The following is a 114,726-nucleotide window of genomic DNA, read 5'->3' as shown; positions in this document are numbered from 1 at the left end:
AGACTGAATTGTGAACTTCGCAAATCAAATAGATTCGCAGATTTTTGATATTCAGTATATAAAATCAATTATTATAAAGTAAAAGTTCTTTCTCGAGTGTAAAATACTTATACAATTTGATAGTTTAAATACACAGAGCTTCTAAATTTGGATGGAATCTATTTGCTTTAATAATGTGATTTATAATATTGAAAAGCGGTATGATTATATGTATGTTGATGTTTGTGACTATATTTAGATCTTGTTATAAAGATTTGCATATGATCTTTGTGTTCATCTAATTATTTTTTATAAGCTATTAAAGACAATTCTTTTTCTTAGTACTATTTTATTAATCTAATTCATTAGTGTGATATATAAATGTATTTACAAGTGGATTGTTCTTTTTAGTACAATATATAATAATGAAGTTATAATCAATGAATAGTTCTGTTTAGTATGTTTATCAAGCGTTTAGCTATTTAATTGATATAAAGTACTTAAGCGTTTTATAATTGATATATATTTTAATTTGGTATAAGGATTTGGCAAGTTTGGCTTTTCAATAGCCTAGGGATTTGATGATTACAAGCATTTCTTTATTATGAACTTTGTAGTTTAGCTTAGCGATAATTATCATTTTCGAAAAGTAGGCAACTGATAACTATTTGTTGCTATACTTCTGAGATAGTATATTAGTGATTATATTATCGGATATATTGGTTTCCAATATATAAAATAATATATAATCATAATGCTATAGAAGAAGAGTAGAGATAAATCTATCTTTGAGTATATCAAATACAATTTGATAGATTTTATCAAAATGGAATTTGATATTTGCTTTTGTAAGTTTATAAAGAGGTTTTACTATTATACTATAATCCTTAATGAATTGATAATAAAAATTATAAAAATCTAAGAATAATTGGATATTCTTTACAGTAGTGGGGTAAGTTCAAGTAGCAATTATTTCAATCTTTTCTAAATCGACTTATACACTATTTATAAAAATAATAAAACCTAAATACTTTATACATTTGATATTGAATTTGTATTTCTTGAAATCTGTTTGGAGGTTAGCGGACTTAAGTTGTTTGAGGATATGCTTAATGTATTCCTCGTGTTTATTTTTATTTTCAGAATATATAAAAATATTATTGAGGTAAGCAATACAGAAATTATTTAAATAATCAAATAGGATATTATTTATATATTGTTAATAAGTCATAGAACCGTTTATTAATCCAAAAAATAAAACTTTACATTTATAAAAACTATATCGAATACAGAAGATAGTATATTTTTCGGAAACTGAATCCATGCAAATACAATAAAATACTTATCGAATATCTAATTTGATATACATCTTTGCATTAGTGAATCATACAAGTATCTCGTTAATAAAAGGTAAAGAGTATTTGTCTTTGTGTATTAAAGAATTAAATAGTCAAAAGTCTATACAAAATCTTAAACTTCCATTTGGCTTTTTCACAAAGAGAATCAGCATTGCGAACAATGCTTGACTAGATTTTATAAATCCTTTAGCAAGGTTTTTTGTAATATATTCTTTAACAACCTCAAGCTATTCGAGCGATATTTTATATAGGGGATTGTATTTGAAAGCTTTTTTATTTTTTTTTTTAAATATAATCTTGTAATTATACAACCAGGAAAGAAATAGGATATTGGATTTATGCTTAAAGAATACTCGATGATATTGCTGATAAGCTTTAGGGATTGGAGGCTTTGTCTCGATGTCTGCAATGATATGATTGAGAATAGCGATAATTTCTGGTTTAGAATTGTTTAAAGCAGCAATTGCAATTGAGATTCAATGATTATTATTTTAACTAGATTTGTAAATCAAAATGATATCATTAATCTCTATATATATAACTATAAAGATCTCATAATCCTTATTTCTCTTATAGATAAATTGAAATTGAATCGGCTTGAGTATATAGATATCGAACGTGTTGGAGATACGAAGCAGGAGGGATTTGTAAATAGACTAAATAGAGATTTAACCGAAAATAGATTTCTTCTTCAGATTAACTAAAACCTAAACTTCGATTGTATTTAGGATTATTATATTAGTCTTTTGGGGAGGGATAATAAGTATTTCAAATATGATTGGTGCTATGGTCGGTTATTTATTGTCAAGTCGATGATACATCTCTTCCAATCAAATGTTCCGATTGTTAGTATTTTTCTGTCTTAAGTAATTGATTCTGGATTGTTGAAGACTGTTTTTGATTAAAAGTATATTTTTTGATAAGGAAATAATAGGAGGATGTTTAAAAGACTATTCGAGGTGTTGGTTAAAATAATCGATTTTAACTCAAATCTTTACCAACCATTTGTGACCTAGAATTATACTATGTAAATCCAAATTGGTAATAAGAAATGGCAAATAAAACTATTATCAAGCATCAATTGTGAAATTAAGAAATATGAAATGAGTGATAGCTTCATTTTGTATATTATTATAGCTTTTGATTTTAATTGGTAGTTCAAATAGTATGAAGCGAGATTTGAATATAAAGAATAATAATAAAAGGAGTGTCTTATTGATAAAAGCGAAGCTATTCGCTTTGGAATCTATAAGAGATTGAGTATTATATGAATATCCGTTTTTCGAAAGTGTATATGGTAGGTTTATAGAATCATCTCCCATTAGTTTTGTCAAATCGAGGAATCTTATATTCTGGATTGCGCTTAGGAGGGAACTTCTATTTAAACGTATTGATTTAAATATTGGTCTTCGGCAGTGCAAGCGGATTTAACAGCTTTTGCTTACACTTCTTGGTTTATATCCTCCTCAGTATTCTTTTCTATATCATAAAACTCTTTGTCTTCTTTAATCTCTTGGATTTCGGTTATAGTGTTTACATTACCTGTGTATAGTGTGAAACTGCGATTCACTCCCGATGCAGAGGCGATAGTATTACGATTGAAATTGTTTCCTGAAGATAGAATATTATTTGACTTAAAGGTTTTTATATAGTTAATAAAAGTATAAGAAGGATATTGAGTGTGAAACTAAGTAGATGGATTCGAATTACTTAATGAACAAAGAGTGTTTTTAGGGGTAGTCGATGAATTAGTATTACTAAATGGCTTTCTAAGAGGTATCTTTTTAGTCGTTTTGTAACGATTGTATTCTCAAAGTGTAACTTCGAGTTTGTTGATCTCAGTAAGCTTGGTAGTTAGGTTCTTAATAGTGTAACATTCGTTGATGTGGAGGCTAATAGCTTATCGGAGGAAATCGGATATTTTTCTTTCCAGATTGTGGAGGAGAGTTGTTGGATTGGTGATTTCCGTTTATGTAGTTAATAATCTAAATCTGTAATACTATACTAGGAAGTTTTCTTATTGAGTGTTATTAGGCATAATCCAGTATTCGTATTTAGTTCGTGTATGATTGGCTTCGGCTGGGTTCTTGTAAATAGCTGCAAGCTGATTGATTAATTGCTATTCTGTTAAACGGAGTATTTGAATATACAGTAAGAATATATATTCTTATGCCTTTCCTTCTGTTTGATCTATTATATAAAATCACTATTGCGCTTCTGAGATAAGCGAATTTTCGTAAAGTTCGAGTCGCTTGGTGACCAATAGTTGCTAGAGGCTTGCTTTCGGCTCTATATTATCTTTGAGTTTGAATGAAAGATTGATGAGCTTTGGAATGTACAGATGTTTTATTATAATGATAAATAAACGAAAATAGGGTATTCAATAAATTTGTAGATCATTTAGCAAAACGATTGGGTTTGAAAAGGATCTGTTATTGATATTTGGAAGGGATTATTGTGAAGATTGATTTTGCAAGTAGAAGTTTTTCTTATTCTTCTTTTTCCTAATAATAGGAGATGCTCTTTTAATAAAATCAACTAGAATATTAGGAGTCCGGACTTTGCGATTTGTAAAGGAATCTATATAATGTTATTATTAGTATCTTGAAGATTGAAATAAATAAGCAATACTAAGACTACACTATAGCAATTTGTCTTTGAATCTTACAATTTCATTCTACAAATCCTTAAAGTCTTTAAGGGTCAATACTTATTCTTTTTATAATAAAAGAATATACATCAACATACTACCCTCAAAAGTTAATACCTCAATCAAGAAATCGTTTCCAGACTATTTACCCTTTTTATATTTATCAGTATTTACATTAGAACCGTAAGGATTATAACCATCGCTTCGTTAAGATTGATTATTATCAGCTGAAAGCATTCAATCAATGAAAGGAGAAAAGTAATGGAATCTTTTGAAGTAAATGAGTTGGATATAATAATAGTACTTATAATTTTGTATGTTGGGGATTTATTGTTTTCCATTGAGTAGATTTACTTGGAATCAGCCCTTTTTCTATAAATAATATCGAACATCCTTGATATACCCAAGAAAGTATTATAATTATAAGATATTATTTGATCGGTTATCAGATGACCATGTAATTATATAATAAATTATAGATAATATAATATTTTATCTTAAAAGAACTGTAAGAATAGAATACAATTTATTCTTAGAATCTACAATTACAGAATTGGAAGCAAAGTGTTTGTAAAGCACTCCTATATACTAGCTATGTACACATAATCGTACATATACGCAAGCACACACGTAAGCGATCGCAGCTGCGATTGGGTGCGATCCGTGACATTTATTACAAGTAATGAGCGATATGGTATTAATATATTCTTTGGTATTATAATCAATACAAATATAGTTAAGAGATTATCTGTCAAATATAATTAGTATTTGGTATAAAAGAAAATTGAGGATGTTGAGTATAATAAAGCTATTGCTGGATAAATAATAGTTTAATATAATATTGGAGTAACGATTTTTATTAGTTTGTTTTATATTAAGCTTCTATTTGAAGAAGTAAAATGGAATGTGATGGAAGCTAATTTTCTATTCTTGCTTTCTTTAGTTGATATAGATAGACTTAGATTTAAATATAATAATCTTAATGATATTGCTATTATATCTAAAGGTGTCTATTCTGTGTATTGATAATTCGGTTATATATTTTTGCTATAGAATATCAATATTAAGGGACTAATTAATTATTCTATTGATAGTAATGATTACTATCTTATCGAAATCGAGTTATAATAAATTTACTGTTGGTTTAATTATTTATCTACATACAAGTTTTATAAAGTACTTAAACACTTTGGGTATGATGAAGACTTTGAAGTGATCAAATAGCTTATTAAGTTTTATTATTATTATTAAGTTTATAGCAAATCGCCTGGTAGATTCAAATTCTCTTTGCTTGATAAGGATTTTGAGTTTAATTATATTATACTTATTGATATGCTTTATATTAATAATAATCCAATTCTGTATATTATCGATAAAGCTATATATTTTCAAACCGCTCGATAACTAAACAATATATTTGCAAAGCATATATAGAATAAACTCTGTGAGTACTGGATCGATATATATATTAGTCCATTGGAGTATATCACTTATAATACTAGTATCAACTTTGTTAAAAAAGAGTTTTAACAATATGCTATATCAATGTCCATTTAGACAAAGACAGTCCCTATGGAAACACATCATTCAATCGATATTATTGAGAGATTTCATACACCATTATAAAGATCTTACAAGATTATTTACAAAGAAATTCATAAACTCAATATTTGCAAAACAGCTATACTCCAAATAGCTATAAAGGCAATCAATGATATTACCGAACCTAATGGTTTAATATCTACTTTACTCGTTTTTGGTACTTTTCCCTATATAATCAATACCAACTCTCTAATACCTACTATTCAATAATATACTATCACAATCTCTAAAGCTATAATAGAGGTTCGCAGATTATATAGTTTTATATAAATACAAGAAGTCTTAAATATATGCAACGGATCCTTTATGACTATACTTCATGACTTACTATCAAACAGTAAGGTTTTGGTTTGGAAAAAGAACAATGGAACAGTTACCAGTAAATGAAAAGGATCTTTTTTATTTATTAGCATGGAAGAGGAGATATATACTCTTGATCTACCTTATAGACCTATAAGATTTAGATCTACATCGGTAAAGTTGTATTATAAACATTTAGAAGCTGGATATATTGAGGAGATTAAAGAAATTGATTATAATATTGATCCTGAGGTAACTTTATCAAATTCTGGCAAAATTATATCGCCTCCTTCAGAAACAACAATCACGTGTGCAACAAATCCAGAGGAACCTTTTTTGGATTTATCTAAGAACAACCAGATACCTATACCAACATCTTTTCTACAAATAGTTATATCTCAGATTCGAGCTTATATACAAAATTACTACCCCGAATGTTTTACTGCTGATCCTAAGAATCCTATTATATATAAGGAATTCAGAAAGAAAGAAATTGATGAATTAACAACTAAGGATATATTCAAGATTATATCACTTTCGGATATTCCTTTTAGTATATATATTTTTAAGTTGTGATTTGTTGATAAAATTAAGAATAAAGAAACAAATACTGAATTCCATAAGTCGAAGCTAGTTATTCAAGTATATAATGATATTGATAAGATATCTGTATTGATATAATCCCTGATAATTTAATGATTGTGTTAATGTATTTTAGTCTCACTAGTTACGAATATTCGAAAAACAGGTATAGGAGTATATATTCGAGATATTACTTAGGTATATACTCAATCTACTTTGAACTTGCATTACACTTTTTATACCCATACTCTAAAAGAAATGAATCTATTAATCGATATGATTTTACTTGTTGTTAAGCCATTATATAATATTCCTGAGGCAGGAAACTATTGGTTCCGGATATATTATACTTATTATTGTAAGAAGTTTAAGATATAGTAATCTATATATGACCTTTATCTTTTGTATACTAATGATAAGGAGACTGGATTCGGTATTGTAGGGTTTCAGATAGATGATATACTTATTATTAGGGATAATGTGTTTATACAAGCTGAGGATGAGTAATTTAAGTAAATTGGCTTTATGGCTAAGGATTGCGAGGAATTCATTTATAATTATTTATTAAAGTTTAATGGTATTATTTTTATATTCAAAAATAATGATATTCATTTTGATCAGGAGAGGCAATACGGCAATCTATAGTTTATATCTATAAGATTTATAGATATGTATGGTATATATAGTAAGATTCGGAAGTATGCTTTTATATGTGAACAGTATATTGTACAACAAGCTTGTAGAATATATATTGTAATTATATATCAATTCGAGGCATTTTTCGATTTATTTATGATAATACAAACGACCCAATCTGACAAGGATAATATTGTGGTGTTAAACAAGTGTATCAAGTGGTAAAAAGAAAACTTTGCTAGAGAACTCAAATACATATCATTTAACTTAGATTCACTTAAGATTGTTGTTTTTACTGATATCTCTTTTGCAAACAATAAGGACTATTCATTCCAAATAAACTATGTGATTGTTATGATGAATAAATACAATAATACTAATATCATTCATTGATTATCCATTAAATGCAAGAGAGTTATATGTAGTGTTTTGGTATTCGAGTTATATGGATTAGTTTAAGGATTCGATATTGATGCAGTAATTACTTTTACAGTTAGTGTTATTCTCGGCAAGGAGATTCTATTAGTTTTGTGTATTGATTTCAAGTTATTATACAATCTACTTACGAAACTGGGAACGATTAGTGAAAAGAGATTAATGATCGATATTATGATATTATGTTAATCCTATGAGCGGAAGGAGATTGTTGAAGTGATCTGGATTGATGGTTTGACTATTCAGTCGATGTAATAACGAAAGGAAAGCTATGTCAAGCTCTTGCTGATCTGATTAATATGAATAAGATCGATATCAAGATAATGAAGTGGGTGGAATGGGATTAAAGGAAGGGATTGGTTCTGCTGGTAAGAGGTTAGGGATTTTAGTTAGCAGATGGAGGATTTTATGATTTTATGAATTTCTTTTTAGCTATTGTATTTAAAGCTATAAAAGAGAGTTTTCGAATATATGAATAAGGGAATTTACTTTAAAAGAATAACTTCAATATAATGGCTATTGTATTAAAGGTATTTAGACGAATGCAAAGGAGACTAGCTCTTTCAGTAATGCCTATATAAGGCCTACTACTTCCCCTTATTAGCTAGCTCTTTAAACAGAATACAATACAGACATTTAGGGGCCTACTAATGAATAGTGGGAACCACGTCCTCCCGTATTCCTGATCTCATTATTGAACCAACAATTATTATTATTATTATTTCTAAAGTGTGTTGTTTATACTATTTATAATATTTTTATATTCGGAATAATTATATTCTATAAGAAATAAATAGTATAATTAGTTAAATTATGTGATATGTGATATATTAATTTATAAATATACATTTCTAAATATTTAATTTTTCAACACTTATTCCTTTTGCTCCTATTCTTAAAGCTTTTTAGGTATGCATTTCTTAAATATTTGAAATCTTTTTTACAATAAATTGAATAATTCAAATCTAGGTCTTGAAAACGCTATATTCCAGAAAATCCTGTAGCTGTAATATAAACTATAAATGTACTACATAGAGAAGCTATATTATGTATTAATATCAAAAAGAGATTAACAAATAAATAAAAACTAGGTGTAGGTGGAAGATCACCTTTTTTTAAAAATAAAAGTGTAAAGAAAGTTTCAAAAACAAAGATTCAAAATACAAGAAAGCAGCCTAAAAAAGGAAAAGTAGAAGTTGCTAAAAGAGCTTACCGATGGAAAACAGGGAATAAGTAAACTTTTTCTTGATTTCTAAGCTTCTTTCTTATTAATTGAGTATAGTGGTTATATTACAAAAATTAAAAAATATTAAAAATCAACCGAATTGCTCTTAAAAAAAAGCCTCTTTTCAATATTTAATTAAAAAGATTTCAAATCAATTTATATTTAATGAAGAGTATTAGAAATAGAATACTACTATTCTTGTAACAATTCAAAAGACAGCTGAATCCTTTATAATTATTTATTTTGAAATATATTTTCTATCCTTTCTATTTATTAATTGAGTAGATTATTGATTTAATTTATAATACTACAATATTATATATTTTATACAAAAAGGCAAATTATTAAAAATATAGATAGCATTTTTCTTTAAAGAATGATAAAGCTGGCAATCCTTATTATTAATGAATATTACATCTTGAAAGGACTAAACTTTATAATTTTCTTATTAACTGTTTTTCATTAGTTATTTCTTATTAGTCATTTCTTATTAACTATTTCTCACTAGCTATTTCTCACTTGCTATTTCTTATTAGCCAATTATTACATATTTATATTCTTTATTTCATATATCTAGGGCTGGTGAATAGGTATTATTTGTATTCATATATTATTAATATCAAATAAAACAAAGGTATTAAAAAATATAATATTAATATCTAATTGAATAAATATAAAGATTACATTAATAAAAACATATAATAAAAAGAACAGAATAAATAGAATTGCCAAATCAAAAACTATTAGAACTTAGAAGCCATTTTTTATTTAAAGCTTGTTATAAAGAAACAGATAATAAAAACATTTCATTATTTTTTCTTTTCATACTGCTCTTTAAGTTCTTTATAGATCTTATTCATAAACTCTACTTGAAATAGGCCTATATATATAAATATCAGTAGTTCATCATAAGATTGGCGAACATTAGGCATTGGATATTGTAAGAAATCAACAAGCTTGAAAGCAATATCAGCCTTTAAAGACTTATATTTGCTAGGGTAGTTTTGTACAATCATATAATATACTTGATGCCAAGGGGCAGTAAGTTGTCGACTTGAATATATAAGGCGTTAAAATAATTTCTTGATTTATTAAAATCTCTTAAAAATTTATTAATATAAAATAAACTATCTGTAACTTCAGAAAAAAACAGTTTTTCAAGGTTTTTTCGATAGTGTATAGCTCGCAATAGATTGTTTATATCATTTTGTTTCTAACTATAAATCAATTAATAATAAAATACATTCAAAAATATAAATTCCTTATCTTATATATCCCAAAGCTATATTTATTTTATCTTTTAGTATTCTTATCTAAGAAAGATATAGAATGTATTGAATCAGCAAGATTATCCTCTTTATCCAAAGAAACGATTATTTGTTGTATTAAAGCTATAGGGTAATATACAAATTTACCACTAACTATACAAATTTCAAATAGAAATTGAAAAATCGACCAGCTCTCTATATAATGATTTTGATGCCAACAATATTTTCGATTATTAGCTTCGCTTATTTATAAAAACGTTTTTTATAGATGATTAGATGCATAAGACTACATAATATCGTTTTTTTTATTGAATCTAGTGTTCCAACCAGATAGATTAAGAAAATACCGATATTCTACATAATATCCCTTAATCTAAATCAAATTAATTAGATTAAATAAATAATAAAAAAAAAGAATATTTATATCGAATTGATTTTCTTTTTAATTTGATTATTAATTAGATTCTTATTATTATTAATATGTATCTTGTGCTCTAAAGTAATAGCTTATGCAAATTGATTATAATAAAATATTCTTTATCTAGTAAATTGATCTGATTATTGATTAGTCTTCTATAAATAACTTTGTATTAAATTTAAAAAAGCTTTTCATAAAGTTTCTATTTAAATTGATTTGTAGATTTCTTCGAAATATTTTCAATCTCAGTTTCCGGATTCACTGATTTATTCTTTTTTTTAATAATATCAGTAAAAAGATTCTTTTTACTTTCTGAACTACTATAGGTATTATATTTTGGGTCTTGATTAATGTTATAGCTATTATCGACATCCCTCTCATCGTTATTATTCTCATTACTATCTGTATCGATGTTTGTTGAGAGCCTCTCATCGGTTTCGGAATTCTGCTATATATTATAAATTAATATAATTAAAATAAACTTTATTTGAATCAAATATCTGTATATAGCTTTTCTTTTTTATAAAGAGTATTTTCTTTTAATTAAAAATAATATCGTCATTGTAGAAGGAGTTGGATAGTGAATCTCTAATAGAAGAAAAGGAGAAGATATCATAATCTCGAAGTTGGCTTTGAGATTCGATTGTTTTTGCTGTAGGTTTGGGCTTTTGTTTAGAATAACGAATTGAAAAAAAAGGACTTCGAATTCGAGATTTTCTACCTTTTTTTTATACAGATATAAACCTTCGATTACTATTGTTATCAATAATTTTCGATTTCCTAAATGCTTTCGAGATGTTTTGGATAATAATTGTATTATTAGCTATTGAAATAATTTTATATATAGAAAATAGCTTCAAAAATACTTCAAAAAAAGGTTTTTTTCTTTGAAAAAAAAAGAAAGAAAAAAGATAAAATCAAAATATATTTCTTTTTCAATTCTAAATACTTTTTCAAGATTATTATTCTATTAAAGCTTTTTATATGGTTTTCAATTTTAAATATAAGGTTTTAATATCGAATTGAAGTTTAAATTGAATATTCTAGAAAAACCACGGATTATTTAGCGGATTTGACATCCAAACTATAAAACCATAGATTAATAATCTACTCTTTTTGAAGCGAATTGATACCACCACGGAATTCGTGATAGCATAAAGTGTAGATTATTTCAGCGGATTCAGCACGGATTTTATATCCAAACTAGCCCTAAGCCCCTACAAAACCACAAAACCTATTTCAATCAATTTATAGTATATCTTCATATTTGGTGACAACAATGATATTTATCGAGCTCTTCCTGTTCCGGAAGAACTACTAATAAATAAAACTACAAAATATATAGAAGATTCAGTTGAAGGGTATTGTACTTGATCGTTCATATTCTATAACACTAAGATCTTAGTGTATTATATACAAAGCCTTAATACTACCAAAAAGGAACATTTTTTTAACAAGTATAGATCTTATCGTAGATCTGTTGATAAATCTAAATCCTGTATTCAAGAACTACATTTTACAGGTTTTATGGTTTTGTAGGGAAGCTTGCCCACATTTCCCCATCTTCGTCCAACATTCCCCCGCTATATGCGGGCAAGCGGCCTATCGAGTTCAGAACAACATCTCCAAATAATAAATAAAGCTCCAAGCAATCAAGCTCCCTTCTTAAATTGCAGACATTCACAACACAAAATGGCCGATAATAACTTGGTCGATCGACTGGCCCTTATCACGGGTGCATCTGGAGGGTAAGAAGCACCACTCTTTGTCACCGAAAAACTATGAATAACAAGAGGATAGAATAGGATCAGCTTGTGCTCGTGCATTTGCAGCTGAAGGTGTTCATCTCGCACTCACATATTCTACTTCCAAAGATGCGATTGATAGACTCCTGGATGAATTACGTCAAACATCATCGGGGAAAGATCTTCGAATCTCTATTCATCAAGTGGACATGGGTTCACCAGAACAAATCTCGGGCCTCTTTGATGAGATCAAACGTGATCATGGGAGTCGCACGGTAGATATATTAATATCAAATGCCGGGCATGGAAAGAGAATTGTAGATATATCAGATATTCCATTAGAGGAATTCGACTACACTCTTAACATCAATTTGAGAGCATCGTTCTTATTAGTCAAAGGTGTGGTTGAGGGAATGAAGGCACAAAAGTGGGGGAGAATTATCTTTATATCGAGTATAGCTGCTTATGGAGCTGGGCTCAATGGTTGCCGTATGATATATACTCTCCATCTCTTTTCTTGAGTTCTTGACTGATGTGCACTTAGATTACGCTGCATCGAAAGGTGGTCTCACGTCTATGATGAAGAACCTATCACTTCACCTTGCCGAGTACAAAATTACAGTCAATGATGTGGCACCGGCAATGATTGGCAACACAGGTATGATTCCAAATGCCGATGTTGCTCCTGGTTTACTTGATGCAATTCCACTACATCGATTGGGCACTCCAGAAGAATGCTCGAATGCAGTTATGATGTTTGCAAAGACTGGTTACGCTACTGGTCAGAGCTTGTTGCTTGCAGGGGGGTTAAATCACAAGTAAATGGCCTTTGGCATTATGTTTAAAAGCTCGTTGCAATCTTATCATAAGATGGTACATATATGGATAGGGTCCCGTAGCAATGGTACTGTCAGATACCTGGATTGAGCTCGCTGGGCCCATCACAGAATAATAGCGAGGAAAATTGATCTCCTTACAATGTCGAAGCGACCATTGGACATTCACGATTCAGTACGTGTAAAATCTTTGTGCAAATTTGAATCACTTGAGTCTTGAGCCTTCAAAGACATTCTTGTATCCGATTATCCACTTTCAGTCTAGAATTTGGGAAGTATCATGAAGCATTCACGTTCATGAGAATTTGAACTCGTTACATTCTTAAATATTTGAAAAGCAAGGCAAAAGGCAGGACGAAAAGAGGGTATCATCTCACATCCCACATCCCACAACGAAAAAGGCCATCAAAAGTACCACTTCAATATCCCATCCCCTATTATTGAAAAAAAATCCCATCCTCATCGACTTCCTGGACGTATTTTCCCCCATGTATAATTATACAATACAAGCGATACTCCATTCCAAAAACAAAGACAGATGGGGAATATAAATTCAAAGGTGCTTAGACACCAGGGACTTTGACATCCGTTCTACCACTTCTGTGCCAAACCGCCAATAATGCACCACAATGCCCGCATTTATGTTCAACATCCTTGAGGCCAGAGATAAGGTAAGGTATACATCCTAGACAGGTGACTGCGCAGCAAAGAAGCGCGATGAGACTAATAGAGGGTTAGTATATATTATATTGCCTCCGAAGAGGCGAAAGAGATAAACTTACTGTGTAGTCATTCCACTATGGCTTTCAACAGCTGTTACCTCTCTTACACCGCAAACAGGACAGTCTACAGGAGTAGGGCCGGTTTGGAGTGCACGGATAGGCATAGCGGTGGCATAGTTATTCTTTCCTTGATTGATATTTGCTTGAGGTGGAGGTTGCGCTGGATAATGATCTTGGGGAGGGTATTGACCTTGAGGAGGTGGAGCTTGATATTGACTCTTCTCATTTGTGAAACCCTCTTGCTGAGGTGGGATTTGTTGTGATGCCATTGTATTTTGATTAGGGCCGACGACTTCAATACCTTGATAAGCGTCTGGTTGGATGTGTTGTTGAGTTTGATGTGATTGTGGAGGTAAATCAGGATGTGGCTGTTGTTGAATATTTGAAGTAGATGTGTTGGTGATACCAGTTAATTGTGGAGAAACGGAGGTGAGGTTATGACTGGTTGAACCTGTGATTTGAGGAGATGTAAGGGGAGAAACTCCTTCTTGATAGGTAGGTGGAGGTGGATTATTATATTCGACCATTGTCAGACGTTGTTTAGTGAATTGATTTGACAACTTGAAAGGGGCTTGACAAAGGGCTGTGGAGGCGCGTGGAGGCGTGGAATGTATGATGTATGATGTATGATGTCGTTTCTTTTGAGCTAATTAAGGCTCATCGAATAACTTAGCAAAGACCAAAAAGGATATCAAATTTTCGCCGAGATTTCTGAATCTTGTTTAATAATGACTGTGGTTTGAAAATTGAAGCTTCGTGAAGTTTGATTGCACGTAGATGAAATGTTTAATGAAATTTCCGGGCGTGGTTCCGACGGTATTGCTGGATGCTACTAGATATTCACATCAATGGGATCTCAAAGCAAAGATGGTTTGTATTGTAGAGGGAGTGAAGGATGGAAGGAAAGAATGAAAAGACGTTGGCATTATCTCCCAGCTCCTCCCCAGCTCCCGAGCTCTCCCAGCTACCCACGCGTGCTGTGGTAAGTTGTTACCTAGACCTTAGCACGTGCTTAGATCAACAGAAGGAGTTAAATGTTGCCGCAGCTGAACGGTTGAAGTGGCACAGGCCTGGATAAAGCTCACGCTAATGCAATGAATTATGTCAAATATGGATATATACCTAGGATGGTGCAGGATTATGAGGATATTAGCATCATATTACCTCGAGATTACATGGAGATTGTAAAATGTCTCCACTATTTTAAGTTGAGCTAATCAAATCACTCTATTGGAAATTAAAAGGGAGGATGGAGATGAAAATGGATCAGCCCTGGATCAGCCCTGGATCAACCTTGGCTCAACAACTGAAACTGGAGAATCGAGAAACCCCCTTCAAATTTGACCCAGGTGGCCGGGGGTACCTACGGGGCGAACCTTGGAAGGCTCGTGTGGCTCGTGTAGCTCATGTGGCTCATGTGGCTCGTGTGGTTCATTTTGGCACGTGTTGGGGCTGAGTCCAGGTTCATGATCCTGAAAGTCTACTCTGTCCAACAACAGGGAGAACCTTGAAGGGCCAACTCTCCAAAATGATCCCTTCTGCAGTCTTCAATGAAATCTTCCCACAGTTCCCGAGCTCGCCACCACGAGTTATCTCCTTCATCCAACTCTCTTCAAAACTCTGGTATTCCAACTCTCTTGTGATAGCGATCCATGAAGATGGTTCTCGCAAATTCACCCTCTAATCATACACACCATGAAGGATAGTGTGGGCATGGCATTGCATAAGCCGGATATGTTTGAATTGGACTCGGACATTGTGAAGCGTAATCATACATGAACGCTTCGCTATGTCCATACTCGATTTGTTCTTGTTCTTGTTCGGATTGCTGGCAGGTTTCAAAGTAAGCATTTTGTCAAACTTGATGATTGGAAGCAACAGTATTGCTACTGTCACCCAATCGCATGTCATTAGACAGCTTATGTGCAACTTACAATGGGACAATCCACGTGAGCCAAACTTGTTTGTTTTCTTGGTCGAGATATACTGAATTCTCCACATCGTCTATGACTGACAATCTTCTTGTGGTTTCTTTGCCATCTCTTGAACCTCGAACAGATGTAAACGCTGGTACTCGATTCATTGCATCCTGTGCAACGAACTTCTTGCTCTACGCACATCTTATTATAGTGAGTGATCTCAAAAAGGCTTCAGTTATATTGGGAATTTGATTGAATGACTTCGTTGAATTGTTCGGGAGCAATTGTTACATTTGCGGAGTGCCCGTCAGGAGTTCATGATCCGCATAGTAGGAATTGTCCAGATTTCAAAAGTTTGAAATCGGAGAGACAATCCACTTATATTTAACTCCAAAGCTACCTGACAAACGTCCCATTTTATCGGGTAAAAACACACAAAATTTATACACGTATCGCTCATGAACCAAGTGGTCCATTTCTACTCGAGCGCAACAACGCACAAAAGAAAACAAGACATCTTAATGGCGGTTCGCACCCCACCCTTAATTTTATCGGCTAAATCATCATTCAAATTATTCAACACATGTTTGATCACTACTTACTACTCATGTAACCACAATAAATGATATCGAATAGGCTTCATCATTCCCTCACCTCTTCACTAACATCTATACAATGCACTGGTCCACGAGAAAGACGAGGCAGATAATTGCTTCTTCCCAGTGGTGGGCGAATCCATGCAGTGAGAACACTATATATTTAGAATAGTTTAACCGGACCGGATTATTCAAAAGTTCGGGGCGGTTGACAGATTTGATGCAAGCTGTCAATGGTGGTTGATGCATATTTCACAAGGATATTTCTTGCTCGGATGATGGTTCTGCATTGGGTATGAGTGAGTGCCCCGGCAATTGGAATTTTCCTCGCATTGGTATCTTTCGCAGATGCATACGTTCGTGATTCTACTCTTGTTTAACAAAGTAGAATCCGCGAACTTATCTGTGGTTCGTGTGCTCTCACAGAATACTCCGTCGATTGCAACTTGTGGTACCGGATGATCGCACACTTTCATTATTGCCAGTACTGCAGTGCGTCTGAAAGACCCGGTGCAAGTGTTTCCCATAGTTCAGATTGCAGTTCACACGAGATTCTACTTTCAAAGTTTTCGATTGTTTGATCTGGACGATTGAACACCCTGCAAGGGTATTCATTGAACACTTTTTGCCAGTGCGACCATTTCATCAACTATCGATTAGTACCAGAGCAACCCGTACAATACTTGAATCGATTTACTTGAGCACCATTGTGACAGGCGCTCGTGTATTTACGCCCTTCTTCTCTCTTCTGCTCCACCCTTTCTGATGGAAGCGAGTGAAGTACATATGTGAATGGAACAAAGCACAGGACAGATATATACGCGAGGAGGCACGTAAGAACTGGGAGCTGTATAGCCGAATATAAAAACGATTCTCGAATTTGTGAATGGCCGTATCAGGAGGGCGAGCCAGGTAGCGGCGTAGGCGGAAGTTTATGCATTGGGGAAGATTGAATCCTGAAGCTTGGTCGCGGGGGGAATGTATAGATTTTGAAGAGTAAGAGTAGTTGGTCTTAATGAATTAACGTTACAGGATAATGCGCGACTTTTTATAATGGAGTTCTCTATGACTCTCACTCTTCTTCATTCCCTTCCGCGACTAAGTTCATTCACGAATACTTGAAGTGATTGTGGTATGTCTCTACAGTGATTCGACACTTTTTTCTTTTGCCATAGAGAATGGGATGGCTATTTGAAGGCAGCCTTCCAGCCCACTGCTCGAATCCTCTGCAACTATCTGGAAGTCTGACATCTATCTATCCCTGCATAAAATTCGACACACAATACATCATTCATTCATACGCATCACGAACTAGCACCACCCTCGAAATGTGCAAAGAACCCGAAATTATCTGTCTCTCTTGCTCTTCAACCATTACGGTAATCGATACCTGTTCTCTTTACAACGTGAAATCAGCAGCTGAGCACGGCATCTCACATCGAACTTGCCAACAGTTCAAGCCCAATGTTGAGAATGCAGAATATGTGCAGAAGACGGATAAAGAGTTTCACATGTGCTAAGATCGACGAGCGGGATCTGCATTTCCCTTTTCCTTCTTAGGAATGAGATCAGAAGACAAGTAGAAATCGGATTGGGAGGGGTGGTCCGGATGGGGAAGGGGTTCAGATGGGTGGAAAAGGGGAGAAATGATGGAAAAGGCCAAGACGCTAGAAGCTAAATGTTTCTGAGGATGGAAAGGTAGAATGAAGTGGAACAGGGATGTATTAGAAACGGGCAGATCTTAGGATGGCGAAGTAGACTAGACATATAGGGAAGAGGGGGAAGAGCTCAAAGCTCTAGAGAGACTGGCTTGGTCAGATTATCTTTGTTTGTATTCTTAGACCATAGACCTTTGAGGAATGCACATACACTATGCTTTTACGTAACATTATGGATGTAAAATCTATAGCGATGAGTGCGCGTTGTAACATTGTTTTAGAGCCCTTATGCCGCGGAGTGGGAGCGGAGTGGGAGCGCAGGCACAAAGAGGAAATCTCTTTTGTTCCCACTCCCCCCCCCCCCCCCCCCCGTTTCGAAAAGACTCATTGTCTAATCCTCTACCTACAAAGACGTAAAACGCGATACTTTCGATCACCCAATTAGAATCAGACATTGAAAACACCTGAGAGTGTTATTCACCTTGGGATCCGATCTCTCGACGAAAATAAAGTACCCGGGTGTACAGGCGCAGTTGGAGGTGCAGTCGGTATCTGTCAGTATTCCACGGGGTATGAGGGAACACTGAACCTTTGAAAATCAATTTAATAACAATTGTAAGAAAAACTCAAGATATATTCATGATAAAGATATCCGCAACTTGGTTGAGTTGAAAAGGTGGAGAACTGATGAGATCAAGTCTCATCTATCAATTGATTAGAAATACAATTAAATATATGGTTAAACTTTCAAATTGAATCACTGCTGACATGCCCCGTACAAAAATGTTTTGACCACATTGACCTAGAGCCGCAAACTGGGGCCTGGTTCGTTCGTTCTTGAGCCTGGGATTTTGGTTTTAGCCAGATCATATACTCGTATTATCTTATCATATCGTATCATATCATTCTATCATCCTGTGATCCTTTGATTCTTTGATTCTTTGACCCTTCTTCCTCTTCTTCTGCTTCTCTTTCTCTTCCTCCAAGACAAAACTCAATTGCCTTTGTTTCCGTTATTCGCATTGTCTCACCTCATTGTGATTTTGATATTCCTGTCGAGCTCACATGCCTTCTTCCATAACTAAGCATCGGTGATGCCACTGCGATGGCTACGAGGTTGGCTGGGCTTCCCTCCCAGTAATCAGTCAACATTTATCTTCAGATCAAGATGGTTCCTACTACTTCTTCTGGCAATATGGCTTCCTCTAAGCAATGCAATGACACCTGCGCGCATTGCAGAGTTGCGAAAAGAGACGGTCGAAATGTTTTATCATGGATTTGGCAATTACATGGAACTCGCATTCCCGGAAGATGAGGTTCGATCACTGTTAAAGGCTCAAAGTATCTATAGCTAATTTTTCCTTTAGCTAAGACCAGTATCCTGTACACCACTCACACGAGACGCTCAAAACCCTCGACATCTCGAATTAAACGATGTACTCGGAAATTATTCTCTTACTTTGATTGACAGTCTGTCGACTCTTGCAATTTTGGCATCTGCCCCTCCAGATGAAGAAGAAACCGGCGCAACAGCACTTCAAGAATTCCAAAATGGTGTCGCTTCTCTAGTATTACAATATGGTGATGGCACAAGCGGAGCGTCCGGAAAGGGCCTACGTGCTCGAGGTTTTGACTTGGACAGTAAAGTCCAAATATTTGAGACAGTAATCAGAGGTGTGGGCGGGCTCCTCAGCGCCCATGAATTTGCCGCTGGAATTCTACCAATCAATGGATACAAACCACAATCTAGCAAGACCTCGGGAAAGACTTTGAAAACACATCAACCTGCGATTTTGTGGTCGAATGGGTTTAGATATGACGGACAACTTCTGCGCCTAGCTCTAGATTTGGCGGAACGTCTACTACCCGCTTTCTATACCGCGACCGGTATGCCATATCCAAGGGTGAATTTACGACACGGTATACCATTTTATGTGAATTCCCCTCTTCATGAGGGATCTGGGCTTGGCGACTATGTGCAAGAGGACACTCCTGAAATTACCGAAACATGTAGCGCAGGAGCGGGTAGCTTGGTTTTGGAGTTTACTACTTTGAGTCGTCTTACCGGAGATCCAAGATTTGAGCAATTGGCGAAGCGAGCCTTCTGGGCGGTTTGGAATAGGCGGAGTAATATTGGACTCATTGGAGCAGGAATCGATGCAGAGAATGGCCAGTGGATTGGCTCATACGCCGGCATAGGTGCGGGTACAGACAGCTTTTTCGAATACGCATTCAAAACCCACATTCTGCTCTCCGGACAGAGCACTCCCAATATAACGACGCATAGACAACAACAGCATGATTCGTGGTTGGATCCAAATACAATATACAATGAATTGAGTGCCGAGGAGAATTCTCCAGAAGCGTTTCTTGCAGTATGGCACGAAGCTCATGCTGCAATCAGGAGGCATCTGTATAGTCCTACACACCATCCGCATTACGTCAATGTTCATCTTGTCACTGGTTCTCCGCAGGCCTTCTGGATCGATAGTCTTGGAGCTTATTATCCCGGTTTATTGACTCTGGCTGGAGAGGTTGAGGAAGCCATTGAAACTAGTCTATTGTACACCGCTTTATGGACGAGGTATGCAGCCCTTCCTGAAAGATGGTCAGTACGCGATGGGCATGTGGAAGGAGGACTTGGTTGGTGGCCTGGCCGCCCTGAGTTCATTGAATCGAATTACCATCTTTACAGAGCGACAAAAGATCCTTGGTATCTTCATGTCGGAGAAATGGTTCTGGAAGATATTAAACGCAGATGTTGGGCAACATGTGGTTGGTCAGGTCTACAAGATGTGCGCACTGGAGAAAAGAGCGATCGTATGGAAAGCTTCTTCCTTGGAGAAACAGCCAAATATCTCTACCTACTTTTTGATCCAGATCATCCAATGAATGATCTCGATGCCGCTTATGTCTTTACGACCGAGGGACACCCTCTCGTGCTTCCTCGAGAAAAGTCGAAGCCTCCCGTTACACCTCGTACACCGGTAACAACTAAAGCAGTTCAGCCAACGTATAGGGCATCTCTTCGGGATACCTGCCCTGTACCCCCTCCACCAGTACCTTTTACTGTCTCCAATACAGCTGCCAGAACGGACGTATTTCATGCTTCTAGTTTAATAGGTTTGCACATGATACCAAATCATCGTGCTACGATGGATGGTGAAAATATCAAGGTCAACAATCATACATACTTCCCATGGACTTTACCAATCTCAATGATTCCAAGTAATGGCACTTGCGATCGTCTTCCGATAACCACAACTTTCACAATTGAGTTTCCTAACAATAATCCTTTGAGCACTCAAAACGCCAAAAACGGTTTCAATATTATCTTTAATATCCCAACAAGTCTTGACCGTACAAGTGATGGTAGTATATTGGTCAAGAGTTTGTCTGGTTTGAAGATGGGCATGATACATGAAAGTCAATCACATTCTTCTGGAATCAATCAACAACTCTCCGGATCTTGGAGAGTGGGTAGTATTGCCAACATACCGTTAGGACGAGATGAGCAGATATTGATACCACGAGATGTGATTGGAGATCTCACAGATCCTTCATTCTCACGTATAAAAAATCCAGTTATGCTTGACATAGTCATACAACTTGAACACGTTCATGATCACAATCAAAATATGTCGGAAAGTGTCGAGGAATTGTTCGAAGAGGAACCAATTTACGAAGATACCCCGGCTTTAGCATTGGAAGAATCGATTAGTAATGCAGGATTAGCAGAATATAGAACTTTGCTAAGTTCTCTCCTTCAGCAAGTGACATCTGCCCTTCGCGATCCGGCTGCTACTCTACTTCCACAACCCCAGATTGCTCCGACGTATACCTACGCAACTCTCCCGGCTGTTTTACCAACTGGTAAAGGTGCACATCTCTTGATTAATGTACCGGAGGCTCCCGATCCTATGACCGCCAAGACTTCATCTGCCACTCTTTCCTTCGGAAGTATTTTCTTCGCAGGTGAAGCTTGTAATGGAAAACTCCCCGATGAAGCAGTGAAACAGCATCATGTTATAGTCATGAAACGTGGCGGCTGTAATTTCTCCGAGAAGCTGGCCAACATTCCCAGCTATACGCCCACATCTAAAGGTCTTAAATTGGTCATTATGGTTTCAGACGACAAGGACGATGTAGAATCAGGCGAGGAAGATATGGAGGATGAAGGAGCCTCGCGGAGAGGAGAGCAAAATCTCATCAGACCACTGTTAGACAAACCACAACTAACCCCAAGCGGCCTTTTGAGACATCATCAAATTAGTATGGTAATGATCGGAGGAGGCGATGAAGCCATGCAAGCTTTAAAACGTGCTAAAAGTGTCGGCATCCGTCGAAGATACCATGTGGAAAGTCAGGGACTAATGGTTAGCAACATTTTTGTGGTTTGATTTCACAAATGAATAACAGTAAATATATGAAGTACATGATCAAGAGCATTGTGGAAATCTGGCGTTAGGATATCTCATTGGGTTGGGTTGGTGCGCTGAAAAATCAAAAAGAATACCATTTCTTGGAACGATTGGGGTACCATTGTTTCATGCCTTGGTATGTTGTAGATATCGTCGATGCTTGATTTTGCATATAAACGCAATTAAATACACATTTCGTGCTTTTGCACCAGTATCAGACTTTCCAATAGTTCAGATTGCAGTCCGACAATCAAAAGCTTCGAAACTTGCAGAGACACATAGTACCCATTTTAGATCACATGATATATGAATTACTTATGATCTCTCCCCCTTTGAAGAAACTCCCATGAATTCGGGGGCATACTTCCATTCTACATGCCCATCTAATAAGCAGTCATACTGTTGTTTAAATAGACTACACCCGAACGAGAAACAAGTCATAGCCTCGCGTGTCTGTGTTTGTGCGCGTGTATTTGCGTTGCAGCAGTCGAAATCCAAATTTATCAGTGTAACTCATCAGATACCCAGTATGCCAAACGCCGAGTGGGCATAACTCCAAGAATCGCGAAATCGATAGGAATGGAATGGGTTAGGAGCAAACCACGAGGATTGTGTCAATGATTATGAGGTTACTCGTCAGCAAAGTGCTTTATCTACCCGCGCCGTTGTCAATGTAGTGCTAGATTCATATCATGATTTCTGAGGAGCGGAGAATAATTTTTCGATCAAACAAGTACCAGTGTACCATTTAGGTGAAAGAAAAACGGCTATAGATAACCTCAAGATGCATTGCCAACAATACTACTCTTTTTTGGAGGCTCAAGCATCGATACACTACCTAGTGAGTACGCCCTATAGTATAGAATTAAAACTCCCTCTGTCCCTCACTCCCATATTCAAGAATCCCAATCCTAATCCCAACGCTACTTTAATCTCCCATCAAACTCAAACTCGATCAACACCAGCCCATCTCCTCAGCAGGACTAATCTCCATCCCTCATCACGAGAAGATCGTTTACTTTTTCTCTCCATCTCCGTCTTATCCTCTCGCTGAGAATGACTATGTGCTAGGGGTCCTTCAAAATCTTGGAACGTCATCGAGGACGATATGTACTGAACATACCTATAAATCACCATTTTCGTTTTCCGCATAAGCTCCGACTTGGAAGTTGGAAACGTGCAGGTATGGTCTAGAAGAAGGCTAGTCATCAGTCTGGTGATCCACATGGATTTGGATCTTGATCTAGGGAACGGACTTCAACCATGTCCTTCGACAAGGAATTGTATTCGGTGTGCTTTTAATCTACTCCTAATCTCCTACTTCTCAACCCTCCCTGTGAATTTGCCAACTACTTACTCGGATTGCATGTATTCTGTCCCATCGGAAGACTCGCGGATATTTCAAATTTAAGTCTCAAGGTAAAAGAAATTCGTACAACAAAAGCATCATCCAATTTCGAAATTCGTCTATTTGAACATTTCCGCTACGCTATCAAAATAAGCCTTCTTTTGAAGCCGAAACCCATCTATGCAAAGGTCACTCCCAAGAGGAAATATGAGAGATCCCCAAAGTAAAAACTCCGTACGCTATGCTATTTCTCCCAACCCTTAAACTCCATACATTTTAGTCGTCTCCCAACGCTTTAAAGTTCATCGAAATTTGGTCTCACAATCGTCCATTTTCTAGGACTGACTGGAAGTCCAATATAATATTCCCAAAATCTTGAGATCTCGAGGACGAAAATCTCCCATCTATAAGTATATGTAAGCATTTGCATTGAAGAGTGTAAGGAAAAATAGCGAGAAACATACAAAGTGACAGGAGATCTAAACCATCCCCAAAGAACATATTTTGGTGATGTTCCACGTCAATCTTAATTCTTTCCGGAACAGTTCCGAGACGGTAGGCTCCTTTTCCTGCAACTTCACCTCCTCATCATATTCCGCAAAATCTTTTGCTATTGGATCTTCATGGACTTCGTCAGGAATAACATGATGTGGTTTCGTCACACGATCTGTTAGCTTAACGGCCTCTTCAGACTCATTCTCCTCTGCTTCCACCAGAGTTCTGAACTCATTGATAGCGCGGAGAGAATGGGAAATACGACCCAAAGTATTGAACAGAGCGACAAGTTCAGTTCGTTTCAATATCGGGACGTCCAAAGAATTATTATCGGTTTCAAACAAAACTTTTAGCGCTGCTCCGTAACCTGCGGTTTGGACTTTACCCCAGAGTCGACATTTATCACAACCTACACAATCCATGATTCGACTGATATTTCTGAATCGATTGCGGAAATCCTCTTTCAAACTTGGACCTTCTCCATTAACAAACATCAAACTTTCGTCGAAAATTCGAGTCTCCTTGGATGCTTTTGACATTAGAGTTTGCACCTTGGATTGGGTAAGTTGATCTTGAGCTGGATCTCCAGAACAGAAAGTGTAGTCCTGAAGCGAAGGGCCAAGTTTTGTGACTGCTCGTAGAACAAGAGCGTAATTGAAGTAAAGATTCGATACACGTTCTGGAAAGCCATGTAGGCGGTCTTTGTAACACTCAACATTCATGCCCCATTCACCTGTAGTTTGATTCAAATACTCGTAGCAGAGATGCGTGCTAATGGAGGTGTGCATGCCAGAAATGACTCTATAGAAGACACGTTTCTCCAAACACTCATCCTCCAATTCAAGACCAGTCTCTGCTACGAATGGGAGATTTGGGGAATGCTCTCGTTGTTCTTCCAGGATGTGTTGACGACCATGTTGTTTGAGAACAGACTTGAGTTCATTTGCCGCGGGCTCTTTCAGAGATAATGGAGAGTGACCAAGGGATTCCGAATGTGGGAAGGATGCTTTTGAAAAGCAATTCTCTCGATAAATGGCATCCCAGACTTGTTTTGTACCCTCACCAGCATATCCGGTGAATCTCTCCGGGTTATCTACCAAACTCACATAATCTCCCTTTGATCCTGCGCCTTCATCGTCCGGTACACAGTAATCTCTCTCGTCACATTCATCATCGTATTCTACCACACAACTCTCTCCCACATCCTCGCCGAGCTTTCCTTGTAGTGGTTTCTTTGGACGCTCTTGTTGTAATTTCTTGCCCGGATGACCGGCTTTTGGTCCTTCTAGTTTCCCCAATTCCTCTGCCCTCCATACCAGGGGTATATCTTCTTCATTGTCCAATGTATTCACGGCGCAGGCAATGTTGCCACACATGCCATTCTCGTCGTTCCAAAATGGACATTCCTTACCGAATAAGTTCAGACGGTAATAGGCAAAGAAATCGGTGGTTCGTGTGAGGTCGTCTAAGGAAGGTAATATTTCTCGGTTCAGGTCATCGAGGGAGGCATATGTCGTACATGCATCCGAAACGATAGCTTTTGGGGAGATCTGAGTGATGGCATTAGACACATATGCCTGGTAAAAGAAAAGTAAAGCATACCGCGCAACATCTGGACTTTGAATAGTCTTTGATTTGGATGAAGAATCAGAAGCTTCTACATGAGGAGTACAAGTACTCAAGAGAGTAAATAAACCCAGGTAGAATGCTCGAGCGGCGGTCTTCATGATGAGACTGACACTTGGCCTTTTGTTTGATATATTAGATGAATTTCATTCAGGCACAAGTAAAAAGCTTCGGAGTTTCCGAAGTAGGACGTTGAATTATCCAGAGATATGATAGGGTGGGAATATGAGGAGGTTGATGTATTGAGAACCTATTTTGTCGATTTCTTGTAACTCTGAAAGGAAGGTCAAGATAAGAATAGTTTCTATGAGATGGAAGAACAATGACAACCTTTCCGAGTAGATTCTTCTAGATGGTAGATTGTGAATTAAAGACACCTTTCAATAAAGAAATGTAATGTAAAAGCATGAAACTTTTGTTCATTTTGTTTTTGTTTTTAATTTTTCATATTCAATTAAATATACATAATCCCTCACTAGTTATATAAACATATATGTTGATTTGAAAGCATATGATGATGCAGGTGTTTTGAGTGTTTTTACAATCTGTCCATTTTAAAGGAGCCGGAGTGGCTCGAGAGTGGTTCGAGAGTGGTTCGTTATCATTCATTCATCCATCCATCCATCCATCCATCCATCATCTATCGGATCTTCAGCCCGGAGATCAAACAGTGCCACTTAAAAAAAGCCATGGAATCCATATGTAAGGTTAATGGAACATCAACGGAATATCCAACCGAAGATTCAACGGGCCGGATCATGGTGTTGATGGCATAAATACCAAGTAGACTCCTCCAGCTACCTCGGGTTCCAAGGTTACCATTAATAGAATTGGCTTCTACAATGTCTTGTACTAGATTAGATCTACAGTCGAAAGGTGTCGCCATGCATCCTCCCGTTTCTTCTTCGATCCCTTCCATTTTAGACATTCACGTTCAAAGGTTACTAAGTACCTACCTCGTATTTACCAAGCACCACATCAAAGGACATGCGCGAGAATCAAATGTTATCAAACATCATTATTACCTTATATCCATAACATACGAAGTTCAACGAGCGTGATGACCTACTTATAGTCCTTCGCATCATACGACTATTTCCTCATATCATCTCACCAAGCACGGAACAACTGTCACACAATCACACTATATCAAAAACATACATGTAGATATGATTTATTGTTTTTTTGGTAAACTCTTGCCTTCGAATGAGAGTGCAATAACCTGAGAACCGTCGCCCCCCCTTGCAACCCCTTCGTCGTCCTCCCGTTTTGCATGTACTTATGCTGAACCTGCCACCATACATCATCCGATCCTCAGTGTTGGTTTCTTTTCTGCTTTTCTACACTCCCTAAATCCATTGCAACCAGCCCTAAAAGGCCTTGCTATCATTAACTTCCCAAGATGAACTAGGACCAGTATATAGCAGTGGAGATGATGTTAATTAATCCTGATCTAATACATCAAACGAATAATTGAGAACCATAAAGTATAAGTCGTGTAAGTTAGGAGAGACATCAGACGTAACATCGTCAAAGCATATGTCCTCCTGTATAAGGTGTTATGCTGAATCAAAAGACTCGTTGAGATCGAGTTTGATTCAAAGCAGCATATTTACTGTTGTTGAGTTGGTGGTTGATAATTAATAGATCTCCTAAATAAATTCATTAGCGTTTGATGAAGGTTTAGGGGAATGTCCTAGTAACGTACTTGAAGAGTAGAATATGTGGTTCTGGTTCATGTACCTCATAATGTTCCCAACCAAGACTCTATTTTCACCTGATCAGTTCCATTTCTTTTGGAGTTCAACTTTTCTCTCTGCATACCTGTGTAATTCCCAATGCTCTCCATTCTTCCTCCCACAACAGCTTCAAGGTACCAGTTTGGGGGTCATGGTATTCCTTTGGGATAACTTTCAGCATAGCTTTTGGTAGTTGAACATGTCGGTACTCGTATTGGTCGTCGGAGTATCTATCAGAAAGGATAAGTGTTTGCGCGACGGAAGGAATTAGACCCAAGGTTTGCGCCATAGCTTGTACTGACCTTGCGGAATAATGAATTGCATCAATAAATTCATCCAAACGCTCCTTCTCGGCCTCGGAAAGTGGTCTCGCGTACTTGTTTCTTCTGGTATAGTCTATTTCGGCCATTGTGCTCTGAGTTCTATTCTATTCTTGTAGTCGCGATTGATGAATATTGTCAAACGTATAGGTGGGGCAACAACGCGACAGAGAGTATTTTGAAGGTTGAATCGACGGACTCGAAGGTTGGACGAATGTTCTGTGGTGTATGAGGTCTTGTCCTATCGAGACCGATGACGATTATATGATTGGCGCCGGCGCAAATGTATATGGTATTCGATGTAGGAAGGCGTCGAGGGGTTGATTGGCTTGAGATTGCGCTTCTTTTGCGGTGAAGAAAAGTATATGCGAAAGGCAAAGGGACGTAAGTATTGGAAAAAGTGATTGTAATATTGCAATTGATTGAAGACAAAAGAATTCCTCAAGCAAATTGTAGTGACTGCAAATAACTTGTTGTATTTGTTTGTGTATTGTATGTGACGTTGTTGTGAAAATTGAGTTGATTGATTTAATGAGTTGCGAAAGTGTTTATTTTGTTATTGGGATATCAGAAGTGGACTCGGGAGGGGGGTGGTGGTGTAAACAAATAGAAAAGGTCTTGGGTAAAAAGCTCAGTGACCTTTTACTTGTTTGTGTCGGGAGGTAAAGTGGAGTCCAGCCTTGTTGAAAGGGTGAAGCACAGCCTTGTTGAAAAGTTTGATGTGCAGCCTTGTTCCTTTCATTACGTGTGTCCAATCAAACCACCACTGCAGGTAGCATGGCATGGCATGACCAAGACTTTTTATAACAGCCTGAGGCATCATCACCTTCTCTCGAACCGTCATGTGATACAACCCTCCAATTCCAATTCATTGCCAGGACTGACTCTGAATGTTTTATCGCTTCAGTGGATGTTGGAAACTGTTGATTGATTGAGTTGAGTTGAGAATACAAATTGCAACTTTCCTTGAAACAAATCTCGCCAACATTGAATTCCCAAGAAATTCTTTGAAATTCCAGTTTTACATGATACTCATCCAATACTCCAATCCGAGAAATTTCATTCATCATTATCGTATCTTCATCCTTGTTGCGTGGTAAATCGGAGCAACCAAATCAAAAGATCATTACCCCTGCATATCTCCCCATCAGTACTTCGAAGTTTGTAAAGCTTCAGAACGCGCATATTCGGCTTTGACGCGTCCGCATTCTTCATTGGAATTTCGCATCAATTCGCAGATTCGATTCAAGTACATCTGCGAAAAAGTACACGAGGAGTCATCATCCGAAACCGTACCGTACGATACAATACAACACGACACGGCACAATACGATAGATAACAAGATGGATCCAAAGAGAAAGGTTAATGGTGATAGCGCTGCGGATCAAGATGATGCGGATCGCGCTGCGAAGAGAAGAAAGCTTCCCATTGTAAGTTTGCGCCTATTTCGTGGTTGATATTGTTGCGAATCGATGTAAGACAGAAGATTCAAAAGTTTGGGTGCATTGCTCGTGGGGTTTAAATAACTACCAGCTCTTTCTCCATTGGCGGCCAGGGAAGTGAGCCGGCGCACAACCACTTCTTCTTATACTTTCTGTCAATCATCCTTCATAAATACTATGAATGCGAAAATGACAAGAGAACGAGACTAACAATGAATAGAATGGTGATCTGAGCCAAGGTCAGACACCAGAAACAACAACGTATTATGGATTGATACTTTTGAATCAACTGAGGACGGGTCTGGATAAACAGTAGGTTAACCTCTCTCTAAATGATTTCTTTTCGCGATAGATCTGCTATCTCACCAATCTTGGGTATGCGATGGAGGGGTCGTCGTGTACGCGCATTTGGCTACCACCACGATTATCACCTCCATTGCTCTAAATTTACAATTAATATAACTCCTTCAATTCTCAGTACAACCCACTAATGGCTTTATCTTTTATAGGGGGCGACCTTTCGCGACCAATTTCCTCACCCTCCCCGATAGAAAAGAATTCGCCGCCTATTATGCCGTTACGAAGATGCCAATCGCCTTTGACACCATTCAAGAGAAGTTGGACAATTTTGCCTTTGCTACTTTATCTGAACTTGAGAGTTTCTTCAAGCGGTTGGTAAAAAACGCAAAGGATTACAATGAACGAGAATCTATAATCCATCGCGATGCTGAACGGATAAGAAAGGCAGTAGTCAAATTTATGACGGACAATAATCCAGAATATAAGACAAATCCAGGAATGAAGTTAGAGCCTACGCCTATTGAAGTTCTCGAACCGATCGAATATAATCCGGGTTCTAAACCTGCTGGGTCTATACCAGCACATCCTAAGCATGTTGAGCCCACGCCTGTACCGATTGTGCAAGATGATAGTGATATAGATGCGGAAGGAGAGCCAGAAGATTTTGAGGCGGAAGAAATAAAGATTGAGCCACAACCGGTCGTAAAACGAAGAGGTCGACCCCCAAAGAATCCCTTGGCACCACGTAAGAGCACTACTCCCGCAGTGTCCGACTCACAATATGCTGGTATCAGCTTTGCGGGACTTAGTTTCCAACAAGCGCAAGAGAAGATTTTAGCAGATGTTCTCTCACATAAAGAAGACCCATCGTAAGTACAATGAATTGCATTGTTGACCTACGCTAATTATCAATTTAGTGATGATTTCTTTGAGTTTGAACCGTTTGTTTCACTACCTCCACGTAGTCTAAAGGACTATTATCAAGTGATCCCAAACCCACACTGCTTGAAGGATTTGCAAAAGCGTGTTAAAGGAACTTTTGGGGGAAAGCATGCCACGGGTGTCAGCGATTTTAAGTCATGGGCTGCTCTTGAAGAAGATGCAAGTTTGATATGGAAGAATGCGTATCACTACAATGAAGACGGAAGTGAAATCTTCAACCTAGCAAGAGATCTTGAGGTACGTGACCGCCCTCTCATTTGCCACTTCTTTATTAACATCTTTGTCAGGTCTTTTTCAAGAAAACTTTGGAAGAAGCTAAGAAAGTTGTGCCCGAGCCCGTGATTCCAAAGATAAAAATCAATGTTAAGGCACCTGAACCTACTCCGAAGATCACTTTGAGAGTCGGAGTAGCTAGAGCAGCGGACTCACCGGCTCCATTGACTAGTGGTTCCAACGGAACTGTAGCTTCTACAGCCTCTTCCAACAGCGAGACCCGTAGAAACCCATTTGGTGGTTCCCACTCAGTTGCGACGCCTGCTCCAAGACTAGACCAATTAGAAAGAGCTAGGAGTATGTCAAATTCTGCAGCATCTCCAACCCTTTCTAAAAGTGTACTTGTAAAAGGCGAGGAAGCTTTGCGCAATTCGCCTGCCCCAATGCAATCCACTCCAAGGCTCGTCAATCAAACCGGCTCGACGCCAACACTGGCTCCAAGTAATATGCTTCCACCAAATACACCCAATGCATCTAATCAAAACTCATATAATCAAGGTGGCTATGCACAATCATTTAATCACCAACCCGCAAATCTTGGTTTTGATTCCAAATTCAGGGCACCAGGGAAAAGTTAGTATAATTTTCTTGTACTCAGCTACAGTGCTAACAAAATTTAGATGCTTCTCATGCTATGATCACAAATCTGAGTATCGCAACTCATCCACGTCTTAATGTTTCTCGTCATTTCCATATGGATCTACCCCCATCCGCAACATTAGCGCAACAATCTATCACGATCAACCTCCCTTCGACGCATTATTATCTTCAAATCAAACCAACAATCGCTCAAGCTTTACTCGAGCGTCAATATAAGATCTTTGTTACGTCTGGAGTAACTAGATTGCATGCTATACCACTCATACCAAATCATGGAGTCGACCCCCGACAACCTCTTTTTGAAGCTCGGCTTGTTCCTGGTGTTAACAAGATTGAAGTTGAATTAATTGCAGCCCTTCCTAAGGGTACAGTAAAGCCTGCTGGTGGGCCTGAAGTTGAGATAGAAAAGGTCACAGTGTTTGCTAATTTGATGAGAAACTGACAAGAGTATTGTTTTGTAATCCAAGGCTATGAGACTAACCTACGGTAGCAATGGTAGGCGTTATTTTGGCATTCTGATTTTCTGAGTCTAAGATTAAATATTAGGGGGCGTCTCAGAGGCCTATCGCAATTTTGTGGTTTGGCAAATGGTGAGGTTCGGCATTGTACAAGTAATTTATGTATCATAAGGAAATGGGGATGGCCATGATATGATAATAGAGCTGTGTTAGATATCCAGTTCTGGAGTTTGAGAGGGGAGAAGAGGCACGTGTCCTTGGCGCGCGCCATATAAGTACTTTTAACATTCAGTAGAAATATGAACAGCGAAGAAGCCCAGTTTCCTGATAATTAAGCCTGAGTTTCCAATACTTCACGTGAATCTATCCAAGCTATCAGATATGTGTTGGTCGGCCTTCGATGACTCGGTCAAGTGGCTCCAGTTTGTTCGCTGGATGACCGACCATGAATTTGGTTACCTAAATATTGCACATGAACTTGGTTATTATCCTATCATTCAACTGGCCTTATGCAACTTTCGCCAAAATTCAAGCCCGTTGACACTTCTATCCCATACTAATTCTTGGAGCTTTCTTTCCATCGATCGTGTTTAGTGTGCCTGATATTCGGACCGCAATCGAATTTCATTCTCCAACGTTTAAAAGGATCAGAATTTTTCAAAGTTTGGTATTGTCAAAATACAAGCCGGATAATTGGATATTCTGGCCATACGTCTACAAGCAACATTTCTGCTTTAATCCGCACGGAGGTAAACACATCATGAATTTCTCTTTCTTCTCGAATGCATGTAGTGATTGAGACTATGCACTTCGACGCTTGAGTGTGAGTTCAGGAGTCGATTTGATTTGGAAATTTATGGAGCAGAGATTGGGGAGCGAGGGAACGGTGGATTGCTTTGTATAGATGTAATGTCTGAGGTTAACTAAAATATTGGGGATACCCGGGTGGGATTCAACGTTGTTTTTGCTGCTAGACATAAACATTTATTTTACGTGAGTAACTTTTGATGAGAATGGATATGCGACAGCAAGGAGAGCTCGGCTCAGAGAAGAGGGTCTGTTGCAACAGTATTTTACCGCTCATATACTAATATCAAGAACGCTGGAATTCTATGCACCGATGAGTCTTTGCTGTATCGCCATTCAAGCTGGTCAATACGATTTCCGTTCACGTAAATGGTCAAACCCGAGGACCAACGTAAATGACAAATCGCACAGTGCAATTTGGGAGGAAGTTGAGAACTTGGTGTGGCCTTTATGGCCGGGGATCCAATTATGAAAAATGGTATCTCGAAGAAGAACATCTTGCATATCACCCTCCATGAGAAGCATTTGAAGAAATCGAGACACCCCTATCGCGCTCGCTAAAACATGAATACTTTGAGTTAATTGCCAAGAATCGCGATTTACATATGATCCAGAAATCCAAGTCCAAGTTCGCCGGGTAAGGTGAAAGCAGCAGGAAGTTTACCTGTGGTCTTTTCCTGCACTACACCATTGCAACAGAAGGATCAGGATATCAAGATCTAGCTTAATGAAGTGGCTTTCTTAGGCACGAAGGGGTCCCCTCCTAATTCGATTCAAATGGTGTGATTGCATGATGATCTGCATAGGGCAATGAAATCATGTTGTATTTCAGCAAACAACCTCCCAGGAGCTACCTTTGCACAATGGTTGTCTCCGAGTACTGTCAAAGGCTTAATTTGTATGAAGAGGAAAAAACTTGATTTTCTGAAATGGTATATTCACAGAAGATTCAGAAGATAATTTTCTCGCTAGTTATGAAGTCCACCTCTTCAATCGCTAATAGTGTATCTTAGGCATCTCTCCCACCCCTGACTATTCTTCTCCTGGACATGTACTGTTTCTAGCCTATGTCTACTTCTTTCTCTCATCCTAATTACCATCCTCTCATCGCTGACCGTTTCTTGCCCGGCATTGGCCATTCTTCCTTACCTCCCGTGCATAAAACACCCATCTGTCATTCTTGACTATCCCCCCTCAACTTCGACCATTCATCTCAAGCCCTAATTATTTAACATTACTCGAAGTGTTACTACGGCAGTGTACATAGCAGGGCCCCTAATTGGCGAAGCGATTTTGAAGCGAGAGGGGAGTGAAGACCAGGAAATATGTACCAGATTGTAGACCCATTTGCAGTTGCTATAGTGATCGACCGTTTGAACATTAGCACCCTTTCAACTTCAGAAACTTTCCGTATTTGGTTATTAAATCTTGTTTGTACGTTTTTAGATCTCATGGTTCCGTTGAAGGATTGAGGAAGCGAGGTGGACACACGGTTTGCTTCGGTCGATCGAAATATTATGCTACCCTGATGAATTGTGCAGTCGATACTCACTGGATATGCCTGTCACTAATAAGTAGAAGTCTTCTTTATCGTATTTCCACAGATTCGTAATATCAAGGTCTTATAAAGTTTGAACAATTGAACACTATTTAAAAGTCTAAATATAGTTACAAATCCAAATGAACTTATACACGCAGATTGCTCTCTTCTCGGTCTGCAGGATCATATACATGGTTCCAAAACCCTAGCCCTAAAGTATTACTAGGGGGGGTGATTATGCAGATCATCCAAGGAGATGTTTATCGATTGAATGCGAAAGAAAAGCAACTCAAATTCGAGAATGGTATGTAAAATGTTCAAGCAATCAGATGTATATACTACTTAGTATCTACCTGCGATTCTTTGCAAGATTCTTCTCCTTGCTCCTCCGTTATCACCCCGCTATCGCTATCGGCAAAGAGTGAATTTTTATAGGCAGGTCAACCATGGGATTTCAACCATTCAGAAATTCTGAAGTTGATTGATGGTTCCACATTGTACAATTGAACATCAAGCATTGGGCACGGTAAATATGAGAATGGAGTCAAGGGACCTGAGTGATTCCTTTAATAGCTTAGTAAAATGTAAATGCCTAGGTAATAAGAAGAGCTAGCAATTTTTTGCTTGTCGTGAAAATTTCTATTGCGAAAATCACGTGTAGAGCGGGAGCGAGGCGAAAGGGCACGGACGAAGAAATTAGCTCAATGAAAAATCCCACTGGATTTTGGTAAATTTATCTTCTCTCTCCCCGCGATCAAATTTTAAATTTCTTCTTTTTTTCCCTCCTTCCATACCGTCTTCTTTGAAGTTTTTTATTACCATAAATTCTTCTTCTACCCCAATACATTCTTCAAGATGGCCGACGAAGTTTACGAGGGTGCCATTGGTATCGATCTTGGTAAGATAAGATTTTCCTCCGAATTTTGAAGATTGTGGATGAGGGGCATGATTCTCTCTTTGTCAAAATCTTCAAAAATCTCGCAATACTTCTTCAATATCAAGAACGAACGCTAATCATCTACGACGCGCAGGAACCACATACTCTTGTGTTGCTGTTTACGAGGGTACCAATGTTGAGATCAGTACGTATTCCTCTTCTCCCGGAAAATCGATTTCGCAAATCGGGCTTCGACAACCAAGACTTAATACTGATCGATATCACCAGTTGCCAACGAGCAAGGTAGCTTCACCACCCCATCTTTCGTTTCCTTCACCGACAAGGAGCGTTTGATCGGTGAGTCTGCTAAGAACAATGCCGCCATGAACCCAAAGAACACCATCTTTGATATCAAGTCAGTATCTCGACTTTCGCGACTACAACAAGATGTTAATGGATATACAGGCGTTTGATCGGAAGAAGATTCGATGACCCCCACACCACAAAGGTATTTACTCAAATTTACTTCATCAAGATTCTCAGAAATCGAAATATGTCGGATTTTGCGACGAAAATTCTTCATTTTTCTCCCGAATGTCTTGGTATCAATAAGCAGTCACTAACACATCTTCTAGGATATTCAATCATGGCCTTTCACCGTTGTTGACAAGGATGGATCCCCATTCGTTCAAGTTGAGTATCTCGGAGAGGAGAAGACCTTCTCCCCACAAGAGATCTCATCTATGGTTTTGACCAAGGCAAGTTTTTCACACCCCACTCCTCGGTAGCGAGTTTGCTAACAATACTTGAATTGCAGATGAAGGAAATCGCCGAAGTTAAGTTGGGCAAGAAGGTTGAGAAGGCCGTCATCACTGTTCCAGCTTACTTCAACGACAACCAACGTCAAGCTACCAAGGATGCTGGTGCCATCGCTGGTCTTAACGTTCTCCGTATCATCAACGAGCCTACTGCTGCTGCCATCGCTTACGGTCTCGGTGCTGGAAAGTCCAACAAGGAACGTAACGTTCTCATCTATGATCTCGGTGGTGGAACTTTCGATGTTTCCCTCCTTAACATCCAAGGTGGTGTCTTCACTGTCAAGGCTACTGCCGGTGACACCCATTTGGGAGGTCAAGATTTCGATACCAACCTCCTTGACCACTTCAAGAAGGAGTTCACCAGAAAGACCAAGAAGGACTTGTCCAACGACCCCCGTGCTCTCCGTCGTCTCAGAACTGCTTGCGAACGTGCTAAGAGAACCCTCTCCAACGGTGCCTCCACCAACGTTGAGATCGACTCTTTGTTCGACGGTGAGGACTTCAATGCTCAAATCACCCGTGCTAGATTCGAGGACCTTAACGCCAAGGCTTTCTCCGGTACTTTGGACCCTGTTGCACAAGTTCTCAAGGATGCCAGCATTGATAAGAGCAAGGTTGACGAAATCGTTCTTGTCGGTGGTTCTACCCGTATCCCAAAGATCCAAAAGCTCTTGAGTGAGTTCTTTGACAACAAGAAGTTGGAGAAGAGCATCAACCCTGATGAGGCTGTTGCCTACGGTGCTGCTGTTCAAGCTGGTATCCTTTCCGGAAAGGCTACCTCTGCTGAGACTGCTGACCTCCTCCTTTTGGATGTCGTCCCACTTTCCCTCGGTGTTGCCATGGAGGGTAACATTTTCGCCCCTGTCGTTACCAGAGGTCAAACTGTCCCAGTATGTAAAATCTTCACAAAAGTTTTTAGCGGCAATACTGACTCATTTAATCTAGACTATCAAGAAGAGAACCTTCACCACTGTAAGCTTATTCCCTCTACACATGCTTCTGATTCTTCAGTTTCGGCTCATCATTTGGCCCCGTTTCATTCTTCAACCTTGTCTGTTTATTTGAGCGCCTTTGATTTTTTAACCCTGTCTGAATATCCGAACCTGTTTGGATATCTAACTTGGATTGAATATTCGAATTTGTTCGAATTCCTGACTTGGGCTGATTGTCTGACTCGGTCTGAATGTCTGGTCTGGTTTGAGTATCCCACGTGATTTGAAAATTTCACGCGTCCTCAACATCTGACTTCAAACATCAACCCCCTTTGTACTTCTTGTATGTTTAAGATTTGTTAGACAATTTACTAATGCCCTCAAAGGTTAGTGACAACCAACAGACCGTTCAATTCCCTGTTTTCCAAGGAGAGCGTGTTAACTGCGAAGACAACACTTCCCTCGGAGAGTTCACCCTTGCTCCTATCCCACCAATGAAGGCAGGTGATGCAGTTCTCGAGGTCGTCTTCGAGGTCGATGTCAACGGTATCTTGAAGGTCACCGCTACCGAGAAGACCTCTGGACGTAGTGCCAACATCACAATTGCCAACTCCGTTGGTAAGCTCTCATCTTCCGAGATCGAGAAGATGGTTGCAGATGCTGCTGAGTTCAAGAGCAGTGATGATGCTTTCAGCAAGAGATTCGAGTCCAAGCAACAACTCGAGTCATACATTTCAAGAGTTGAGGAGATCATCTCCGACCCAACTATGTCCATCAAGTTCAAGCGTGGTAACAAGGAGAAGATTGAGTCTGCTTTGAGTGATGCTATGGCTCAACTCGAGATTGAGGATTCCACTTCTGATGACTTGAAGAAGAAGGAGCTCGCTTTGAAGAGAGCTGTCACCAAGGCCATGTCCACTCGTTAAAGTGTGATTTGAGTCATTGGGTGGTGGAGAGGAATGTGGAAGAAGTTATTGATGCATATGAGTTCATGACACGGATGAAATGGACTGGACCCTCTGGTCACAGGCTCATATTGGGTTTATAAAAAGTCACTTATCCGTTATTTGCATGGTCGTCTGGCTATTTTACGGTTCCGATATTTCTTTGATGTTTGTCTACAGGCATAAAAAGATTGCCCGTAGACCAAGGGGTGTTAATAAGCAAAAAAATATCAAATTGATCACGTTAAAAACTTTATATATGTTCCAACTATATGCTATGTTGTGTTGATGTTGTAAAAGCAAACCTGGAAAAGGTGATGATGACATGGAAAGTTTTCCAATTCAATTTTCGAACGTCTGTCTTAGACTGAGACAATGCAAGCGCTTCGAACATGCGGTCTACATTACGAGAAGGTAAAGAGATAAGTTCAAATTCCCGATGATGGCGTAACACCGCTTCCTATTCGAAGATGCTAGAATGTCTCTATTACATTAATACTATGAGAATTATCAAGGTATAATCTAGAGTACACCAAATACGAAGCATGAGACTACACGGCTCCAAACAAACGAGACTGTTCATACATTCCAAAACCCAAATTCAAGAATGAAAAACGTGGCATCAACGACCCATCAATACGCCTCTTCAAGTATTTAACAATATGATTATCATATGTCTCAATAAACCAAGTATCCTCTGACCCTTTTGATTTCCGTTTAAGCAACCAGCTCACATACGACGCTTGTTCTCTTCTCTAAACTCCTTCTGTTGCCCCGACTACCAAGCTTCTTTAACTCCATAATCTCGCCTATTCTAAAGTAGCATCCTCAAGAAGGTCTTACAAAGCAGGCCATGCTTCTAAGCATAGAGCTTCAGGGGAATGATGACTGACTGGGTGATGGTAACGAAAATATTCAATCCAACAATTGGAGGCACCTTCTGTTACTACCTCGAGAATGCGGAGGTATCCTTTGTGGATAAAGTCGGATAGTGTTTGGAATAGGATATGAAGTTTAAATCATTACAATATGGTGATTTCTAATGAGCGAATCGAATTCAGAACATGTGATAAAGATGGAGAGAAGATTCGCAAATGAAGAGGTCGAGATCGAGATCGAGAGTTTATTTTGAGGTATGCGGGGTGCATGACGAAGGAGAAGGAATGCAAGGCATAGTACAGGCCATTATCTTCGAAGGGATTATATCGATTAGCTAAGAGGAGAGAAGATGGAGGCGGCTGGTAATTGCCTCCTGCGTGGTTAAGGTAGTGTGGAGAGAGATGGTAGGTTTGAGAATGTGGTCTTCGAGGAGGGGGAAGGAGGCCCTGGTGGTTGGAGGGTGAACATGCTCATAATCTTTGTACCAAGACTGTTCATGAAAGGGCGGAAGTTCAAGAAGAGCGAGAAAGATTCGGGTGAGGATATCAATTGAGATTTCATAAGGGAGGCCGTCGAGGCTGTGGGTTCACGGTGGGTTGGATGTCGTAAAAATGCTGCCAATCACTTTTGCAGATTGGAGATGGGGATTATTGGAAAAGTTGAAATAGATGCATTTGCCTTAGATATAAGAAAAGACATGTACATGTGTTCTCACTTGCTAATTTATAAAAGAATATGATGTTTGGGATGATAGTACACCTTGCTGTCGGCTAAACTAATCGAAACCCCTCACTCTGCATGAAAGTAGACGAATGTAGCTGCACAACTTTATAGAGTTTTACCATCTTAACAAAAATGCATATATTCAACATGCATGCAAGTGTTTAGAAATCATACAATGAGCTCCTCCCCTGCTAGATATTTAGGAGTAGCATTCTATTCATTAGCCTATGTATGGACAAACAGAACAATAATACCAAAACAGCACTGTCCTACATTTAATATGTAGGAACGTATCATATCAGACAATCAATACTTCAAAATTGAGAATAAAATAAATGTGTTCAAAGAATTTGATTTTGTGACCATCTGACGATCATGTGTGATCGACTACAAATTGATATTATCATAAATGTCAATATATACTCAGATGTTCTCAAGATGTACACCATTCGAGGCCGTCTCGCGGTCAAGTGAAGCTCGCCTCGAGCTCAAACGCACGTACCAATCCCCGCAATATGCAGATCCATTAAGGCTGAAATATTATTTTCAAGACAGACGAGGCCTCAATCCCGCCTTGTCTAAAATTCTCACAATCACAATTCAATTCTCGATTGTTCCGCACATTCCTCACAAAATGCCACCTCGTATATCTCTGCGTTCTGCTCAGGCATTGAGACGTAATCTTCTAAGTTCCAATTCACAAAATGCATCAATTTTAGAGATACGACCCCTCCAATTGAGCCTACCCACCCGATATCAAAACACCCCTCACTGCCGTTCCCTGAGCAGCAGCTCTTCTCTCCAATTCCAGTCGACCCCAACATTTCTCAAGAAGAAAGATAAGGGCAATAAAAATTCTTCATCCGAATCAGATAATTCCTCCTCCACCTCTTCCTCCGCCGCAGCAGAAGACAATGATCCTTTTGATTTTTCCACACTACAAGCTGGAATTGACAAATCTCTCGAGAAACTCAAGAATGATTTAGGGAAATTACGAACTGGAGGAAGGTTCAATCCAGAGGTATTAGAAGGACTGCGAGTGAAGTTAGGGAAAGATGCGAAAGAAAGTTTTCGGTTAGGCGATTTGGCGCAGGTGTTGCCGAAAGGGGGACGAAGCGTCGTTGTGCTTGTTGGGGAGAAGGATGTATGTTGATTATTTCTTCTTTTTGTGTCCTACATACTTTCATTTCTAGACTCTCCATCCACGTCTCATATTTTAAACAGCAAATACAAATTAACCCTCAAACCAGCACATCAAACCTATCCTCTCCACCATCCAATCCTCCACCCTTTCCCTCCAACCTACACCCGATCCACACAACCCTCTCGCGTTAAACATCCCCATACCACCACCTACCAAAGAATCCCGCGATGCAGCACTGCAAGCAGCTTCAAAAGCAGGAGAAATGGCTAGTAATGGAGTTCGTAATGCAAGAGGAGCAATGCAGAAAAAGTTAAGAGCAATGGAAGTAAAGAAAACGGTTAGACCTGACGATTCAAAGAAGGCGCATAAGGAGATGGAGAAGGTTGTTGAGAAAGGGAATGGGGAAGTGAAGCAGATCGTTGATGCGGCAAGGAAGGGTATGGAGCAGGCTTAGAGTTAGGGGGGTGGGGTTGTTAGACGAGGGGAGGGGAATGGAGTTGTTAGAAGAGGCAAAATAGTCCCGGAGGAGAGAGACGCATGGTCTAAAAGATCTTACAAGCTAGGACTGTGATGATATGGAGATTTAAAAGTTGAATTTTTGACGGTGTATGATCTTTTGTACAATACCATTTTTATATTTTTATGAGTACACTGTATAGGACATAGAATTAACCTATATCGTAGGTCCCTTCGCCTTTTTTATATTGGCTACCTCATCAGCTGGTAACATGCTTTGTAGCTTTTCCGCAAATGACCTCGAGTCATCTTGCAAGAAAGTCTCGTTCTTCCTCGAGAGCCTTTCAATTTCACCAAAAATGTTTTTCTCAACATCTCCTGGTTTTGGGTACACACCTGCAACCATTTCCTTCAAAATTGCCTCTTTCTCTTCCTCCTTCAATCCCTCGACCTTAAAATCTTTATGGACCTTCCACCTAACCTCATTTCTCCATGCCTCCTCCCCATCCCTCCATTTCTCTAATGTCTCCTTCTCCTCTTTGCTCTCAAATACCGTACCCATACCCCTTTCCAAATTCGCCAAATGTCTTTCCAGCGGGGTCGGTACATCTTTTTGTGCCAATGTTCCGCTCACAACTTGCATCTTATAGATTATCGATTCCTTCAATCCGTTTGTACTCGAACTTGTCGCAATTGCCGGGCCCCAACTCTCCAAATCAGACATTGAGGTGACTGGATTATAAAAGACGAACTCTCCTCCCTCTTGACTATCCAGGTATTGTTGTTCTTCAACTGTATATGGAGGATCATATTCATCTAATTCCACATCTGCGGGTTTAGGTCCTGCACGGAGACGAGATTTTCCTCCGCGTCCTCCACGCCCCCCTCGTCCTCCTCGTGCAGAAGCTCCTCCTGCACCACCGGGTCCACTTCTCATACCTCCTTTTCCAGCTCCGGCACCAAGTCTTCCAGTACCAGCTCCTCCAGAAAGCGCACCCCCTCGTCCGCGATAATTGGGACTATGACGGGCACCAGGTGCTCGAACTCGTGGGCCACTATCATCGATACGGCGGGAAATAGTAAAGGTTTGACCAGGAGGAGGACGTGCTGCTAGTGAGCGAGCGTCGATTCCGCGGGAGGGTTGTGATGCGAGTGAGGAAATGTCGGCTGTGGCAATGGAGCTGCGTTCTGCGCGAGTGGAACGTGGTTGACCTGGCTATTGTTAATTTATTATGGTTCTATCCATAAGCTGGGGTTCCAAGTTCACTGCTTCCTGATCATGCTGAACACTGGGTGAAGCTTCGAACCCTCCGAAGAAAGATAAAAACTTACTATCATCATTACCCTTCCCCTCCTCACTCCTCCTAACAGAACTACTAAAAGCCCTCAAACTCGCCTTAATACCCTCCGAAACCCTCGTCAAATCATGTCCCAAAGGTCTGACACCTCCAATCGCTGATTGCACATGCCGTGTAAACATGATGTGTAGCGCTTCTTGTCACTTATCAAATCGTCCTCTCTCTCCCCTCTATCAATCTGGAGATTCTAAGAAAATATTATGTTTGCCTTAGGTATCAATGCATATCGATCAGTGAATTTGGACACTAAAAGCATGAGGCTATCTGCACGGTTGTTCAGTGTAAACAAGGCAAAATAGTAGCCTCTCACAAATCCTTTGATACGCCCCGATCGATTGTTCAACGAAATTCCTATCAAAATCCCCGAGATAGTTTTTTTCGAATTCATGAAGGTCTGAAGTTTTTGGAATTGCGAAGAAAATTATACTTTCTGCAAAAGCCCCATATTTGTTAGCGCGAACAGAAGTGCAACAAAACTTTTGGAGAGACAGAGGAACCCCCACGTTTTCTCAGCCTTGGATTGTTAAGGATATCAACAACACACTATCACATTGGTATCCATTTTGAGAATATTGTTTTCGCATACGGCCCGCGACTTGCTACGAGTATAACGGAACTAGAAAGTTCTTCTCTCGCAAAGAAGTAGACGAGGAACTATATATTTGCTATCGAACCCCCATCAAACTCAACATCAAATCAACACCACAAAGCACGAGTTCATTTTATAACCGTTCTCCAACCATATCACGCTCACAATGCTCCGCCGCGCCCCAACAACCATTACTCTTACCACGGAAGATATAGCTATTTATGAAGACTCTCGGCAAGCCGAGCGTGATGAAGAAGCAGAGAGAGAAGCCATGGCAGCAGCAGCACGCCACAGAAAAGCGAGACAAAGACAAGATTTTGGAGCTGTCAAAGGGGATAAATACAGGGAGTTGCAGGCGATAGCTGCGCAGAGGAGAGTTGATGCTGCGAGGGAAAGAGCTGCTGGGAGGGGACTGGATCTGGAAGGGGATGGGAATGCGGAAAATGAGAACGAAATAAGTGAGGATGAGGATAGACAGATATTGAGGGAGAGGGAGGAGAGGGCAATGAGGGAGAGACTTAGGGAGAGAGAAGGACAGAGACCCACTAGGGTGTTACAGAGAGCAAGGGAGGAGAGGGAGCAGAGGAGTAGAGAGGAGAGGCTGGGATTAGGCGGTGGGAACAGCAGTGCGTCGGGGAGATGATCTGTGGTGATCGAATGTGGTGGTTTTCTGTTCAATGATTTCATGGATACATTTGGGGAAAAGTATAGGTTGTGAATATATTTGAGTATATGGATACTGGAGTATATTTGGATTATATGGTTGGATGCAAAGGCGCAATGGAGTCACACATTCGATGAACAAAATAAATAATGCTCCCAAAAAGTATGCAATTGGAAATATGAACAAGGCGGCTTGCTCATCGAAATTTAATTGAAACATTAAGCTATCTTACGTTGGCTCAAGAAACCACCTGGTTGTTAAAAATCAACATGAGCACTGAAAAGTGCGACGTCCATTGTGTAATATCCTACCCGTCTGAAGTTTTTCCATTGCCCAGCTATTCGCAATCTCCATCATCTCAACTCTCCCAAATCCCTCCCCATATGTGCATCACCAATCCTCCATCCTCATCTTAAACGGACCTTCACTCCTGCACCCTCATCAGCCCTTCTAATCATATATAGCTAATACCCCCGTTCATCCCAACCGGGCTTTGATATCTAAAAGCCCAAGACTACCTGCATCTTCAACTTGAAACTTGAAGCGAAAATACACCTTTAGGATATGACATGTTTTTACATTGAAAGGGCGCATGATACAGATCGAGACTAGAATGTCAGACCATGGAAAGGAGGGTAGAAAGGTGATGGCGAGGTTTTATTAGATATGAAGAGCAAATTATGCGATCAGGTCTGTCAATCTGAAGAATGGCTGGGAAAGGCGTTGTTATACTGTACACCCTGCAAACCTTCGCCCCGTTGAAATTTCGAGGGAACCCGAGAAATCAAGCCGCGGAAGCACTCAACAAATATCTAAGCACATCATATACAGTTCACAAAACCAAAATGAAGATACCGATTCATCTGCATTTATTAACTAAGTAATATGGAGTATACGTTTACTCAGTCAGCATCTTATAATCCTCCCATCCTCCCTTTTAGAGAATCATTCAAAGGACAAAGGAAGCCCAAAATTCCTCCGTTCTCGTCATGATCGATTGCAATCATGTGGCAAAAACGTGCTCTCACAAAAACGCCTCCATTTTCTCCTTCCTTCCGGGTGTATACCTCTTGAGAAGAAGCCGGCCAATCCAGCCCCCCCTTATGTACAAATTTGCGAAATCATCCATAACCGAGACGCCTTTTCGCTAAATGCAGATCAATTAATGCCATAGAAAAAAATTGAAGTAAAAAATATAAAGAGAGAAGAAAGAAATTTGATCTTCAATTCTATCAAGAGAATGAAGGTTTGGGTTTGGGTTTGAAGTTGAGCTTAATGGTTGTCTTCTTGGGTACTACCGGCGCATCAGCAGAAGTGGGAGGTGCCTGCGAAAGACCTTGTGCCGAATCTGGTAAAGGTTTTCTGCCTTCGGGGAGAGGTTTTCGAATAGTTGCTGCGCCCGGAATTGAACTTGTTGACTTTTTGAAGTTGGAAGATGTGTGGGTTGACGAACTAGATGAAGTAGAAAGGGCAGGACTAGCCCTAACCGGTTGTGCGGATGAAGGTCTCGGGGAAGGTCTCGGAGATGGCCGTTTTGGGTTCGAAGTGGATTGGGATGAAGATTGAGATTGAGACGATAATGAAGCTTTTGCTGTAGGGTTGGGGGTGGACGCAAGAATTTCTTTCAACCTGGATGGAGGAATCTTGAGTTTAACCATCTTTCTCTGTTTCTTCTCCTTGTGTAGCGAGTTTGAAATCTCATAATGTTTTCTATCTTTATGTAACGAGCTAGAACCCTCATATTGTTTCTTGTCCCTATGTAGAGAATTAGAACTCTCTGCAATATCAGCCGGAAGAGGTCGCTTAGGTGGTTTCATATCACCGGATGAACTAGAAAATTTGAGTGAACCAGAAGGTTTCGATGCTACTGAGGGAGGGTGTGTAGAGGTAGAATATTTCGATCCACTTGAAGAGCTTGAAGAAGGCTTAGAAAGTCCAGATGACGATGTTGAGAAGCCTGAAAACTTAGAAGTTGCGGATGATGATCCTGAAGAGGTTGAAGACTTGGGGATTCCGGATGATGATGACGATGATGCTACTGCTGAGCTGGAATGCTTAGGGACCCCAGAAGATGATGTGCCTATCTTGAGCCCACCGGATGAGCTGCCAAACTTAAGAGCAGGTGAGTTGTTAAGCTTGATAGCAGATGGTGACCCAAGCTTAATGGCAGATGATGGGGTGCCAAGTTTAATAGCAGATGGATTGTTGAGCTTGTGAGCAGATGAACTGCCAATTTTCAACTTGAGTGGCAGTGATGGTCTTTCTAGCGGTGGTGCTTGAACGGGTTGAGCGACGGTGGAGGTTTCTACTGGTGGATGAGGTGTAGGAACAGCGGCGGGTTTGATCTTGCGAACTTTGGTCCGAACTTTATCGGTGTGTTTGAAGACCAATCGACCCTATGTATGATTAGTATAAAGAACGCTACCAGTAATAGTATCATATAACATACCTTGCCACGATGCTCGACCTTCCAATAACGAGGTAACTTTAGCTTCAAGGTCAAAGACTCCTTGGGATAGCAGAACATTGTGCAGAGTTGAAGGAAATCCATTTGTTCTGCCACTGTGATCACAGGAGAGAGAACAGCTTTCCACAAGGCATTCTTCAAATCAGTATTTCCTCCGACTTCCAACTTGAGTGAAGCCAGTGCGCCAATTACGTTACTGCGCTCGGCTTGTTCCTGACGTGCAGTCGTGGAAGCTTCTTCGATAATCAAGCCATCCTTCGCTACAGGAGCGGCAACTCGTTTGTTTTTGTATTCGCCAAGTCCAAGGACTCCCAGTCCATAATAGAACACCTTTGTCAGTTCACTTCGGACCCAGGGTGATGGATCTGTGCTCGCAGCAGTCACAAGTAGACACGCTACAGCAGTGCTCTTCAAAAACCCAAGGTCGGCAAGTGCCCAAGCAGCCTTAATTCGCACACGTTGAGCACTGCCATCGTGAAAGTACTGAGCAAAGTCAAGTGCATCCACTGGTATCACACCAGCGTTCATCAACTTCAGCTTACACTCTATGACTGTGACTGTGTAAATATTCTGGTAAGAATCTAGCCACTCATCCATCCTACTATATCTGTCCAGCTCTTCCAAAATTATCGTTCGATAATCTATAATTCCTGCCTTTCCTTCAGTTTCTTCAGCGTCGTCGAGTTGAAGCACGTCATTATTGACGCCCTTTGCACCAGGAATCAAAGAGTTTGCCAATGACTTTAAAATGTTCGCAATCTTGAAACAGTCTGAGTAGGGGTTGTTTCCGTTGTCGTTGAAGCGAAGAGCTTCAATTATGAACTTTTGCGCTGATGAGGGGCAAGTAGAATCGTACATGCTTCTGATCCTTGACACTGCCTCAATAATAGCGCATTCAATCCAGTAAGCTTGCTTGTCAGAAAAATCGTTTGCCTTGGGTGTTTTTGCACCCGGAAAATAAAAGAATTCATGGTAAGCTTTTTCGAGATGCTTAAGACCTATCCATTTTACATCTTTCTCTACTGCGTGCTTGGCAAGAGATTTTGCAGCCATTGCTCGAATGCCATAGAAATAACGCCTGTCCATTAATGTTCTAATCAGGAACGTAGCAACGAGTGGATGAGGAGGAGCATTGTCAAGGTATGCCATGGATTCATATTGAGCCGAGATATCGCGATCTTGTTGAAGCTGGGAAACATACATGTATGCTTCCATGCCAGTGAACTTCTTGTCGCAAATCCATTCAAAGTCGGCGTCAACACGAATCCACTCATATGATTCAGCTTCCATCTTCGCTTCTGTGATCGGATCCCAATCTCGTAAACCCCACTCTTGCATATCTTGCGGTGATTGCAGTACATCCCCTAAACAGTAAATGAGAGCGTCGTCATGATTTTCGAGGCCATCCATAGCGGTTCCTGCATTTGCGCGTTCCTTCATACGCCGATTGCGCTTGAGACGTTTGTACTTTGTATTATACGGAATTTCAATTCTTGATGTCTTCTCTCTGATCATAACGATATGTTCATAGGGTGTACCATCAGCCTCATGAATTCGAATTGTCAACGGTCCAGTGAATGTACTTTGTGCTTTTGGTTGATTTACTCCACTATCCGACTCCTTAAAAGCCCTGTAGAAGCCATCCTTGTGCAATTTAGGTTCTGTCTCCAGGTGTGCCTGAGTCTGTGTAATTGTCATTTCCACACACAATCTCTTCTTGTTGAACTTTTGGGTGATAGTAAAGTGTGGACATCCTGAGCTATGAACCCATTGAGTGAAGAAGGAATCAGTATCTCTGTACTTGGTGATTTTCTCACAACTTTTGCGGAATCCTTCTGTCGATATTGTAGAATCGGTGCCCCCATTAGCATTTGCGTTAACAATCATCTTAGAAATGACTCTCGATATACCAGTGCCTCCTTGAGCTTTCGCGATACGCTTGTCCAGGATAAAAAGAACGAGAGGAGCTTTTAACTCCATAAATTCTCGGAAATCATCACATACATCCACAATCTCACCAAGGGCGTGCAGGGACGGTCGGTCTATATCCAACTTGACAAGTCGCTCTGTATTCAGTTTTTGACGAAACATGAATTCGTTGTTTCCACAAAGATTTTTCATAAAAGTGTTTGTCATGAAATGAGAAATCCCGGCGATGAGCCATCTATCAGCACGACCGTCTGACACAATGCCAACGCCAACGTATTGGCTAGCAATGGCGTGAACCAGTTTTCTGACAATGTCCATCTCTGGATCGATAATATCTTCCGGGAATAGAAGTCGATTACTGCAAATGGATAGAGATGCGGTGTGTTCCGTGTCATTTACCTGGTCATCAACAAAGACAAATTTTGACTCTGAAAATGGGAAACTGCCCAAACTAAGTACAAAGTGATCAATGGCATGAGCCAATGGTGCACAAGTATTCCTCAATTCTTCTGATCTTCTGGGTAGGCAGTAGCCATATATTGCAGTTGACTGACCTTGCCCAAGTCGTTCTTCATCTTCGCCCTCTCTATATTCTGACAAATCGACTTGTTCAAACGGACCAATGGAGAAACCTACATGTGTTGCAGCTATATCAGAAGTGCATTGAAACGACACAATCTTTTTGGAACTATCATCCAAATCAATCACTTCATCGACTTGTTCACCAGAACAGATCACTGCCATCTCAAGAAGCTTCTCTTCGTCGTTGAGGAAGACTTCATCAATATCTGTCTTCTGAGAAGCTGCATTTGTGTGTCCTGATTTGTGGTTGTGGATGTTGGGTCGTCGCTTGAGTGCATCTCCAAGTGTTCTTGAACACTTGATGGAAATATCCCACGAACATCTCATCGCTGAATCATCAACACAGGGGAAAATACTGCATGCCACGCCTCGCTCTATGGAATGTTTGGTATAAACATGAGGGAATCTCACATCCCCCTCCTCAACTCCTACGAACTGTAGGCCATCTCGAATTTGTGTAGTAACGAAAGGAATAGTGACAGTCAAAGGCTTGAATCTAGATGCCTGTTCTGCAGCCGTCTTCGCGGCAAAAACAGGAAGTGGAGCTGAACCTCCTTCAAGAGCAACTGACGAGTTGCGGGCTGCAGCGATACCACCAGCACGTTGAGTGACCGGGGTTGCTGCCTTTTCCGAGAATGAATCAATTTCTTCAATTTTCACACTATCCGGTAGCTCGATCTCTATCGTACCTTCTAGCTTGTTGTCCGAAGTCATGAACTTCACTCTTTCGCTTTGCATCTTATGCGATTCTGCATCCCATGAAAAATACTCGGGGACTTCCAATTTTTTGTGAGGATCTTCGTACGAGAAAGACGCAACCCGGCCATTCACCAAAACCTCTCTTTGTGGTATAGAGCATTGTCGTGCATGTATGTGTATAGTCTGAAGTTCTTTTGTCTGTGGAAGAATTTCAATGTGAGTTTTGCCCCGCAGACTCTTCGTCGAAAAATCAATTTCGAGCTCGACCTTTTGATGTACTACTATGAAGCCATAATCCGCAGGATCTTCCTTCGCGGTTGGCGCACCTTCACGGCCGTCGTGATTCAGTAATAAAGCAGGCATTTTCGAAATGATCCTATCCTGTCGCCACGTATCTTATGGCGAGTTCGATTGTTCTGATTTGATTTGAACGAAGCACACCACTAATATGTGATTTATGCGACTAAGATCTTGCGCTGGCTGGTCTCCCGAAGGCGAGAGCCAGCAAGACTTGAAACCGTGCCGTGACAAACTACCTCCCGCGTATTTTATCCTCGCTATGCCTTATTGCTAATACCCTCGTTGTATTGTGGACAAGTCACGATAATGCGACGTAGAAACAAAGGGCGTCGTCGTTCGTGGGTTCGAGAGAATCGCAAATCGTGGCTTATGAGATTGTCGATTAGGTAGTTGGACTTGGACTTCTTAAAGAGGAAAAATTGGTCTGCCAAGATCGTGGCCGCAAGAAAATTGGCAGAAAATTACAAGCCGCAAGAGGGGTGTTGGAAAGAAAGTGATCGTTATGACAATTATTTAACTCTAGGTAGTATGTAGCTATCGTGTCCCACCAATGACGAAGGTATCAACCTCTAGCTTGTGCGCGCATAAGAAATTTTGACGAAGAAAAGTTGCGACTACGTGCGCAAACAATTCTCAGAGGTAAAATACAGTGATATCGAAATCGTACGGACGTGAAAACGGCTGTCGCAGTTGTTGCGCATCGCCTTGATATTATTTATAAAGGTGTCGAGGAACGCGAGGCTGAGGGTGCTGTAGCTTTAACGCGCTAAGCGATATGCATCTGTAGAAGCGCCGCGGCTCCGCCTATTCATTGAACATCACAGGTGATTCATCTCTTTAGTTTTGAATAGTATTTTTATATTGAGTATATATGTAGTCATCTGCCTACTTTTTTTTCATTTCGTTACAAGTTGCCTTGTTCACCTCGCATAGTAATCTTGACGCCAGATTATGTCGATTTTATATTGGTAGATCAACAATGATCCGATGATCCCACGATCATGATGTTCACTTCAAGTCAAAGGCTAGGTAATGCATCTTGATTCTGCTCATTTTGTTCTCAAGACCAAACTACGTTCCTCAAATGTTTCCTTCAAAGCTTCCTTCTCACACTCAACAAAATATTCCGTTGAATTCAAAACCCCATTTCAGTACCTGATTTCTTCCTTCTTATCAAGGTCCATAGGTAAATCAATCCCCAAATGCTTTCCCTTAGCAGCTAGGATCCATAAACCAAGTCCCCGCCACTGTCGCTCTTCAGAAAGTCCTCCTAGCTCTTTGATGTGTGACTTTTCGGCGACGAATCTGCAGTTCTGCAAAAATCCAGGGATATAGGCAATGTTGTCCCGAATAAAAGTCCTCCGCCCCGCCGTCGCCCGATGGTGATATGTAATTTCGTCTTTAATGTCACCTTTATGTAATAAGTATATTAAGACTACTTATCGTTGCAAATTGTGATATCTTAGCACTTCGGCAAATAACGAAAGACTTACTTGTGAATGAGGGAGATACTTTTCCAGGCAAACAATTCAAGCATAGTTCCAGAACATTTTTCCAACTACTTGTGTGATATATTGTGATACTGCGGCTGCCCAATTTTTTTCAACGATTTGTCTTCCATTTCTCTATGGCGCATCAGAAGAGTGCATGGAGCTCTTGGTCTTCAAGAATATATTCACATGTTAGTAGTCCATCATTCAAGTTTTATTCAATTGTGAGTGGTTGAGTAAAGAGGGAAGGTCATACTTCTTGTGCTACAGCTCACCTCCAAATCCACGTCCAGTCTTCGCAATCTCTTCTTTCTCATGTTCCGCCTTCGTAAGTCCAAGAGAAGCGCCAAAACTGTTTTCGTGTGGCCATGGATCATTAAGCACAACTGTGCGTGACCAGTTATCGAGTAAATCATTGTCATTTTCTATATCACTAATCATATTGAACGTGTTCGAGGGTTTTCAAATTATGGGCTGTAATTAGAAGAATTCGAATCGAGGTTTAATTTGAAAGTGATGCTAAACACCTGCTAGGTAGCAATTGCTGCTTTGCTTCACATCTGACATGGTGGATATCAATGTCTTGAGGCCACTGGGTCTCATTATTCGCGCATATATCACCACTGCCAGATGACCCCTTCAAAAAGTAATCATGCAATATAGACCAAAATAAATTCACTGTCAAACTACTTATTGGACATTAGGAAACTATCTCAGTTGGAACCTCCTGTTCCAAGTATAAATTTAGTTGACATGTAAAATGATTTTAGATGATAGGGTGAGGAAAAGAGAGGTGGAAAAGCGAGGTAAGAAACGATGATAGATGCAGATCATACTCGAGAAGCCGGAGAGTCAATGGCGACAGAATATTATACACAGCCGGGCATCAATCACTCACACAGACACCACTTTCATGGTTTGATAATGATCAGACATCTCGAAGACAGTAACGTAGTATTCATCTAACATAACTTTGTCTTTCATTAGTTCGATAGTATTGTACACATTATACAAGTAATGTTAGCAAAGGTCAACAAATATAACTCCTCAGGACCAATTTCCCCTGGTCATGCATACCCAAGCCACCCAAACCACCATATTGTACATCCCAAGTCAACTGAAGCACTTTCAAATTGACATTTCTCCTATACTCCCAAGCCCTAAAATTGCCCAGAACTGCATATTCAATCTTTTGCAATTCTCCTATCTCTTCTCTTCTTTCTCGCATGAGTTTTCAATGTTTCCTCATCAAGAAATTCCTCCGGCAAGTCAAATTCAGCTACTTCTGGAAGTTCAGGGACGGGATGTCCCCAGGCGGCAACGGTTCTACCACTACGCCTGTGCTTTCCAAGTGCTGCCTCCCGCAAATATGGTTTTGCGAAGAATGATTTGAATTCTCTCTCAACAGCAGGTGCACCAACAAGCACAGGGTTTGTTCTAGCCTTTGGTCGAGGAGTAGAACTAGCGATTGCCTCATCGTGCAGTTGTCTTGCTGCAGAAGCATCGATGTCACTAAGGTCAGGAGGATCACCGTTGCTTTCGAGATCATCCTCCGAGTCCTCACCTTCTTCTGATTCTGCCTCAGCTCTTGCTTGTGCTTCAGCTATGGCGCGTTCTTTCTTCAACTTTCTTTGCTTCTCGTCATCCTTCCAGATCCGGAATTTCTCAAGGATCGACTCGCACCCTTTAACGAAGTATTGTCGTGCCGATTCGAACTCCTTCTTCCTACCCTCAGTAATGCCACTAACTCCGAGGGTCTTCAGCCAGTCCGGCCCTTGTAGGCCTTCCATCAGTCGAATGACCGAATCTCTCTCATGTTGAGCTCGGCTCTTGTCTGCGTTCCGCACAGCCTTCTCTTGGCGTTCTGGTCGTTTGTGAAGTGTCTTGAAGTGCTCCTCCGACAGAGGGTCCCCATCGCAGTCCATAGGAGTAAATTCGGAAAAGTCCACCTTGTGTGTACCATGGAGGTTGGTGAAGAGAGAGGATGGGTATTCTTTGACCGCATATTCGGTGTTGGATTCCTTCTTCTTGGAGGTACGCAGAGGTTTGGAAGAAGGTTTGGAGCTATCGATGATTATGATGGGCGTATCGACATCTAGGAAATCTGGAAAGGGGAGTCAGCTACAATTTGAAGCACCAATTTTCACAATAATAATAAAAACTCACGTTCTTCCTTGGGAACATTTCCAATAACTTCATCGTACTCTGGGAAATATGCAGACAATTCACTCTTGAATTTTGTCCCTTCTTGCGATCGAAGCTTCCGCCTTTCATCCTTCAAATCGGCCTTGTCCGCCTGTAGAAGCTTGTCCTGTAATCTATCCAGCTCGTGTTTGATGCCATTGGCAACTTTATTCTGGTGTTTTGTAGGAGGAGGAGGTTGTTGTTCTTGTTGTTGTTGTGAATTCTGGGATGGCGGATGTGCTGTTCGTACATCTGCTGTTGTTGCTATTTGTGGATGTTGCACGGAGTTCGCAGAGTCGGGGTTCGCGTTCGATTTGATGACGCCTGATCGTTTTCTTGGTGGAAGCGATTTTAATTTTGGAGCTGGTATCTCGATGGCGAGCTTTGATAACTTCGCTTTGGATAATAGATGATCGTCGCTATCAGCAGATTCTCGTGCCCGTTTCCTGCCATTGATATTGGACTGGGAGTATGTGTGTGTATACGATCCAAGGTTGTGGTTGACGCCTGGAGCCATCGCGATTGTGTTTCCAGATGAACTTGTGAGAGCTTCAGATTTCCTTGTAGTTCTTCTGCTTAAAGACATTGAAGAATATGATGGTCGCAGATCATATTATGTGATTGAAAATAAAATTCAATGTGACTTCAACTAAATATTAGGGTCGGGAGATGTGATGTCTGGTACGGTATGGGCAATAGCAAGCGACCATGTCAACTTTGGGGACTTCTTCACACGCGCAGGGAAGGTACAATGTTATTGTACGGCAGAAAATAAATTTTCTATTGATCGCGAAAATATTATTTTTCTATTGTCTGGTATCTGGACCCAAAGATTAAGGAAAGGAGTATTTGAAGATTTGGACTTGATAAGATTCAATTGTTTTGTTCAATTCAATTCCATTCAATGCAATTTTTGAAGATTAATTATTATATTATTGATCGTCATTTCATCATTATGGGTAACACAGATTTATTTATAATCCGTACAGTACAGTACGTATAACGTAGTACACACCACTAGCATTTACACACGCTAAAATTGAACCACCGTACATACTTATTAGGTATTATATATGTAGGTAGGAGGCTGTTTTACATATTCATCGATATCTTTTAAAATCCGTTCTAGACAAAACAAGCAGAACAATTAACAAGCGGATTGTGCGATTGTGCTATATCGTGATGGCGCTTGTCATTACAAACTAAAAAGGGGGAAGGGGGCTAATAATACTTCTGTCAAACATATTTTGTACTCGTGAGAAAAATACATATTCTTGGAAGAGGACAGTTGAGATAGAAGACTTCACAGAATGGTACTTGAATTGGGGTCTAGTATTTATGACTTCTTCTATACATACATGAGGGTTTCAAAGAACTCGATATGGGAAATCTCAGAGACAAAGAGTCATGCTTGGACAATGCTATTGTTCTTGTCCAGATAAGTTCAAGAATCTATAGTAGCAGTCGCGGTTATAACTCAGAGTGAGAACAGGTTCAGATCTCTGAGCTCTGTAGCAAGTCTTTGCTTGTACGGTCTGAACTTACTTCCTCGTCGTTATATAATAAGTTGGTAGCTACAGCTCAATGCTGTGAGTTTCTCCCACTCTTAAATGTAGTGTGATGGCGAGAAGAGCTTTCGAATAATCTGCAATCTTCCTCCTCGGGAACGTTGCTGCGGTTTCTACACATATCAACAATGGAACATCACACCGTCGAAAGCCGTAGCGGTCACCATTATGTGCAACGCGCATCCAGAGCAGTTGAGAAGTGTCGTTCATTTCACAATTGCAAGAATGTTAGCGCCTGACTGCTTAAGCTAGATACTTATATACGGTTATCTGGGTATATGACCTTTCCATTGTGAACTGGTCAAGACGAAAAGGGTGCGCTCACAGTTATTTATACGGACTTGATGTCCACAGCATTTCCAGCCATCCTCACATACACTACCATCATTATTATGAAAACAATATTCTATTCTCTTCTATACTCAGCTCCGTGCATTCATACTTCAACCCAGGTATCCGCAATATCCCATCCACATATTTTCTTCTACATTTATCAACCTCTATTTCAGGGTGAATCGTTGTGTACAATTGATGAACCCAAGTGCATCTTTCCAGCTACTAGACCTCTCCTATTCTCCCATTGAACAAAATAAAAGGTTATTTGAAGTTCGTGCTAATGTTCTGTAATCGTGTCAGTCATGTTGAGTCTTTGGTCAAATTCAAGAATCTAAAATCAGACGAGACCAACATATTTAAAAAGAATGATCTTCCAAAGAAGTACATAGCCCACCAGACTTCCCGAAAGCGTAGTCTACATATCAAAAAATAGAGGATGTCAAACAATCTGATCTGACTTTATGGAGGAACGAATCGAAACCCAAGGCTCCATTTAGAACTTGAAGTGCAGAATGCGCGAACGAAAGAAGGCCAACACAGCCAAGAGCTCCAGATCAGTTTGCACTGTTTGATGGGAAGAACGGCAGGTTCGCTAAAATACATATGACATTAATTCAGCTGAGTGAATATGAATGATCATACATTTGAGTGCTTGGAGGAGAACAATTGAGAAATTTCAAATCTTGCTTTGATCGTCAGAAGCTAGCAACACAATTTTGTTATTCATCTCATATGCACGGGTATCACATTAAACTGCCCATGATAGTGTGCTTGGGAAATAACGTGTTCAGATCCTCGGGGACGGTTTTGCTCGCAGCGGGTTGAGAAGAGGGATTTTAGAGAAATGATTGATTGACCCAAGATGTGCAATGAAAAGTCTTCAGAGGAGCTACTTCCCTTCGCCATGGAGGTAGGATTATGTACAGAAACTATGTATAGAAATTGACATGTGGTCACTTCACTGAGGGTTATTTATGATGCTGACGAGCAAGGCAAGATTGTACATGTTCCTGTACGCCAACGTATATCACCAACGCCATGATCTCACTTGCACACTATTGCAGAATAAATCATTAAAACGAATGGACTTTCACTTTCCACCGCCCCTTTCCACATACCGAAGTCACAGCTAGGTGTCCTTAATTTTACTCGTCTTTCAACCTTACTGGTCGTCAAGTCAGACTAAACGTATGGATCATCCTACAATCATAGAGTCTCAATCATAGATTCTCAATCATAGATTCCTCAAGCATTGAGAACTTTCATGTCTAACCGGCTTAAAAGCCGACGTGAAAGCAGTAACTCAGCCCGCGGGCCTGACAGTGACAAATGATGATGCAAATCCAATAAATATTTGGCTAAAGTTATTAGGCCAACTATAGCCTCAAAAGAGAAAAGACTGTGAAGCGAAATATAGGAGTAAATAAAAGAATCCTAGACTTGCGTGGACAATAGCTGGGTCTTGGAGAGTTGTCATTGAGCCTCAAAAGACCATATGAAGCAAGCTACAAAGTGCAATCGAAATATCGGATGATTGGCTCTCCCCTTTCAGTTCTAGGATAGTAGGATGAGCATTAAAAACTTGTTATTTCTCGACCAACGAATATGGAAGGCCAAGCACTCAAAGACTTGATATCAATTGATGAAACCTCGACGTTTTCCGTTTTCCGTTGTGGCGTTGGTAAGATTAATTGTTGTATACTCAACTGCTGCGCAGATACTCCCTACCTGCTTTGTATTGTCTTGTTTGATCCAATGGAGGGGTAGGTGATCAAACAGACGCATTGTTCCAGATTATGTAGGAAAGAATGTTATGAACTTATAAGACATACATTAGTGTTTAGCGCCATTCATTTCCGTGGCAAGCGGGAAGACAAAACCAATTGCTGAGGATTTGAAACGATACGGAAAAAGGCCCTGGTGATCAATCGATAGTGTACAGAGTCTAATCAACACTTTCTTTTGGATGATAAGAGTGTGGACTCGGATTTTGAGAGAATTACTTTTCTTCACGGACGGGAAAACATCAATGGAGTTGTCAATGTAACCTTGAGTATGGATGGATTATGTGCCCGAGACGATATCACAATTGGACGGCCAATTTTTTATTGATTCGTAAGCCTTTTGATATCTAGGATGTCAATGCAGATACAGCACACACACAACGACACCATGTACGTGGATGCCGGCAAGGATTACCGGGACCGAACCTATTTAAGATGTAGAAATCTTAATTCATATACAAACTCGAGACAGAGTGGCTTCCAGAGGGAGTAGATAACCTTATCTACCTAGGTAGTTATATAGGAAATTTCATGAATTTGGCGAACTATTCGAATATCTCCCAAGTACGTACACCACCAGCTACCTAGGAAGTAGTAGGACAGGGAAACAAGCAAGCACGATCTATCAAACCATAACTAGAAACATTTGAATGCATTGACTTTGGAACATGGAGAAAGTTATAGACTTGAGCACACCAGGCATTGTGAGACGAGACGAGGTCCCTGTCCTTTGTAGAAAGAGTCCGATAGACTAGACTAGCAGATTAGCAGACCCGAGAGACAACAGGACTTTCTGTAACTTGAACATTCAAATAATTAATCAAATCATGACTAAGAATTACTACTCGCAGTTGAAAAAGAGAAAAGAGAGAGAGGGTCACACAAGCCGGGACCTTTGTAACATCTTCGCTCCAAAAGTCCCTCGGTCCTACAAACACTTTGTCTTCTTCTTTTTTCCTTTGTAGCTCTTCCACTTTACATTTATTTCCTTCTCACATCTTGTCTTGATCCATTCATTCGTTTGTGAATATTGACTTCGAAGATATACTACCACAAATCCCTTCTTTTCCTGGGCATCAGCACCCCGAGGTCCTTCCACAAATCGAATATCAGCCGCTTTCGGGCGTCACCAAAGTCAACACGTCCCGCACATTTCTAAGCAAACATTCGGCATTCTGACATGACGAAACCCACTCCAGACTGAACAAATAATCCATAACGAATTATCCCCGGCGGAAGCAGGCCTTCTGTTATTAACCTTCCTTCTTCAAATACTTGTTGATTTTTAAGTTTGTTCCCCATTAATCAACTTGCTCATTCGATAAAGACCCTTGTCCGATGCGACCACCCACGGTTGATACATGCAGCTGACGGAACGCATAGTAATACGGAGTGCACCGATTATTCCGATACGATATTGATACATAAGTCTACCTACCCTCCCAGCTGCTCCCAGCTTGTACAGCTGTAAACTGTAGGAATGGCTCCAAAATATTTGAAGGTTTCTACGGGAAGCACAGGCTCGAAGAGTCTTACGACACCAACCGCGCACATGGCAACAACAACTGTGAAGGTTGGTGGCATGACATGCGGGGCGTGCACATCTGCGGTAGAATCAGGATTCAATGGTGTGGATGGCATTGGAAATGTATCAGTGAGCTTGGTAATGGAGAGAGCTGTAATTATTCACGACCCAGAAAGAATACCAGCCGAGAAAATACAAGAAATTATTGAGGATCGCGGTTTCGATGCAGAAGTCCTGGCTACGGATTTACCATCTCCCATGTTCGATAGAGATGAACACGACGACGATACCAACGACAATTCTGACGATGACGAGTCAAATGGTGCGCCCATAACTACAACAACGTTGGCCGTAGAGGGAATGACATGTGGGGCTTGCACTTCAGCAGTGGAGGGGGGATTTACGGCTGTTCCGGGAGTGAAAACTTTCAGTATATCGTTACTTTCAGAAAGGGCAGTGGTCGAGCACGACACTACGATATTGACTGCGGAACAAATTGCAGAAATCATTGAGGATAGAGGGTTCGGAGCAACCATTGTCGAATCAAATACAGCTACCCCTCCTTCACGAACACGTAAGTCGCGCCGCGACAGTACTTCGAAGAGAGAAAAGGTCGCCACTACTACTATTGCTATTGAGGGAATGACTTGCGGTGCTTGCACATCCGCGATTGAAGGTGGATTTCAGGATCTCGAGGGTCTTGTGCAGTTCAATGTCAGTTTACTTGCAGAGCGGGCCGTAGTTATTCATGACCCCTCCAAACTATCTGCTGAGAAGATTGCCGAGATTATCGAAGATAGAGGGTTCGATGCCAAGATTATATCCACACAATTGGGTTCCAGTCAACAGTCGGCAGCTACCACATCACAGTTCAAGTTATTTGGAGTAGCATCGGCTGCTGATGCGACCGCTTTGGAAACCAAACTTTTATCACTACCCGGTGTTAATTCTGTAACAATAAGTCTCGCCAAGAATCGGCTAACTATTTCTCATCAACCAAATCTCGCTGGGCTGCGAGCTCTCGTCGACCTCATCGAGTCTCAAGGTTACAATGCTTTGGTCGCTGATAATGACGACAATAACGCCCAACTTGAATCTCTTGCGAAGACTAGAGAGATAACTGAATGGCGTACCGCCTTCAGGACTTCTCTGAGCTTTGCTATTCCAGTCTTTTTAATCAGCATGGTATTTCCTATGCTAATCCCTTTTTTGGATTTTGGTAGTTATGTTGCCTTCTTCCCTGGATTGTATCTCGGTGATATCGTTTGTTTAATTCTCACGATACCCGTTCAATTCGGCATTGGAAAGCGTTTTTATGTTTCTGCATATAAATCTATGAAGCATGGTTCACCTACGATGGACGTATTGGTTGTTCTTGGAACATCTGCTGCTTTCTTTTTCAGTGTTGCAGCTATGATAGTTTCTGTTCTTCTTCCCCCTCACACTCGGCCAAGCACTATTTTTGACACAAGCAGTATGCTTATTACTTTTATCACTCTGGGACGATTTCTTGAAAACCGAGCAAAGGGCCAGACCTCGAAAGCACTTTCTCGCCTTATGTCTCTGGCTCCGTCTATGGCAACCATTTATGCCGATCCAATCGCTGCAGAGAAAGCAGCTGAGGATTGGGATACCAAAGAATCAAAAGCCGATCACGCTCAGGAAGGAAATGCTACAGAGGAAAAGGTCATCCCCACTGAACTTATACAAGTTGGCGATATTGTAATTTTACGACCCGGTGATAAGATTCCTGCTGATGGTACTGTCACCCGAGGTGAGACTTACGTTGATGAAAGTATGATTACCGGCGAGGCGATGCCAGTATTGAAAAAGAAGGGAAGTCTACTCATTGGTGGTACAGTCAATGGTGCTGGTAGAGTCGACTTCCGTGTTACACGTGCTGGTCGAGACACTCAATTGAGTCAGATTGTGAAGTTGGTTCAGGACGCACAAACTACTCGGGCCCCAATTCAACGACTGGCTGATACCATTGCTGGCTACTTTGTTCCATTCATCCTTTGTCTCGGATTTCTTACATTCTCAATTTGGATGATCCTTAGCCATGTCCTGTCGCATCCACCAAAGATTTTCGTGGATGAAAAAAGTGGTGGAAAATTCATGGTTTGTGTTAAACTTTGTATCTCGGTCATCGTTTTTGCCTGTCCATGCGCTTTAGGTCTTGCAACTCCCACTGCTGTGATGGTAGGGACCGGTGTGGGTGCAGAAAATGGAATTTTGGTCAAAGGTGGTGCTGCTCTCGAGACGGCTACTAAGATAACACAAGTTGTCCTTGACAAAACTGGCACAATTACAGAGGGTAAAATGAGCGTTGCAAAGATCAACTTGGTTTCCGCCTGGAAGAACAATGAATCACGTAAGAGACTATGGTGGACAATCGTTGGCCTTTCCGAAATGGGCAGTGAACATCCTATCGGTAAAGCTATTCTCGCTGCTGCCAAGGAAGAACTTCGAGTCGGCCCCGAAGGCACTATTGATGGGAGCATTGGCGATTTCGAAGCTGCCGTTGGTAATGGAATCAGCGCTTTAGTCGAGCCTGCTGTTAGCAATGAACGTACTCGTCACAGAATCTTAGTCGGCAATGTTCGCTACCTAACAAACAATAATGTATCTGTACCCCAAGATGCCATTGAGTCTTCTGAGGAAGCAAATGTCAAAGCTGCTGGATCATCTAAAACTTCATCAGCAGGTACAACCAATATCTTCATCGCTATTGACGGATCTTATTCTGGCCACTTGTGTCTTGCGGACACCGTGAAAGATAGCGCCGTCGCAGCTATTGCCGCACTTCATCGTATGGGTATCAAAACTGCAATTGTCACAGGTGATCAACGTCCAACCGCTCTTGCAGTTGCACGTATCGTCGGAATACCACCAAAAAATGTTCACGCTGGAGTTACCCCTGATCAAAAGCAGGATATCATTCGCAAGCTCCAATCTCGTGGAGAATGTGTTGCAATGGTAGGAGATGGAATCAACGATTCTCCTGCTCTTGCCACAGCAGATGTTGGCATTGCTATGGCAGGAGGTACTGATGTCGCTATGGAAGCAGCAGACGTTGTTCTCATGAGACCAAATGATCTTATGGATATTCCTGCGTCTATTCAACTTGCCAGATCGATTTTCAATCGTATCAAGCTTAATTTAGCTTGGGCATGCGGTTATAACATCGTTGGTCTTCCGTTTGCCATGGGCATCTTCCTTCCTTTCGGACTACATCTACACCCAATGGCAGCAGGTGCAGCAATGGCTTTCAGTAGTGTGAGTGTAGTATGCAGTAGTTTGCTATTGAAGACATGGAAAAGACCTAGGTGGATGGAAGATGCTTTGTTGGAAGAAAAGGGACAACTGAGAAAGAGAGGTCAAGGTTGGGGTTTCGGAGGCTGGAGTGGAAAGGTTACGGATGCTTATAGAGCTGTTGTTGGAAGGGGCAGAGGTGATGAAGGGGGTTATGTTCCTTTAAACACTCTGGAACCTGTATAGGTTAGAGTTGGATATTGAATTGAATGGAAGAGTATTGGATTTAATTTGTTATTGCGAGATATCCTCTTTTGGTGTTGAGGCGTTATTACGAGTTTACCAGCGAAACGTATTCGTTATGAGTTATGGGATGGTTAAAGCTTTTCACTATTCTGTGTATTGTACAATTCTAGTTTCTTTCTTGGTCTAGACCTAGACGTGTAAAGAATATAAGAGAAACCCAATCAGCACAAGATAAGATCCGAAGTACTATGATGATAAAGACTGATTCCTCATTCTCTCACACACTTGCATGCTTCATCTAGCATTGATGAATATCGCAATGTGACCGTAGTTCCAAACGAAGAAGCAAAATTTTCCCAATCAAGATGTATTGCAATCTTGACCTCCATTCCACCATCTAAAAACAGGCAATAGAATCCAAGTTTTCATCCCGAATAGAGTATCATCGTGCTATGTATCACCCAGCAACTAGCAACTACGGACATCTGGATTCTCTCAATTTGATTACCTTGATGGATTATCAATCCTCTCTATTGTAAATTTGTACTTCTTTTCAAAAGCGAGATACGTAGTGTTAGGATATTAGTCTTATGCGTGTAAATATGGTACCCCATACAATGTGTATTTAGCTAGTTAGATTCGGGAGGTTTGGTAGTGAGAAAATTGTAGTTTGGAGGTAGAGGAGGTATGGAGCTCATAGTGGCTTCACCTATTTGTCATTGGTGAGTTGATACCTAGGTACTCACTTCTTATGTGTGTGTATTGGTGATGAGATGTACGCACGAGAAGATTTTAGCGAGTCTCTCTGGAAGTTTGACGGTGCTCGATTGCATTTCCTCGATTTTATCTATGAGAAGCTTTGTTGTTATGGTAATTAGATGATTTATTTGACATTTCATAATACATATTTGCCAATTCGAAAGTTTGTAATTGGAGTTGAATTGGAAAGATTGAGTTACGGAATTTGCTAGCTATGCTATATAAATCTTTCGAGTTGCACCCTAGTATTTCCTCCCCTGATATATACCTCTTGTCCCTAGCTGCCTTATATACTACCAATACACAATCTTGGGATTCTCATCTAGAAATGCCTGATTCTGCGTCACCGGTTTCATTTATTTACTACCTTTCTCGACATCGATATCAACATTCTCTCGACTCCCCACTGCTTCAGGTGTAACCCCTCCACTAGCATTACTACCTACTGCTGTCTCTGCGTCAGCCTCCCCATCCTCAACTTTGATATTCCTCTCCGGAAATAACTCATCATCCCCTTCAACACTCCACTCTCTCCATTCCCCCTTGAAGCCCCTCATCCACTCCCACCTAACTTCTCCCGCACCTTCTTTACCTTTCAACGGCATCCCTCCCAATCCCCCTTTCCTGAAATCTCCCTGCACCTTTGTTCGGTTCGGAACGATAAACCTCCTATCCACCCTCATGACCGCAAATAAGAAAAGCACCACAATCTCAATCCCAAAATCAAAGATATAAAAACATGCTTTACCATGATACCACGCGGGATCATCGATGGCTCTCGGTACATATGCCGTCCCTGCTCTGAAAGCCGCTCCGAGAGTAAGCAGTACCGATGTTCCCAGTACCAATCGAATTTTCGTTCTCAATTTCCCGGTCCCAAATTTTTCTACCTGGTTCCGAGGGAGAAGCAGCCGTAAGGCCAGGAGTGGAATTGGAGCGAATGCGAAGATGGCAAAATACGTATTAACAACCAATACTATAACCCGATCGGTCCACAAAATATGTGGATCTAGTGTAAAGAAATTCTCGACAAGAACCGATATATTTATGATCAATCCTGCAAACAGACTCACATACCCTACGCGAAAACAAGTCCGGACCGATTGTTTCCATGCCCACGGATGATATGCCCTCAATAATCGACTTGTGAAAATGATATTGATGAGGTATAACAATATTGTGCCTGCAGCGACGAAAACTTGAGCCGCGAGCGCGAGACGGATGTTGGAGGGGTAGGATGCCCAGATGATACGAAGAGCGCAGGTTATGACGCGGGAAAAGGAAAAGCCGAATGCCATGCCAGACATGAGGAATTTTTGGCCGCGGCGGAAGTTTATCTGGAGGAGGGACATGTGGATGATGGAGGAGAGGAGGAAGAGGAGCATAAATATTGTGGTGAGGGGTGTATCGATTAGGTGGGTGGGTGTGAGGCCTATGACGGCGGATTTTGGGGGGTAAGGTGGTGACATCTTGATGGTGTGTTAGTTTTGTATTTGGTGGTCAGAAGGGAGATTGTGTAGAAGTGGCAGGAGGTGGAGAGAAGGAGGATAACGTTGGGGGAAATGATTGATGAGAGGGACATATAAGGGTATGAAGGGGAGTGAACTTACATTCATAGTATTTGAGGCAATTTGGCTTCTCAATTGAAGAGGAAAGAAATCTCCACGTGGTTTACACAACGAGTCGATACTTTCAGACCTCTTTCCTCAGAAACGTTCTGTCGGATCCTATCGTTCCGTCGACACGACAATCACATACGCTCTTACAGCAATGGAAGTGAAATACGTTTTATGAGTCCAAGCTCTTATTTCAAACTTCACCTTAACTTTACCGACAGACAAGATGATAAAAAAGCAGAGATGAAAGAAAACTTGCAGACTCTTTAATCTAAAGTAGCACAAGGTAGAAAGAATGTCATGAAGCGGAACTACCACATCTTATAAGATACACCAGCTCCTTGATAAGATATTGAATCTGTCTAGTAGTAATCTCTGGTTGCCTTGCACCTCGATACACAACATTCGATATTTTTGTAGCCATCTTTCGTACCGTGTCAATCCTCCAACCAGGAAACGGAATTCAAGACTAAAGATACATCAGTCCGCAATTATAAATCTAATTGCCATTTCCATATTCACCTCCGCTCGAGTTCCCCTACCTAGATGCCGTCTGCAACTCGAGCTCAGCCTCGATCCTCACCATATAGCTGTTGGTCATATTATCATTCCCAACCAACAGTGAATACAACAAAGAAATCGGAATTTCGCTCTTACCGATGACCGATTTTCATATATATTTTTATACTTCACCACAGGACTGTTAGTTCTTGATTGGTTTGTCCCGTTTTCTCCACGAGAGGATTTCATGTTGTCCATTTTCATCCTATTTCTTACAGCTAGAACCAGGGGTCAGGCGAAAAATAGATCCCGAGTACCGACACCTACTTCATACACTCTTCCCGATACCCCCGCTCACGCCGCTGAATATTAAGCATCGGGGCGTTCAGATTAAGCCATCATCTGAAAAATCAAAGATCTACGTAAAAAGCCCTGGCTGAATGGGCAAAAGCTTTAATTACTAGGTATGCAGATTGATTTTCGTGAGGAGGCGTTCTTGTGCGAGGGTTGAAGCATTTGCCAGCTATCTTGTATCGTTTTGCATCTGCTGTGCTAAGGTTACATCGCTAATGTTGGGCTCCACTGATACGAATACCGAAATATCTTGGAAGTGGTAAGGTTAGGATTTGATGAAGTACAAAAGGGGGAATTTGGAGGTATCGGACACGGCTGTGACTGTATGTGGCATACTTAGCCCCAGGACCCAGAGGCCACCGAGTCGAGTTGGTGAGTATATAAGCCAACTAAGACTACAAACTAGAGAGGTATCCTTTACGATTTGGCCTATGTCAGTAGATGAGGGTTGGAGATTTGGTCCTGAAATTCTTGAGCATTGAATCGGGAATAGAGAGACAATTTGCCAGAGATACTTGTTACTTGCTCAATCTCGCCGGTGATAAGTAGATATACGTTTAATGCTGACTCCCAAACAATTGCGATATACCTCTGAATACCTGTGACTATGTGTATTCAGACCCCGAGGCTAAACGTACTCACCTCCATGTGACTAAGGTTGGGTTTCATACCCAAAGGCCTACTAGACTGTGGTAGCTGTTGCAGAGAGTCAAATCCGCAGGCATACTTAGGTTTCTCGGGTAGAAATTGGTGTGATATTTGTAAATTGGCTATTCGACGAACTAGCAGGCGACTAGCAGTCAAGGTTCGAGCTGGCTACCGGTTGAACCAATTCTGTTAGGTACATTTGCGATGAAGAACATAACAAGCATGTGGAAGCTGATTCTTTGAAGGGATAGTTGTTCTAAGTCCAAATGCTTCAAAGACTATTGATACCTATCGAGAGAGATATATGCTATATTGAGGCTGTTTGAAAAAGACAATGCTTTTGAGAAGGAAGCATATGCTTAGCGATATCTCCCCCTTAATCGATGATTTATGTTTGCCGATAAGATATCTCGGGACTAGATTGCTGTTTGGCTTGGACGTCGAGATTAGAAATCCAATCCGCGATTCAAGGGAAGTGAGGTATATTGAGGACGCAGCGAAATGATAGTCTGGTAACTATGGTTACATTTTTGTTTGCCTACTGATAATCTCTAGATGAGGGAGTACACACCGGTATAATAATCAGGATCATTCCATGACTGAGAGGCACTCTTCTATTGATATAGAACATCCAATTTGGACCCAGAGACGATTTGGTTGAATGTCAAGAGTTCGATAGCCATGATAGAGAAGAAATATGAAACTATAGAAGCTGAAATATGCTGTACGACTTTGGGTTGGTCGGCATCCCTTACTTCTTGAGCTTGGAGGGAATCTCGTGGGAGTTTGGCTGATGGCAGAATAAAGGCGGTGTACGTCGCCGTTGTGACTTATGACGTTTTTAGCCTGTATCCTTGCACTATTTTATGCACCCAGGCGCTCCAAGCACAAACCAAAATGCGACAAGCTCCATCTACTACAGGACATGACTTCTAAACATCCGTACATGCGAATTTTATTGATATGATTATAAGTTTGAATATAACTTCACTCCTGTCGAAACCTCAATCGATCTACAATTCCGAGCAAAATGACAAGTCCGGCTGGGAAACGCGGACCATCAGTCTTGGTATGAGCCAAACCAACACTAAATTCCAGTTGATAGTTGATGATTGCATTTTTGCTAATTTTGTCTCAGGTTACTGATTCTCGGGAACGACAACGCCCTTCCACAGCACGAAATAATCCTCAACGACCAAATGCCAATGGCTCGAATGCGCCTAGACCAACAAGATTCATATCAGTAGATAATGTTTTACAATACGCTTCTCAAATCCCATCAGGTCAAGCTCGAGGGCCACCGGCCGGACGAAGACCTCAGGCTCTAGATCAACGTCGCGCAAATGGTCCCATATCTGCTCGCATTGCACAGCAGAATGTTCCAGGTCGGAGTACAAAAATTAGCGAGAAATTGGTATTGATTCCAGATACGGTGGATGAAAAGGATGATTCAGAAACGGAAGAGATTATTGGGGCCGGAAACCAACAGCGACTTGATGGTGGTGGGGGACCTCCCACAGATGCTGAAAGGGACATTTTAAAGAAAAGAGGTGGTATCAGAGGAAAGAGTTACGCGGAACGTTTACCCAAAGCGAGGAGAGCAAACGAATTGGCTAGAGTTACTGCGTATTGCACGGCACAAGCATATAAAACAAAGGCCACGGCAGCTTTCGTCAAGGAGCGACACGGAGCCAAGACAAAGTTATACGATGATTGTCTCTATACAGTTTACCATTTACCTTTATTACCAGGTACCGAAGGATTCAGAGTACGAAGTAGTCCGGTTTTGAAAAGTCCAGGTGGAAAAGCAGTACTAGATGAAGAGATAGAAAGGAGTGAGAATCGAGATTATCATGAAGGGTATTTCGAGGATACGGATACATACGGTGTAAGGGGAGGAGAAGATAGTCCACGAAATGAAACCGACGAAGAAAGAATCACAAGGGAAGAAGGAGCCCGAAGAGGTAGAGAGGAAACCCATGTCTTTGAACAAGGCAAAAGAGCCGACAGTCCAAATCGAGTCGCGCCGGATGCGAAAACCTTTGCAGAAATGTTTGTCTTCTCATATGGAGTGGTGGTATTTTGGAATTTCACCGAGCATCAGGAAAAGGATATCCTTGCAGACTTGACGTTTGCTGCACACAACACAGATGTATCACTTGTTGTCCGACCTCAAGAGGAAGAAGATCTCGAAACAGAGGAGCTTCATTTTGAGTACAATTCCTTCGTTGATAGACCACGAATCTTTAATGATATGATAACCTTAAGGAGTGGTGATCATATGATTAAGCTAGCAATGAGTCATGCTATTGCTCAAAGTACGAAATTGAGTTTCTTTGAGGAGCGAATGTCGCAGACTATGCTAAGCGCAGAACATATTCCTAAGCACTTGGCCTTAACGGGCCAACTTGGTATGTCTCGTACGGAGATTCTCAAGATTCTTGGACGTCTCTTCAAAAGTAGGGTAGATGTCAATCTTTGTAAGTTATTACATCTGCTTTTCGCTTAGGTTCTTGCTAACATTCTCAAGCATCAAATATCCTCGACGTACCCAGTTTCTTTTGGGATTCCGAACCCACTTTACATCCACTTTACGAAGCCATTCGAGAGTATCTTGAAATCGGTCCCCGTATCACGACACTCAATGAGCGCTGTCGCGTTTTCTTGGACTTGGCAGAAGTTTTAAGTGACAGTATCGCAGATACAAAAATGAGCACAATCACATGGATTGTCATCATCCTAATCATCATTAGTATAGCAGTGACAGTCACAGAAGTAGGGTTAAGATTCATTATATTGGAAAAAGCGGGCGCAAGTGGTGGAAATTCTGTAGCGGGAATGGCTCTTATGGATAGAAATTGGTCGAGATTTGATTTTAGTAAGCCTCAGCTGGAAGCCATTTGTGGAGTGGGACACACGATTACGGAGCTTTGAACTGAGGACTCGGGAGATGTTAATATTGGATGTGGGGTAGATACTTTGTTCTTTTTGTATACTGGAAGGCTTGGCGCGGGTATTGGGAAGGGTGTCAAGTGTGTATAGAGTAGCTGTATATAATGTGCTTGTAAATATTGCTTAATGACAACCAGCGTTCATATTAATTATAATCGAGAAGACAAGAAGGAATTTTGCTAAAAACTTTGCTGTGAACTCTCGTAATGAGCATTCATTGCGTAATGTTTTGGAAGCTCAAGTCTCGCTTATAAGTTGATTGTTTGCAAGTAGACAAGGTCGTTCTTGTTTGGTTAACTTATGATTTGAATGGACTCCTATCTTTGATGGTTAGATTTAATTGGATGCATGTTTTGATCGATTAGTTCCCAAGCGGCGTTCCCAGAGACACTAGTCGTGAGTTTGTAGAAATTTTGGTCTCCACAAGGATCTCGATGGTATCCCGTCGTCGTTTTGTCGGTAATTAGTTTCTCTCGCTGATTGTTGTTTTGTTCTATGGTAAATTACTCTCGCGGCACTAAAAGTCCAAAATATCACTCTCATACCACTAAGATTAATATATTTTTACTCTCATATCACTTAGATTCTAGCATGTCAAACCTGATTCTATATAGATTCTATGCTTTCAATTCTAGCTTTCAACTATATATTCTAGCCCTCTTTTATGACTGCTAGCCTTTGATTGTAAATTACAATTTAAACTATAGATTCTAACTTTTAGATCGCATATTCTAGTCTAAAAACTACAGAACCCAGCTACTATAGAATCTTACTGGCGTGAGAGTAGATAAATTCACTTTTAGTGGCATGAGAGTAATTCGCCGTTTATTCTATTATTGTATTTCTTTTCAAGAATACCATGTATTTGTAGGTCATATCGTCTAATAAGATAATGGGTGCTCTCTTGCTAGATCGTTCATCAATGATTGTGGTTCCCGTGAATTTTCAAAAGATTCAGTCCTTGTATGAACAAGGGTTGAATGAATGGGCTTAAGTCATTCATAGCCTACAACAAAGGAGCTAGTCTTATAGCAAGGCCTATTTAAGGATTGCATCTTCCTGTAATTAGAATACACATTGAAAACCAGAGTCTACATCTTAGGTTCCACGCCATTCGTGTCCTTCTCAAACCAACAGTCCTCCATATCATTTAAGTGTCGAGGGGCCTTTGAAAAAATTAGTGATAGGGCTCTCATTCGTCGGTCAGTTGCTGGATTGTGTGTAGCAGACATCCTTCCAAACATCCACAGTCATATCATTTTCCGGAAACACGTGGAGCTACTGGAGGATCTAAAAAGCTTACCTTTGGATTCTATCCATTTAGGACCTACAAAAATCACTTAAGATCTCAAATCACATCATATCACAATCAAATAGAGCTTCAGCAATAAGATGTAAGAGCAGCAGATCAATTAGCTGAACCGACTTTCCGATATTCCCTACTCAAACCCATAATCCTATAACGAAAAGACTCCATCATGTCCAATAAATGCTCATACCCAGAAATCCGTTCATAAACCATAATCTCGTAAGTCATGAGTTTATAATACATGGGCTGACATATCCATATCCAAACCCAGCAACGAAAAAAGACGAAATCGATAAAGTATTAGCGGCCGATCTGAGTGGGTCGCCACAAAAAAACATTGTCCTGAATTTAGTTGAATGGTAGGTATCCTTTGACTGTTTGTCTAGATTGAGAAATACAGATTTGCAGAGTCGTTTATATCGAATATGAATCAACGATAAATGCTCAGATTTTCAACTATGATGGTCTTCCCAAAGAGGCCAATGTGATCGCCTCCACTCTACCAGACTATGTCCCCTATCTGCCAGGTCTTCGGGCAGCGGCAGTTGCCTTCTGAGCAGTAACCTTGGCCTTCCCATCCTCAGCCTTTGCCTTTGCGGCAGCTTCCTTTGCCTTCTTCTCCGCAACCTGACGAGCTTTCACATTATCCTTGTGATCTGGGTGTTTGTATCCACATCCGTTAGGACAGGTGTCGGAAGTGCGAAGAAATGTATAGTCCTTCTTGTCTGGACCAACAGCGCAAGTGGGGCAATAGCATTGGTGAGTGAGGCAGTATTTGAGCTGTTTGTTTGGTCCATATCCTTCCATGTGACAATTACCCGTCATTTTCTTCATACCGGGGCAGTGGTGAGTCTTGGCGGAATGTCCGGCAGGCATGATTAATTTTTAGTGATGTTGGAAAGTGGGCGATTTGGTGTATGATTCTGTGTTAATCGTGTGTTTGTAAATGACGTCTTGAGGATGGATGCTAAGTTGATAGAAGAAGTTGAGTTTCGTTAATGAAGAATTCTGATATGCGGTTGATGACTTCAAGTTTATGATGGAGGAAAGAAGGAGAGGCAGCCTCTGGGACAAGATATAGCCATCTTGATTGAATTACTGTACAGCTGATAAGAATCACAATCACATGTGGCAGTAACGGTAGTATAGCAATCTTAAATCGTTGTATTAAGATTACGGTGATGATGTGATTGATTAAGCGAGAATTGAATTAGGGGAGAGTTGAGACGATATAAACGGCTCATGCCGTATATGGAAGAAACAAGCACAAAAAGTAAGCTACGATAGATCATAATACAGGTATGATAATCGAGGGGAAATTGAACAATCCCAAAAGTAGCAACCATGCGGTATTCCCTCTACCGTACAAAATCATGAACAAGAATGATGCTTTTGAGAAATGTATGCTTTTATGAACACCAATGACTAGATCTTTGAGAAGCCAAGTTGAGGACTCACAATTTCGTATTGAAGAATGAGATCCGTCATTTATACTTAGCAATGATAGTGCGCTAAACAGTGCTACTCAAATTCTGTCACCAAGTCAACATTCACACATACGGCAAGGCAATTCACTTGATCATAGCAATTTTAATACGGTTTGTACGGTTCTATTCACAGGAGAATCAACCGTAACGACGTAGCCAAAGGGGTAAATGGGAACGTTCACGCAACTTATAAGCTTCAGCTAGGCCTTCCTGAATTCTTCTAAATCTTTTAATTCTAAGATTGATAAATTCATCTACTTTCACAACTTACCTTGTCAATAGTTCTCCAGGAATTCTCTACAGAACCCAAGATATTTCCCCAGTTCTCTAAAAAAAATCAAGAAAATAGACCTACTTCTATTCATAGAGCCACTCTACTTCCTGTTCCTCGCTAGATTTTCTAGGTCATTTACAAAACAACACACACACTCCCGAGACTATAACCTACGTTCATCATGGTTACCAAAGATTCCACAATCCATCATTGCCCCAAGAAGTCAAAAGGTAACTGTCGCCGAGCCTATACCCCTGGCCCAAACTCAAGACCTTATTGCTCGGCTCACATGACCTACTGTAAGGAAGGGGGCTGTAGATTGCTATATCTTCTAGACAAACAGCGCTGTGAGCGTTGTACTGCCACCACCCAACAAGAGGAGTTGCTAGCGAAGGAAACCGCTAAAAGGGAAGCAAAAGATAAAGAGAACGCTGGAAGTAATAAGAACGGCAAAGAAAAGGACAAGAAACTTCAGTCACAGAGCGTCAATAAGAAACTCAAGGTATGTCAATTAGTTCTCTAATCCTATGCTCTCGAGATCTCCCGAAATATATACGAGTATTCCTTTCTTTCCAGTGTCATCTAGTCACTGCGCAATGTAAGCTTTTGGTTCCATCTTAAATTTCCTGTTTGATAGACAATTACTAACTTGTGACGTTGTAGAGATAGAATGTTGTATTAGATTAGTAAGCTTTCAATATCACAAGCCGCTGATATATATTGATCTGATACTAATAATCTTCTGGGAATCAATATGGACGAGGAAAAGGTCTGGGTTTACTGCCAAGTATCAATATCAGGATGTTCATTAGTCTGGATATTCAGAACCTTTCAAACATTGAAAGAACTTCAGTTATCAATTCTATCTATTAAGATATATGGTTCTTATGGTGCTAGAGGATGGAGGGGATGTGGGATGGCTAGCGGCAGTTAGTATTAGCAAGAACTCTTAACCTCATAGCTAGCTATTACAACTTAATTCATAACTCATTCAATCTCTGAACGCCCCCATACTCTAGCCTTTGCTTTCCACTGACAATTCTCATAATAAGAGATAAAAAATCAATAAAGACATTCTCAGAATCTCAAGAACGGAATCTAGAGCGGAACTATTATCTGAATCATTGCAAATACTGTGAAATAATCATTAAAACAATTTAGGGAAATTATTTAGATGAACCTCAATTAATAAACAAGACTTATACACTTTATCCTACTTTATCCTGATATAATAATAGTAGTAGCAGTAATATTTATTTTCATTTGAGGAGATCTCTCGAGAGATATTTAGATATATTGAGCTAAGAATTTAAAATAATATATTACTTGTCAGGGGACTAAAAAACTATAAAGGGAGAGAGGGATTCTTTAATAAACAGTTCTAGATCCCTAGTTCTGTCACGGTGTGGATACACGTGACCGATAAGCGATAAGCTAGGCCCTGTTAGGCTAGCTTATAAGTGAAAATTCTGTATATCTTCATGTTGGAAGATCCTGTATCGTAGTTTTTCGAGCTATATCTTAATCTACACTCTGTATCTACTGTTCTTAGTACTGTCGAATATAGATTCCTAATTCCGTTTGCCTACCCTGTGATATTATATAGCTTCTATCAATATTATTGTAATAGCAATATCAGCTCTGTATCCACTTAATTATTTGAAGAATATCTCTAAATTCAGTATAGTTGTAATAGAGGATTCTTAAACTTAATATCAATATCTTCAGTTGGCAGCCGTATATACTGTCGGATTGGAAAAAGCCAATCTGTTCCTTGAATATAAGGTTTGGAAAATATCTATTAAAAAGATATATTGAAACCTCTCTGTATAAACAAATCACCGCATAAAATATCTGTTTACTCAATTGCTTTGCCAAATCTGTATCTATTTCTGTTATACTCTCTGAAACAATATCTGCTGAATTTATTCTTGAATTGTCTGATATTACTATATTCGTCCTATTCGCTATTGTCTATTTGAGTAAACACATTTCTGATCCCAAAGAATTTGATAATTCCCAATTCGATTTGCAAAGATTTGTTTAATAGATATATACAAAGATAAGCTCGAACTCTAATTATTTCCCTATTACCTCCACTCGCCTAATTTATATTATTAGAAAACTTATTAGAAAAGCTTATAAAACTGATTCTCCCTAAGATTATTTACAATATTCTACAATTCACCAACTATAGCCTACTTTTGAAATATTTAAAAACACTTTTAGGGATTCCGATCGCAAATAGAATGCTCAGAACTAATTATACCTATTCAAACAAAAATATCTCGATTTCAATATCTACTTCGCCAAATTCCAGAGACTAGCTCTGAAAGGCAAAATGCTTAATGATACCCTGACCCTATTATTATTCCAAGGAATCTCCCGAGAACTACAAGATATACTATTTCACAATCTATTCCTATTCTATAATTTCCAGAAATATTCTGTTTATCTGTAATAACTCGATAATCGATTCTATTAACACTAACAACAAATCTCTCAGAATTGTTCTATTGCTTTTGTTTCCGCTGAGAGAAAGACTTTTGTTCTATTATTCAAATCTATCCGTAACCCTGTAATCCAACCTTTCTATATAAATAAGACTACTCTTCTACTTGCTCAGGGAGGAGATTCTATGGATCTCAGCTTTCAATATTGTATTACTAATAATAGTTTGTTTTAAAAGGAATGAGGAGAATATTATTACTATAGTTCTATTAATTATTTGATTCGAGATTGCTTATATCCTGATACCTATTCTATCTAGTTCAGAATTGGGACTTCCAGTTTACTCAGATACAATCTCGTTTCGAGAAGTCTATTAATAGGCAGAATATCTATCCGATCCTTGCCTTGCTCTTTGCTACAATTATTGCCCCACTCTCCGATTAGCTTATTCAAATCGGGAAATGGGACTGCCTGATTTAAATCGCTATCAGGATAATCCTCTGTATAAACTCCATTGTCTATTGTTATCACCCAAGGATTATTCTTGGAAAATGAATTGAATAATTGTGCGGATCTAATAATCCTATTTATTATCTTACTTTTGGGGAGAGAAACTCTTTCGATTTATATTATAATAAATAATGGTTGTAAAAGGACTGCCTTTGCTAATCGAAGTTGGATACTGTTCTAGAAGATTTCTAAACACAAACTATCTACTGCCTTCGAAGTTATTAGATTCGATAGCAAAAATTCTATTTGAAAACCGGATTATATTTTATATCCATATTAAATTTAGAATTAATAACCATACCGAGAAAAGAATCACCTTATATATGACTAAACTAGTCTATTACTCTATGATATTGGGTATAGTCTGGCTTAAGAAGTATAACTCTCGTATTGACTTTGCAATAAACTCCTTCCAATTCGATAGTCTGTATTGCTATAAATTTTATAATACTTTATTTTACCCATTTTGAATAAAAGTTCTTCCCGATATTTCTCTGAAAACCCGATTTATATATCTATCCGATTGCTCTGAAGACTTTAAGGATCGAGATATAGCTGTGATCTCCCTAAAGGTCTATTCTGTATACACCTGCCGGAAGTATGAAATGTTTCAGATCTTTATTGAATAGATTGATGATATCTGAAAAGAAAAAAGAGTTTGATTCAAATAATTTCTTATCTGAGTTTCGAAATTGGAAAAATGTATTTTTTTTATAGAATGCTAACAAACTGTTACCATACTGATTATATAATCATGAAATCCGATTCCAAAAGGGATCTGTATTATCTTTTGGAGCTCTATATACTATGTCTCAAATTGAATTCAAAGTTCTAAAAGAATGGCTAAAGGAAAACCTAAAGAAAAGGTTTATTTATTCTAGCTTTTCCTTTATTGTATCCCCTATATTATTTATCAAGAAAGCTAATGGAAATCTTTGTTTCTATATTAATTATAGAGCTCTGAATAATCTATCCATAAAGAATCGATACCTATTATCACTGATTAAAGAATCCTGAATAACTTGAAAGAGATAAAGTATTTTAGTAAGATTGATATTATCTCTATTTTCAACAATATCAGAATCAAGGAAGGATAAGAGTATCTGACTGTATTCTATATCCGATTTGATCTATTCGAATCCCTGGTTATACTATTTGGGCTGATAGAAGCATTTGCCATATTCCAGAGGTTTATCAACAACTTTCTATATGGATACCTGAATATATTCTATACTGCATATCTGGATGATATATTAATATATAATTGTATTCGAGAGGAATATATTCGTTATATTCAAAAAGTCCTATAAGTATTGAGAGAAGCTAGTCTATTTGTAAAATTCGAAAAATGCGAATTCCTGAAATCTGAAATTACTTTTCTTAGTCTAATTATAAGAAGAATAGTATTCGAATGGATCCAGAAAAGATATAGATTATTGTGAACTGGAAATCGCCCGAAATTGTAATCGATATATAAGTATTCATCAGGTTTGCGAACTTTTATTATCGATTTATTAAGGACTTTTCGAAGATAATTAGCCTAATAATGAAATTGATCAAAAGAATATCTTGTTTCTGTAGAATAATACTTGTTAAAATACTTTTGATTAATTAAAGAAAGCATTTATCAAAACCCTTGTTCTAACTTTTTTTGATTAAAAAAAGAAGATAATCCTGGAAATCAATATATCGGATTATATTTCTATAGAAGTCCTTTTTCAATATGATAAGAAGGGAATTCTGAAATTTATTATATCTTTTCAAAAAAGCATTTCGTTACTGAATATAACTACAAGATTTATAATAAAGAACTTTTGATTATTATTCGCTATTTCAAAGAATAATATTCCGAATTTAAAAGTATATTATTTCTAATTTAAATAATTATAAATCACAAGAATCTGGAATATTTTATAATAACGAAATTGCTAAACCATTATTAAGTCTATTAATTTGAATTCCTATTCTGATTTAATTTCCAAATTATTTATTATTTTGGAAAGTTAAATATCAAGTCTAATACTTTAATTAGAAGATTAAAGGATTTCCTTAAAAAAAGGAATAAATATTTCTATATCAAAACCAAGTTATTTTAAAAAAAGAAAACTTAAACCCTGATTTGTTTTTTAATATTGATATATTAAAAAAAGCTAAGATTACTAAAAAAATACAATTCACTATTACTATATAAAACTAGAGAAACTTTAATATTATTAATTCTTTTAATTCTATTATATTCAAATCTGAATTTCTATTTATTATACCAGAATCCGATTTTGTAATACTTTTAAAAAACTAAAAAACATTTCTAAATCTATCTGTCGATTTATTATTCTTATTTCAAAAAAACTACCAAACCAATTTTGTTTCCAAATCCATCTGAAATTCCTACAAAAAAGATTCCGAAATACTTAAGAATTATTCTTATCAAATACTTTGAAAATAATAGCTTACTATATTATTGAGAAAAGCTATATGTTTCTGATTATAATTTCCTGAAATCTTATTTGTTTTATTTGTATTATGAGTCCCCTATTATTGATTATTTGTATTATACTTAAACTTTTAAATTATTATTCCAAAATTATTATTAGTCTGGCTATTACAATTATATTATGTAGTAGGTTTGTAATTATCATAATTGTTATTACACTACCCCCAATCATAAAGGCTAGAAAAGAGTTTTCTGCCTGCTTTTGATTTTGTAAAGAGCTTAGCAAAATATTTTTATAGATTTCATTATATATCTATTTGAAAATATTAATTTCGATATTATTATAATAATAATTAATTATTTGATTAAAATAAGTATTTCCTATTCTGTTATAATACTTATAACTTTAAAGAAATCGCCTACCTATTTTGAAAGAATATCTAAAAGCTTATAGCTTATCTCTAATAATCATTTCTGATTGTGAAGCTTAATTTATATCCGAATTCTGGAAATATATCTATAAACATTTAGGAATATCCATTAGATTCTTCACTGCTTATTATTTTGAAACTAATAAACAAATTGAAAGAGCTAATATAATGCTAAAGCAATATTTCAGATTATATATAGCTTATCTACAAAACAACTAAGCAGAATAGTTTCTATTTATCGAGTTTTCTATTAACAATACCTGATTCGAAAATACCCAAATAATCTTATTCTTTTTTAATTACAGTTTTCATCCCTATTTGAGCTTTAAGCCTGCCCTGTTCAAAAGCAATCGTTTTATTATAAGAGATGCTGAGGAATTTGTCTTCAAGATAAAGGTAATCTCTTTGCACCTGAAAACAGAATTGATCGCCAGCCAAGCCCAATACTCGAAGAATACTGACTCCCGTTATTCCTCTATTCGCCGATATACCCCTAATGATCTGATCTAATTAAATACTAGAAACATCAAAACCCTATGTCTACAGAAAAAGCTTAATTGAAAGAACCTTGGTCTATTCAAAATCCTAAGTCTAATAGATTTCTATACCTATAAATTGAAACTTCCTACCTCTATAAGGATTTATCCTGTTTTTCATATCAACCTATTATACCCCATATATGATGATTCTATCTTTAGGCAGTGTAATCTGTTGTCACTGTTTATAGAAATCAATGGCTTGGAGTATTTCGAAGCTGCCAAGATTCTGAATTCTTATTAGAAAAGAAGAGATTGTGGAGGATCTTGCTTGAAGTATATTGTTTATTAGATTGATTATAATAAGCTAATCGAAAAACCTGCCAGTTATTTAAAAGGTGTATAGGAATTGATTTGCAACTTTTATTGTAAATATTCTGATAAGCTTGGACCTGTTTGATCTGAATTGTTTGTTTGTGAGATTGTGAATTGTGATATGCCGCCTTGTCGGAGCTTGGCCTGAAGGAGGGGGGTAATATTACGGTATGGATATATATAATCGATAAGCGATAAGCTAGGTCCTATTAAGCTAGTTTATAAATAAAAATTCTGTATATCTTTATATTGGAAGATCCTGTATCGTAGCTCTTCAAGCTATGTCTTAGTCTACATCCTGTACTTATTATTCTTAACACCGTCGAATATAGATTCCTGATCCTGTCTGTCTGCCCCATGACAAGTTTCATAATATTATAATTCTATTATATGTTCTAAAAAGTATCTCGAGTTTTGCTGCATATAGCTTTATAGTTATTCTCTATATCCCTATGATAGTAGAATTCGTAATTAACGAAGTAAATGCTTTATTAAGTACAACAAAATCTTTAATATTTAATTCTGTATTGAAAAAAGTATTTTTAAGATATTAAATAGATTAATCTTATTTTTAAATTTGATGAAGTTAATTCTAATTAATAGAATTTTAATGAATTTCATGAATTTTAAATTTGAAAAGCTATTTCTAAGTTTTAGTCTAAGGTAATCATTTATATATAAACAGTCTATTTGTTTTGAATTCAATTAATAACTAATTGAATATGAATATATATATATACATCGTCTTCGAAAGTACAGGTATCACGGGCTATAAGTGTTGGACAGGACGGGTACACAACACAGGCGACTCGGTGGGACACTGGGGGGGGGTAGGTTTTTATATCTTTTTCCTATCTACTTTATTCAATTAGAATCTTTTCAACAAAGCTTGCTGCCCATCCCTTATAAACTCATCACTCAACTGATCACTCGAATACATTACACCTTTAAAAACCGCAAACCTAATATATAACACAAGAGCCCTGCTGCTCGACTAAACAATAGCAACCCACTCTCGCTTCTTCTCCTCTACCATAGGAATCGAAGCCCACAATGAGCCTATCCATCCAGAAACCAAGCTTTGCCTCAACAACAACCCGGATCAGATGTTCCCTTCTGGAAACAGAAGCGGATCGCATCTGCAGAGGAGCGAATAGCCCCTGGCATTGAAGTTAAATTGCTAAATTCGGTCGCGACAATCACGCTGCTCAAATAGTTCCTTATCTTAGCATATCTAAATACCCTTAGGGAGGTTCAAAACAGATGTTAATTAATATAAATAAATAAATAAATAAATATTCAATTAGATACAGATACAGGCGCATCGCATGGTCTTAGCATAGCTATATAGACCGAATCGATTATGAATTTACTACTACTACTATATATATATATATAATTGTATAATACTTCTCAAAAAGCAAGGAGTTTGAGAGCTCGCAGGCCCCTGATAGACTCTATTCATTTTAGACAAGATTTTATAATAAAGAAAGAGTAGATTCTATAACAAAAGACTAGATTCTATGAGAGAAGGTTAGATTTTATAAGAGGAGATTAGATTTTATAGTAAAAAAATAAAATCTATTTATTTTAGATTAGATTTTATAATAAAGAGTAGATTCTAGTTATATTATTTCCTTTTCTTTGAATATTTTTTATTATTTTTATAACAAAATAGTATAGAGTCTAAAGAGTATAATAATAAATCATCTCTCAATTTTAGATTATAAGAGTAATTAAATGATGTTTAGAGTATATGAGAGTAATTTGTCGTAGAGTTTAATAATATTACGGCATTTTCATTAACTCATTATGATCTTTTAACAAAAGGGTTTTAATACTTTGTAATCTTTTGGTGAAATTTTTTAAAAAAAATTATAAGCTTCTATTTTCTAACCTCGAAGAATTATTGGTTCTAGTGGCGTTCGTTAATCTATACATCTAGTGATTATGTCTCTATTGACAATATGAAGATTAAAAGAGATCACGAGAGAGACTCTCGTCTGAGCCCCAAAATGTCTCATCAATTTCTAGAGCTAGGCTGTAAAATGGGGCCCCATAGGTCGGGTTTTCGATCTCACATCCCATCCATCGGGACCCTATGGGTTGGGTAGGTAATAGTATAAATAGACATCCCACCTATAGGTTACCCAATGGATTGCCAAGACTCCAATAGATTGCCAAGAACCTAATAGGTAACCCAAAATACTATAAGTAACCCAAGACCTAATGAGTAATTCAAAATACTATGGGTAATCCAAAGCCTAGGATCTATTAAGCATTAATATAATATATATAAAGAATTCTATTAATATTTCTATTAATTATTTTCTTCATATTATATTTCAATTATATTTCTATTATAGAGTTGGAAAAGTGTTTTATTGTATTTATAATATTCAGTAATTCTTCTAAAGAAAATACATTTATGAATTTGTAGAAGTACCAAGATAATTAAATTAATCTATATATATATGATGATTATCAATATATAAATATCCTAAAATACTATTATATATAGTCCGAACCTGACAAAAAGACCATTGTCCTCCGCAAGGAGTCTGGCTGGTTTAGTAGTAGAGTGATCGGGTCACTCTCCTATTGTTCTACGACTTATGGCTATAGCGATCTGATCTGTATGGATTCACCCTATATGCCGCCTTATAGGCTACCTTAATGTGGACCTTCTGATACAGCTTCATTGAGCTTCGACAATTTACTGCTAACTCTAATAGAGCTTTTCTATTATGGGCTGCAAAAGCGATCGATCGAATGCTGAGGGGGAACTGATCCCCCTTCCAACTGCTATCACTACATTTATACGCTATTTCACTACTCAGCAGAATCATTGTTCCGACTACTCCTTTCAAACAGCCTAATAGCCGAATCCTTTGCTCCTCTAGAGTACCATCATATATACACCTACTTCTTTGAAGCGATATATCTGTATATATCGCTCCTATTTATAAAATATGGTTCTATAATAGAAATAATTATATAATCAGAGTGCTTTTCTCTATGAGTAGAAGGAAGCACTAGGAATATAGGGTCAATCAAAACAACCCTATTTGCAATCATTATACTAACTTGTTTAGGATATATAGAAGGAAACTAGGTTTACCCTGTAAGGTTTACTAGCGTGCATATTAGCGCCTTTCTGTATTTGTAACTCTAGATCTAGCCACGTCTTTCATACCCCTCGGGAGGTCCTTTACAAGACATTAATCACTATAAATAAATAAATAAATAAATAGTCCGAACCAAAAGCATATTCTTTTGTTGAATTGTAATTCATTTTGTATGAATTGCTATAAGATTTATTATTGAAATTAAATGATTAGTACAAAACTTAATAGATATTAAAAGATTAGATTAAACTTATATTCAAATTTTTTAACTAAATATACTTTAGCAGCTTTTTGTAGAGCCAATAATGTAGTTGATTACTAGCGAGTAATTTTTAGAATCAAATCCTAAATAATCTTTTGAATAAAATATTGAAAAGGAAGTTTTCGGATTAATAACTCGATGTCTTTTTGATATCTTCTGATTTCATATAATGTAATCGCTAGAAATTGGGCTTAGTATATCATTCTACTAATATTTCTATTAATCAATTATTGTCTAGCTTGAAGCGATATACTTTTTTAGAAACTTTCTTAGAAACAGGTTTCTTTTATATATTTTTTGTTGCTTTATTTGGAAATAAATGCTGGAATTGTTGCACTAGAGCAAGCCAGACTGAGGTTCGCGTTTCGGCTTCAGACAGTGGATGCATAACACCTACTTGTAAACCGATTGAAGCTGTGTACCAGGAAGAGAGGACGAGGTATAGGTACTCTGAAAGGTTTCTAATACAAAACTGCAAAGAATGGGATAGGCGATTCTTGTCACCAAGCGCCCCAGACTTTTACAGTCTCACTTCTCTCTCCCGAATGCCGCATTGATTCAACGAATAGTATGGATAAAGAGAATACTGCAAAAGTATTCAAGGAATGATAGGACTTAATCCCCCAAGAAAACTACTTTGTGTTTTCAGACAGATCTGAACAATACAACAAATACAATCACCACATAAGATATAGCTTTGCAATCTATTGTGATAAGCAACAGATCGATATTGGCTACAATTGTATACACGAACAATCGCATGTTTTTAACGCTAAAGCGATTGGTGTATAGCGGGGACTAGAATGCCTTCTAAGTATTATTGATTGCCTCTATCAGGGACAAATATGGTTATGTATTGATAACACCTTAGTAATCTGGGGAATGCAAGGAAGCACTGCTGCCTCCTCTCAATAGGCATATTACAAGTACTATCAAATAATGCAATACTACAATATTGTAATCAAGTGATCCCCTGGGCATATTGAGATTGAGGGCAATAAGGCAGCCGATCGCTTTGCTAATCAGAGCATGGCTGGGCTGCTTGATCCTGGCTTATTCTGTCTTTCTACAGTCAGTAGTTCCCATTTTGTTTTATATACCAAATGTCAGCGCTCCAAGAGCAGATAGTGGAAGGAAAAAAGGGACCTGATCTCCGAAATATACAATACATGGAAACCGATATATACTACCTCGAAGTCAGAAAGCTTTAAGCTCTTTTGCGGGATACTATACAGACTCATAGCGATACAGACCAGATACAATGACTTTGCAGTTTATTATATTAAATTCAATTACGAAAATAATACAAACATTTATATATACGGGATTGAGAAAAGCCTATTACATTTCTTTCAATATTCAATTAATAATCAGATGTGCAGCGATTGGCTGCTTGTATCAAATCAATTTCGATCCGAATGGGATACAATAGTATATATCAATTATATCCTGTGAATACAATATAGCTTTATAACCTTCTTGCTAGATCTAGATTCTATACTAGAATATACTTAAACTACACGGAACTACACAAATTCCAATTTGCTCCAATATTCCAAAGATAAGCTTTCTATCTTGATCAATCTAAAACCTATACCGAATACCATAGCACTCCAAGCACTCTCTCGATTGATAGCGATCGACCTGATTATCCGCCAATACCCAAATAGTATATAAAACAAAGCCCTCTGAAACAGAACCACAAACCCTTAGACAAAACAGCTGCAGAATCGCTATAAGCGATACTGAGCAGGAGAATACTAAAGGCAATAAGCCCCTATTTAACTAACATTATATTACTATGAACAACTGGAACGCTAGCGGCCCGTAGGCCCACTCCTTAGTACATCTAGAATACCCCTTGGGAGGTCAGATATTAGACGTTAATCACTATAAATAAATAAATAAATAAATATTTGGAAATAATCAACAACTCTGAGTATTTAATATTCTATTGAAATTAGTAGATAAATTAATAGAATAAAATCAATTAATATATTTAATAACATCTTCTGAATAATGTATTGTTATTATAGTAGTAAAGAAATAAAGTTGAAAAGAGGTCGTTTATATTATATAATATTTCGTATGGATATCTTAGAACTTAAATTGTTGTTTTGAAAAACAAAAAAAACAAAAACTTCGAAATTCACTATTATACTATTATTTTTCAATTCTTATTTTTTTTAATTTTTTATTATTCTAATAAAACAATATTCTTTGATTTCTTATTACAAAATCCTTTTTGTAATCAAATATTTTTATTTTTTTAATCTTTTTATTAATCCAAAATCTTTATAATATCTGAAAAGCGAAAAGTATTAGAGGACTTATCACAAAATCCTAATATAATCAAAGTATATAAAAAGAATAAAACTTTAGAAAATGATTTTATTCATGAAAAAATTGAAAAGGCTAAAGTAAGAGATCAGAGTGCTATCATTTATACAAAAAAGAAATTGAAGACAATATAAGAATATATCAATATTTCCAATAATATTCAATATCAGATATTGATTGATTGTAATATAGAAACTCGATACAAATAGTATGTATATATCTTTATTCAATTAATTTTTTTATTAATTCGATTAATAGAATAATGAAGACAACGATTAGAAAAGTATTGCTATATCTTTAGACTAGAAAGATTATAGTAAGCAATTTGCTATTATAGATAACAATAATAGTATATAGAAGGATATTGAATATAAGAAAGAATATGATAGGATATATAAAAGTTTATGGAAAGATAATAAAGCTTTCAATCAAGAATATAATTGAAAAGGAAAGGATGATAAGGAGTTTGAAGAAAGAGAAGCACTTTTGATTTATAATACCTACAATCTTTAAAGATAAATAATATTATATGATTAATAAAAAGATTAATAGAAATTAATCTTTATTAAAGATATAAGTATTTGCTACTTCAACACTAGCAAAAAACTTGGAAAAGTATTGAAAAAATGTTATTCAAAAAATCCAGGAAATCGGAGGATATTGTAAAGGCCTTTTCTATCTTTAGCTAACAAGAAATCCAAAAAGAATTAAGGTAAGAATTTTTCTCTGTATTGATTTTTATATAAATTGATTAATTTGATTAGATGCTTTTCTCTTTATTATTAGTTATAAAAGAAACGAGATAAGTTGATAAAGAATATATACAAATTTTAATTGTAAGTTATATTTCTATTTTGAACTCTATTTTAAAATCTAATTAGTTTAACTTATCCAATAAACTTTGTGATTTGAGAAAGAACACAAAAAGCTATAGAGTATAATATATTATTTCCATTAATCTTTCCACTAATCTTTCGATTAATCCACTAATCCTTATTAGAAAAACTTTAATATGAAAATCACCTGCAACTTTCTTTACAAATCCCGAGAAAGTATTCTGGAGAACATATATAGCTTATCTTATAAATGATTCTAAAATGAATAATTAGATTGATTTTTCTGATTCTACATTTTGATGGCCAGAGTTTATTAAAAGATCAATAATATAAGATTTTTCATTTCAAAGAATAATCGAAAGTAATATATTGATATAAGGAGATTGGTTTATAGTAAAAAGATCGATTAGGAATTATGGGATCTTTGGCAATTGGTTTTATCTGCGAATACAAATTTGTAAGTGTTATTTGATATCAAGCTAATCAAAAGCTTATTAAGAGTTTCTATAATTAAAACTGGTATTTTAATATAAAATAATCAAATTGAAGTTTTATTATATACTTTCTATTAAGTTTTCTACTAATTTTCTATTTAACACTCTTGTTCTTTGTGAGAATAGATTTTATCTTTCAAAATTTATTAGATATTGAAATCTATTTGAATAACTTTGTTATGTTTTCTAGTTATCTTTCAAATACTCCTAATTCTGAGCTATTCGATCTTTTTTGTTCTTTGCCTTTTTATGAATTATCTTTTGAATTATATAGAAAAGGTAAAAGGTTTTTAAATGAACACAAGAAGTTTATCAGGATTTATTGAATAATGGAAAACTACTCAATGATTTAATGACTAAACTAATAATTCAACTAATTTAATAAAGAAGATTCATTAGGATTCAATTACTTATAAATCGATATATTAGATTAAATACAATTAGACTGCGAATAAGGAAACTGAAGAGCTAGTTTTAATATATTATTAATATAATAGAGAACTGAATCATCTTGGGATTAAGAATACTAGTACCAATACATTATCTAAATATCTTTAAAGTAATATATATCGAAAAGCAGCTCTTCGAAATGGATATCAAAAAGGATTAGATGAATATCCTGTTGTAAGAGTAGATAGTAAATGATTAATAGAAATATTAATAGAAAGCTAATTCTTTTTCAGATGGTTTACTAAAACAATTTATAGAAGAAGTATTTTATAATTAACTTTTACAAACAATTATTTCTTTATAAGTATTTTTTCGAGTTATTGAGGATAAAAAATGGTAATAGCTTGTTCAAATGCAAAATCCTGGATTCCCTTTTCCCTTTGTATATATATTTCGAAAACGATTGATAACCCAAATCGAAAATCTTGAAAGAATATATTGCTTTTAAGAATAGTGAAAGGAAATAAGGTTACTCTATTCTTAGATATTTGATCTAATACAAACAGATTATCTTTTCTTGGAATTTTGGTTTATTATATTTCCAAAGATTGGGAATTAATTGAAAAGCTTATTGGATTCGAAAGCTTAATAAATATTCATTTAGGACAAGCTTTAGTTAAAGTTATAAAAGATATTATTGATAAATTCGATATTACTAATCAGATTATTTCGATTATTATTATCACGGATCGCACCCAATCGTAGCTGCGATCGCTCACGTGCGCGCTTGCACATATATACGATCACATATACATAGCTAGTATATAGAAGTACTCTATAAACACTTTGCTCCCGATTCTGTAATTGTAGATTTTAAGAATAAATTATACTCTACTCTCACAGTTTTTCTAAAGCAAATATCACATTATTTACAACTTACTATACAATCGCACAGCCATCTGATGGCCGATCAAATAATACCTTATAACCATAATACTTTCTTAGATATATCAAGGACATTCGATATTACTTATAAGAAGAGAACTGATTTTAAGTAAATTTATTTGATAAAAGATAACAAACCCTTAATATATAGAATTACAAGTACTACTATCATGTTCAATCCATTTACCTCAAAAAGACTCCATTGCTCTCCCCTTCTCGTTGGCCGAGCGCTCCCAGTTGATGACAGTCAATCTCAACGGAGCGATGGTTATAGTTCTTATGGTTTTAATATAAATACTAATAGATATAGAAAAGGTAAACAGCCTGGAAACGACTCCTCGATCGAGGTATTAACTTTCGAGGGTAGTATACCAATGCACACTCTCCTATCACAGGAAGAATAAGTACCGATCCTTAAAGACTTTGAGGATTTGTGAAACGAAATTGTAAGACTCAAAGACGAATTGTTATAGTATAGTCTTAGTATTGCTTATTCATTTCAATCTTCAAGATACTGATAATAATATTATATAGATTCTCTTGTGAATCGCAGAGTCCGGACTCCTGATATTCTAGTCGATTCTATTGAGAGGGCATTTCCTATTACCAGGAAAAGGAAGAATAAGAAAAACCCCTATTCGCAAAGTCAATCTTTACAACAATCCCTTTCGAGTATCGATAGCAAATCCTTTTCAAACCTAGTCACCCTGTTGAGCAACTCACAATTCATCGAACATCCCATTCTCATTTATTTATTATTATAATAGAGTATCTGTATATTCCAAGCCCATTAATCTTTTATCTAAACTTAAAGATAGTATAAAGCCGAAAGCAAGCTTCTGACAGTTATTAATTATTGAACAACTCAAACTTTATAAAAATTCATTTATTTTGAAAGCGCAATAGTGATTTTATATAGTAGATTAAATGAAAGAAAAGGTACAAGAATATATGTTCTCATTATATATTCAAGTTCTCTATTTGATAGGATAGTAATTGATCGATTAGCTTGTAGTTATTTACAAAAACCCTACTAAAGCCGATTACGCACAAACTAAGTACGAACATTGGGTTATACCTAATAATACCCAATAAGAAAACTTCCTAGTATAATATCGCAGGTTTAGATTATTAGCTATATAGACAGAAATCACCAATCCAACAACTCTCCTTTATAATCTGAAAAGAAAAATATTCGATTTCCTTCAATAAGCTATTAATCTTTATATCAACAAATACTACATTATTAAGAATCTGGCTACCAAGCTTACTAAAATTAATAAACTTGAAATTATATTTCAAAAATACAATTGTTATAGAACAATTAAAAAGACACCTTTTAGAAAACTATTTAATAATACCAATTCATCGACTACCCCTAAAAGCACTCTCCGCTTATCAGATAATTCGAATCTATCTATTCAGTTTTATATCTAATATCCTCCTTATACTTCTATTAGCTATATAGGAACCTTCAAGCTAAACAATATTTTATTTCCAAAAAACAATTTCAATTATAATATTATTGCCTTTGTATCAAAAAATAAATTATAGTTTTATATTATATACAGGTAATGTAAACACTATAGCCGAGATTTAAGAGATTAAAGAAAACAAAGAGTTTTATAATATAGAAAAGAATACCGAAAAGGATATAAACCAAAAAGTATAAACAGAAGTTGTTGAGTTCGCTTATACTATCGAAGATCAACATTTAAATCAATACATTTAAATAAAAGTTCCCTTCTAAGCACAATCCAGAACATGAGATTCCTCGATTTAACAAAACTAATAGAAAATAATTCCATAAATCTACCATACACACTTTCGAAAAATGGATATTCATATAATACTCAATCTCTTATAGATTCCAAAGCGAATAACTTTGCTTTTATTGATAAGACACTTTTTTCATTATTATTCCCTATATTCAAATCCCGTTTTATACTATTCGAACCACCAATTGAAGTCAAAAGCTATAATGGTATATAAAATGAAACTATCACTCATTTTATATTTCTTAATTTTACGATTAATGCTTGATAATAGTCTTATTTGCTATTTCTCATTACCGATTTGGGTTCATATAGTGTAATCCTAGGTTGTAAATGGTTAACAGAAACCCGAGTTAAAATTGATTATTTTAACTAACACCTCAAATAGCCTTTCAAGTATTCTCCTATTGTTTTCTTATCAAAAAATATACTTTTAATCAGAAATAATCTTCAATAACCCAGAATTAGTTATTTAAAACAGAAGATGCTGATAATCGGAATGCCTAATTAGAAAAGATATATTACCGATTTGATAATAGATAATCAACTATAGTATTGATTATATTTGAGATATTTATTACCCCTTTCTAAGAAACTAATATAGTAATCTCAAATGTAATCGAAATTTAGGTTTTAGTTAATCTAAAGAAAAAATCTATTTTTAATCAAATCTTTATTCAATCTATTTATAAATCCCTTTTGCTTTATATTTCCAATATATTCAATATCTATGTATTCAAGTCAACTCAATTTCAACTTACTTATAAGAAAAGCAAGGATTATAAGATCTTTATAGTTATATATATAAAAATTAATAATATCATTTCAATTTATAAATCTAATCAAACAACAACTATCGAATCTCAATTACAATTATTATTTTAAACAATTCTAAATTAGAAATTATTACTATTTTTAATTATATTATTGTAAATATCGAGATAAAGCCTTCAATCCTTGAAGTTTATCAGTAATATTATTAAACATTTTTCAAACACGAGTTTGATATTCTATTTCTCTTTTGATTATATAATTACAAGATTATATTTAAAGGAGAAGATAAAAAAGCTTTTAAATATAGTTTTTTGTATAAAATATTGCTCAAATAGCTTAAGATTGTTAAAGAATATATTACAGAGAATTTTATTAAAAGATTTATAGAATTCAATCAAGCATTGTTTGCAGTACTAATTCTCTTTGTAAGAAAATCGAATAGAAGCTTAAGATTTTATATAAACTTTTGATTATTCAATTCTTTAATATATAAAGATCATAGAATATCATATACATTAACGAGCTCATAACAACCATATCTACGGGTATCCCGAAATCATATTATACAATACATACCAGTGCGATTGCTGTAGCGCTCCGAGCTGCTTGGCTTGAGAATACTATCGCAGCAGAATCAGAGAGGGCCGGTAAGCTAGCTGTTATCTATAGGAACAGCGAGCTCCCCAATCGATCTCGATGATCGCTCCTCAACCACCACTCCGAAGAAAGCGCGGATTAGCAACAAAAGCACTAATCCCCTCTCAAATTTACTCAAGAACAATTAGAACATTATTAAAACAACTATGAAACAGTTATTTAGAAGAAGATCGATACACAACGGAAGCGCACTGCAGATAAAACTCTAGTACTCACCAGCTTCGAGATAATTCTTGTATAATTCGCAGCGCAATTTGTAGAATAGGATCTGAACTGATTAACAGGAGAATTGGTATGCAGAGCATTAACAACCATTACAAATAATACAAAAGGGACCTTTAATTCGAAGCTAGCAATAAAAAGCATAAAGCCAACTATACAAACATATACGGGAATACTTTAAACCCCCAAAATCACAACCACTATTCCTTTTGATTTAATAATGAAAATAGGAGCTACAAATAGGCCTAAGCAAATGATTAGTGGAGTATTGAGATTAGAATATATAAATAAAAGATTTTTCCTTTAATTCGATAAACAAACCAAGATAAAGTCATCCTTATGGGGGATTAGACAAATACTAATAAAAGTGATTCTAGAGATTACTACTTTAAGAGCTAGAGTTATTATAGCAATAACATTCATTTGAACTGAGTGGGCAATCACAGCTTTTCTAGAAGTCTGTATAGTCCTTTTTGCGAATAAGCAACAGATTATAGCAGCTACTAAAACTATAGATCTTGCGATTAGTAAATTATAATATATATATATAGTACTAGGGATCCCGATAATTATTATTGATCTTCTGAGAATGCTTATAGAGATTGGGGAAAAACAAATAAAGAAAGAAATCTAGTATTAGACAGAACTATATCCAATATAGGTAGTGAGATCCAAGCTTGGAGTAGATAAGCAAAATCGGATCATCTGGATACTATTCTTCCAAAGTAGCCATCTCGTTGTAATCTATTCAATGAAATCTGAATGTTCCTAGTAAATAGAAGATAAGCCTTGGGAAGACACAATTCAGAGTATTAATAATACTATAAAAACTAGAAATATAAAAAAAAAGCAGTATACAGAAAATGCGTATATCTACTATTTATTTATGAGTCAATTGGGGATTGTAATTATCCAATACAATATATAAAATGCCGTAGGCTCTTCCTAATGGATCATAATAATTGTCCCACCAAGCCCCAGTGGGTGAATAGCAAGATAATACGCCCGAATCAAAAACAGATTTAGATTATCTAACAAGCAGGGGAAATTAGTATTATTATTGTTTCAGTACTAGCAATAATAGTTCAAATACTGGTGATAGTGTAAAAAAGGAAAAGGAAATCTAGAATAAATGTAGTTTTCCGATACAAAGATGGCAGCAATTTGGAAGCAATATTGAAAAAGAGTAAGCAAACAATATCTTGGGGAGCTCAATAGATAAAGAGCAAGATGTGTAAGGCTAATGTATTATTTGTAGTAGGGTAATAAAGATTAATAAGAATCTCAACCTTGAAGCTTTGAATAATCAGACTATAACTGGGGATATGATACAACAATAGAAAATCTATATGAATAAATCAAAGCTACTATCTATTACCTAAATAAATATACAGAAAAGCCTTGTACCACATATAACAGCATTACAGCAAGCATTTAAGGAAAAGATCGATATAATATATATACAAAAGTCCTGGATATCCAATACACACACTCAAACACATAACGAATACCAATACCTATTCCCAGTAACCTTTTGGAAAAGAAGCGGGATATGTGAGAAAAAGCAGGGATGCTTATGAGTAATGATATATATTAGAATTGAAACTAGATTATAAGTGTATAATTAATAGGAAAAGAGTATAGAGATTATATATAGCTTTTATAAATAGAATTAAACTATTAAACTTATATAGAAAACCGAATACCTCAGGAGTTCTGGAGATGATTCTTGATCTAATACTAACTAAAATACAATTATTGGGGGAGACTTCAATACTTATTATACACTATTCGAGCCAGATATAAATATAATATATAATAACAATTGGCTTGCGGAATGATTTAATAACAAAAACCTCAAGTTCACAAATATCCCGGGGTAAGCGATATATAGAGTAGGATACATAATCGATCTAGTCTTTTCCAATATCCCAGGAATATATATAGAAGTCAGGGCTGATATGTATTGCAAATCTGATTACAATACCCTTCTTATTATTATATAAAAAACAAGCTTAGTACCGAGATCCCAATATATATATCACATCAGAAAGGAAGATCTATCTTTATTTAAAGAATAATATTAGTTAATATAGTAGAAATCAAACGGGAGGCATAGATAGTAGTTATAAGTATAGCCCTGAATCAAGTTATTGAAAATATGTAGAAGGTATTATAATAAACAATCAGAATAATAGAAAGATTGAATCGGAAGACAGGAAAATCGGCCCCTTAATGAACATCCGACTACATAATTGCTTGAGATGTATATCTCCAAAGCCGTACAATTAATAATAATTACTCTATAGAATACAGAGTATTTTTATTGTATATACAATAGGCTAAAAGAAGATATTAAAGGAAATTCCTTAATAAATAAAATCAGATCGAGATTTATATAAAATAATTGGATAGTATAATCTGAGCTCTATATATTACTCTCCATTGATTATAATAAACAAATACATTACTATATCAGATAAAGAAAAGGCCAAGCTATTACACTTAGAGATTCTATAATGCTTTAAAGTCATTAACAATCTCCCGGATTCTGGATATAATCAAAATAAGGAAAAAACTATTCTGGGGGGAGTCTATCTTTATAAAGGAAGTAGAATATAATACTATAGGGGTCTCGAGTATATCCCCAGGGATAGATCGGATTATAATGAGACTATTAAAGGCTATCTGGATAGAAATAGGCCTAGTTCTATATACCATTTTCAACAAGTATCTATAGCTCAATTATTTTCCTATAGTATAAAAGTAAGCAAAGGTAGTTATACTATTAAAAATGGGAAAGACAAATCGAACATCCCTATAATCATAGCGGCCTATCACTCTCCTCTCCTATATTGGGAAGGGCCTTAAAAGGATCATAGTAAAACATTTAGTGTAAATAGTTCTAATACAAGAAATACTCAGTCTACAATATTATAGTGTTTTTTCGAAATAATTAGCTATAAACTTAATAGTATTGTTTGTTTATAATACAAAAATAATGTTCAACAAAAACTACGAGATTACAATAATTATGCTAAATATACAAAAAGCATTTAATGCTTTACTTAAAAACAGATTTCTGAAACGAATAAAGAATAGGGGTTCTTATAAAACCTGATTGCTCTGATTGACTTCTTTTTAACCCAAAGGCAACTCAGGATTAGATTTAACAAAGCAATAACTGACTACAGTATAATGGAATGTGATATTTTATAAGGTTCATCTCTTTTGTTAGTCTTATATATACTTTATTTTATAGAGCTACTCCAACAAAACTCTAAACTCCGATTTGGGTATACAAATAATATCTATTTATATCGATTATCGGCAAATGTTTAATAAAACATTGCAATACTAGCAAAAGATATAAAAAGCATATTTTACTAAAAGCTAGAAATAAAATAATCTTTGTATTCGAAAAGATAAAGATGATTTATATAATACAGCACAAGCATTCTATCAACTTGGTATACGAAATAAATCGCGATTATATTATCTTTCCAATCATACTAGAATCGACTCTATAATAACTAGGCATATAGTTTGATTACAAGTTTATATTCAAATAGTATATTGAAATGCGAGTAGTTAAAGGCTGGAAATTGGCTTATTATATTCAAGGACTAGTCTGGATCACAAACAGATCCCCAATAATATTTTTATAGAAAATAGTAATTATTTGCTTATATCTAGTCTTATTCTATAGAGCAAAGGTATGGTATATAGAATAAACAAAAACCATTAAATAACACTGAGATGGGATATCAATAATAATAAGTACCCGATTAGAAGGAGCGATTTTAACTATCAATAAGATCCTACAAATAACAATCAGAGGAGTCTTTTCAATCTGGTGAATAATCCCGAATATAGTGATAATAAGGGATAACGCTTTCTCACCAATAAAAGTAGTATTAAAACAAATAAAATGAAGAGTAGCCTTCCATATCCAAATTATTAATCCAAAACACTTATTTTATTATCAAGGAATAAAAGCTATCTACTTCTTTAGCAACAAGGAAGATTAATTATAGTTAATCAAAATAAAGATTCAGATAATCAGCTAGTATCTTTTCCAAATCAAGGAGATGATTTTAGTAAAGCCCTATTATATACTAAAGTATTGAACGGATTCTATTAGAAGTCTTATAAAAAAAATAGTGATAGAGCAGTTTCAGAAATAGTAAAACAAGTGTATATACAATTAGATCACCATATTCTCTAATAGATTGAAACAGACTGATAAGAATGGTAGGCGAATAGGATATAGATATATTGTATATAGAGAATAGATAGTAATATATAAAGGAAATGGTAGATTGCATTATAATTCTTATATATTCGATATAAAAGTGATTGGGGTATATTGAGGTCTTCAAGTAGTAATCAGAAATATTATTGGTATAAAACAAATGGAAATCTGTATATACATCGATAATATATTAGTGATATAGGGAATAAAAGGCATAGTCTTTATTATATCACAATGAGCTTTTCTCAAATATTATAACTGATGTAAATGTACTTGATTTAGATTAAATGGTTGTTAGGTATATAGAAATCGAAGGGAATAAGTGTGCGGATGTATTTGCTGATAAAGGGATAAGAAAATCAGTTTTAGGGTATACAAATCGATTTATAGTAAGCAGTATTCGTTTTATAGTAAAAACTACTATAGAATTGGTAGTATAGGTATAATGGATCAAATAGATATCAATACTCTTTAAACAATACTAGAAATGGGATTCAAAGAATACAAACAATACTCTAAGGAATTAGAACTCTTATAAGCAACTTTCTATTGTATATTAGCGATTTGCTTAGTATATAATGACTTCGAAAGCTATTATTGATAATTTAAATATGAGGAAGCAATAATCTATTATTCATATAAAGTATTCAAATCCCTTGAGCATATTGTGTATTACCGCAAAGTCCTTATGATCTATAAAACCTGGCCTCTAGATATCAAGCCCAAATATTTATTTTATAATTAAATAGCTTAAGAACAACTATTAAAACAATTAATATATATATCAGCCAAATTCGCTAAATTCATTATTATAATAGATTTCTATAAAAGTATATACTTTAAAACATTATTAGAAGAATAGAAAGAGAGAAGGAAAGGGATCGATTGATTTAGGCAAATATAAGTAAGGAGTAGGAGGGGATAGATCTAGAAAAGCTATATGAAAGAAAATTGAAGCATATAATATATTATATTGTAATAGAATATATACAAAAGCTATTCTTACAGAATAAAGCAGCTTTTAAACAAATATTATATAGAAGATCGGAAAGTATGTACGGAGGTGTTCAAAGGATCGGAGACAAAGGTGCAAGTGTGCTAGCCATTGTTTGGGAGGCTATTGAGGGTATTGAGACTCTATCTTTAGGAAAGGGGGATCATGTAAACTAGAAGATCATCCTGCAGTTAGCTTAACTGTAATGCCCCCTGGGAGGCTCGCCTATACGGCCCGGTTGAAAATTACTAATAATAATAATAATAATAATAATAATATATAAAGATAGGTACTCTCTACCTCTTATTAATAAGACACTCGCACAACTCGCTAATGCAAAGGTGTATATCAAATTAGATATTTGATAAGTATTCTATCGCATTCATATGGATCCAGCTTCCGAAGAATACACTACCTTCCGTACTCGATATAGTTTCTATAAATACAAAGTTTTACTTTTTGGATTAATAAACAACCTTGTTACTTATTAACAATATATAAATAATATCCTATTTGATTATTTAGATAATTTCTATATTGCTTACCTTAATAATATTCTTATATATTCTAAAAACGAAAATAAATATGAGGAATATATCAAATACATTCTTGAACGACTTGAGTCTACTAATCTCCAGGTAGATCTCAAGAAATATAAATTCAATATCAAATATACAAAGTATTTAGGTTTTATTATCTTTATAAACAGCATATAAATCGATTTAGAAAAGATTGAAGTAATTACTACTTGGACTTACTCTATTACCATAAAGGGTGTCCAATTGTTCTTAGGTTTTTATAACTTTTACTACTGATTTATTAAGGATTATAGTATAATAATAAAACCTTTTATAAATTTATAAAAGCAAATATTAAATTCTATTTTAACAAAATCTGTTAAATCGCATTTGACATACTTAAAGACAGACTTATCTCTATTTCTCTCCTATAGTATTACAATTATACATTATTCTATATACTGGAAACTAATGTATCCGATAGTATAATCGCTAGTATACTATTTCAGAAGTATAGCAACGAATAATTATTAATTATCTACTTTTCGAAACAATAATTGCCGCCAAGCTGAACTACAAAGTTCATAATAAAGAAATACTTGCAATCATCAAATCCCTAAGCCACTAGAAAGCCAAACTTGCCGAATCCCTGCATTAAATCAAAGTGTATACTAATCATAAAATACTCGAATACTTTATATCTATCAAATAGCTGAATACTCGATAAGCACACTGGGCAAAACTACTTATTAATTATAACTTTATTATCATATATTATACTAAAAAGAATAATCCTCTTACAAATATACTTATATATTATACTAACAAATTGAATCAATAGAATAGTATTAAAAAAAAGAATTATCTTTAGCAGTTTATAAAAGATGATCAAATGGATATAAAGATTATATATAAATCTCTATAGTAAGATCTGAATGTAGTTGTAAATATCAATATATATATAATCATATTGCTTTTCAATATTGTAAATCATATTATTGAAGTAAATAGATTCTATTTAAGTTTAGAAGCTCTGTGTATTTAGATTATTAAATTATATAAGTATTTTATATTTAAGAAAGGACTTTTGTTTTATAATAATCAATTTTATATACCGGACACCGAAAATCTATAATCTATTTGATTTACAAAGTTCACAATTCAATCTTTATTATATATTCTGATATCAAAAAGATCTATACTCTCTTAGCTAATTAATATTATTAGAAGAATATAAATAATATAATCAATCAATATATACAGAATTACCACAAATACAAGCGTAGTTTTATATTAAAAGATCACACTCCCAATTTCCTCTATTTGCTTCTAATCTCTACACAAGCATAACAATATGTTATCATAGATTATTGTAGTTTTAACAAGAATAAATATAGTTATAATAATGTATTCATTATTATCAATTAATTAATTAAATAAGCTATTTCGATATTTTATTATAAATCAATCGATTTGAGAAATCAGGCCCATTTATATCTATATTATATATACAAATATTACAATATCTCGGAGACTATAATCTCTAATTATAATTCTCAATTTATATCCAAATTCTGGTAAGAATTCAATAATATTTTAAAAATACAAATCAAGTTATTTATTACTTATTATCTGTAAACTAATGGTTAAATTGAGATTTATAATTAATATCTTTAATAATACTTACAATTCTTTATAAACTATTATCAAAATAATTAGTCTGAATTTCTACCAATAATAGATTACACTCAACTCATACTTCCCCATAATTACTAAATAATCAAACTCCATACAAAACCTTATATAGCTACCTACCCTGTAATTCCTGGGATTAGAAACTCGATTCTATTATATCTATTAATAATTTGATATAATCAATACTAAAAAGTATATTAAATACAATAAACTAATATTCAAATCGAGTAAAAGAAAATATCTTATATACACAAAAAAAGATATCTCGATTGGTCAATTTGTATCACTACTCAATTGATTTTGATATGGGAGATTATATATAGCTCAATATAAGGGACTTTCTAAATATAATAATCATTTAAAAAAACTAGATTATCCTATTCAAGGGAAATTCAAGATTATTAATCGAACCGGAGATTTCTTTCGAGTAGATTTAGTATGCCACTATAAAAGTCCACTCCAGATTTCCCATCGAACAACCTCTAGTAAAACATAAACATTCATTTCCCAAATAAATCCTTGAATCATTATTTTCAATAAATATATTGATAATATCGAATAGGAAGTAGAGTGTATTTTAATTATAAAGAAAGTATGCTAATAGTTTAAATATAGAGTATCATAACTAAACACTAATAATAATCTTATCTAATACCCCGTCTCTGATTTAAAAAACTGCCCTGCACCACCTTTATGACTTTTACCTACAAAATCCCACTCTACCAGGACCCCCCTACACACTTACCAGAATGAATTTGTTTTTATAAAAATGAAAAGAATGATTACAATTTCATAAATAACAATCAATAGATAAATGAAAAAGACAAAAAGAACTTCTTTAATTCATTATTATAATAAAGAAAATTCTAATCACACAAAAAGCTGAAAGCAACCGAACAAAAATGAAATATTAATAAAGACAAGGTCTTTTCCTCTGCTTAATAAACTTAAATCAAGCCAAAAAGAAAGCCTCTACAAACATCAACGATTACAGTCGGATAAGGCATAATAGCAAAGATTGGATAATTTAAACCGAAATATTAGCCGAGTCCCCAGCTAACAGTAATAATAAGTATACACAAAACAATTACAAACCGAAAAACAAAACAACCCTTAATTGCAGTAACACACACAACAAAATCGAACTGACACTCAATTGCATTTAACCGCTTGCAAACTGCCAAAAACTCTATTTCCATCTAAGTTACAACAAGCTGGTACTACTACTCCAATTTGTTTCCCCATATTATAATCTCTATCACATAACATTTCACAGCTTTTTGAGTAAGGATAAAAGGAAGTATTTCTTTTGAAACACGATTCTTTAACTCCTCCCACATATCAAACTATCTCAAAAGTTAACTTTACTAAAGCTAGCAAAAATTGTAACTTACCTTTACCATATTACTGTATTCAACACAATCAATTGGTATTGGAGAAACATCTTGTGCATATCCTTATCAGACAAGCGCTTATACTTATGCTTACCAGTTAAATAAAGTAGATAGCGAAATTGATCAGATAATTGTTCAGAAAATCGATAGCAAACGCTATCTCCCTTACCGGAAATACAACTGCATACATAGTTAGTACAAACCTAAACCGTCCTCCCAAATGTATTGTTCCTATTATAATACTATCTTTTTTGATAACCTTTTACTTAGAGATCCCTACTCATCGATATCAATAAAACCAACACTTTTGTAACAGGGTATATCGAATTTGCAACCAGATTGATTTTGATATAAAGTCTTTAGAATATCTTTCTTAACTATTTTGTTATTATTTTCGAGATTATGAAAATGATATACCATTGCAATCAACTTATTAACAAACTTCTTTTTGTAATTATCAATACAATCAATCAAGAGATTATATTCTTTCTCCGAATTCTATTTCGAAAAATAATAGAACAAATACATCTAATAAGCATATCGAAAATCAACCCCACTTTCAAAGCATATTGCTTTCGGTATCTGTAATTGCATTTGTTAGATAAACCGATTACAAGCTAGAAACACTAAAAGAAAACCTCACTTACATGCATCTTTATTATCCAATCCATCTTCCTCATCATCCTCTTCCTTGCCAATAGAATCACTACCACTCCCATTGCAACTCGACTTCTCCTTTTCTTAACAGAATACTTACCTTACACAATAGAAAAGATAAATACTCTCTTCACTACAAGCTATAAAAAAGTAGAGTCAGCAAAGTAAATATAAAGAAAAATAAACAATTTACTGTTTATACGTATTCTCTTATTATTCAATTATATTAATAATAACTTACTCTTACTATTATGTTTTCTTGATAATATAAAAGGTATATTGATTATTGATTAAAGGATACAAAAAAGATAAGTGATCAGAAAAGATTGGAAAGAGAAAGGGAAATTCGGGTGATCTATATACTTCGAAGGCTTCACACTATTGCTAGACTATAGACGATTTCCTCCGTTTCCCATACACCTTCCCATCACAAAAAAAGCAAAATTTGTGTATACACTTATTTATCATACTATAGTTATAATATAAACATAATACCTTATTAGAATTACCGATATATTTATGGATTAAATAATTATGAAGCTTAAGGGCAAGCTTTTTCGAAAGGAATAATATCACAGATCACACCAATCATAGTTGTAATCGCTTACATACGCGCTTGCACATATGCACCAATCACATGTACATAGCTAGTAAATAGGAGTACTCTACAAGCATTTTGCTCCCGATTCTGTAGTTATAGATTCTAAGGATAATTGTACCCTGCTCTCACAGTTCTTCTAAGGCAAAGTGTCACAATTATTGATATATATCTAATAATTCCAAAATAATAGAAAAAATCAATCAACACTTCAAGAGGACATTTTAATAAAGATTCGATTTCTGAATAAATATATTCAGCATTATACCTTGTTTAACATATATTATTCAACTTGCTTTAAAAGCACTTTTTGGATCAATTCGTTTTGATTTTAAATAATGAAACATTTATTCGAGATTGGAATAATAATGCAGAAACAAACGATTTAGAAAGAATTCGTCTATTGGAAAATAATACTATTCCTTTTATTCTTGTTAAGGTAAGTATTCGATTTTTTTATTAATCTTTTTATTAATCCTTATCTAGATTCAAAAACTAGCTATATTCTCGAATTCTAGTATACAATAACGATTAAGGGTTTCTGAATATTTAATAAGAATTTATTAGGAATAATCAAATGGAGTTAAAAAGGCCAATTAATCTTTTGATAGATATTTCAATTCGATAGGATTCGATTTATTATATATTGATTTATATAGTATATCTTCAAAATGCAATCAATAAATACTGTAGGGATGATTTTGATACAAGAATATTTTCTTTATTAAAAACAGAATGAAAGCAAAGTGAATATCTTATTGATCTTGTTCATCTATTCAATTTCTATTATTATATATATAAATAGAACAAAAGAAACTACTGTGCCATATACATTAGATATTTATAATAATTTATATAAATATCTAACTGAAAATCATCATCTTTGATTAAAAAAAGATGAAATAATCTATGGTGTTACGGGGCAGGCAGGCGGGATCAGGAATCTATATTCGACAATGCTAAGAATAGTAGGTACAGGGTATAGACTAAGATATAGTTCGAAAAACTATGATATAGGATTTTCCAACGTAAAGATATACAGAATTTTTATTTATAAGCTAGCCTAACAGGGCCTAGCTTATCGCTTATTAGTTATATATATCCATATTATGATATTATCTCTTTTTTTTTAAACCGAGTTTTGATTGAGGTAGTATATTATAATTTACAATCTCACAGATAGGTAATTCAGATTAAACAGGTTCAGGTTTATCAAAGTATTTATAATAAAAATTGCGGATCAATTCCTGCATACCTTTTAAATAGCTAACAAGTTCTTCGATTAGCTTATTATAACCAACCCAGCAAACGATATACTTCAAGCGAGATCCTCCACAACCTCTTCTTTCTCAATAGAAATTCAGGATCTCGGTAACTTCGAAATACTCTAAGCTATTGATTTCTATAGGTGATGATAGTAGGTTATACTGCTTAGAGATAAGATTATTATATATGGGATATAATAGATTGATATAAAAAACAGAATGAATTCTTATAGAGACAAGGAGTTCCAGTTTATAGGCATAAAGACCTATCGAGCTCAGAATCTAAATAAACTAAGATTCTTCCAATTAAGCTTTTTCTATAAACATAGGGTTTTGATATTTCTAGTATTTAACTAATTAAATCACTAGGGGTATATCAGTGGGCAAGGGAATAATGGGAATTAATATTCTTCGAATATCAAGTTTAACTGGCGATCAATTTTATTTTCAAATACAAAAAGATTGCCTTTATTCTTGAAGATAAATTCCTCGATATTTCTTATAGCAAAATGATTGCTTTTGAATAAAGTAAACTCAAAGCCCAAATAAGAATGAAAACTATAATTAAAAAAGAACAAAATTATTTGGGTATTCTCAGACTAGGCATTATTGATAAAACATTTAGTAAATGGAAATCACTTTATCTAATCATTTTGTAGATAAATTATATATAATCTAAAGTATTGCTCTAATATCACATTAGCTCTTTCAATTTGTCCATCAGTTCAGAATAATAAGCAATAAAGAATCTAACAAATATTTCTAAATATTTACAAATATATTTTAGAATTCAAATATGAATTGAGCTTTATAATTAGAAATGATTATTAAAGGCAAAGCTATAAAGCTTTCAGATATTCTTTTGGAATAAGCGGGCAATTTCTTTAGAATTATAAATATTATAATAGGGCAGGAAATGCTTTATTTTAATCAGACAATTGATTATTATTATAATAGTATTGAAGTTAGTACTTTTAAATAAATATATAATGAAATCTATAAAGATATCTTGCCAAGCTCTTTGCGGAATCAGGAGTAAACAAAGAACTCCTTCCTGGCCTTTATAATTAAGGGCAGCACAATAACAATTATAATAATTGCGAATTCACTGTATAATATAATCATAATAGCCAGACCAATAATAATCTCAGAACAATAATTCGAAAATTCAAATACAGTATAAGTGATTAGTAGCAGGGGACTTGTAATACAAATAGAGCAAATAAGATTTCAGGGAATTATAATCAGAAATATACAGCTTCCCTTAATAATACAGCAAACTATTATTTTTGGAGTATTCAGCAAAAATAATTCTCGAATGTTTTGGGGATCCTTTTTGTAAGGATTTCAGAATGAATTTGGGAATAGGGTTGGCTTGGTAGCCTTCTTGGAACAGGAATAACAAATCGATAGGCAGATCTAAAGGTATTTCTCGATTCTCTAAAGATATTATAGAATCAGATTTTAGTATAGCAAGTAGGAGTTCAGATTTAGGTATAACAGAATCAGAAGGATTAACAATATTAGAGTTTCTCTAGCTTCATATAGTAGCAGCGAATTGTATTTTTTTGGTAATCTGGCTTCTTTTGATATATTGATATTAGGGAACAGATTAGGATCTAAGTTTTCTTTCTTCAAAACAACTCAGTTTTAATACAAGAAGCGTTTATCCCCCCTCTTTAGGGAAATCCTCTAACCTTCTGGTCAAAGCATTAGACTTGGCATTTAGCTTTTCAGAACAATAGATAATTGGAAGTTAAATCGGAATAGGAATTCGAATCAACAAGCTTAATAGCAGTTTAGTAGTTTTGTGTTGTAAAGTATTTCAGATTCTTATAATCTGTAATTATCTAGATCGGAAACGATATACCTTCAAGTTCGGAATGTTATTTTTCGAAATAGTAAATGATAGTCAGGAGTTTTTTATTATAGATCTTGTAATTATATTTAATAATAGAGTATTTCTTCGAAAAGAATGTGATAGGTTTCAGAATCCCCTTCTTATTGTATTGAGAAAGGACTCTCGTGGAAATATAATCCGATGTATTGATTTCCAGAATCATCTCCTTTTCCCAATCAAAGGAGATCAGAATAAGGGTTTCGATAAATGCTTTCTTTAATTGATCAAAGCGTTTTAATAGGTATTATTCTATAGAAACAGGATATTCTTTTTAATCAGTTTTATTATTAGATTGATTATCTTCGAAAAGTTCTTAATAAATCAATAATAAAAGTTTGCGAATCTAACGAATACTTATATATCGATTATAGTTTCAAGTGATTTCCAGTTCACAATAATCTGTATCTTCTTTGAATCTATTCGAATATTATTCTTCTCTATAATTAGATCAAGAAAGGTAGTTTCAGATTTCAGGAATTCGCATTTTTCGAATTTTGCAAATAGGTTAGCTTTTCTCAATACTTACAGGACTTTTTGAATATAGTGAATATATTCCTTTTGGATGCAACTATATATCAATATATTGTTCAGATATATAATACAGAATATATCCAGATATCCATGTAGGGAATTATTGATAAACCTTTGGAACATGATAAATGCCTTTATCAGTTCAAATGATATGACCAGGGATTCGAATAGACTAAATCGAATACGAAATACAATTAGATATTTTTGTTCTTTCTTGATTTTAATATTGTTGAAGGTAGAGATAATATTGATTTTACTAAAATACTTTATTTCTTTCAAATTGTTTAGAGATTCTTAGTCAAACAATAACGGATATCGATTCTTTATAGATAGATTGTTTAGGGCTTTATAATTGATATAGAAATAAGGCCTTTATTGGCTTTTTTGATAATAATATAAAGGATGTAATAAAGAAAGAATTGGGATGAATAAACCTTTTTTTAGGTTTTCCTCCAGTTATCCTTTTAGAGCTTCGAGTTCGGTTTGGGATATGGTATATAGGGCTTTAAAGGATAATACAGATTCCTTTTGGAATTGGATTTTATAATTATACAATTGATATAATAGCAGCTTGTCAATATTTCTATAGGGAAAATACATTTTTCCAATTTCGGAATTCGGATAGGAGATTATTTGAATCGAATTCTTTTTTCTTTTTCCAAAAATATATCAATCTATTCAATAGAGATTGAACATTTCATATTTCTAGTGGATATATATAGAATAGGCCCTTAGGGAGATTATGGCAATATCTCACTCTTGAGACTCTTCAAAGTGATGGGTCGATATACAGATTGGGCTTTCGGGGGAATATCGAAAAGAGCTTTTATTCGGGATGAGTAGGATAGAGTATTGCAGAATTTGTACATAATATAGACTATCGAATTAAAAGAGTTTATTGCAAACTCGATATGGGGATTATGCTTTTTAATCCAACTATACTCAATACTATAAGATAATGGGCTAGTTCAGTTATATCTAGGGTGATTCTCTTCTTGGTCATGGTTATTGCTTTTAAATCCAATACGGATATCGGATGTAACCCGATTTCCAGATAGAATTTTGCTATCGAATCCAATAACTTTGAAGGCAATAGATCATTTGTATTTAGGGATCTTTTGGGATAATATTTAATTTTAATAACAAAGGTAATTTCTTTATAATCATTATTCATTATGATGTTAGGTTGGGAGAGTCTCTTTTTTTTAGGAGCAGGTAATAGATAGAATTATTAGATCCGTATAATTATTCAATTTATTTTTTAAGAATAATCCTTAAATAATAGTAGCAAACAGATAGAGTTTATACAGAGGGTTGTTTTGGTAGCAATTTAAACCAGACGAGTTCTATTTCTAATTCGAATAAGCTGTTAAAGAGTAGGACAGTAATTATAATAGAAAGCAAGACAGGGATTGAATAGATATTCTACTTCTTGGTGGACTTTTCGGAGTGGGATTATATCTGGATGAACTGGAAATCCCAATTCTGAGCTGGATAGAATAAATATCAGGATATGAGCAGTCTCGAATCAAGTAATTGACAAAGCCACAGCAATAATATTCTCCTCGTTCCTTTCAGACAAACTATTATCAGTAATATAATATTAGGAGCTGAGATCTATAGGATCTCCTCTCTAAATAGGTGGAAGAGTAGTCTTGCTTGTGTAGAAAGATTGAATTATAGAATTACAAGCAGATTCGGATAATAGAACGAGAGTCTTTCTTTTAGTGAAAATAAAAGCAGTAGAATAGTTTTGAGAGATTTATTACTAGTGCTAACAGAACCGATTATCGAATTGTTATAGATAAGCAAAGTATTTCTGGAAATTATAAATAAAAGTAGATTATAAAACAGCATATCTTATAATTCTCAAGAGATTCCTTGAAATAGCAATAGGGTCAGAGTGTCACGGTGTGGATACACATGACCGATAAGCAATAAGCTAGGCTCTATTAGGCTAGCTTATAAGTGAAAATTCTGTATATCTTTATATTAAAAGATCCTATATCGTAGCTCTTCGAGCTATATCTTAGTTTATATCCTATACCTATTATTCTTAATATTATTGAATATAGATTTCTGATCTCGCTTACCTGCCCCATAACACTATATAACTCCTACTAATATTATCGTAATAATAATACCAGCTCTATACCTATCCAATCATCCGGAGAATACCTTTGAGCTCAATATAGCTATAAACAGAGGATCCTCAAGCTTGATACCAATATCTCTAGTTAACAGCTATATATACTATCGGATTAGAAAAAGCTAATCTATTCTTCGAATATAAGATTCGGGAAGTGTTTATTGAGAGATGTATTGAGGCCTTCCTATACGAACAGATTGCTATACAGAATATCTATCTACTTGATCGCTTTACCGAATCTGTACCTGTTTCTATTATACTCTCTAAAACAATATTTACTAAATCTACCCTTAAATTGTCTAATATTATTATATTTGTTCTATTTGTTATTATTTATTTGAATAAATATATTCCCGATCTCAAAGAATTTGATGATTCCCAATCCGATCTACAAAGATTTATTTAATAGATATATATAAAAATAAGTTTAAATTCTAATTGTTTTCTTATTACCTCTACTTATCTAATTTATATTGTTAGAAGACTTATGGAAGAGCTTATAAATTGATTTTCCTTAAATTATCCATAGCAATTCTACAATTCATTAACTATAATCTGCTTTTGGAATATTTAGAAATGCTTTTGGAAATCCCGATTGTAATAGAATGCCTAAAATCAATTATATTTACTTAAACAAAAACATCTCGATTTCAGTATCTATTTCTTTCGCCGAATTCTAGAGATTAGCTTTGAAAGGCGAGATATTTGATAATACCCTGATCTTATTACTATTTCAAGGAATCTCCCAAGAACTACAAGATATACTGTTTTACAATCTATCTCTATCTATAATTTCCAGAAATACTTTGTTTATCTATAACAATTCAATAATCGGTTTTATTAGTATTAACAATAAATCTCTCGAAATTATTTTATCACTTTTATTTCTGCTAAAAGAAAGATTCCTGACTTTATTATCCGAATTTACTTATAACCTTATAATCCAACCTTTCTATATAAACAAGGCTACTTTTCTGTCTGTTTAGGGAGGAGATCCTATGGATTTCAGTTTTCAATATTGTATTATTAATAATAATTTATTCTAAAAGAAATACGGAGATGTTATTATTATAGCTTTGTTAATTATTTGATTCGAGACTATCTATATTTTGATACTTATTTATTTAGTTCAAATTGGGACTTTCAATCTATCCAGATATAATCCTATTTCGGGAAATTTACTAAGGGATAGAATATCTATCCGATCCCTGTCTTGCTTTCTGCTATGATTACCGCCCCACTTTTCAGTTAGTTCATTCAAATTGAGAAACGGGATTGCTTAATTTAAATTGCTATTAGAATGATTCTTTGTGTAAACTCTATTTATTTATTATTATTATTGTAACGGTGTGAGCTCACATGATATGCTGGTCCTATCGAAAAGGACCGAAAGGAGCGCTCGCACTGGAGCGCAAGCGAGCTAGGACCCGATCAGGCTAGCTCGCTGTGAAAATTCTGTATATCTTTAATTCAGAAGATTCTATATTATAGTTTTTTAAGCTATATCTTAATCCTTAATCTAAATCTATTATCTGAATTAATATAACCTTATCAGATTAGGGCAAAGTTATTAGAACCCTATCCTGCCCGCCTGCTTTGTAATATTATATAGCTTTTATTTATTAAAATATCGCTTTTGCAATAATTGCTCTACACCCGCCTGACTAGCCTGGGGACTCCTCGGAATTTAATGCTTTTGTATCGGAGGACCCCTAGGTTTAGTATTAATACCTTTAGTCGATATCTGCATATTATACCAAACTAAAGGAGACTAACAAATCGCTCGAACATGAAATTTCCGAATCCCTAGTCCACAAATATATTCAAGCTGCTCTGCACAAACAGATTGCTATTCAAAATACCTATCTACTCGATCGCCTTACCAAATCCACACCTATTATATCTACTCGTTTAGAAACTATATCCCCCAAAACTCCCATTGATTCTATCCCCAAACCCACTATACCTATTCCAACCACTCGATTGAGTAAGCATATTCCTAATTCAAAAGAGTTTGATGGCATCTACTTTAATCTGCACAGATTTATTTAATAAATATATGAAAAATTAAATATAAATAATAATAGATTCCCAATAACTTCTATCCATTTGACTTATACTACTGGAAGACTTACTGAAAAGGTATATAAGCTTATATTATCTAAAATCTCACATAGGATTCCTCAGTTCACTAATTATATTATATTTCTCAAATATTTCGAAAACGTTTTTGGGGATTTTGATTAAATATAAAATACATAGAATAAACTATATATATTAAAGCAAAAACATCTCGATTTTAGTATTTTCTTTATAAAATTCTAGAGACTTATTTTAAAAGAAGAGATATCTGATAATACTTTAACCCTATTTCTATTTTAAGAAATCTCTTACGAACTATAAGATATACTATTGTATAACTCTGTTTCGATCTGTGAATTTCATTAATATACTAATTATTTATAATAATTTAATAATTGATTCTATTAATATCAATAACAAATTCATTATATTCGTTTTATTATTTTCAAAACTTTATTTTGAAGAATAATTACTGCTTCATCTCTACGACTCGCTGGCCCGAAGTCTACTCCTAAAGACCCAATGGATCTGAGCTTAGGAAAAAAGGAATACACTGCTAGAAACCTGGGCTTGCGATAGGAATATAGCAAATACTATCACTATAGCTCTACCAGCTACCTGATATAAGACTATCTGTATTCCGATATCTATTCTGTTCAACTCCGAATTACCACTACTATAATCAGCTCTATAAAAACCAGCCCTGTATTGAATAGTCCTCCAAAAGACCGAGTCCCTATCCATTCCCTACCTCGCTCTCCTCCCCGTTTGCCAACCAGTTCAATCAGTTCGGGAAACAGAATACGCCTAATCTAAATCATGATCAGGATGATTCTTTGCATATCCTTTGTTTATTTGTTGCTACTATTTATAGCTTTCCTTTGAAAAATGAATTAAACAATTATATGGATCTGATGATTCTATTTGTTATTCTACTTTTGGAAAAAGATATTCTCCTGATATATATTATAATCAATAGTGGATATAAAGGAATTGCCTTTACAAATCAAAATTGAATATCTTTTTAGAAAATATTAGTATACCAATTATCTATAGTATTCGAAGTCATAGGATTTGATGAAAACACTCTACCCGATAATCGAATTACCTTCTATATCCGAGTAGAACTTAGATCAATAATTATATCAAAAAGAAGATCGTTTTGTTTATAATCAAGCTAATCCATTATCCTATTGTATTGGGAATAACTTGGCTTAAGAAATATAATCCTTATATCGACTTTGCGATAAACTCGTTTTAATTCAATAGCTTGTTTTACTATGAATTTTGTAATACTTCATCCCGTCTATTCTATATAAAAGCTCTATTAGATATTCCTCTAAAAACTTGATTTAATATCTGTCTGTCTGCCCCAAAAGGTTAAAGAATAAGGATATAACTATAATCTCTTTGAAAGCCTATTGGCTTATATTCACCGGAAATACAAAATGTTTCAGATATCGATCAAACAAATCAATGATATTCTAAATAAAAAGAAAAAGTATTTGACCCCAAAGATCTATTATCTGAATTCCGAAATTGAAAAGATGTTTTCTCTTTAAAGAATATAGAAAAGCTATCCTCTTATTGATTATACAATTATGAAATCCGTTTTAAAAAAGAAGCTATTCCTCTTTTTAATACTTTATATTCTATATCCCATTCCAAATTAGAAGTCCTGAAAGAATAACTAGAAAAGAATCTTAGAAAAGAGTTTATTTGACTAAGCTTTTCCCCTACCATTTCCTTTATTTTGTTTATCAAAAAGACTGATGAAGGCCTTTAGTTTATATAGATTATTATGCTTTGAATAATTTATTGGTTAAGGATTGATATCCCCTTATTATTAATAAAAGAATCTTTAAATAATCTAAAAGGAATAAAGTATTTCAATAAAATCGATATTATTTCTATCTTTAATAATATAAGAATAAAAGAAGGGTAGGAATATTTAACTATATTCCATATCCGATTCGGACTGTTCGAATCCTTAGTTATACTGTTCGAGCTGATAGGGGCTCCCACAACCTTCCAGAGGTTTATTAATAATTCCCTATAGGAATACCTGATATATTTTGCATTGCTTATCTAAACAACATTTTGATATATAGCCAAACTCGAAAGGAATATATCTATTATATTCAGAAGGTCCTGCAAGCATTAAGGGAAGCCGGCTTATTTGCTAAATTCGAAAAATGCAAATTCCTGAAATCCGAAATCAAGTTTCTAGATCTTATTATAGGAAGTGATAATATCTGAATAAACCCAGAGAAAATCCGAATAATTATGAATTAGAAACCATCTGCTAGTGTAACCGATATTCAAGTATTCATTAGGTTTTCAAACTTTTATTGATAATTTATTAAAGATTTTTTCGAAGATTATCAACTTGATGGTAGATTTGACCAAAAAGAATATTCCATTTCTGTAAAGCTTTACCTATCAAGAAGTATTTAATCAATTAAAGCCAATGTTTATTGAAATACTTATTCTGGCTTTCTTCAATTGGGAAAAGAAAATAATTATAAAAACCAATATTTTTGATTATATATCTATGAAAATATTTTTCTAATATAATAATGATGGAGTACTTAGATTTATTATATTCTTCTTTAAAAAACACTCGGCAATTGAATATAACTATAAGATTTACAATAAAGAACTACTAGCTATTATCCATTGCTTCAAAGAATGACATCTCGAGTTAAAAGACGTCGCATTATTAATTCAAGTAATCACTAATTATAGAAATCTGGAATACTTTATTATAATAAAGCTATTGAATTATCATCAAGTTTGCTAATCCGAATTTCTATTTCGATTTAATTTCTGAATTATTTATTGCTTCAAAAAGCTAAATGTCAAATCCAATATATTAATTAGAAAATCAAAAGATTTCTTTAAGGAAAAGAATAAATGCTTTTTGTATTAAAGCTATATTATCCTGAAACAAGAGAACCTGAATTCCGATCTGTTTCCTGCTACTATTATCCTAATCGAACCCAAGATTACCAAGAAAGTATACTTTGCTGTAACCATTTATAGTCAGAGAAACCCCAATTTTATCAATATTACTGATTACTTGGATTCCAATAATACTATAACTTTATTAGAAAATGGTAAAGTTATAGAGCCTACAATTCTATATGCTATATTTATATTCAATTCTATAATACAATTAGAGAATCCAAAAAACCCTTTAAATCTTTTGTCGATCTGCTTACCTTATTTTATAAAGATTATCAAACTAATTCTATACTCAAATCTATTCTGAAATCCCTATAAAAGGGATTCTCAAAACACCTGAAAATCACTTTTGTTGAGTATACCGAAAACAACAATCTATTATACTATTAAGGAAAACTATATGTTTCTAATCACAATCCTTTGAAAACCTATCTGCTCCATTTATATTACGAATCGCCTACTGCTGATTATTTGTATTATACCCGAATCTTCGAATTACTATTCCGAAACTACTATTGGTCTGAATATTATGATTATATTATACAATAAATCCATAACTACTATAGTTACCACTACACTGCCCCAAATCGCAAAGGCCAGGAGGGAGTTCTCCGCTTATTCCTAATCCTACAAAGAGCTTAGCAAAATATCTTAATAGATTTTATTATATATCTATCTGAAAGTATTAGTTTCAATATTATTATAATAATAGTTAATTGATTAACAAAAATAAAACATTTCTTATTTTACTATAATACCTATAATTCTGAAAGATCATTTGTCTATTCCGAAAGAATATCTGAAAGCTCTATGGCTTACCCCTAATTATTATATTTGATTGTGGAGCTCAATTTGTTTCTGAATTCTGGAAATATATCTACAAGTGCTTAGATATAGCTGTTAAGTTTTCAATCACTTATTATTCTAAAACTAATGGATAAATCAAGAGAGCTAATATGATATTAGAATAATATCTCTGGTTATATATAGCCTACCTGCAAAACGATTAGGCAGAGTAGTTCCTACTTGCTGAATTCTTTATCAATAATATCTAGTCCGAAAGTATCTGAATGACCTCGTTCTTCTTGAACTACAGATTTCACCCTTGCCTGGGCTTCGAGCTTGTATTGTTCCAGAATAATCGTTCTGCTATATAAGATGCCAAAAAATTCGTTATTAAAATAAAAGCCATCTCCTTACACCTATAGACTAAACTAATTGTTAATCAAGCCTAATACTCAAAGAATACCAATACCTGCTATTCCCCTATCTATAGATATCTGCCCAATAATCTAATCTAATTGAATACTAGAAATATCAAGATCCTATATTTATAGAAAAAGCTTAATTAGAAGAACCTCGGGCTCTTCAAAATCCTAAACCTGATAGGCCCCTATATCTATAAACTAAAGCTTTAGCCTTAATAAAAATTCATCTTATTTTTTATATCAATTTGCTATATTCTATATATAATAATCCTATTCCTGAATAATATAATCCGCCACCACCCCCTATAAAAGTAAACAACCTCAAGCATTTTGAGGTTACCGAAATCCTGAACTCTTATTGGAAAAAAAGAGATCGTGAAGGATTTCGTCTGAAATATACTATCCAATAGGTTAATTATAATATACCGATTGAAAAACCTACAAGCTATCTGAAAAATACATAAGAACTGATTTGCAACTTCTATTATAGATATCCTAACAAATCCGGTTCCGTTTAACCAAACCCTATCTATCTATAGATTATAAATCATAACATACCGCCTCGATAAAGCTCAACCTTTAGGAAGGGGATAATGTTATGGTATGAGCTTACATAATATACTGATCTTATCAAAAAAGATTGAAAGGAATGCTTATACCGAAGTGCAAACAAGCTAGAACCCGATCAGGCTAGCTCGCTGTGAAAATTCCGTATATCTTTAACTCAAAAGATCCTGTATTATAGCTCTTTAAGCTACATCTTAATCCTCAATCTGAATCTATTATCCGAATCAGTATAACCTTACCAGATTAGGACAAAGTTATTAGAACCCTATCCCGCCCGCCTGCCCCGTGATAATTACCCAAGAATTATTCTTGGAAGATAAATTGAATAATTATATGAATCTAATAATCCTATTTGTTATTCTGCTTTTAAGGAAAGAGATTCTCTTAATCTATATTATAATGGATAATAATTATAAAAAGATTATCTTCACTAATTAAAGTTAAATATTATTCTAGAAGATCCTTAAACATAAATTATCTACTGTTTTCAAAGTTATTGGATTTGATGACAAAATTCTATCTGGAAATTGGGTTATATTCTATATTTATATTGGATTTAGGATTAATAATTATATTGAAAAGAGAGTCATTTTGTATATGATTGAATTAGTCTATTACTTTATAGTATTGAATATAACCTAGCTTAAAAAATACAATCCCCATATCGACTTTGTAATAAACTCCTTTCAATTCAATAGCCTGTATTATTATAAATTCTACAATACTTTATCCCGCCTATTCCGAATAAAAGTTCTTCTCAATATTCCCTCGAAAGCCTGATTTGTATACCTATCCGATTGCTCTAAAGGCCTTAAGAATCGAGATATAGCCGCGATCTCCCTAAAGGCCTATTCTATATATACCCATTGGAAGTATGAAATATTCCAGATCTTTATTAAATAGATTGATAATATTCTGAAAAAGAAAAAAGAGTTCAATCCGAATAATCTTCTATCTGAGTTTTGAAATTGAAAAGATATATTTTCTCTATAAAATATTAACAAACTATTATTATATTAATTATATAATTATAAAATCCAATTCCAAAGGAATCTATATTACCCTTTAGAGTTCTGTATATTATATTCCAAACCGAACTCGAAGCTCTAAAGAATAACTGAAGGAAAACCTGAAGAAAGGGTTTATTTGTTTTAAACTCCTCCTCTACCATATCCCCTATATTGTTTATTAAGAAAACTGATGAAGGCCTTCATTTCTATATTGATTATAGAGCTTTAAACAATTTGTCTGTAAAGAATCGATATCCATTATTGCTAACTAAAAAATCCTTAAATAACTTGAAAGAAATAAAGTACTTTAATAAGATTGATATTATCTTTGCTTTTAATAATATTAGAATTAAGGAAGGATAAAAGTATCTGATTACATTCCGTATCCAATTCAGTCTATTCGAATCTCTGATTATACTATTTGGGCTGATAGGGACACCTGCTACATTCCAGAGATTCATTAACGATTCTCTATATGGATACCTG

The 114,726-nt window shown here is 36.1% G+C and overlaps 17 protein-coding genes across 17 annotated transcripts; 9 read left to right on the top strand and 8 right to left on the bottom strand.

Moving 5' to 3' along the window:
- Positions 1-12,145: 12,145 nt before the first annotated feature.
- EAF02_003277 (uncharacterized protein) lies at positions 12,146-13,265 on the top strand (the record flags this gene model as incomplete). The annotated part of the gene is made up of 3 exons (XM_038899325.1): positions 12,146-12,201; positions 12,254-12,687; positions 12,743-13,265. The coding sequence occupies 3 exons, from the start codon at positions 12,146-12,148 to the stop codon at positions 13,018-13,020; spliced, it is 768 nt and encodes a 255-aa protein (XP_038761613.1). The 3' UTR covers positions 13,021-13,265.
- A 332-nt stretch (positions 13,266-13,597) lies between these two features.
- Positions 13,598-14,343, bottom strand: EAF02_003276 (uncharacterized protein; the record flags this gene model as incomplete). Its single annotated transcript, XM_038899324.1, has 2 exons — positions 13,598-13,757; positions 13,817-14,343. 2 exons carry the CDS (start codon positions 14,341-14,343, stop codon positions 13,598-13,600), a joined length of 687 nt encoding a protein of 228 aa, XP_038761612.1.
- Positions 14,344-18,901: 4,558 nt separating this feature from the next.
- EAF02_003275 (uncharacterized protein) lies at positions 18,902-22,646 on the top strand. Its single transcript, XM_038899323.1, has 2 exons — positions 18,902-19,305; positions 19,357-22,646. Exons 1-2 carry the CDS (start codon positions 19,084-19,086, stop codon positions 22,387-22,389), a joined length of 3,255 nt encoding a protein of 1,084 aa, XP_038761611.1. The 5' UTR covers positions 18,902-19,083; the 3' UTR covers positions 22,390-22,646.
- A 1,407-nt stretch (positions 22,647-24,053) lies between these two features.
- On the bottom strand, positions 24,054-25,980 carry EAF02_003274 (uncharacterized protein; the record flags this gene model as incomplete). The annotated part of the gene is made up of 3 exons (XM_038899322.1): positions 24,054-24,162; positions 24,223-24,237; positions 24,302-25,980. 3 exons carry the CDS (start codon positions 25,978-25,980, stop codon positions 24,054-24,056), a joined length of 1,803 nt encoding a protein of 600 aa, XP_038761610.1.
- A 955-nt stretch (positions 25,981-26,935) lies between these two features.
- On the bottom strand, positions 26,936-28,027 carry EAF02_003273 (uncharacterized protein; the record flags this gene model as incomplete). The annotated part of the gene is made up of 3 exons (XM_038899321.1): positions 26,936-27,531; positions 27,588-27,646; positions 27,704-28,027. The coding sequence occupies 3 exons, from the start codon at positions 28,025-28,027 to the stop codon at positions 27,492-27,494; spliced, it is 423 nt and encodes a 140-aa protein (XP_038761609.1). The 3' UTR covers positions 26,936-27,491.
- A 1,255-nt stretch (positions 28,028-29,282) lies between these two features.
- On the top strand, positions 29,283-31,938 carry EAF02_003272 (uncharacterized protein; the record flags this gene model as incomplete). Its single annotated transcript, XM_038899320.1, has 6 exons — positions 29,283-29,369; positions 29,602-29,693; positions 29,891-30,550; positions 30,599-30,860; positions 30,911-31,469; positions 31,517-31,938. 6 exons carry the CDS (start codon positions 29,283-29,285, stop codon positions 31,936-31,938), a joined length of 2,082 nt encoding a protein of 693 aa, XP_038761608.1.
- A 3,218-nt stretch (positions 31,939-35,156) lies between these two features.
- EAF02_003271 (uncharacterized protein) lies at positions 35,157-37,854 on the top strand (the record flags this gene model as incomplete). Its single annotated transcript, XM_038899319.1, has 8 exons — positions 35,157-35,199; positions 35,333-35,383; positions 35,467-35,593; positions 35,644-35,686; positions 35,814-35,936; positions 35,996-36,886; positions 36,942-36,968; positions 37,315-37,854. The coding sequence occupies 8 exons, from the start codon at positions 35,157-35,159 to the stop codon at positions 37,852-37,854; spliced, it is 1,845 nt and encodes a 614-aa protein (XP_038761607.1).
- Positions 37,855-40,108: 2,254 nt separating this feature from the next.
- On the top strand, positions 40,109-41,072 carry EAF02_003270 (uncharacterized protein; the record flags this gene model as incomplete). Its single annotated transcript, XM_038899318.1, has 2 exons — positions 40,109-40,618; positions 40,725-41,072. The coding sequence occupies 2 exons, from the start codon at positions 40,109-40,111 to the stop codon at positions 41,070-41,072; spliced, it is 858 nt and encodes a 285-aa protein (XP_038761606.1).
- Positions 41,073-41,291: 219 nt separating this feature from the next.
- Positions 41,292-42,554, bottom strand: EAF02_003269 (uncharacterized protein; the record flags this gene model as incomplete). Its single annotated transcript, XM_038899317.1, has 2 exons — positions 41,292-42,286; positions 42,407-42,554. The coding sequence occupies 2 exons, from the start codon at positions 42,552-42,554 to the stop codon at positions 41,292-41,294; spliced, it is 1,143 nt and encodes a 380-aa protein (XP_038761605.1).
- Positions 42,555-43,187: 633 nt separating this feature from the next.
- On the top strand, positions 43,188-43,664 carry EAF02_003268 (uncharacterized protein; the record flags this gene model as incomplete). The annotated part of the gene is made up of 1 exon (XM_038899316.1): positions 43,188-43,664. The coding sequence occupies one exon, from the start codon at positions 43,188-43,190 to the stop codon at positions 43,662-43,664; it is 477 nt and encodes a 158-aa protein (XP_038761604.1).
- Positions 43,665-44,917: 1,253 nt separating this feature from the next.
- On the bottom strand, positions 44,918-49,725 carry EAF02_003267 (uncharacterized protein; the record flags this gene model as incomplete). The annotated part of the gene is made up of 2 exons (XM_038899315.1): positions 44,918-46,081; positions 46,135-49,725. 2 exons carry the CDS (start codon positions 49,723-49,725, stop codon positions 44,918-44,920), a joined length of 4,755 nt encoding a protein of 1,584 aa, XP_038761603.1.
- Positions 49,726-52,336: 2,611 nt separating this feature from the next.
- EAF02_003266 (uncharacterized protein) lies at positions 52,337-53,922 on the bottom strand (the record flags this gene model as incomplete). The annotated part of the gene is made up of 2 exons (XM_038899314.1): positions 52,337-53,256; positions 53,319-53,922. 2 exons carry the CDS (start codon positions 53,920-53,922, stop codon positions 52,337-52,339), a joined length of 1,524 nt encoding a protein of 507 aa, XP_038761602.1.
- A 4,582-nt stretch (positions 53,923-58,504) lies between these two features.
- EAF02_003265 (uncharacterized protein) lies at positions 58,505-62,050 on the top strand (the record flags this gene model as incomplete). Its single annotated transcript, XM_038899313.1, has 1 exon — positions 58,505-62,050. The coding sequence occupies one exon, from the start codon at positions 58,505-58,507 to the stop codon at positions 62,048-62,050; it is 3,546 nt and encodes a 1,181-aa protein (XP_038761601.1).
- A 944-nt stretch (positions 62,051-62,994) lies between these two features.
- Positions 62,995-65,023, bottom strand: EAF02_003264 (uncharacterized protein). Its single transcript, XM_038899312.1, has 2 exons — positions 64,420-65,023; positions 62,995-64,278 (listed from the first exon to the last, which is right to left on the bottom strand). The coding sequence occupies exons 1-2, from the start codon at positions 64,423-64,425 to the stop codon at positions 63,166-63,168; spliced, it is 1,119 nt and encodes a 372-aa protein (XP_038761600.1). The 5' UTR covers positions 64,426-65,023; the 3' UTR covers positions 62,995-63,165.
- Positions 65,024-66,958: 1,935 nt separating this feature from the next.
- EAF02_003263 (uncharacterized protein) lies at positions 66,959-68,862 on the top strand (the record flags this gene model as incomplete). Its single annotated transcript, XM_038899311.1, has 3 exons — positions 66,959-66,997; positions 67,067-68,408; positions 68,459-68,862. The coding sequence occupies 3 exons, from the start codon at positions 66,959-66,961 to the stop codon at positions 68,860-68,862; spliced, it is 1,785 nt and encodes a 594-aa protein (XP_038761599.1).
- A 1,843-nt stretch (positions 68,863-70,705) lies between these two features.
- Positions 70,706-71,065, bottom strand: EAF02_003262 (uncharacterized protein; the record flags this gene model as incomplete). The annotated part of the gene is made up of 1 exon (XM_038899310.1): positions 70,706-71,065. The coding sequence occupies one exon, from the start codon at positions 71,063-71,065 to the stop codon at positions 70,706-70,708; it is 360 nt and encodes a 119-aa protein (XP_038761598.1).
- Positions 71,066-72,131: 1,066 nt separating this feature from the next.
- Positions 72,132-72,619, top strand: EAF02_003261 (uncharacterized protein; the record flags this gene model as incomplete). Its single annotated transcript, XM_038899309.1, has 2 exons — positions 72,132-72,452; positions 72,614-72,619. The coding sequence occupies 2 exons, from the start codon at positions 72,132-72,134 to the stop codon at positions 72,617-72,619; spliced, it is 327 nt and encodes a 108-aa protein (XP_038761597.1).
- Positions 72,620-114,726: the final 42,107 nt, after the last annotated feature.

This window comes from Botrytis sinoallii (assembly GCF_014898435.1).
Source record: "Botrytis sinoallii strain Bc 23 chromosome Unknown BSIN_004, whole genome shotgun sequence".
Taxonomy (NCBI): Eukaryota; Fungi; Ascomycota; class Leotiomycetes; order Helotiales; family Sclerotiniaceae; genus Botrytis; species Botrytis sinoallii.
This window is presented reverse-complemented; position numbering and strand designations above follow the sequence as displayed.

Excerpts from the sequence above, each read along its gene's own strand:
- EAF02_003275 (XM_038899323.1), top strand. The coding sequence starts at position 19,084 with ATGCCACTGCGATGGCTACGAGGTTGGCTGGGCTTCCCTCCCAGTAAT. Across the intron at positions 19,306-19,356 it reads TCGCATTCCCGGAAGATGAG|CTAAGACCAGTATCCTGTAC; the intron begins GTTCGATCACTG and ends TTTTTCCTTTAG.